Source organism: Dermochelys coriacea, chromosome 19 (assembly GCF_009764565.3).
Source record: "Dermochelys coriacea isolate rDerCor1 chromosome 19, rDerCor1.pri.v4, whole genome shotgun sequence".
Classification (NCBI taxonomy): domain Eukaryota; kingdom Metazoa; phylum Chordata; order Testudines; family Dermochelyidae; genus Dermochelys; species Dermochelys coriacea.
In genome coordinates this window covers 19755018-19896710 of record NC_050086.2, presented here as the reverse complement: position 1 = coordinate 19896710, position 141693 = coordinate 19755018, and the positions used below count along the sequence as shown (strand labels likewise).

The following is a 141693-nucleotide window of genomic DNA, read 5'->3' as shown; positions in this document are numbered from 1 at the left end:
GCCTATCATGATATGCCCACTGAAGCTGCCATTGACTACCCTCAGCTGAAAGCAGAGCTCCTGGTGCGATCAGGGATAAAGACCGCAGTATGGGCCCAGAGATACCATGAGTGGAGGTACCAAGAGGGCAAGCCTCCGAGGTCCCAATTGTTGAACCTCATCCGCCTCGCACGAAAATGGTTACGACCCGAGGCATGCAACCCAGAGGAAATGTTGAAAACTTTGGTCATAGACCGCTATATGAGGGGATTGTCGCCGGATCTTCGTGCATGGATGGGTCAGAATGATCCCTCCACTTATGATAGTATGATTACATTGGTGGAGAGACAGATAGCGGCCTGAGAGCTGTCCTGACTACCCAGAGAAGCCCCCTCCCAAAACAAGTACGCAGCCCCGATCCTGGAAGGACAGACAACAAAGCAGCCAGGAACCCCTAGCTGGAAGAGGGTAGTGGCCACAGCGCAGCCAGGAATCCAGAAGCGGGGGAATAGCCTGAGGCAAGGACCTCTAACCCAAGAGACAGAGGAGTACCTAGAGCCCCTTATAGATGTTACGCATGTGAAGAATAGGGACACCTAGTGGCACAATGTCCCAATATTGAGGACTCCATGCAGTGTAACCCGAGGGACTGGACAGACCCATGCACTTTAATTAACCTTGTCGGGGGTTGCAGTCACCCCACATCAATATACAACACCAGTAAAACTGAATGGGGGAGAGACCATGGCGCTCATGGCCTCTGGCCATGCTGTCACCCTGATTTCGGGTAAACTAGTGAAATGCAGCCAGTTAATACAGACTAAGTGTACGGGAGTAACATGTACATGGGACTGTTCATCATTCTCCTGTCATCTCAGTAAGGATCAAAATCCAGGGAACCATCACCGGGGTGAAAGTGGGGATGGTCCCTAAACTCTCATTGGAAGGGATTTCCCAGGTTTTGGAAATCTGATCCTGCCATACGTGCTTGTCATCTTGGACTATGCAACCAGGTACCCAGAGGCCATTCCCCTACGAAATATGACCTCCAGAGACTAAATATCTGGGCTACATTGTGGAGCGAAGCATAGTGAAACTCCAACTCAATAAACCAGAGGCCATCCAAAACTGGCCCCGACTGGTTCTCAAGAAACAAGTCTGGGCATTTTTATGAGTAGTGGGGTACTATTTATGCTTTATCCCCTATTTTGCCACCAGGGCAAGTGCCCTGACAGACCTATTAAAAGCTTGGGGACTTGAGATGGTATGATGGACAGACACAGCAGAGGGCATTTACAGATCTACAGCCAGCTCTCTGCAGTGAGTTGTACTCATAGCCCCGGACTTCACTAAGTTCATCCTGCAGACAGACGCATCTGAAGTAAGACTAGGGGCTGTCCTATCTTATCCCAGATGGTCAGAGAAGAAGAACACCTGATCTTTTACCTCAGTAGGAAACTCCTCCCAAGGGAACAGAAGTATGTGGTGGTCGAGAGGGAATGCCTCACTGCTAAGTGGACCATGGAAACACAGCAATACTACCTGCTAGGGAGGCAGTTTGACCGACCATGCCCCTCTGCAATGAATGCAGCAGAACAAGGAAAAAAAATGAAAGGGTGACCAGATGGTTCTTATCCTTCCAACCCTTCCAGTTCCACATATAGCAAAGAGCGGGAAGTCGATGTCACTCGGGAAGAAATAAAGCATTAGTACCCCCAGATGTTGAGCAGGGGGGAGGGATACGTGACTGACAGACCAGAGGATATAAGAGAATAGTCCTATTGGGTACTGGGAAGTGGGCGGAAGCCCGCCCACAGTTAAAGGCCCATTCCCCAGCCAGGGGAGGAACCACTGAGCCCAGACCTCAACTAAAGTCATGCGACAACGAAGGAAAAAAATGGGACAGGTGTGGGGGGTCAAAAGGCCATAACTAGGGAACTGGAAGGGGACACCAAGCAGAGAGCCCCAGACAGTGCCCACTACTCCTCAAAAGCATCCAAGGAGCCAGTGGATGCTGCCCAAAGGAGCTCTGTGGGGCCTGTTTTTGTTCTTTCATCTGTTCAGGGATCTGGGCAGTCACAGCCCCCCCCGCCAACCTCCTCTCCCTGGTGTTATAAATGGTCACAGCTAGGAGGAGGTTGATGAGGTGGTCCCGCAGCTTCATGGGGCCATGGATGGGGTGAGCATATAGAAAAAGATTCAGGGAAAAGTGCAGCCAGAACAAGAGGTTCTGGAAGAGGGACTGCAACCTGGTGCAGTGCAGATAGACATGCACCAGGGTCTCCCTCACACCGCAAAAAGGGCAGGCATTGGGAAGAGGGGTGAACCGTGCCAGGTACATGCCTGTGCTCATGGCTCCATGAAGGAGCCACCAACTAATGTCCCTGGTGGGCCGTGGAACCAGAATGGAATACAGGCTGGCCTAGCGGGGTCCCCTACCCTCTGCAGCTGGTAAAAGGCCCAGCCACTTAGTATGGGGCGGTTTGTGAGGGTGGGGAAATGAAGAATGCTAGCACAGGAGCTAGCAAACAGCGCTGTAAACAGGGGAGTTTGAGTGGGAGTTCTGTTGGAAGAGAAGGTATTTGTACTTGGTTTTGTATTTTTAGAGAGAGAGAGAGAGTGAGTGTGTGTGTGTATAGAGAGAGAGAGACTTGCAGGGGCTTTGTGCTGGGAGAGAAGCTGAGCCCTGATTAGGGGGTGGGGCTTTTCTGACTAGAGGTCCTATAAAGGTAGCCAGCCAGTCAGGCAGCAGCACAGACAGCTGCAGTGGCACAGGAGCTAGCAAACAGAGCTGTAAACAGGGGAGTTTGAGTGGGAGTTTGAAAGGAGAGTTTGTATGGTGATGCTTGTTTGGGGTTTGCTTTTGCTGGAGGGGGGTGGTCTTTTTGGTGTGGCTTGTTTCCCAGATTAACAGGATTTAGGTGGAAAGGCGATGAAAGATACGGAAGCAGCTGTGGGAGTGACTCCTGTAGTGGAAGACACAATGAGGATGACTGGATGTGGAAGCTGTGGTATGTACATGATCCTAGAGTGGGGACCTGGTAAGAGTTTTTTCTGCATGAAATGCTGTCTGATAGAGGAAAAGATCCAAGGTCTGGAGATGCAGGTGGAAAGTCTAGTTGAGTTTAGGAAGGGGTTTGAGCAGATGATGGAACAAAGATATGAGGTATCTGAAGGGAAAAGCTCAGACTCACAGATGGAAGCAGGGCTGGGGAATTCTGAGGGGAGACTGGGTGAGGAAAGTGGTCAGTGGAAGCAAGTGATTAAAAGAACCAGGCAGAGGAAAAGACGGGCTAGTGAAGGAGAAATAGAGCTTAGGAACAGGTTTGCGGAGTTGGAAAATGAAGAAGAAGCTCAGCAGGTAGTTGCTGAAGGTGGAAGGGTAAGGAAGAAGAGAAGAGAGGCTAGTCCTATAGGAAAAGGGAAAGAGTCAAGGGAGACTACACCAAATATGAGCCCCAGGAGGATACAGGATGGGTTGAAGAGGATTATAAGGGAAAATAGGAATGGAAAGAACTTGCAGCCAGAGGGAACAGGGGAGAGACTGGAGAATAGCACTGTCACCAGGAAAAGGCAGGTCTATGTGATCGGGGACTCTTTATTGAGAAGAATAGACAGGCCTGTAACTAGAGCTGATCCAGAGAATAGAAGGGTGTGCTGTCTTCCGGGTGCTAAGATACGGGATGTAGACCTGCGGTTGAAAAGGATCCTAAAGGAAGCGGGAAAGAATCCCCTAATTATCCTTCATGTGGGAACAAATGATGCGGCTAGATTCTTGCTGGAAAGTATTAAGGGAGACTATGCTAGGCTGGGGAAGACACTTAAGGAAATTGAGGCTCAGGTGATCTTTAGTGGGATCCTCCCTGTTCCTAGAGAAGGGCAACAAAGGTGTGACAAGATTATGACTTTCAACAGATGGCTTAGGCAGTGGTGCTATAAGGAGGGCTTTGGGATGTCTGGCCACTGGGAGGCATTCACGGACAGAGGACAGTTCTCTCGGGATGGACTTCATCTGAGTAGGGAAATAGACTTCTAGGATCAAGGCTGGCACAACTGATAGAGAGCTTTAAACTAGGAATTTGGGGGAGATGGTTGGGAGATGTCCAGGTAATCTCCACGCCAGATTTTAGCATTGAGAGGGAAGACGACGAAGTAAGAAAGGATACAGCCATGTGAAGGAGAATGAGGAAGGGCAGTGTGGATTCCAGTCTAATAGGTTATACTGGCTATAGAATGACCGTGCCTAATAGGATATAGAATGTGAGCGAAGCCAAACAGCAAAAATTAAGATGTTTGTACGCCAATGCGAGGAGCCTAGGTAACAAAATGGAGGAACTAGAGCTACTGGTGCAGGAAGTGAAACCAGATATTATAGGGATAAACAGAAACATGGTGGAATAGTAGTCATGACTGGACTACAGGTACTGAAGGGTATGTGCTGTTTAGGAAAGACAGAAATAAAAGGTAAAGGTGGTGGAGTAGCATTGTATATCAATGATGAGGTAGAATGTAAAGAAATAAGAAGCGATGCAATGGATAAGACAGAGTCCGTCTGGGCAAAAATTACATTGGGGAAGAAAACTAGTAAAGCCTCTCCTATGATAGTGCTTGGGGTGTGCTATAGACCTCCGGTATCTAATTTGGTTATGGATAGAGCCCTTTTTAATGTTTTTAATCCAGTAAATACTAATGGAAAGTGCATGATCATGGGAGACTAACTTCCCAGATATAGACTGGAGGACCAGTACTAATAATAATAATAGGGCTCAGATTTTCCTTGATGCGATAGCTGATGGATTCCTTCATCAAGTAGTTGCTGAACTGACTGGAGGGGATGCCATTTTAGATTTAATTTTGGTGAGTAGTGAGGACCTCATAGAAGAAATGGTTATAGGGGATAATCTTGGCTCAAGTGATCATGAGCTAATTCAGTTCAAACTGAATGGAAGGATTAACAAAAATATATCTGCAACTAGAGTTTTTGATTTCAAAAGGGCTGACTTTCAAAAATTAAGGAAATTAGTTAGGGAAGTGGATTGGACTGAAGAACTTATGGATCTAAAGGTAGGAGGAGGCCTGGGATTACTTTAAATCAAAGCTGCAGAAGCTATCGGAAGTCTGTATCCCAAGAAAGGGGAAAAAATTCATAGGAAGGAGTTGTAGACCAAGCTGAATGAGCAAGCATCTTAGAGAGGTGATTAAGAAGCAGAAAGCATACAGGGAGTGGAAGATGGGAGGGATCAGCAAGGAAAGCTACCTTATTGAGGTCAGAACATGTAGGGATAAAGTGAGAGAGGCTAAAAGTCGAGTAGAGTTGGACCTTGCAAAGGGAATTAAAACCAATAGTAAAAGGTTCTATAGCCATATAAATAAGAAGAAAACTAAGAAGGAAAAAGTGGGGCCGCTAAACACTGAGGAGGGAGTGGAGGCTAAAGATAATCTAGGCATGGCCCAATATCTAAACAAATACTTTGCCTCAGTCTTTAATAAGGCTAAAGAGGATCTTAGGGATAATGGTAGCATGACAAATGGGAATGAGGATATGGAGGTAGATATTACCATATCTGAGGTAGAAGCGAAACTGAAACAGCTTAATGAGACTAAATCGGGGGGCCCAGATAATCTTCATCCAAGAATATTAAAGAAATTGGCACCTGAAATTGCAAGCCCGTTAGCAAGAATTTTTAATGAATCTGTAAACTCAGGAGTAGTACCGAATGATTGGAGAATTGCTAATATAGTTCCTATTTTTAAGAAAGGAAAAAAAGTGATCCGGGTAACTACAGGTCAGTTAGTTTGACATCTGTAGTATGCAAGATCCTGGAAAAAATTTTGAAGGAGAAATTAGTTAAGGACATTGAAGTCAATGGTAAATGGGACAAAATACAACATGGTTTTACAAAAGGTAGATCGTGCCAAACCAACCTAATCTCCTTTTTTTGAAAAAGTAACAGATTTTTTTAGATAAAGGAAATGCAATGGATCTAATTTACCTAGATTTCAGTAAGGCATTTGATACTGTGCCACATGGGGAATTATTAGTTAAATTGGAGAAGATGGGGATCAATATGAACATCAAAAGGTGGATAAGGAATTGGTTAAAGGGGAGACTGCAACAGGTCCTACTGAAAGGCGAACTGTCAGGCTGGAGGGAGGTTACCAGTGGAGTTCCTCAGGGATCAGTTTTGGGACCAATCTTATTTAATCTTTTTATTACTGACTTTGGCACAAGAAGTGGGAGTGTGCTAATAAAGTTTGCAGATGATACAAAGCTGGGAGGTATTGCCAATTTAGAGAAGGATTGGGATATTATACAAGAGGATCTGGATGACCTTGTAAACTGGAGTAATAGTAATAGGATGAAATTTAATAGTGAGAAGTGTAAGGTTATGCATTTAGGGATTAATAACAAGAATTTTAGTTATAAGTTGGGGACACATCAATTAGAAGTAATGGAAGAGAAGAAGGACCTTGGTGTATTGGTTGATCATAGGATGACTATGAGCTGCCAATGTGATATGGCTGTGAAAAAAGCTAATGCGGTTTTGGGATGCATCAGGAGAGGTATTTTCAGTAGGGATAAGGAGGTTTTAGTACCATAATACAAGGCATTGGTGAGACCTCACCTAGAATACTGTATGCAGTTCTGGTCTCCCATGTTTAAAAAGGATGAATTCAAACTGGAGGAGGTACAGAGAAGGGCTACTAAGATGATCCGAGGAATGGAAAACTTGTCTTATGAAAGGAGATTTAAGGAGCTTGGCTTGTTTAGCCTAACTAAAAGAAGGTTGAGGGGAGATATGATTGCTCTCTATAAATGTATCAGAGGAATAAATACAGGAGAGGGAGAGGAATTATTTAAGCTCAGCACCAATGTGGACACAAGAACAAATGGGTATAAACTGGCCACCAAGAAGTTTAGACTTGAAATTAGACAAAGGTTTCTAACCATCAGAGGAGTGAAGTTTTGGAATAGCCTTCCAAGGGAAGCAGTGGGGGCAAAAGATCTATCTGGTTTTAAGATTCTACTCGATAAGTTTATGGAGGAGATGGTATGATGGGATAATGTGATTTTGGTAAGTAATTGATCTTTAAATATTCAGGGTAAATAGGACTAATCCCCTGAGATGGGATATTAGATGGATGGGATCTGAGTTACCCAGGAAAGAATTTCCTGTAGTATCTGGCTGGTGAATCTTGCCCATATGCTCAGGGTTTAGATCACCATTTTTGGGGTCAGGAAGGAATTTTCCTCCAGGGCAGATTGGAGAGGCCCTGGAGGTTTTTCACCTTCCGCTGTAGCCTGGGGCACGGGTCACTTGAGGAAGGCTTCTCTGCTCCTTGAAGTCTTTAAACCACGATTTGAGGACTTCAATAGATCAGACATAGGTGAGGTTTTTTGAAGGAGTGGGTGGGTGAAATTCTGTGGCCTGCGCTGTGCAGGAAGTCGGACTAGATGATCAGAATGGTCCCTTCTGACCTTAGTATCTATGAATCTAAGAATGTGGAGCATGAGCATATAGAGGTGGTCCTGTGGCGCAGTTTGGAAATGAACAGGCTGCAAATCATGCAACTGGCTTTGGGTTCAAAGGGGTGGGGGTCTTGAAGGTTCATGGACAGGGGCCCGATGAAGAGATCTGGAGGGCCCGGGGTAAGAGGTGGGCGGGAATACCCTCTCGCAGGACCCGCTCGAGGAAAAACCGAGAGGTGGGCAATAAGGCTGCCTCCATCTCCCAAAGTACGCGCCGGGGGTGCCAAGGGCAGAGAGCCCCATGCGCCTACCGAGTGCATAGGGATCCAGCCAGTCCCCCCCACCCCCCGCCCGGTCACTGAGCCCAGCTTCCAGGTCCAGGGAAGGTCCTGGTAGAAGATCGGCAGCTCGGCAAGGTCTCATGGAAGACCTCTCGGGTGAAGATAAAAGAGCTGCCGGTCATATCGGAGGCGGTGGAGGAAGGTGTGCACCAACGTACTCCATGCTGAGCTACCTGCACTATAAAAGGAGTCTCTGCAGGGCCTGGAGGCAAAAGACACAGACCTGCATGCGCAAGCACGTCAGGCCCTGTCCGCTCTCCTCCAGAGGACGATGCAAAACCCCTGCAGAGACCCAGTGCAGTCCTGGCCAAAAGAACTCCAGAACCAATTTCTGGAGTTGGGCCAGGAGCCCTGGAGCTGGGCACAAGGTGTTGAGCTGGTGCCAGAGCATGGACAGGACTAGCTGATTAAGCACCAATGCCCTCTCACAAAGGGAGAGGCACTGGAGCAGTCCTGACCACCTCTGCAGCCGCTCAACCACCCTGCCCTCCAAATCGTGCCAGTTCTCTGGAGAAGGCTGCATGGCAGAAAGATAAACACCAAGATAGAGCAGTGGACCTGTGCCCCACCAAATGGCCTGAAGCACAGATGGGAGAGAGCTCACCTGCCACCTGGCCCCGACCATCAGGCCAGAGCTCTTGACCCAGTTGACCCAGGCACAGGAGGCTGCCAAGTACAGAGCTTGGCAAGCCTCCACCCACACCAGGTTGCCCAGGTCCTGGACCATGAGCACGACATTGGCATATGCTGACAGGACCAGCCACATCCCTGGCTCACGGAGCAGCATCCCCTATTGAGCCCTTCCTCTTTCTTCTCCGGAAAAGGTTAATAGCCAGAGTATACAACTGGCCTGACAGCAGACAGTCTTGATGCACTCCTTGCCCGAAGCTGACAGGTTCAGTCAGGGTCCAGCTGAGCCTGACCAAGCACTCCACGGAAGCATACAGCACCTAGAGAAAACCCATGAAATGGGGCCCGAAGCTGAATGCCTGCAGAGCACCCAGAAGATACTCGTGGTCCATCCAGTCAAACACCTTCTCCTGATCCAGGAAAAGGAGGGCGAATGACAGATCATCCCTACACCCAAGCTCAAGGAGATCCCGGACCAAATAAAGATTCTCAAAGACGGTACGGCCCAGGACGGTGTAGGTCTGGTCAGGATGGACCACTTCCACCAGCACAGACCCCAGTCGCAGCAAGATGGCTTTCGCCACTACCTTATAATTCATGCTGAGAGCGAGAGAGGATGCCAATTCCTAAGGTCACAGAGATCTCCTTTCTTTGGAAGAAAGACAGAGGGAGGACCCCACTTCCCAAGGACTCGGCCCAGACTATGGCAAGGCTCTAAGACCTCCTGTTCCAACTGCTCTATCACCACATCCCTCCACCAGCTGGTGGCCCGGGTGTATCTACAGCAGAAGAGCCGGGCACAAACCTTCCCCACATCCCACCACCGTTGCACCGAGGGAAAGACCTGCCTCTGCCCACACCAGGCCAGCCAAAACTCCTGGAAGGTCACGGCGAAGCCCACATCCTCCAGCAAGCAGTTATTAAAGTGCCAATAGCCTGGCCCCAGCCTCTTTGGAGTACGAGAGGCCTTCATGCCCAGACAGTGGTCCGAAAATGGGGCCAGCCAGACGCTGGAGGAGTGGGCCTGCAAAAGATGGAAATGAGACAAGTAAACACGATCCAAGTGTGAGTGGCATGACTGATCAACCTCCATCTGGACATATGTAAAGGTGGAGTCATCATCCGGGTGGTGGTCATGCCAGACGTCCACCAGGGAGTGATCTATAATCTCCCAGAGGACATTTGCGGCGGCTTGGCACTGCTCAGTCCCCATGTGGTCCCGCTTCTCAAGGGTCGCGTTAAAATCCCCACCCAGGACCAGATGTTCATGAGGCTCTAGACAGTTGAGGAAGGCAGACACCTGCTGGAAAAAACAGGTGCCCAATGTTGGGGCATAGACATTGACTAAGTTCAATGTCATCCCCTCCACCTGGGCCCGGAAGTGCATCAGGCAAGCCGGCATGACCTTGGTTGTCCCCAGCACCTTGGGCTGTAGGTCAGGGGAGAACAGGGTAGCCACCCCGGCCTGATGAGCCAAAAGATGGCTAAAATACATCATGTCTCCCCACTCCAGCCGCCAGCTAGCTTCGGCTGCCAGATCTGTCTGGATCTCCTGCAGGAAAATTACCGAGTACCCCCCTTCCCCAAGGAAGGAGAACATCTGACACCTGTGGAGACCCACCCTACAGCCCCAGGTGTTCAAAGTGGCAAAGATGGTCATCCACATAAGGAGGGCTGGGGAATATCCTCATGGGCAGGCATGCTAGCGTTCCCCATTGGTCCCTGCAGCAAACTGTGACCATCCCCAAAAGCCATCAGGGAGTCACAGAAGCAGTGGGTCTGCTAGTAGGCCACAGCGTCCTGCCTCCCCGTCCCCTTTCCCCTCCCCTCAAATGGCCCTCACAAGCTGGAGGACAAGATGAAAGTCCCCCCACCGCTTGTGAGTGAACTGCCCCTATTTCTAGAACCAGGGGTATCCAGTAAGAAAGAGCGCAGCTCTTCTCACGGTACCTGGGGGGCAGAGACTCCTGACCATCCCCCAGTTGGGGCCCCATACCGGCTCCACAGCTTGACCCCAGCACAGAGGACTGTGGTGGAGGGAGAACTGCAGACCTGGATAGGCCAGGAGAGGGAAAAACAAAAAAAGTCTCCTGAGGGCCCTTGTAAAAGGAAAATGAGGCAACCCCAGCAGCAGCAGCAACAGAAGGAGGGGAGGAAAAAAGGGTAAAGGACAGTAGCAGGGGCTGAAACAGGATCAGGGGCAGGATACAGACCGTAGCCTAGACCCTGTCCCTGGTCAGGGATGAAATCAGGGGCCTGAGTGGCAAAGCCACTGGGACATGGCACCCCTCGAGAGGGCACAGTGGGCAGAAGGGCAGCAAGGGATCGGGGTGCCCCCACAGTGCTAGGCTCAGGTGCCTCACTAAATGAAGCACCCATGATTATAGCAGTGGGTGGGGAGGTAAAGGCTGCCACCCGGCCTCACAGGGAAAGTCACCCTTGGGCTCAGAGCCCTGCCGCTTGGCATCAGCTGTCACCACACTGGGCACGGTGGCCTTCAGAGTACTAATTGCAGCCAGGCAGATGGTCAGGTCCCGGGGTGCCACGGAGGTAATAATACAGGCAACAGCCTGAGGCGGGGAGAAGCGGGGGGGGGTGAGATTATAATCACTCTGACTGAGGCCCTCTAACAGGGGGTCATCCACCCCCTCGGTGGTAGGGGGTCAAGCCTAGGGCCTTAATCTCATCAAAAAATGGAGGCAAAGTCCCCATCCTCCTCTGAGTTCCCCCTCAACAGTAGCCGGGGCAGTAGCCACCTCTGTGCCTACGGGGGGGGCACAGATGGCAAAGGGGCAGGGGGGACACCTTCCAAGACCCCCCTCAGGAAGGGACTCAGAGAGGTGGAACTAGCCCCTGCAGTGGCTGCAGCGACCTCGTCCAACTCCAAGTGGTGAACATCAGCAGGGGAGACAACAGAAAACCTAGCACCAGCAACCCTCTTCATAGTTTTACATGGGTTTCCTTCCCCCTTGCCAACAAGAGGGGGGGAGGGTGCTGGGCCCGTGCCCCTGCCCCACTTACAGCACCTCCCTTGCACAAACTCCCAACTCCCCAAGGAGGGGGGTTGGCCAGCTGAGTCAGAACCAGGGGGTGAGGGCCATGACAGGAGGGTAAGAGAAGACGAGGGCAGGGCAGCAGGGAAAGAGACAGACTGCACCTGAGGCAAGCCCTGCTTGATTCCCGCCACCGGCCTTGCCCCCCTCTTCTCTATGGGTCCTTTACTACTGCCCACCACAGTCCACCCACCGTCTGGATCAAGTCTTTGGAGAGTGGGGTCCTCCCTCTGTCGTGCAGGCGAGCAGTGCTCACCTTGCTGCCAAAGAAGGGGGACCTCCATGATCTCTGGAATTGGCGTCCCGTCTCGCTCCTCAGCATGGACTATAAGGTTGTGGCAAAGGCCATCTCACTGCAGCTGCGGTCCGTGCTGGTGGACATGATCCATCCTGACCAGACCTACACCGTCCTGGGCTGCACCATCTTCGATAATCTCTATCTGGTCTGGGATCTCTTGGAACTTGGGTGTAGGGGCGGTCTGTCATTCACGCTCCTGTCATCGGATCAGGAGAAGATGTTCGACTGGATGGATCACAGGTATCTCCTGGGCACTCTGCAGGCATTTGGCTTGGGGCCTAGGTTTGTGGGGTTTCTCCAGGTGCTGTACACTTCCACAGAGTGATTGGTCAGGCTCAACTGGACCCTGACCGCACCTGTCAGCTTCGGGTGAGGAGTGCGTCAAGGCTGTCCGGTCAACTATATATTCTGGCCATTGCGTCCTTCCTTCATAAGAGGTTAATGGGGTTTGTCCTGCATGAGTCAGGTGTGGCTGGTCCTGGCAGCATACACTGACAATGTGCTCCTCGTGGTCCAGGACCCTGATGACCTGGTGCAGATGGAGGCTTGCCAAGCTGTTTATTCAGCAGCCTCCTCCAGCGGGGTCAAGAGGGTCATGAGCTCTGACATGGTGCTTGGGGCCAGGTGAGCTCCCTCCCACCTGCGCTTCAGGCCATCTGGTGGAGGAAAAAGGACAGAGCAAACTGCTAGCTGGGGAGTGGAGAACAGAGCCAGATGGTAATTGGGATAGTGGAGGGGGTGGTGGTGGCGGCAGTAAGGGAGCGGAAAGACCGGGAGAGGGCTCTAAGCCACTCCCTCAGCTCCCCACAGCAACCGCACCTACCACCACAAAAGCAAGGATGTTACAACCCCCCTCCATTAGAACAAGGCCTCCTCCACTCCCTCCTCAGCTCCAGCAGCAGCAGCAGCAGAAACAGCAGCAACCCAGCCAGGGGAGGCCCCAAAAATGATGGGAAAAGTGGGGCCTTGCACAACCCTCTGAGGGTCACACCAGCAGGGTCCTCCCCACAGCAGCAGCAGCCAGGGGGGCAACTGGCCAGCAGGACGGCCTCAGAAGCGTCCTGTTGGGATCCAGAAAGTGGGTAGGCTGCTGCCTGCCCACAGCTAAAGGACCTTCCCCTAGCCTAAAGGGGAGGATCCACAGGTCCGGGATACCAAGTAATTGCATCGGACAACTAAGGAGATAACAGGCATGGGAGTGAGGTAACGGGACGGGGACACCAAGCAGAGAACCCCAGACAGTGCCCACTACTCCTCGAAGGCGTCAAGGGAGCCAGCGGATGCTGCCCAGAGAAACTCTGCCTGGATGCGTGAATGGACTGAGGAATGAAAATAGGCCCCCACAGTCGCAGCCAACCTACTGGTTTTGTAGATGGCCATTTTGGCCAGGGCTAGAGGAAGGTAGCCAAGGAGGTCCCGCGACTTTGTGGGGCCATGGATAGGGAGTGCATAGCCGAGAAGGTGAGGGGAAAAGTGCAACCAAAACCATAATATATCTAGGAGGAGCCGGAATAGTGGCTGCAACCTGGTGCATTCCAGATATATGTGCACCAGGGTCTCTCTCATGCCGCAAAAGGGGCAGGTGGCTGGGAGGGAAGTGAACCATGCCAAGTACATGCCCGTGCTCACGGCTCTGTGAAGGAGCCACCAACTGATATCCCCAGCGGCCGTCGGAACCAGGGTGGAATATAAGCTGGCCCACCAGGGCTCCTCACCCTCCAGAGGTGGCAAGAGGTCCTGCCACTTTGGGTTGGGGTGGCATGCGAGGATGAGGACATGAAGAGTGTGGAGCACAAACATGTACAGATGTTTTCTTGGCACGGTCGGGAACCAAACTGTCTGCAAGTCGTGCAGCCAGCTCGCGATAAAGGGGTGGGATGGCCTGGCAAGTCCATGGGGCCTGGGCCCGATGAAAAGTTCCAGAGGGCCTGCGGTGCAGGGTGGGTGGGGGGCACCCTCTCGCAGGACTCAGTCAAGATTGGCCCAAGCAGTGGGCAGTAAAGCAGCCTTCTCCTGAAGTACGCACAGGAGAGTACGAGCGCCAAAGAGCCCCATTCACCGAGCGAGCGTCAGGGGATCCAGCCAGTCTCCCTGGTCGTAGAAGGCCGGCAGCCCGGAAAGGTCTTGCGGAAGACCTCTCGGGTGGAGATAAAGGAGCTGCCGGTCATATCGGAGCTCTTGGAAGTGGCATAGGAAGGCGTGCACCAGTATGCTCCACGCCGGATTACCTGCATCAAAAAGGAGCGTCTGCAGGGCCTGGAGGTGGAAGATGTGAACCTGAGTGCCCAGGCACTTCAGGCCCCATCCTCCCTCCTCCAGGGGCAGATGGAGGACCCCTGCAGAGGCCCAGTGCAGTCCTGGCCAGAAGAAGTCCAGAACCAATGTCCCTAGATCGGCCAGGAAGCCCGGGGCCAGCACCAGGGTATTGAGTTGGTGCCAGAGCATGGACAGGACTAGCTGATTGAGCACCAGTGCCCTCCCTCACAAGGAGAGGTGCCAGAATAGTCCTGTCCATTTCTGGAGCCACTCTGCCATCCTGTCCTCTAAATCTTGCCAGTTCTCCAGCAGAGACTGATGCATGGCAGAAAGGTAAAATGTCAAGATAGATCAGCAGGCACGCTCCACCGGATGGCCTGAAGCGTGGGTGGGGGGGAGCTCGCCCGCCACCCATCCCCGACCACCAGGCCAGAGCTCTTGACCCAGGCAGAGGAGGCTGCTGAGTAGACAGCCTGGCAAGCCTCCACCCATGCCAAGTCGCCTGGGTCCTGGACCATGGAGGAGCATGTCATCAGTATACACTGACAGGACCAGCCGCAGCTCTGGCTCTTGCAGCACCAACCCGGTCAACCTCCGGTAGAGGAGACAGAGGAAGGGCTTGACTGCCAGAGCATACAGCTAGCCCAAAGGGGGCACCCCTGCCGTACTCCCCATCCGAAGCTGACCGGCTTGGTCAGGGTCCAGTTGAGCCTGACCAGACAATCCATGGAGGTGTACAGCACCTGGAGAAAGCCCACAAACCGGGGTCTGAAGCTGAATGCTCACAGAGTGCCCAGGTATCTACCCATGGTCCACCCTGTTGAACACCTATTCCTGATCCAGGAACAGAAGGGCGAATGACAGATCATCCCTACACTCAAGCTCCAAGAGATCCCGGACCAGATACAGATTGTCAAAAATGATACGGCCTGGGACAGTGTAGGTCTGGTCAGTATAGGTCTGGCCTTCACTACGACTTTGTAGTCCATGCTGAGGAGCAAGACGGGACATCAATTCTGAAGGTTGGGGGGGCCCCTTTCTTTGGGAGCAAGGCAAGCACGGCTCACCTGCACGACATGGGGAGAACCCCGCTTGCCAAGGACTTGGCCCAGATTGTGACAAGGTCCTGGCTGAGGAAGTCACAGAATATGTGGTAGAACTCCAGTCAGCCTGTCCATGCCTCGGGATTTATTGGTGGACATGTGGTGGAGGGCTTCCAAGAGCTCGGCCAGAGTGAAAGGCAGCTCTAGCTGGTCCCGGTTACCCACGCTGACCATTGGGAGTCTGTCCCAGAGCACTCTTCTCCCCGGATCCGACCAATCCCGACTCTTGCAAATGCCTACATAGAAGTCCCTGGCCCTCCCACACATCTCCTCTGGATCCGTGAGGGAGGTGCCATCCTCTGCTAGGAGGCAGGTGATGTGTTTCTTGGCCCCCCTCTTTCTCCAGACTGTAGAAGAAGTGGGAGCTGCGATCCATCTCCTGAAGGAGGCGGATGCAGGATCGAACAAAGGCACCCTGGGCCCGATGGTCCTTGAGGATTGGAGCTCCTTCCGCTTCTCCCGGCATGCTCCGCAGAGGCATGGATCCTCGGGGCCACAGCCAGATGCCTCTCCATCTAACAACTCCTGTTCCATCTGCTCTATCTTTGCATCCCTCCGTCAGCTGGTGTCCCTGGTGTAGTCATGGCAGAAAAACCGGGCGCACACCTTCCCCATGTTCCACCACTGCCACGCCGAGGGAAAGGCATGCCTCTCCCCTCGCCAGGCCAACCAGAACTCCCATAAGGACACCACAAAGCCCACATCTTCCAACAAGCTGTTATTAAACTGCCAATAGGCCGGCCCAGGCCTCCAATGTTTTTCCAAGGAATTGAAATTAGGTGGGGGGATGGCGGGTGTCAAATTTACAGGGGGGGAGGGGGTCAGGGCCGATGAGGGGTGAGACCATGAGGGTGAAGGTGGGCTGTATGGCATCATAGTAAAAACTGAAAAAAATGTTTCATGACCATTTTTAGATTTTAAAATCATCACACAAATTAAAGTTGGCTACTCAAGCCTTCTGTGAAACACTACATCTACATCTTTCTTGGTTTCTTGTTATAAATTTTGCACAACTCTGCTAATGAACTTCTTGAATACAATGCACTCATCTTTGGTGGCTTCTCGTGTGTGTCTGGTACTTCCATTCCTTCCATTGATATGCTCATTAGTTCACTCATATGATTGGGCAGAAGGCGACTTTTCAAAACACAAAATTCTATTCAATGATGAAAAAATGCTCAACTGTAGCTGTTGTGACTGGGAGTAGCAAGAGATGAATTCCTACTTCTTTCAGCCCAGGAAACTTAGCATAAAGATTGGGTCAAGTCACTAGTGATGATACAAAAGAAGTTGAAGTCAAATCTTCATTCATTGGTTGTATGATAGTCCACTCTGTGTTCAAATTCTCTAGTCTGTCCTGAGCACAGGGCAGCCCCATTGCTGGTAGTGCCTCACTCCACTCAACTGTTGGTGTTTTATAAGACAGGGTCTGTAAAAGCTACATAGAGGTGGAGTAGAATCTAGAAGTCACTTTTAGATTTTTAAGAATCAAGTCTGTGTACTTTTTCAGTTGTCTTAACAAACACTTGTCCTCTTCACTTAAGGATTCAATATAAATGCCTTCATTTGTCAACTTTAGGACTGAAGTCTTTGCTTCTTCCAGTACTTTTTCAATGGATAGCTCTCTGATTGATCCAAATGTAGCTTCTATTGCTGAACAAAGATCTACTACTGTTGTAGCAGATGCCTGGATAGCATTGTTTAATGACCCAAGTGGTTTCAACAGACTTACAAGAGAGAGAATGGCAGTAGTCTTCTCTGACCATAGTAGCAAAAGTAATCCACCAACCTCACTAAGATCCATCCCCATCTTGGTAGATACTTTCCAAAGCCAGTAATAATGGCTGGAGTAATTTTAAAACAGCCGAGAATCGCTCATGAGAAAGCCAGAGGGTTTTCCCAGGTTGGACTAATTTGAACTTCAGGCCCAGTGCATTTTGCAAGATATTCAGTCTTTTTGGACTCTTACTGAAAAAAAGAAATTAATGAAAACATTAAATTTATAGCTTTTTAAATATCTTTTGAAGAGTCTGCAGCTCGTACTAGCTCTAGTTGAAGTAGATGGCCTCTGCAGTGTATATAGGAGAGACTAGGGTTACACTTTTCTCTGAGTAAAGCTTGTGCTCCACCATGTCTTCCAGAGAAGTTTGCAGCTCCATCAAATGCACAAGCAGCCATCTCTTTGGGGTCCAATTGACAAGCATTTAAACTCTAAGATGGGGGTTGTCACAGATGCAGCCAATCTGTCTTCTATAACTTGAACATCTAGAAATACATGTACTGGCCTACCACTGACATCAAGATAACATACACAATGACTTAATACTTGATGACCATTTGCATTGGTGCATTCATCAGCCATGTATGCAAATTTTTTTTGAATGTGGTGAGAGTTCTTCACTTTTTCAACTGTTGAGTCTTTCACTGTTACACCACATGCATCTAGCCAGGCAATTGAGTTTCTTGCAGAAAGACAGTGAGCATTTGCTGGTCTTGTCTGGAACCAGTGTTCAACTTCAGGATGAACAAGTGACAATGCACTTAACATTGGCCTCCAGTTTGTAGTGCGTGGTATCTCTTGCCTAAATAGAAAGTATGATGCCACAGCCTTGTTTGTTCACATGAACTGTGTTGTGTAACAGCCTCATTAACATTCACTGGTGTTGTCCTTGGTCAGTGGAGACTCAGAGTTCAGAGGTGCTTTCACATGAGTTCACCTCCCAGGTGGGGGGCAAGAAGGCAGCTTGCTCATTCCTCCAGCTGCTCACTGTTCACTCTGGCCGCTGTTCGTTGTGCCACCGTTCACTCCATTGCTCTGTTGCCAATGGCCCTGCGCCATCACCTTCTGCTGCCACTGTGACCTCTGCCAATTGGTCTCTTGAGGTTCCACCCAGCTCTCAGTGATTTCAGCTGAGCTCTCAGTGTGGGAACCTCACTGCTAGTGCAGACTGGGCCATCTCTTCCATAGAAACTGTCCCCCAGCAGGTCTAAGCACTTAGACTTGATTATTAGTGATTTCAATTGTAGTGGTCACTTAACAGAACAAAAGACTATTTATGGAGCCTAATCAGCTCTGTCTTTAAACAGTGGAGAGGGACAGGTCAAATAGTACTTGTGACTCTGGCAGACCATCAAGCAAAACACCTGATCCCACAGTCTCTCTTGATGCCTCAAATCAGCAGAGGCTAAGTACAGTTCTACTGCCCTTTACTCATACAATAAGAACAACAACATTTCTTTAACCCCCACATTCAAGTGATTTGTAACCTAACCTCAGCCAAAAATCTATCACTTGGGCAACAAAGCTCTATTTGCTGGATACCTAGGTAGAATAGGTGTGAATGTAAATACAATCTGGTCCTGAAGCCTTTCCACCCAGCCCACAGCTCATCACTAGCTGGCGGGGAGAGGTCATTTAGACTTTGCTTACAAATCATAATTTGAAATTATTAGGTTGGCCAACATCACCGAAATGAATGCCCTGACATGGTCATAAAAACAACAGCTGTATAAGGAAGCTAGTCTATGTTCATACTTTTCAAATCTATTATATTTTTTCCAAGATACACGTATTTTATCATACATACACTTTATATGCTTTCAAAGTGTGTATTAATGTTTCAATTTCAATTCAAATTTCCAAACAATCACTACATTGGAAACACTGCATGTAACTAGTTCACAAAACTGGGGGGAGGGTGTTGGGGAAATTTGGGGGTAAACACCCCCATGGGGGGGTGGTAGGGAAATCCCTGCTGGCCTGCTGAAAGAGGCCGTCATGGTTGCTAGGTGGTGATCTGAGAAAGGGACCTGCCAGATGCTGAAGGAGTGGGCCCCTGAAAGGTGACAGCGTGATAAGTTAGTGCGGTCCAACGGGAGTGGCACAACCGATGGGCCTCCACCCGGACAAAGGTGAACGTCGATACATCGTCCAGGTGGTGGTCATGCCAGACATCCACCAGGGAGTGACAGTCGAAATCTCTTGGAGGACGTCCGTTGCAGCCGGGCACTGCTCAGTCCCTGAGCGGTCCCACTCCTCGAGGGAGGTGGTAAAGTCCCTGCCAAGGACCAGGCACTCATGAGGATCCAAAGAGCTGAGGAAGGCAGATGCCTGCGGATAAAAGCTCAGCCACTCTGGGCTTGATGTCAGGGCGTAAACACTTCAGCCATACAAACTGAAAGGTGGCTAAAATAGACCCTGTCCCCCCACGCTAGCTTGCTTTGGTGGCTGGATCTGTATGGGTCTCCTGCAGGAAAACCACAGAGTACCCCCTTCCTGAAGGAAGGAGAGCTCCTGGCACCTGCAGAGACCCATCCAACAGCCCCAGGTTTTTAATGTTACGAAGATGATGGGTGCCATGGGGAAGAGCTGGGGAGGGATCCTCACTGGCAGGGATGCTCATGGCCCCCGTTGGGCCATACAGCGAACCATGACCTACCCCATAGGTGAGCAAAGAGTCACGGAAGCTGCAGGCCCACTGGTAGGCCGAAACAACCTGCCTCACGGTCCCTTTACCCTCTCCCAGGGTGGCCCTTACGGCCTGGAGGATTTGATAGAAGTCCCCCCAGAGCTGGAGAATGAGCTGCACCTTGTTCCGGGACCCCTGGGTGTCCTGGAAAAACTCACAGCTCTTCTCACAGCCTATTGGGGGGCAAGGTTACAGGCCCCTGGCCGTGCTCTAGTGGGGTCCCTGTCGAAGCCCTGTGGCCTACTGAGATGGGCAGGCAGGGCGTGGACCCCTGGTGTGGCGCCCAACATGCTGGCCCCACACAGCCCGCCTCAGACCCCAGCTCAGTTGGGGGTGGTGGAGGAAAAATAGCAGCCCCTAGGTTGTTGGGACAGGGGAACACAAAGGCCGCTCCCTGGGGGTTGTCCTCCAGGAAGGGGAAGGAGACTGCCCCAGGGACGGCAGCAGCAGCACATGAGGTGGAGGGGAGGGGAGGGGGGAAGGATCAGGAGCAGGGTTGGGGGAGACAAGCAGAGTCAGAATTGGGGGTCCCAGCAGCTGAGCTTCCAGATGGGGGTGCCTCTCGGTAGGGTGGAGGGCCTGGGGAGTGGACACTTGGTGATGCCGGGCTCTTGCTCCATGGCAGGTGTCGTAGCCGTGGCATCATTGGGTGGAGAATCAGGAGTGGGGCCCCTGCCTGGGGAGGAGGTCGGCTGCCCCCCATCAGCAAGGGATACCCCTGGTGACTGAGGGCACAGCCACGTGGCACTAGCAGTTGCTTCCATGGGCTCGGTGGCCTGTAGTGGAGTGCCGTCCGTGGCTGGGCTGGTGGAAGAGTCCAGGAGCCCCTCAGAGATGGGAGCGGAAGTAGCAGGTAGGGGAAGGGAGCATGGGGAAAGGGGGGGGCTAGGTTGAGGTCTCCCAGATCAAGGCCCACTGGGTTACTGGGGTCAGACCCAGGGCTTCTATCTACCAGAAAATGGAGGGTAGATCACCACCCCAGGGTGTCCAAAGCAACGCCCACCTTGGGGCCCACAGAGGCCTTAGGTGGTAAGGGGTCAGGAGGGGCTCTATCGGAGGCCCCCTCAAGGAGGGACTCTGGAGGAGGGGCAGTGCTACCCTCCATTGCTGCCACGTCATCCCCAGTTGGCTTGGACCCAGCCCTCCATGGTTTCATCGGTGGGCTGTTGAACAGGGGTCAGGCCAGGGGGCAGGGGTGGTGGCATGAGAACTCGGGGAGGTAGTGGTGGGGTGGCATGAGGGAGGGAAAACTCCCCCCAAGGTGGGCCCTTTCCCATGCCCGGCGGTAATCCCACTTCACCCTTCTCCATAGGCCCCATCAGAGTGCACGCAGGGGAGGCGGGGCTCTCCTGCTTGTCTGGGCGCACGGGGCGGTGTCCCAGGCCCAAGCAGGAGCAGTGGTGGGTTGGGGAGGAAGAGGGGCAGCACCAGGCAGCCAGGGGCTCAAGGGTCCCAGATGCTCCTCCATGCCGGGCCAAAGGGCAGTCCCTCCGGAGGTACCCCATTGCCTAGCAGAGGTAGCACTGTGCCTTCCCCATAGAGTAATGCACCTGGAAGCAGGCACCCTGGTAAGGGACCAGAAAGGACCCCTTAAGAGCCTCTCTGTTAAGCAGCACCGGTGACAGTTGAAGAGGACATGATAGTTGTAGCCCAGTGAGAGAGGACTGACTATGGAGAGAGGTTTCCCTAGGGTAGAGAGGCTAGGTAACAGGGTGCCATTAGGGAGGAATAGAGGTGAGGACCAATCGGGTGCCTAGGTCTTCCAGCGGCTCCAAAGGGATGAACACACATCCTATTGCCAGGCTCTACTCCACTGCCTCCTGGGCAGCAGCCTCCGATGCCAGGAAGACCACATTTTGGAGGCCACCACTATGGCCATGGGCGACACGCAGATGGACCGGGGGGCAGACTCTATGCCACACCCCTTGTGTCCCCACAAACACAGTCAAGACCCTCACCACAAGAGCAGAGTTTGAAAGTTACTCAGTAGGGTAGGATGTGCAAAAAATGAACAAGTGTGGGGAGAAGTGCTGCCAGAACTGCAGCAGGAGGTTCTGGAGGAGCCAGAATAGAGGCTGCAACCTGGCGCACTCCAAGTACATGTCTGCCAGGATCTCCCTCATGCCGCAGAAGGGACAGGTGTCCAGGATGGGGGTGAACTGCACCAAGAACATGCCCATGCTCATGGCCCCATGAAGGAGCTGCCAACTGATATCCCCAGCGGGCCTCGGGACTAGGGGGGAGTATAGGCTGGCCCACCAGGGTGCCTCACCCTCCAGAGGTGGTAGGAGGTCCCGCCCCTGTGTGTCAGGGCAAGATGTGAGGACATGAAGCACGAGCGTGTACAGATGTTTCCTTGGCGTGGTCCGGAAGCAAGCCGGCTGCTATTAGTGCAGCAGCCTCACGGTGAAGGGGTTGGGTGGCCAGGTAGGTCCCCAGAGCAGGGCCCTGCTAAAAAGGTCCAGAGGGCCTGGGGTGCAGGGTGGGTGGGGGGCCCCCCTTACGGGACTCTGTCAAGATAGGCCCGAGCAGCGGGCAGTAAAGCAGCCTTCATCTCCTGAAGTATGCACCGGAGAGTATGAAGGCTGAAGAGCCCCATGCATTAAGCGAGCGTCAGGGGATCCAGCCAATCTCCCTGGTCGTAGTCCAGGAGGTTTCCGACTCTGGTGATTTCTGCCAGGACCAGCCTCTGTTGCACTGAGTGGGACTCTGCCATCTGCACACAGAGTTGGGGATTGTGTAGTAGGGGCTCCATGAGGAGATGCACCCCCTTGGTGGCTGCCACAGACCTGGTCGCCGAAACCAGTTTCCAGGTCCGGAGGAGGTCCTGATAGAAGACTGGCAGCCCAGAAAGGTCTTGCGGAAGACTTCTCGGGTGGAGATAAAGGAGCTGCCAGTCGTATCGGAGCTCTCGGAAGTGGCATAGGAAGGTGTGCACCAGTGTGCTCCATACCCGACTACCTGTCCTCCCTCCTCCAGGGGCAGATGGAGGACCCCTGCAGAGACCCAGTGCAGTCCTGGCCAGAAGAAGTCCAGAACCAATCAGCCAGGAAGCCCGGGGTCAGGACCAGGGTGTTGAGCTAGTCCTGTCCATGTTCTGGCACCAGCTCATTGAGCACCAGTGTCCTCCCTCACAGGGAGAGGTGCCAGAATAGTCCTGTCCATTTCCAGAGCCGCTCTGCCACCCTGTCCTCTAAATCTTGCCTGTTCTACAGCAGAGACTGATGCATGGCAGAAAGGTAAACGCCAAGATAGAGCAGCAGACACGCTCCACCGGATGGCCTGAAGCGTGGGTGGGGGGGGAGCTCGCCTGCCACCCATCCCCGACCACCAGGCCAGAGCTCTTGACCCAGTTGGAGGAGGCTGCCGAGAAGATGGCCTGGCAAGCCTCCAGCTGCACCAGGTCGCTTAGACCACAAGGAGTACGTCGTTGGCATACGCTGACAGGACCAACTGCAGCTCTGGCTTCCGGAGCACCAACCCCATCAACCTCGGGCAGAGGAGAGAGGAAGGGCTTGATCACCAGAGCATACAGCTGGCCTGATAGCGGACACCCATGATGCACCCCACGCCAGAAGCTGACTGGTTCAGTCAAGGTCCAGTTGAGCCTGAGCAGACCCTCTGCGGAGGCATACAGCACCTAGAGAAAACCCACGAACTGGGCCCGAAGCCAAATGCCAGCAGAGTGCCCAGGAGATCAACAGAGTGGAGCATGGGTAACACCGCCTTTCTGTGCCTGGATCAGGAGAAGAATGACAGACCGTCCCTACACCCGATCTCCAAGAGATCCTGGACCAAGTACAAATTAATCGAAGGTGGTCTGGCCCAGGACAGTGTAGGTCTAGTCGGGATGGACTACATCCACCAGCATGGACCCCAGCTGCAGCAAGATGGCCTTTTCTATGACCTTATAGTCCATGCTGAGGAGCGAGACAGGATGCTAATTCCGAAGGTCACGGGGGTCCCCCTTCTTTGGGAGCAAGGCAAGCACAGCTCGCCTGCACAGTAGGAGGAGGACCCCACTCTCCAAGGATTCGGCCCAGACGGTGACAAAGTCCAGGCCAAGGATGTCCCAGAATGCATGGTAGAACTCCACGGTCAGCCCATCCATGCCCAGGGATTTATTGGTGGGCATGCAGTGGAGGGCTTCTGAGAGCTCAGCCAGAGTGAGAGGCAGCTCTAGCCAGGGCCGGCTCTAGGCACCCGCTAAGGAAGCTGGTGCCTGGGATGGCAAATCAGAAGGGGTGGTACTTCAGCTATTCTTGGGGCAGGACTCCAGCTCCCCCCCCCCCATTCTCCCCCCTTTCTCGGCAGCAGCTTTTTCATTTTTTTCCTTCTTTGGCAGCCGCTTTTTTTTTTTTGATGGCGCTTCACTGCTTAGGACAACAAAAAAAGTTAGGGCTGGCCTGGCTCTAGCCAGTCACAGTCGCCCATACTGACCATTGGGAGCCTGTCCCAGAGCACTCTACAAGTGTCAGGATTGGTTGGATCTGGGGAGAACAGGCTAGGGTAGAAGGCACTGAGAGAGGCCGTCACAGTCACCAGATGGTGATCCGAGAATGGGGCCGGTCAGATACTGGAAGAGTGGGCCCGTCAAAGGTGACAGCATGACAAGTAAATGCAGTCCAAGTGGGAGTGGCATGACCGATGGGCCTTCACCTGAACAAAGGTGAATGTCAAGATGGCATCTGGGTGGTGGTCACGTCAGATATCCACGAGGGAGTGACGGTCAATGATCTCGCAGAAGATGTCTGTGGCAGCCAGACACTGCTCGGCCCCTGAGTGGTCCCGTTCATTGAGGGTGGTGTTAAAGTCCCCGCCCAGGACCAGACGGTCATGAGGATCCAAGGAGCTGAGGAAGGCAGACGCCTGCTGAAAAAAAAAATCGCAGCCGCTCTGGGCCTGATGTCAGGGCATAGACATTGACGAGATTGACCTCCAGCCCCTCCATGCAGACCTGGATGTGCAGCAGGCGGCCTGGCACAGCCTCGGCAACCCCCAGCACCTCAGGCCATAGTCAGGGTAGCCACTCCAGCCGTACGAGCTGTGAGGTGGCTGAAATAAACCCTGTCCCCCCACTCCAGCCACCAACTGGCTTCGGCAGCCAGATCTGTACGGGTCTCCTGCAGGAAAGCCACCGAGTACCCCCCTCCTGAAGGAAGGGGAGCACCTGGCATCTGCGGAGACCCACCCTATAGCCCTGGGTGCCATAGGGAGGGCTGGGGGGGGGAGATCCTCACCAGCAAGGATGCTTGTGGACACCATTGGGCCGTGCAACAATCTGTGAGCGATCCCAGGGGGTTGGGGATAGGTGCGGAAGTGGGATTGTGGGCCCTAGCAGCCAAGCCACTGGGGCGTGGCACCTCTTGGCTGGGCTCAGGGATCTGTGGAATGGGAAGGGGGCCCTTACTGATGCCAGGCTCAGGCTTAGGCTTCAGGGCAGGTGTTTCAGCTACAGTATCATCAGATGGACGGGAGGCAGTGGGGTCCCCACCTAGGAAGGATGTTGGCCACCCTGCATCAACGAGGGATACCCGTGGTAACTCAGGTCCTGGCCGCCACCTCGATTGGCTTGGTGGCCGGTAGCGGGGTGCCATCCATGGCTGGGTTGCTGGAGGAGTCCAGGGGTCCCTCAGAAGCGGTAGCAGGAAAAATGCTTAGGGGAAGGGAGCATGGGGAAAGGGGAGCTGGGGTGAGGTTGCCCAGATTGAGGCCTGCTGCCAGAGGGTCGCCCTCCCCCTGGGTGACTGGGGTCAGACCCAGGGCCTCAATCTCCTCAAAAATGGAGGAAAGATCACTCTTCCCCCCCCCACGGGGACTTCTTTGCCGATGCCTGAAGTGATGCTCGCCTCAGGGCTCGCAGGGGCCTTAGGTGGCAAGGGGACAGCATGGGCTCTATTGGAGGCCCCCCTCGAGGAGGGATTCTGGAGGAGGGGCAGTGCTACCCTCCATTGCTGCCACATCATCCCCAGCTGGCTCCAGCAGATGGAATTTCCCTGGCAGCAAGACAGAAGGCTCGGTGTCAGTGGCCCCCTTATTGGTCTTTTGAGGGGCCTCTGCCTCAGATGGGAGGAGTGGAGCTCAAACCTTCTGCTTGCACCACTTTCCCTGAACTCTGACCCAGCCCTCCATGGTATCATCGATGGACTGGTGAACAGGGGTGGGAGAATGGGAACTTGGGGAGGTGGCAGTGGGGTGGCATGAGGGAGGGAAAACTCCCCCAGGCAGGCCTTTTCCCATGCCCAGCAGTAATCCTGCAGCACCCTCCTCCAGAGGCCCTGCCAGACTGCTCACAGAGGAGGTGGGGCTCTCCCGCTTGTCTAGGGACGCTGTGGGAGGTGCCCCTATGGCCTGAGCAGAAGCAGTTGTGGGCTGGGGAGGAGGAGGGTCAGCCCTCTACTAAAGGACCTCCCTCAGCCTAAGGGGAGGATCCACAAGGGCCAGGATCTCAATTAAGTACGAGGGACAACTAAAGATATAACAGGGATGGGAGTGAGATCACAGGGCTAAACAAAGGGAACCAGATGGGGACACAGAGCAGAGAACCCTAGACAGGAGAGCAGCTGCAGAAGAAGCAGGTCCCTGGATAGCTAAACAAAGACTACTCCAGGCCAATCTGGACACCTGATGCCAATTAACTAGTTAAGGTAGTTAGGCTAATGCCAGCACCTGACCCCAATTAACTGACAAAGGGTCAGTTAAGCCCATGAGGCTAATGGAGAGAGCTGGAACCAATTAAGGTCCCACTCAAACTGCTTAAAAGCTCTCCTTTCCAGCTCTCTCTCTCTCAAGAGCCCAGGTGAAAGGAGCAGCAGTGCTGAATCCTGAGGTAAGGGTACAGCTGGGAGAAGGGGAAGTGGCCCAGGGAATCAAAGCAATGTCAGTGATGAAGGGAAAGCTGCCACCATTAGGGTCCCTAGGCCAGAACCCAGAATAGAGGGTGGGCCTGGGTTCCCCGCATACTCTACAGAGATCCCCTTGAGAGGGGAAGCAGGACTCAGTCCAGACAGCAGGCTGAACCGCACCCATAGAGCTCTGTGAAGCAACAGACTGTGGGGTTAACCCCCTTCCCATCTACCATACGGGTCTGTGATGAAAGTAACTCAATAAACTGATTCTTACTGCTACACTGAGAAAGGGAAGTCACATTGGGGTCTTATTGAGTTTGAGGCCACTGAATCCATCTAGAAGCGTGGGACCCACCACTACAGGCTCAGAACTTTGTCACAGTAGCTGATGGTACTGTAGTAAATTAAGGTAAATTCCATTAGAGATGCAATTATCCCTACTTATGCATAAGCTTTGGAAATTCAGAGTTTAGTTGCACTAAAAAGAAATCCAAGCAGACTAAAGTAAGAAAAGCACAGTTAAGGCACCCAAAAACCTTAAATCTGCCCTAATGAGAGAGAGGGGGAATATTTGTTTTAAAATTCTATTCTGTGACTGTAGACACTTATGTTGGAAAAGAGTAGCCTTATTTTGAATTAGTTTAATTCACTTTGGAAGTCAATTAAGCTAATCTGAAATAAGGAACTCTTATTCCAGTATAAGAGCATCCACAGAGGGATGTAATGCAACATAGTTAAACAGGAATTTCTATTGCAGACAAGCCCTAAAATGTGTATGGGTAAAGCATACCTTGCTGACAGACATCCAGTCTTGAGGCTTGGCTAGGTGAATGGTTAGTGCACACGAAGCTAGTCTGTCATGCATTAACTGTCTTTGTGGACCCTGCTGCCACATGCTAAAAGTTCTGTGTTTTCATCTATTCCCATTTCAAAGTGGGGGGGGGGGGGGAGATTAATGTGCACTAGAGAAGTTGTGCATGGCAGCAGGGTCCACAGGGAGGGCATTTTTTAAAAAAAAGTTACTGATTTGAATTTAGCTTCAGCTTCCAGTAGCCCTTTAGTATTTTCCTCCCTGTGGAGGCACTTACACACAAATCAAATCACTTCTAGGCCTGCTTTTTGGTAAACTAAGTAGATTGACTTCCTTGAGCCTCTCATTGGATGGCATTTTCTCCAGCCCTCAAATCATGTTACTTGTCTGCATCTTCTCCACCTTTAACATGTGGACACCATTCACATACAAATGATTCTAGTATCAAACATCAATGTTATATACAAAAGCAAAGTTGTCTCCCTACTCCTATCCATGATTCCCCTATTCACATGTCCAAGGATTGCATTGGCCCTTTTTGCCACAGAATCAGTGGGAGCTCATGTTGAGTTTGTCCACTATAACCCCTAAATCCCTTTCAAAGTCACTGCTCTTCAGGATACAGTCCCCCAATCTGTAGGTCTGGCCTGGGTGCCTTGTTCCTCAATGTATAACTTTGCATTTGGCTGTATTAAATTACCTTTTGTTTGAATGGGCCTAGGATAATAAGCGCTCATTCTGTATGACTGCCCTGTCTTCTTTATCTGCAATTTTATCAAGTTTATTTACTTCCACATTGTTGATAATGTGGAACAACATTGGGTTTTAGTACTGATCCCTGAAAAAATCCCACTAGAAGCCACCCCTGTTTGATTATGGTTTCCCATTGAAAACTACTTTGAGATGGCAGCCAATTCACAAGCCTGATAACGTTATCAATAGTGCTAATTGTGACCAGAATGCCATGTCTTAAAGTCTAAGTATTACATTTATGCAATTATTCAAACTGTCTTCAAAGAATGAAATCAGGTTTAACGAGATTTTTTCCCCCCATAAAACCAAGTTGGTGGTTGTTTTATGTTGGGGAAAAAACAGGGCACAGATTATCCAAAAAAATTCTGTGAATGCATTGGAGACAATCTTTTAGTACAGAAGGTAGAGAAAGCGACAAGGAAGAATCTATTCTGGATTTGGTTCTGACAAACGAACTGGTTGAGAATTTGAAGTTGGAAGGCAGTTTGGGTGAAAGATCATGAAATAAAGACAGTGGACTTCAAGAAGGCAGAATTTAACAAGTGAGGCTATGGGAAGAAAGTTCAGGTGAATTGGGCAGTTTCAGATACATGATGTTATACAAGAGCAAACTATCCCAATGTATAGGAAAGCAAGGAAGTATGGTAAGAAAGGAAATCTTCAGTGACCTGAAACTGAAAAGTCATACAAAAAGTGGAAACTAAGTTTACAAAGGATGAATATAAACAAGCATGTAGGGACAAATTTAGAAAGACTAAGGCACAAAATGAGATTAAACTAGCTAGGGGTATAAAGGGTAACAAGAAAGCATCTTACAAATACATAATCAAGACCAAGGACAAGATAAGACCATTATTAAATGAGGAGGGAAAGACAACAGATACTGCAGCAATGGCCTAAGTGTTAAATATTTTACACCAAATTTTATAATTGCAGTGGTCTGATCTGGAGCGCCAAAAGATCTTTCCATAATGCTGCTTTTCCTGGGGATGGTCACAGCAGCAGCATGGAGAATAGGGAGGACCAGACCACCTTTTCCTCCTCCTGGGGGATTCCCCAGCATTCCCAGACCAGCCAGGAGAGAGAATCCCTTCAGCATGGTCCTGAGTTGGCCTTTGCCCAGTGGGACGTGCCTGGTATAGTTCCAATGGAAGTCTCCCAGGGGGCATCCTTATCAGGTGCCTGAACCACATCAACTGGCTCCTCAATCTGGAGGAGTAGTGGCTCTACTCTGAGGCCCTCCCAGATAGCTGATCTCTGCACCCTCTCTCAAAGAGCAAGCCCAGCCACCTTGCAGAGAAACCTCATTTCCACCACTTGTACCTGCGATCTCATCCTTTTGGTCATTATCCAAAGTTCATGACCATAGGCAAGGATGGAGAGGTAGAGCTACCTGTAAACTAAGAGCTTCATCTGAGAACTCAGCTCCTGCTTCACCACCATGGATTGTTACAGTGCCTGCATCGCTGTCACCACTGCACCAAACCACCAGTCAGTCAATCTCTCATGACCAAGACCCCCTAGATACTTCAATTCATCCACTAAGGGCAGCTGCTGCCCTCACCTGGAGAGAGCAGTCCACCTTCTGGGAGAGGACCAAGACTTCCAATTTAGAGATGCTGATTCTTATCCCAGCTGCTTCACTCAGCAGCAAAACATTGAAGTGCGCATGCAGAGATGCCACCAAGTCCCCATATCAGATGACTCCACAACCTGGCTGTGCCTTGATACCCTGTCCATTAAAAACAGATTATGGCCAGATTTAGGCCTCTTTGTGAATTACTTCCATTATGCTTTTCTGCCAGTATCAAATCATAGAAGATTAGGGTTGGAAGAGACCTCAGGAGGCCATCTAGTCCAACTCCCTGCTCAAAGCAGGACCAACCCCAACTAAATTTTAGAATAAGTTTATACCTTTATAATTTGTTATCCCCTCAAAACAGACCCAGGCTACCAGCACAATAGCTCACCTATTGCCTCTTCCTGGATTTATCAGAGGTTCCCATCAGTTGACTCATTTATTTGAGTTTGTAAGGTGAAAAGGGGGGCAGCTTTAGAGAAATTGCCATGGTTTTGCAGGAAACTTAGGGAACAAACATCCTACTATAGCTTAAACCTTCTGCCTTTGGGAGGACACCAATGCAGTCCTCTGATATAATTGATTGACCTCCTGAGGTCTCTTCCAACCCTAATCATCTATGATTCTATGACACACATGCAGTATTCTTCCAAAACAAAGTATTTTATTTAGTGTAACCAGCCTTCCTTGATACAATTGTGACATTCTATACTTTGGGACAGCATCCTGTTACCTCTATATTGATTAAAATTCAAAATGATCTGGACAAACTGCAGAAATGGTCTCAAGTAAATAGGATGAAAGTCAATAAGGACAAATGCAAAGTACTCCACTTGGGAAGGAACAATTTCAAAATGGGAAATCACTGCCTAGGAAGGAGTACTGTGGAAAGGGATCTGGGGGTCAGTGTACCACTGCTGCAAAAAAAACAAAAAAACCACAAACATCATTCTGGGATGTATTAGCAGGAGTATTGTAAGCAAGACAAGTAGTAATTCTTCATTGTACTCTGTGCTGATTAGGCCTCAAGTGGAGTATTGTGTCCAGTTCTGGGCACCATGTTTTGGGAAAGATGTGGAGAAAGTCTAGAGAACAAAAATGATTAAAGGTCTAGAAAACATGACCTTATGAGGGAAGATTGAAAAAAGTTTGTTTAGTCTGGAGAAGAGAAGACGGGGGGACATAAGTTTAAGTACATAACAGGTTGTTACAAGGAGGAGGGAGAAGAATTGTTTCCCTCGATCTGCTGGCAATGCTCCTAGAGGTTAAGTGATTATTCCCCTCTATTCGGCACTGGTGAGGCCACACCTGGAGTACTATGTCCAGTTTTAATCCCCCCACCCCCACTACAGAAGGGATGTGGACAAATTGGAGAGCCCAGTGGAGGGCAACAGAAATTAGGGGGCTGGGGCACATGACTTATGAAGAGAGGCTGAGGGACCTGGGGTTAGTCAGTCTGCAGAAGAGAAGAGTGAGGGGGGATTTGATAGCAGCCTTCCCCTACCTGAAAGGGGGTTCCAAAGAGGATGGAGCTAGGCTGTTCTCAGTGGTAGCAGATGACAGAACAAGGAGCAATGGTCTCAAGTTGCAGTGGGGGAGGTCTAGGTTGGATATTGGGGAAACACTATTTCACTAGGAGGGTGGTGAAGCACTGGAATGGGTTACCTAGGGAGGTGGAGGAATCTCCATCCTTAGAGGTTTAAGGCCTGGCTTGACAAAGCCCTGGCTGGGATGATTTAGTTGGTGTTGATTCTGCTTTGAATAGGGGACTGGACTAGATGACCTCCTGAGGTCTCTTCTAACCCTAATATTCTAGGATTCTATGATAGGACAAGAAGCAATGGGCTTAAATTTCAGCATGGCAGTTTAGGTTGGACATTAGGAAAAACTTAATTGTCAGAATGGTTAAGCACTGGAATAAATTGCCTAGGGAGGTTGTGGAATCCCCATCGTTGGGGATTTTTGAGAGTAGGTTGGACAAACCTGTCAGGGATGGTCTAGATCAGTGGTTCTTTACTAGGGGTGTGAGACGTGCAAGATTTTTTTAGAAGGTAAATCAAACACAAATTAAGTACAACTACTTTGTTTCATCAGACCTAAGTGTTTATAATTTAACAATTACTGTAATATAGAAACAAATCTAGGTTTAAAGAACTGACCTACTTCAATTTTTTTATAATGGGTGTGAGGACAGAGAACCAAAAGGGTGCAGGCTGCAGTAAAGGTTAAGAACACTGGTCTAGATAATACTTAGTCCTGCCTTGAGTGCAGGGTAATTGCAAGGAGACCAGATTAGATGATGTTTTGAGGTCCCTTCCAGTTCTGTGATTCTATATTTCTCATTTATATAAAATTGTGATATTCCATATAAAGCATGCCATGTTTGGTATTAGGGGAGAGGTTATGATCTGCTGAAAGTCAGTTCTATTTTAATATCTATAATGCATACAAAGTTATGAGACTTTTGTATGGTTGTCACAAATATGCTGAGAGTCTGGGAAGCACCCAGATACTAGGTCTCCAGAGAGCATGACAAGGGTGGTAACCAATGCCCAGGTATGCGCTGAACAGACATCACCAGCCATTGTCCAGCAGAGGAGTTACAATTCAGGGACTCACAGGATACACACTGGGGTATTGTTTCACCTTGTGACTCAGGAAGGCCCACATACCTGGACTCTCCAAGCACATGGACTAAGGGTATAAAACAATTCTCCTTCCCCCACCTATGCTGCAAGCAACAAGGATGTTGCCAAGCCTGCTCCCAGTAAGCATGTATTGCCTATTCATTTCTTTAGGTAGCATGTTTCTTGTTTGGGGGCTTTTCTGGGGGTGTGGCTTCTGTTTTTTTTGTTAATTTGTTTTTTCTTGCAAGAGAGCGTGATTGGCTCCCAGTTGAGCAATCTGCTTAAAAAAAAAACTTTAAGGACAGCTTGCTCTTCATTTAAGAGTGAAGACTCCAACAGAGGGGACTTGCCCAGGTTTCAAGGATGAAACCTGTGTACTATGGACTGCAATATCCAGTGGGGTGAGGAAAGACTGCTTAATCTAGAAGTTTCCCAGTCTAATAGGGTTGAGAGTTTAGACTGCATGCTTATATTTTCTCTTTGTAACCACTTTGACTTTTTGCCTAATCACTTAAAAAACTTCTGTAGTGAATAAACTTGTTTTATTATCTGTTTACCAACAAGTTTGTCTGAAGTGTTTGGTAAATCTGCTCATGTTTACAAAGGCTGGTGTAAATCCACTTTCCATTGATGAAGTGATGTACCAATTAATAAATTTGCATTGCTTAAGAAAGGGTCTTGAGCAGTGCAAGATGTTACATTCCCGAGATACAAGGCCGGGAGGATTTGGTGGGTGCCTTTCTCTGTGTGATTCATGAGTGGCTCTGAGGGCATTCATTCAATCTAGCTGGTTGTGGGGCTCCACATGCTGTTGTGCTGAGTGATAACCATGCCTGGACGGGTTTGCTGCTTGTCACTCAAAACATTGAGACAGCCCCTGCTGGAGAGTTGAGGCACAGCAGTTCCAGGCTGCACCCCAAGGGTCTTGTTACAACAATTAATCTAAACATAAAATGAATTCCTTAACACAATCTTTGGGTAAGAGTTAAAATTACCCAAACGATAAACATCTAGTTAGAGCAATACTAAGCAAACTGCATTTGGTGATCAGTCGGTGACACCATTCATAACAAACATCTTTATTCACAAAGATACTCAATCCAATTTCTATGTCTGTATCTGTTTTACACTATAGCTAGCATGCTTAGTCTTTTCCTAGTTCCCTACCTGGACTGACTTGCCTTCTGACTACCTATCTCTTATTCAGTTTATCAGCCACTAGACCATTTCAGATTGGTTTGATTCCCAATCTTGAAAGTAGCATACTCTATCCTCCAATCACATTTAGAGCCTCTTTGATTAGTCTGTTATAGACCAATCATAACTGCTAAATGCCAGCTGTCAATCACAGCAGTTGCACCACTAGCCTGAGTATTCTGATCTGTTTATGGTCTAGTTTCAGAGTAGCAGCCATGTTAGTCTGTATTAGTGAAAAGAGTACTTGTGGCACCTTAGACTAATTTGAGCATAAGCTTTCATGAGCTACAGTGAGCTTATGCTCACGTAAATTTGTTAGTCTAAGGTGCCACAAGTACTCTTCTTATTATGGTCTAGTGACTTACCTAGTTTTGCACTGAGCATACCTGACTGACCCTTCCCTGCAATGCTGGAGTGACCTTTATCTGATCAGTCCACATTTGTCTTCCTGCCAACAGATCAACTATATACTAAGGTCAAACTGCTAACTCATTTTTCTTGGTTGTGCATCAACATTCCACACAGCAAATTAAAACAACAACCTCATCCTGTTAATTCATACATCTTAATGTTATGGTCTGCTGTTGCCACACCATTTTCAGTTAATGGTGACAAGGCAATACTTTTAGTGCTGTGCTTAGGAAACAAAGTAGAGCAGCTGAAAAAAATCATTTGGATTGGTAGGATCCTTTCTTAAAGATTGGTATAAATGATGCCTTTAGTCAGTACCTCCCCTTGCTCTCATACCTTCTTGCATTTTTTTCTAGAGCTTTGATACCACTTGTTACACCGGCTTGTAGCAGCTTATTCTTGTAGCTGTGGACTGGCATCAATTATAGTCTCACCCTTTAATTATATTTCAGTTGAATCCCTTATCAGCTTTTCTATTACTTTGCCTGGGGCTGATGTCAGGGTCACCAGTCTAATTACCCTGGTCATCCTGCTTGCCCTTTTTTAATATTGGCACAGCATTACCATTCTAGCTAACATGGCTGCTACTCTGAAACCTTTGAATTTCCGTGGTAGTCCAAGATTTACTAAAAATTAACACCAGTAAACTAGAGATCTGAGCCAGCTCTTTTATGATTCTTGAGTGCAAGTTATCAGGGCCCACTCATTTTAAAATATTAGTAGATGCTATTTAATACCCTCCTTAGCTTAATAGATTGGAAAGTGTCTCTCTTCCTTGTCCTGTCAGATGGCCTTGAGGAAGAATTGCAGAAAGCAGGCAGTTAGAGATTCCAGCCAGTAGAAACCAAAATAGCTAAAGCAGGGACCTTTCTCCACCTTTGGACATTATTCAAAATAATATATTCTCTCTGCCCTGTGATTAGGTGTTTGCTCAAACAGCTTCCCCTCCCTCTAAGTCTCTTCAGCTCAGCTTCACTACACACACACCTCCTAGCCTCTCCTCCCCTTTTCTTTCAATTTAGCTGATTCCCACCTAACTAAACCCATGCCCTCCAAAATCATGGCACCGATGTCACATTCACTGCTATCAGATTGTTCACCCTGCTTGTATGTATATGCCTTCCCCTACCCTGTATCTTCCTTGTCTATTTAGACAATATTGCCTTATTATTTCTTTGTACTTCCCCATCTGTCTGTATCCATCTGTTGTCTCCTTCTTAGGGTTAGCCTAAAGGCTTTGTCAATACAGCTATGCCTCTATAGCTATAACAGCAGAGGCCCCTAGACATGCAGCTTATGCAGGCTGCAAGAGGGATTTTGGGTGCAGGCAGGGACTCCAGGGCTGGGGACAAGGGGTTTGGCATGTGGGCACTGGGGGATGAGGGGTTTGGGGCACAGGAGAGGGCTCTGGGCTGGGGCAGGAGGTTGGGATGTGGGAGGGGGGTGGCTCTGGCTGGGGGGTGTGGGCTCTGGGGTAGAGCTGGATGAGGGGTTTGGGGTGCAGGAGAGGGCTCAGGCTTCAGGGTCCCAGCAGCGCTTACCACAGCTCCCAGGAAGTGGCCACCAGGTCCCTGCAGCCTTGTGATGGAGTTTGACTCACCACTGCTAGCCTCTGTCAGCCGCTCCAGGAATCAGCTCTCTACCGCTGCAGAGCACCCTTGACCCATGGCGTTGAGCCCATCATTTGCTCTGCTGCCCTGGGACCCACATTGCATCCTGCTCAGCAACATCCTCTTCAGGACGGTCCACATCTGCTTCAGGACACTGCCCCAGTCTCATTCCCTTCTGGGGAGGATGTTATTGACAGCAGTCCTTCTGTCTGCGCCTGCCTTGGTGTCTAACCACAATCCTGTAGTCTAGCCCCTTATCTCAGGGGCCAGTCGCTGTCTGTCTCAGCTCTTTTCCTTGATGGCAGGTGCAGTGCAAAGGGGGGCAGGACCTAAGCCCACCCATTACTCTGGGCCCTGACCCAGGAACCCTCTACCCTTCTTCCTTCCCCTCTTGCCTGCTCAGTTTCCCTAGGCCACTTCTCCTTTGGCCCTATACCCCTAATCCTAACCCAGAGCTGCAGCCTGGCAGGTAATGGGCTAGAGCTCCTATCTGCTCCTCCATGCCTGCCCAGCACTGTTCTGGGTACTACTCCTTTCATCAGAAACTAATCCTTCTCTCTTACTGGCCAGGAAGTGACTTCATTCTCCCTAGCTGGGCAGCCTTTATATAGGACCTAACCCAGTCCTGATTGGCTGCCCCTTCCCCCACTCTGATTGGCTCTCCCCAGGCCTTCACTGATTGGCTGCAGGTCCATGCAGCCTCTTTGGCCTGGTTCAGCCCTTTTTCTCAGGGAGTGGGGCTCTGCTCCATCACAGGCTCCTAGGCGCATGGGTGACCAGTGGAGCTCCACGTGCTGCCCCTGCAGCTCCCATTGATCATGGTTCCCAGCCAATGGGAGCTACTTAGTTGGCATTGGGGGCGCAGGCAGCACATGAAGCCTCCCTGGACACCTAGGGGCCACAGGGACCTGGTGGCCACTTTCGGGCGCTGTGCAGAGCCAGGGCAGACAGGAAGCCTGCCTTAGCCCTGGGCCCCACTGTACCACCAATCGTACTTTTAATGGACTGGAGCCTCCAGGGTCCTTTTTCAACACTACACTCTTTGGGTAAATTCTTCAAAAACGCATCAAATCAGTGGGTCTTGTATCACATGGGCCACTTTTGAAAGTGATAACCTTTGTTGCTAGATGTATGACCTTACATTTGGCCATATTAAAAAAACAAAACAAAACATGTTGCTTGAATGAACCCAGCGATCTAGACCGCTGTGTAGAATTAACCTAGTTTTATCATTATTTACCACTCTACCAATCTGTGTGTCCCCTGCAAACTTTACAAGCAATGGTTTTATATTTTTCCAGAGGGCTAAAAGATAGCGAATAGCTCCCCGGTTCTGACTGTATTCTCTGCAGTATCCAATAGATGGTGATACAAATGTTTTAGTCCCTTTTTTTTTTTTTTTTTTTTTAAAACAGTATTGTGGTGAGGCCGGGCCGAAAGTCAGCGGGGGTGGGTTTCACAGTGACACTGGCGCCAGAAACCGGTGAGGAGGGGGGACGGGTTTTGCGATGACACCGGACTAGAAGCCAGGGGTTTTGCAGTGACGCCGGGCCGGAAGCCGGGAGGGGGGCGGGTTTTGCAGTGACGCCGGGCCGGAAGCCGGGAGGGGGGCGGGTTTTGCAGTGACGCCGGGCCGAAAGCCGGGGGGGGCGGGTTTTGCAGTGACGCCGGGCCGGAAGCCGGGGGGGCGGGTTTTGCAGTGATACCGGGCCGGAAGTCGGCAAGGACACGAGGTGGCAGCGGTTGAGGGTGGAGCGTTCCGTCATGGCGTTGCCGGGAGAGCTCTGGGCTGAGCTGACCATGGAGAAACGGATCTTTTGTTCCGTGCTGCTCTTCTCCTGGGTCGTGTACCTGTGGGAGGCCTTCCTGGCGCGTCGGCAGGTGCGGGAGGGGCCCAGGGTCGGAGCACAGGACAGCTGGTGTGGGGCAGAGCGGGCGGTGAAGTCCCTCTGCGGCCGCCTCTGTCCGCCTCGTGCCCTGCCGAGTGCGGAGCGCAGGGACCGAGGAGGCGGCGGCGGCGATTCTGGAGGGGAGAACGGGGAGCACACACAACTCCTGGCGCGGGAAATCGGGAGAAGCCCGTAAAGCTGCTAGCATGTGGTGAAAGGTGGAAATGGGGAGGACCCGGAGCTCTAAGAATTACCCTTCCCGAATACGATATTAAAGCCCTGGCTTATGGCATTATTTAGGCCTTGCCTGAATGGAAGGTACCACTAGTGAAGTCAGTGGGATTGGTGGGCAGAATTTGGTTTTCTGTCTAGATTCTGCTCAGTCATCACCATGGCTCTCCAAGTCATGCTATGTGAGAGAGAGCATTCCTGGGATCTTCATAAACCGTTTTTTAAAAATGTTTTAAAATAAGTGGAACAAATAGACAAGCAACTCCAATGTCAGCTTCTGGTCTCTGAAATAATAAATCACTCCGGCTTTACATTTGTTATCTGATAGGGTTTTGAGAACAACAGTTATTCTATAGATTCTGTTGCCATGTAGCTTTGATACATAAATAATCACAGAAACCTAGTACTGGATATTGTTTCATCTTCACTGAAATTAAAATATCAAATCAAATATAGAATTTTATTAGACCATAAGAATGTGCATACTGGATCAGATCAGTGGTCTGTCTAACCCAGTATACTGTCTTCTGACAGTGGCCAGAGCCAGATGCTTCAGAGGGAGTGACCAGAAAAGGGCAATTTGTCAAGTGATCCATCCTCTGTTGTCCAGTCCCAGATACTGGCAGTCAGAAGTAGGGATGCTCAGAGTATGGGGTTACATCCCTGACCATTTTGGCTAATAGCCATTGATAGATATATTCTCCACGAACTTATCTAATGCTTTTTTTACCCAGTTGTACTTTTGGCCTTCACAATGTTCCCTGGCAACAAGTTCCACAGGCTGACTGTGTTGTGTAAAGAAGTACTTATGTTTGTTTTAAATCTGCTGTGACCCCCCCTCCCCCTTTTGGTTTGTGTGTTATGTTAAATTACACGTCCTTATTCACTTTCTGTATGCCATTCATGATTTTATCCCCCCATGTCATCTCTTTTCCAAGCTGAACAATCCCAATCTTTTTAATTTCTCTTCTCTCTTCTCTAGTTTTTCTAATTCTAATGTATCTTTTTTGAGAGGGGTGACCAGAACTGCATGCAGTATTCAAAGTATACCATGGTTTTAGGAAAATATCATAATGCCACTCTATATCTTATTATCTGTCCCTTTACTGTTTCTAACATTCTGCTTGCTTTTTTGGCTGTGGCTGCACATTGAGCAGATGTTTTTCAGGAAAGTATCCACAATGATTTCAAGATCTTTCTTGAGTGGTAATAGCTAATTTAGACCCCATCATTTTGTATCTATAGTGCCCACTCAGTTTTGTGAGATGCCTTTGTAACCCCTTGCAGTCTGATTTGGACTTAACTGTCTTGAGGAATTTTGAATTGTCTTCAAACTTTGCCCCCTTTTCCAGATCATTTATGAATACACTGGTCCCAGTACAGAGCCTTTAGGGACCACTCTGTTTACTCCTCTCCATTGTGAAGATTGACCATTTTATTCCTACTGTTTGTTTCCTATATTTTAACCAGTTACTGATCTATGAGAGGACCTTCCCTCTTATCCCGTGACTGCTTACTTGCTTCAGAGCCTTTGGTGATGGTCCTTATCAAAGGCTTTCTGAAAGTTCAAGTCACCCTAGTCCACATTTGTTGACTCCCCTCAGAGAATTCTAATTGATTGAGACATGATATCCCTTTACAAAAGCCATTTTGACTCTTCCCCTAACATGTTAATATCAATTATGTCTTTTTCTCTTTCAGAGGAAGGTATATAGAACAACAACACATGTTCCATGGGAATTAGGACAGATCATGGATTCGGAAACCTTTGAAAAGTCTCGTTTGTACCAACTGGACAAAAGTACTTTCAGTTTTTGGTCGGGCCTATATTCTGAGCTAGAGGGCACTGTAAGTACCATAGCTGCTGTATAATTTATACAATACTTGTCATGAATCTGAATGTAAAATACTTTATATTTAATCCTTCAAATATAGCTATACAACTCCAGGGTAAATGCTGTGGCATGCCTTATAAGCCTCATACTGTGAGTGCAGTCTTTAATAAGGTTTCTCACTTTGGGTTATGTTGTCACTGCCAAAAAAGTGAGTTTCTGCACCAAGATTGCTATCTCACTGTCAATACTTTTTATTTAGTCAGTGCGAACACAGCAGAACATGATTTCTCTATGTTAACAAGAAAGTCACTGTGCTGACACAGAGCCCTGTGCAGATACAAAATTTGTATCTGCTTCCGATTCACAACCCGCAGAAATGATCCATGGATATCCGCATCAGTGGCTGAAGATATCTGCAGATATAAAGTGCATATCAGAGGATTTGCAGGGCTTTAGATGTAAAATTTGGATCCGCCTCCATCTGTGATCTACAAAAATGGTTTGCAAATATCCGCGGTTATAAAGTGGATATCTACAGATTTAAAGTGCTCTACCAACACTTTCATAACAAGGGCCTATTTTTTTTGTAAACTGCCCTGGGTAGTTTCCTTGCTAGTACAGCATGCAGATAGGTGCCATGTTCATCTGGTAGTAATTCATCCTCAGCATGTAAGCCTGCTAGACTTGGAGATCTTATGTTATGATTTTGCATTGTCCCTCTTTTCTTTTCCCAGGCAGTATGTGTGCATTTGTATTTATTTCCTTTTTAAAAAAAAAAACAAAAAAACCTAGAAAATGTAATGCAAAAGTTTGAATCTGCAACTGTAGTTTTGTCCCCTTGTGTGCATGCATTATTTAAGTCTTTAAATTACATGATTTATTTTTTAAGTGTATGTAGAAAACACTATAAATTTTCATGGTAGCATTTTGTAGTACTGTCTGCCAGTTTTCCTTCTAATTTTTCTCACTCATGTGAGGAATGAATTTTATGTGCACCAATATGGAGGTGATGTGTCACACATGACCTTCATATTGGTGCACATAACAAAATTCATGGGGTGGAGGTGGGGCCAAGGGGTTTGGAGTGTGGGAGGAGGCTCAGGGCTGAGGCAAAGGGTTGGGGTCCAGGGGTGTGAGGGCTCTGGCTGGGGTTGCAGGCTCTGGGGTGGGGCTGGGGATGAGAGGCTTGGGGTGCAGGAGGGTGCTCCTGGCCTATGGCAGGGAGAGAGGACTCCCCCCAGTTCTCTCTCTCCCTGCAGCAGCTCCTGGGCTGGGGGAAAGGTGCCTCTCCCCTCTCTGGCACTTGAGCTTCAGGATAGGCGCCCCTTCCCTGGCCCCAGCAAGTCTATCTGGGGCTGGGCTTGGGCTGGGGGAGGGGCCCCTGGCCTAGCCTGGGTCTGCACCGCCCCAGCTGCACCTGAGGCTGGGCTGGGCCGGCCCATGCCTGAGTCTGCACCACTGCAGCTGGGTCTGGGCTGCAGCAGAGTTGGGGACCAGGCTAGGTTGGGGCCAGGGGAGGGGCGCCCCTCCCCCGGCTGGTCCCTGGCTGGGCAGGTCCCCAGGCGGATTCACTGAGTGTCTGCATGGCGCTAAATAGGTTGCTGTGTGGCCACGCAGCTTACAGGGAACTTAGCTATCTGCTATGGTGGGAAAGTAGCGAATGATATTCACAACAAAATACTACAGTAAAATGTAAGCAACATATAAATCAGGGGTGGGCAAACTTTTTGGCCTGAGGACCACATCGGGGTTGCAAAACTATATGGAGGTCTGGGTAGGGAAGGTTGTGCCTCCCCAAACAGCCTGGCCCCCGCCCCCTATCTGCTTCCTCCCACTTCCCGCCCCCTGACTGTCCCCCTCAGAACCCCCGACCCATCCAATCCCCCCCGTCCCCTGGCTGCCCCTTGGGTCCCCCCACCCCCTTACCATGCCGGAGCCAGCCATGCTGCTGTGCTTCCTGGCAGGAGCGTTGGTCAGAGTGCTGGTGGCCCAATGAACTGAGGCTGCAGGGGAGGAGGGACAGGAGGGGAGGGGCTGGGGACTAGTGTCCTCGGCCAGGAGCTCAGGGGCCGGGCAGGACAGTCCCGCAGGCTGGATGTAGCTGTGGGCCGTAGTTTGCCCACCTCTGATATAAATGCATTATAATAAAATGTGATATGGCATTATCAGTTTTCATATGTAGTATCAATTAAAGTTCTGTAACTAGAATATTAAGTATCTTTTTAAAAAGAATAGGAGGTCTTGTGGCACCTTAGAGACTAACAAATTTATTTGAGCATAAGCTGTAGCTCACGGAAGCTTATGCTCAAATAAATTTGTTAGTCTCTAAGGTGCCACAAGTCCTCCTATTCTTTTTGCGGATACAGACTAACACGGCTGCTACTCTGAAACCTGTATCTTTTTAGTATATTTTTGCTGTTTCCTTTGTATTCTGTACTTTAAAACACTCCTTTAAAATAACATTAACAGTTAAACTAGAAACATACCTACATTTTAATGTCAGTTTTATGGGGTGGGAGTTTAGTTTTCAGAATAATTTAATTAGAAGTTAGAAAATTAATCATAGGTTGCAAACGCCCTTCAGAGGTGTAGCTATTTCCAAAGCAAGGTGTGGAAAACAGCTTATATGATGTATCTGTTATTAAAGTTATGATCATGTACCGTTATGTGAGAATGTAAAGCTGACCAATTACAAAACAAGGTTGGGAAAAGAGCATCAGGTTGAAATATTATAAGATCATATAATTAGACTATTGTAAAATATACACACAAGGGAACAGAGTTAAGAAAGTAAGTTCCATCTTAACTTGTATTTCTTCAGTGCTTTTCGTGAACTTCAGGTTGCATTTTATGTTCGTGTGTATACATGTATTTTACAGTTCTTGATATAACACTCATGTTCATGGTACATGAATTAGGATTTTTGCAGCCGATTGTAAAATTGTTTGACACACAACTTTTTTTTTTTTTTTACCAACTACAGACCTGATTAGAGTTTTAGAAATTGTCCTAATTTTGAAAACCAAAACAGAAAAAAATGGAAAAATTTGTTAAACTGTTATTTCTCTTTTTTTTCCCATCCTACACTAGTGGATTAATGAACAGATGGTATTATGGCACCACCTACTAGAAGCAAAAAAGCAAGGAGTTCTGAAACCTCATCCTGATAATATAAGCCTCAGTCAGAACAGCCCCTCTCCAGGTTTGTTTTCTCTATGCAGAAACTTGGAGGCTTCGCTTCATCTCCTCTTTTTAGTCTCTACACTGCGTGGGGGGGGGATCGGTCCTGTTTTGAGCAGGGAGTTGGACTAGATGACCTCCTGAGGTCCCTTCCAACCCTGATATTCTATGATTCTAAGATTTGCAACTTCAGCTACGAGAATAGCGTAGCTGAAGTTAACGTATCTTAGGTCGACTTACCTCGTGTCCTCACGGCACATGGTCAACTGCTGCCACTCCCCTGTTGACTCTGCTTCCGCCTTTTGCAGTGGAGGAGTACAGGAGTTGATGGCAGAGTGATCGGGGATCGATTTATCGCGTCTACACTAGACGCAATAAATCAATCCCTGATAGATCGATCACTACCCGCCGATCTGGCGGGTAGTGTAGACGTACCCTTTGTCTTGTAGGGATGCTAATGGAAAAGCATGAGGCCATCGCACTGCATTAAATCAGTTAGAGTGTGTGGAAGGCAGAGCATGCTGGTGTGTCCGACCTTCCCCAATCCTCATTAGCCACTCCATTACCTTGGAATCACAGCAGTGTAGGTCAGGAAGGGATCTCAGAAGTAACATGATGGTCCCCAATCCTCAGAAGTAACATGATGGTCATGAACCCACCTAAGGGATATTGGCATGTAGACGTACCCTTTGTCTTGTAGGGATGCTAATGGAAAAGCGTGAGGCCATCTCACTGCATTAAATCAGTTAGTGTGTGGAAGGCAGAGCTCACAGCTCTTCAGCTGAGCAGTGCCCTGAATCAGGGGCTCTAAGCTGGGGCCTGCCATTCACAGATTGTGAATCTCACTGGTCAGAGGCATGCTGGTGTGTCCGACCTTCCCCAATCCTCAGAAGTAACATGATGGTCATGAACCCACCTAAGGGATATTGGCATGTTCAGTTTTCCCTCATGCTTGGAATTGTGGGCTGCCACAAGAAGGACGCTTATAGCTCTAGCAATCTGCCTGCCTGCTATCAACCTCTTTGAATGCTTGCTCATGTCCATTCCATGCTAGGTGTGTGCATGCCATGTGCACAATTGCTGGAGATTTTTCCCTCAGTGGTATCCATTGGGCTGGCTCTGGTGCTCTCTGGAGTCGCATGCAAGAGAGCCGCTGGCCTCATGCCCTCTCAGTTCCTTCTTACCACCCAGGACGGTTGCTGAAACAGCCCCTCTTGTTGCCGCAAGGCTTCTTTCCCAATGGTTTGGACTTTCTCTGTACGTATGTTGTATAGTTATTGTAGTTTACATATATAGTTCTTAGAGTTAGCGTATATGGTAGTGTTAGTAGTTATCCCTGTTGTTGAGGGACTTTTCACCCCAGGGGCTGGGCATGCCCCAATCCCTAGGCTTCAATCCGTGTACCTCGTGTGGCAAGGTGATGCCAGTTGGTGACCTGCTGCCTAAACTGTTTCACGTTAAAGAGAAATGCCAGACCTGCAGATTTCAGAGTAGCAGCCGTGTTAGTCTGTATTCGCAAAAAGAAAAGGAGTACTTGTGGCACCTTAGAGACTAACAAATTTATTAGAGCATAAGCTTTCGTGAGCTACAGCTCACTTCATCGGATGCATGAACCTGCAGAGACTTCAAAGCCTGCACGAGAAAGGATAGGGACATTTGGCTGAAGGCCATTCTTATGAAGGTGGCCCTCAGACCAACCTCAGAGCCGAGCTGCTCTGAATCAGTGCCAAGAACCTCAACATCCATGTCACTTGGGTACCAGCCCTCCTGCTGGTGCCTGGCCACTGGCTAATACAGTAGCAGTATTGGAATCCTTCAGGGTTTCCCCTGATACTGGGCCCCCTTTCCCAATGCTCATACTCAGTGGTGTAAGAAAGATAAACTACTTTCTCTTCCTGTCTGGCACTGGACCCTGATTTCAGTACCAATCCTGGTAAATGGCCCCAGTGGATGTGGTGGAAGGTGGAGGAGTTGGAGGAAGTCCCTCCTCCGGCACAGGCCGCCTCCTTGTCATCCTCAGTCAAGACTATTGTAGGCCCTAGTAACCCACTCCTGCAGGACGACTTCATGGCCCACGGGGAGTTCCTGAAAAGGGTCACTGCGAATTTGGGCCTGGAAGTTGAGAAGCTTAAGGAGTCTGCACACAGCCTAATCAGCATCCTGGCTGCAGCTGCTCCCTCCAGAGTGGCCTTGCCTGTTAATGAAGCGGTCGATGGCCCCATCAGAACACTGTGGCAGACTCCTTCTCTGCCCCCTCCTCAAAAAGGGCAGAAAAGAAATACTATGTCCCAACCAGTGGGTTCAAGTACCTTTACTTGCCCCCCTTGCCCCTCACTGGGGTCTCTGGTAATGTTGGCAGCAAATGAGTGGGACAGACAGGCAGTCGAGTGCTACCCACAAAAATAGAGTCCAAGAGACTGGACCTGTTTGGATAAGAACACAAGAATGGCCATACTGGGTCAGACCAAAGGTCCATCAAGCCCAGTATCCTGTCCTCTGACAATGGCCAATGGCAGGTGCCCCAATGGGAATGAACAGACAGGTTATCATCAAGAGATCCTTGCCCTGTCACCCAATCCCAGCTTCCGGCAAACAGAGGCTAGGGACAACATTCCTGCCCATCCTGGCTAATAGCCATTCATGGACCTATCTTCCATGAATCTATCTAGCTCCCTTTTGAATCCTGTTATAGTATTGGCCTTCACAACACCTTCTGGCAAGGAGTTCCAGAGGTTGACAGTGTGTTGCGTGAAAAAATACTTTTTTGTGTTTGTTTTTAAACCTGCTACCTATTAATTTCATTTGGTGCCCCTTGTTCTTGTATTATGAGAAGGAGTATATAACACTTCCTTATTTACTTTCTCTGTACCACTTAGGATTTTATAGACCTCTATCATATCCCCCCTCAGTCGCCTTTTTTCCAAGCTGAAAATTCCCAGTTTTATTAATCTCTCCTCATACGACAGGTGACCTCCAGTTACATATCTCCAACCAGCAGGCCCTACTGCAGAGGTACAATTTTAATCTGTGGGACTCATTGTCCAGATTTAAGGAGAGACAGCCCTAGGAGTCAAGGCAGGAGTTTTTCACAGCCATCCTAGAGGAGGGCTGGACTGTGTCCGGGACTTCCCTCCAGGCGGTTCTGTATTTGGCTGACTGAGCAGCCAGTGCTATTGCATCGGCAGTCATCAGCAATCATGTGGCCTCCCTCTTGAAGTGCAGCAGTCCATCCAGGACCTCCCCTTTGAGGGCTCCTCCCTGTTTTCTGAACAGACAGACTCAAAGTTTCACAGCCTCAAGGACTCAAGCATCACCCTTTGCTCCTTGGGCCTTTTACACCTGCAGCTTCCAGAAGCACTTTAGGCCCCAGTAGCCTCTCGGGTTTGCAGCATCTCCCAAGTAGGAGCCCTACAAAAGAAAAGGGAAGGGATATAAGTGTCGCCAACGCCTCCCTCCTACCTAGGCCTCCTAAACGGGCTCTCATAACTCAACAGGGCCAGGCAGGCCTTTTCAAGGTACGTCCGAGGCGATATGCCAGTCTTGACTCCAGATCTATCTCCCCTTTTATTTTTGGACTGCCTGTCGCCCTTCAACCCATTGTGGTCAGATATAACATCGGACCACTGGATACTGAGTACAGTAACTGTAGGTTACGTTCTCCAGTTTTCATCCACCCCTCCCTCCACTCCCATCCCTCTTCAGGGATGATTCTCACCAAGCTGCTTCCCGTCCAGGAGGTGCAAGCCCTCCTATTTTGGGGGTCATAGAGGAGGTTTCTCAGGATTTGAAAGGGAAGGGGTTTTTACTCCCAATATTTCCTAATCCTGAGGGTTGGGGAGTGAGGGAGGGGGGAAATCTATGGCCTATCCTGGGCTTGCATCTTTTCAACAAATATTTCAAGAAATTGAGGTTCTGCCTGGTCTCCCTGGCCTTCATCATTCCCTCCCTGGATCCAGTAGACTGGTATGCCGCCCTTGACTTAAAAGATGCTTATTTCCACATCTCTATCTTCCATGGTCGCAGAAGATTTTTCTAAAGTTTTTAGTGGATCAGTATCACTACCAATTCACTGCTCTTCCCTTCAGCCTATTGGCAACCCGACGAGTCTTCACGAAATATTTGGCGGTGGTAGCAGCCATCCTCAGGCATCAAGGCATGTAAGTCTACTCATACTTTGACTACTGGCTGATCAAAGGTCAGTCACAGGCTCAGGTGCAGCACAGCATCAGTACAGTACTGGCCACCTTCCATCTGCTGGGTCTGTTGATAAACGGACAACTCTGGTCCCAGTTCAGAGTCAACCAAAGTCATTTCTAGTCCCAGTTCAGAGAATAGAGTTCTTTGGGGCAGTGCTTGACTTAACCCAGGCCAAAGCCTCTCTTCCGGAAGCCTAATTTCAAGCTATATCAGACCTGATTTCCAAGGTCACGATCCCCCCAATAACGACTGCTCGGTTATGCCTCAAACTATTTAGACACACGATGGCATGTACCTGCATGGTGCAGTATGCAAGGTTGTACCTCATACTCCTCCAGATATGGTGGGTATCCCCGAGCAGACACTACCTGGACTCTACTCACAATTCTGCTTCCAGTCTTCACTGACATGGTGGAAAGACTCAGGATCAGTAAAGGAAGTGGTTCCCTTTGTTGCCAGTCAGCTGTCGATAACCGTATTCTTGGATGTGTCAGACCTTGGATGGAGAGCCCACCTTGTCAGTATCACCTTCCAGAGGTGGGGGCCTCCCCAAGTGGACCTGTTTGCCACCAGACAGAACAGGAAATACCATCAGTTCTGTTCGCTGCATGGGTACAGCCTGGGCTCCCTTTCTGATGCCTTCCTGCTCTCATGGACAGACCACCTATTGTATGCCTTCCCATTGATTACCTTGGTTCATATGGTCCTCCTAAACATCAAACAGGACAAGGCGAGGGTTATCCTGATAACACTGGCATGGCTATCCTAGCATTGGTTCGGTACTCTTCTGAACCTCTCAGTGGCAGTGACATTCGTGCTTCCACTCCTCCCAGACTTGATTTCACAAGACCATGTCTAGTTGCATCACCCAAACCTCACCTCGCCTCCCTGCACCTAACTGCATGGTGGTTGTGTGGCTGAACCCTGAGGAGCAGGCCTGCTCAGATCAGGTTGGACAGGTCTTGCTCGGCAGTAGAAAGCCTTCCTCCAGGGTTACCTACCTGGCCAAGTGAAAACGTTTCACTTGTTGAGCCTCTGAACAGAATCTTTTTCCATCTCGATCTTCTCTGCATTCTGTCTTGGACTACCTGCTCCACCTAAAGCATCAGGATCTGGCACTGTCCTCTATTAAAATTCACTTGGAAGCCATCTCGGACTTCCACCCTCCTGTGAATGGCAGATCAGTGTTCTCCCACAATATGACGGTCAAATTTCTCAATGGGCTGGAAAGTCTACCCTTAGACTCATGAACTGACCCCCCCCTCCCACCCATGAGACTTAAACCTGGTCCTTTCGAGGCTCACAGGGCCTCCCAGCAAGCCATTAGTATCATGTCCCATATAGTTTCTCTCTTGGAAGGTCGCTTTCCAGATAGCGATCATCTCAGCTAGAAGGTCTCTGAGATTAAGGCCCTTATGTCAGAACTCCCTTATTCGGTGCTTTTCAAGGACAAGGTCCAGCTGTGTCCCCATCCAGCCTTCCTACCAAAAGTGGTGTCGCAGTTCCACAACAACCAGGACATTTTTCTATCTGTCTTCTTTCCAAAACTTCACAAGACTGCTGGGGAACATTGGATGTTAGGTGGGCCCTCACAATCTATATTGAGAGAACTAAGCCCTTCAGCAAGTGCACACAACTCTTTGTAGAAGTAGTGGAAAGGATGAGAAGGGTACCTGTGTCATCCCAAAGAATCTCATCCTGGATAATTGCCTGTATCCAAACTTTATACAAACCGGCAAAAGATTCTGCCTCTGGCCATTATGCTCACTCATTCCACAACAGCCTAAGCTTTCTAGGCAGCATTTATCACACAAGTACCAATCCAGGACATCTGCAGAGCTGCTACCTGGCAGTTGGTTCATACCTTTGCTTCCCGCTACGCCATCATCAAACAGGCCCGTGATGATGTCCGTTTCAGGAGAGCAGAATTGCAGTCAGCATGTCCTTGATCTCCGAGCCCACCTCTAGGGGTACTGCTTGTGAATCACCTAGCATGGAATGGACACGAGCAAGCACTCGAAATATAAAAAATGGTTACTAACCTTTCGTAACTGTTGTTCTTCGAGATGTGCTGCTCATGTCCATTCCAGAACCGACCCTCCTACCCCTCTGTTGATGTTACCCGCAAGAAGAAACTTGGCAAGGGGGCATGGGGCTGGTGGCGCTCTTTATACCAGTGCATAACTGCACAACTCAAGGGCTGCTAGAGCTGGACCAACGGATACCACTGGGGGAAAAATCTCTGGAAGAACAACAGTATGAAAGGTTAGTAACTATTTTATCTTGCCTCCGCTTGCAGCTTGGCGCCATAGCTAGTGCAGCTCTGTAGTAGCATCTTTGCATCCACAAAGTCCAGAACTGCAGTTCTGGTAAGTCCCACTTTTGGGAATAACTGACTAGATGGTGGTAGTGCTGAAAAGGATCTGGGGGTTAGAGTGGATCACAAATTGAATACGAGTCAACAATGTGGTGTAATTCGAAAAAGGCTGGTGTCATTCTGGGGTGTATTAACAGGCATGTGTAAGACATGGGAGGTGGTAGTTCTGCTCTAGCTGGCCTCTTCTAAAGTATTGTGTTGAGTTCTGGACACCACACTTGAGGAAAAATGTGGACAAATGGGAAAGAACCCCGGAGGTGAGCAAAAAAAAAAAATGATAGAAAGTTTAGAAAACCTACCCCCATTGGAGTGGGTTACCTAGGGAGGTTGTGGAATCTCCATCCTTAGAGGTTTTTAAGGCCCGGCTTGACAAAGCCCTGGCTGGGATGATTTAGTTGGTCCTGCTTTGAGCAGGGGGTTGGACTAAATGACCTCCTGAGGTCTCTGCCAACCCTAATGATTCTATGACCTATGAGGAAAGGTAAAAAACACTGTGGTTGTTTTAATCTTTAGGAATGGAGGCTGAGGGGGTACCTAATAAGTCTTCAAATATGTTAAGGACTGTTATAAAGAGGACTGTGATCAGTTGTTTTCCCATGTCCATTGAGGGTAGGATAAAAAGCAATTGGTTTAATATGGAACAAAGGAGGTTTAGGTTTGATTTAAGAAAATGTTTCAATTGATAAGGATAGTTAAGCTCTGGAATAAGCTTCAAGGGACATTGTGGAATCCCCATCATTGAAGGTTTTTTAAGAACAGGTTGGACAAAGACCTGTCAGGGATGGTTTAGGGTTACTTGGTCCTGCTTCAGCAGCGGGGCCTAGGTTAGATGACTTTTTTTGAGTTCTCTTCTAGACCTGCATTTCTATCGTTCTGAGATTTCCTTCTGTCAGTATGAGTGTGTCTTAAAGACCAGGGATTCATCTTGGGATCCCTCAGTAAGGCTTGATCTTCATTAACAGGCTAGGATATGTACCTTTCTTTGACACTTTAGGGCAGACTTCTGTCCTTTAAGATACTTCCTTTGTTGCAGCAATCTCACAATGATGAGGGAGTGAGCTCATCTTTAATCATCCCTTCTCCTCACCCTCTGTTTTTTCCAGAAAGTTTTATTATTAGCTTACTCTTTGTCCCCAAAGCGAACACCCAGTTCCATGTGAGTGAACCTTTTGTTCTTCATCTGTCTGAACCTGGTACCCTCTTTGGACAATAGGCTGTGTTTTGTTAAGCGTGTTCTCAAGTTTTATCTTAATAATTATCAGGATTTTAGAAAGTCAAAACAGCTGTCTCTGTTTTGAGGGTTTTAAAGGCTGCAGCTAATGCTAGTGTTGTGCTTTAGGCTGCATTAGTTTGTGCTTTAGGCTGCATTCTTGCAATATATGATCAGGTTGGTGGACTTGGCTTGGATTTATCAGGTGCTACTTGGCTAGAAAAGCCTCCTCTTTATGGGCAGTGAGCATTCATTTTCTAGGTATGTAAGGTGGCAATGTGGTGGTCATCCTGCTTCTTGATATACTTCTTCATTAACTGGGTCTCTTTGCTTCTCAGGCTGTCTTTTGGTTCCAGGCCCCTGCTAGCAACACAGTAAGGTAGGCCCCCTTCACCTCCTGTGACAACTGCTTGTTACATATACTGTCTGTCCAGTAATGTACTTTCGTAGGTGGGAGAAGTGAGAGGCATATGACAAAGGAAAATTACTTACTGGTAATCTGTTTGTCATAGTTTCTTCTTTTCTCCTCTCCTCCTTCCCCCCCCCCCCTTTTTACGGGGTGCTTGCCTGTTGTTTCTCTTGGTGTCTTATAGACTGACTTTGGAAATTAGACTAGAGGGAGGCTTTCTGGCTGAAACTCATGTAATCAAGATGGGATTTCAGAACTCTTTGACTCCTTTCTTCAAATAGGTGAAACTACAGCACTGTCTGGCCATTAATCCTGTGTTGTAGAATGATTGAAGAGGAGATTGCAACTAACAGAATTACCAGTAAGTGATTTTAGTTTTTTCCCTTTCAACTCGGTATATTCATGATCTTTTACCGAAGAGAGTTAACCACTTGTCTTTATATGACCATTAGTCAATAACTGAAATTCTAGGTGTTGGAGGTGCCAAAAAGTTAGAGGCAACTTGCAAGGGCAGAAACACAGTTTTTCTTGTGTCCTTTTGCCATCTTTTATTATATCTAAACTTCAACCTGAAAGTTGTTTTTTTTAAATAAATAAATAAATCTGCTTGTTTTTGTAAATCAGAAATTACGTTCTATCCAGGCTGGAAGATGCTGTGATGACTTGAGATCTAGCGCAAGGTGATATCACACTAGTGAAGGAAGTAAAAGTCAGACTGTTTAAAAGTCTGTTTTTTGTTTTTTATCAGCTATTTAACTTCACTGATTGTCATTCTAAATAAGGAAGCCTTTGTTAAAGATATACCCCCAAATCTTCAATTAAGGTAGTAGAGGCCACAGTAAACATGCCCTAAGACGTCCCAACATTTCCCAAGTAAAACCAAGGAAGGTCTGACTTGCTATTCCTGATGTCTAAGGTTAAAAAAAGCGGTGGGAGCTAAAAACCTTGCAGGTGTTCTTTATATATTGTAAAGAAGCAAAAAGATATAAAAAAAAATTCCAGGTCACTTTTCAAAATTGGTCTTGTCCTTTTCCGGCTTTTTTACTCCGTGTTAGCACAGAGTGAATTGAATCCATTACATGTTTTTTGTTATAGTTGATTCTTCTCTGTGGAGGAATTCCTTTCCTTTGGAATGTATCTGGACAAATCTCTGGTCGTGCTGGTTTTGAACCAGAATACGAGGTAAGCATTTTTAACTGTTTCTGAAAATGATGGGTTCCTAAACTGAGTGTATAACAGAATTTATGGTAAAGCTCCCATTTACTTTTATTATACTGTAGAGAAAGAAAAGATTATATATTTATAGTTAATTTTCTGATATGGTGAACTGGATGGTTCTGAGGACTCAATAGTAAATGAAGCCTTTTGTTACTAGGTCACTAATTCAAATCCAGCCTGGTCTCTGTCCATCAAACAACTTTTTATCACACAAGTCATTTGAGATGATTATCAGATTTTTACTGGCACCCTTTTGCAGTCTCAGAATGGGCACAAAGAGGGCTCACTCCTAGAGGTGGTCTTTCCAGATCAGAGTGTGAGGCTTCCTGGGTGATGTCTGTTTGATGAATGAATTAGTGTTGTTCTCAATGCGAAAGCCCTGACAAGTAAGAAAAATTACTTACAATTACAGGTTTCAGAGTAGCAGCCGTGTTAGTCTGTATTCGCAAAAAAGAAAAGGAGTACTTGTGGCACCTTAGAGACTAACAAATGTATTTGAGCATAAGCTTTCGTGAGGATTGGGGGTAAAAGTTTAAGGGGTCAAAGTACAGACATTGAGATATGGGGGTATGTTGTCCATATAATGGCTATGTTCGGGTGTGGAGTATAATGAGCGGATACGATGATGAGGATAGATCTACCCTCATTTGGTGAGATTTAATGTTCAGTGAGTTTATGGTTCCAGTTCATATGGTCCAATGGAAAAAAAAAAATCTCAGTCCCTTTCCCATGGTTGATGCACGATGTTGTACCGGCTCACACCTCCTGATACTGTCGGTGGCCGGTGATGTGTTCGATGTAGATGTCCATGGACCATCGGATTGTGTCTGAGGCCATGAGGCACCGCATGAGCCGTGCGTACTGTCGACCGATCCCGCAGGTCCGCAGCACACGCTCGTTGCAAGGGTCCCAAACGCCCAGGGCTCCGAGAATCAGGGCATCCATCTGCACCTTGTAGCCCTTCGCTCTCATCTCAGGGTGTTGGCCAGGGGGGCGTATTTTTCCAGCTTACGAGCTCGGGATTCACGGAAGGCCGGGGTCCTGTTCTCAAAGGAGACCGTGATGTCGATGAGGATGATCTTTTTCTGGTCCTCGTCGGTGACTACCACGTCAGGTCGCAATGGGCTGTCCGTCCCGGGGATGGTGGAGTTCACGGCGACCTCCCCCAGGCACGGTGCGATGGCTTTCACCAGGCGATTCTAGATGGCGTTGTGGCACAGCTGCCAGGCTCTGGAGTGGGGCTTGTATGCATCTGATGAAATGAGCTGTAGCTCACGAAAGCTTATGCTCAAATAAATTGGTTAGTCTCTAAGGTGCCACAAGTACTCCTTTTCTTTTTTACTTACAATTAATAATTTAAAATGGAAAGAAAAGTGTTTTTTCCTTCTCTTTCTCATTGTTTTGCCTTTGCAGATCCCATGTAACCACCATAGAGGGGGTAAATTACCTTTCCTTGCCCATCCCTCAGTTCTTCTCTTTTCACTGGCCATGGTAGTCATGGATCCCAACCTCCTTTTTGCATGGTCTAAGGCTGTTGCTGTACTATGGGCACTATAGTAATACAGTTGTAGGGTAGATGCTTTCTTTTGTTCCATAACTATAGGCTCTCTACCTCCTCGAGTGATGGTAGCTAGGTTAATGGAAGCATTGTTCTATCAACGTAGCTCTGCCTGCATAGGTAAGTTGGCATAGCTAGGGCACTTGGAGTGTTGTTTTTTCCCCACACCCTGAGCACCATAATTATGTCAACTTAACTTTTAGGTGTAGACCAGGTCTTAGTTTTTACTGCTAAAATTAAACACCATGTAAAACTTATCTTTTGTTGAATAGTTTAGTATAGGAACTGATACAAACCCATAGAAGTAAATGGGAAAGGCTCCCTTTGACTTCTGTGGACTCTGGATAAAGCCCATAGTTAAGATTTGTTTTTGTAGCATTTAGGATTTATCAGTCAGAATTTGCTGCTATGGTAGACAGAGTGCCGAATAGGAGAAGAGACTTTCCTCTTGCTGTTCAAGTAGGTCACGTTCAAACCAGCAATGCAACTTCAGCATTTTTGTTTAGAAACATTTTAAGCCACAGTCCCACAATCAAGAAAAAAGGCCATACCTGGTTTAGAGTGGAAGTGAAGGAAGCTATTAAAACAGACAAAAATAAATAGAAGAAAAGGGAAGTTGATAGTAATGAACATAAATCAGAAGCTAGGAATTGGAAAAAATTGATGAGAGAAGCAAAGTGACACAAGGAAAAATCTATTCAGCAGAGTTAAGGACAATAAGAAGTTTATAAACATATTAGGATTAAAACAAATCCTAACAATGATATTGGTCCTTTACGAGATGGAAATGGTAGAATTATCAATAATGAAGAAAAGGCAGCAGTGTACACTTAAAAAATTTCTGGTCAGTATTTGCAAAATACCTCACCATATCATGGCTGGTGATGGATACCTCACCATATTATGATGGTGATGAGACACTTTCTATTCCTATAGTAACTCAGAAGGATGTTTAACAGCAGCTACTGAAGTCTGACATTTTTAAATCATCAGGCCCAGATCACTTAAATCTAAGAGTTTTAAAAGAACTAGCAGAAGTGCTCTCTAGACATTTTTTTTGTTTCTTCAATAAGTCTTTGAACACTGCGGAAGTCCCAGAAGACTGGAAGAAAATGTTGTGCCAGTATTTAAAAAGAGTAAACGGGATGCTACAGGTAATTATAGGCCTATCAGTCTGCCATTGATCCTGGGCAAGACAAATGCAAGGAGTAGGAGGAATTAAACAGGAAGAACTGAAAATATTAGTACATAAGCTAAATTAGTACTTAATTGTCATCATAGAGACTTGATGGGATAAATATTGTAGTGGGAATATTAGTATAGAGCGGTATAGCTTGTTCAGGAAGGACAGGCAGGGAATAAAAGGAGGTGTTGCATTGTACATCAAAATATATATGCTTGTTCAAATGTCCAGAAGGAGGGGAGAGACAGATAGTTAACATCGCTGGGGGGGATAAATGGAGGAAAAAATAGGGGACATCATGGTAGGGGTCCACTATAGACCACCAAATCATGAGGAGGAGGTAGATGAGGCATGTCTAGAACAAATATCAGGAATATCCAAAACATAAAACTTAGTAGTAAAGAGAGACTTTAGTACCCAGGCATCTGTTGGAAAAGGAATAAGGCAAAAAACAAAATGTCTAATAAGTTCTTAGAATACATTGGGGACAAGTTTTTGTTTCAGAAGGTGAAGTAACCAGGGGGACAGCCATTTTAGATTTGTTTCTGACTAATGAGGAGGAATTGATTGCAAATCTGAAGGTTAAAGGCAATTTGGGTGAAAGTGATCATGATTTTAAGGAAAAGGCATGAGAGCAGCAGAATAAGGACACTAGACTTCTAAAAAGCAAATTTTAATAAACTCGGAGAATGGGTAGATATGGACCTATTGAAAGAAAATGTAAGGGGAGAAGGAGTTCAGGATAACTAGCAGTTTCTCAAGGAGACTGTATTAAAGGCACAGCAGTAAACTATCCTGATGCAAAGGAAAGATAGGAAGACTAGGAAGAGACCAGCATAGCTTCATTAACAACTCTTTAATTACCTGAAAATCAAAAAAGAATCCTACAAAAAGCAGTAACATGAACAAATTGCTAAGGAGAAGTAAAAAGAATAGCACAAGCATGTAGGGACAAAATCAGAAAAACAAAGGCTCAAAATGCATTACACCATGCAAGGGGCACAAAAGGCAATAAGAAGTTGTTCCATAAATAGATTAGGAGAAAGAGAGACAAAATAAAGTGTAGGTCCTCTACTTAGTGGGTAAGGAGAGCTTATAATGGGCTACTAGGATGATCTGAGGAATGGAAAATCTACCTTATGAGAGGAGAATCAAAGAGGTTAGGTTGTTTAACCTAACCAAAAGAAGGCTGAGGGAAGATGTGATTGGTCTTCCTAAACACATCATAGGGATAAATACCTGGGAGGGAGAGGAGTAATTTAAACGCTAACATTGACAGAAGAACAAATGGATATAAACTGGCCATCAACAAGTTTACGCTTGAAATTAAACAAAGGTTTCTAACCATCAGAGGAGTGAAGTTCTAGAACAGTTCTCCAAGGGGAGCAGTGGGAGCAAAAAATCTGACTGGCTTCAAGACTCAGCTTGATAAGTTTATGGAGGGGATGGTACGATGAGACTACCTACTATGGCATTCAGCCCATCTGCCACTGCTAGCAGCAAATGTCTATGACTGATGATGGTACATTGGATGGAGAGGGCTCTGAGTTACTACAGAGACTTCTTTCCCATATGTCTGGCTGGTGGGTCTTGCCCATGTACTCAGGGTCCAACTGATCTCCATAGTTGGGGTAGGGAAGGAATTTTCCCCCAGTTCAGATGGTAGAGACCCTGGGGTTTTTCACCTTCCTCCAAAGCATGGGGCATGGGTCACTTGAAGGTTGAACATAGTGTCAATTGTGGGTTCTCTGTTACTTGAATTCTTTAATTCATGATTTGAGGACTTCAGTAACTCAGTCAGAGGTTAGGGGTCTATTACAGGAATGGGTGGGTGAGATTCTGTGATCTGCAATGTGCAGGAGGTCAGACTAGATGATCATGATGGTCCCTTCTGACTTTAGAGTGGAGGGGCTGGGGCCATGACCACTCCACTTTTTAACAAAATAAACTATCTTGGTGGGCAAGGACAGGTAGTGCTGGATTCGCTCTGCTTCAGAGAGGCACCGTGTTCTCCTCCTCCTCATCAGCCCCATATCACCTGGGGCTGCTCCGCCTCCTACTTGCATCTCATGGGCGAGCTCCCTGTGTGGCTGCAGCTCAGCCTGGCTCCGCAAGCAGTCCATGAGTCCCATTCCAGGCAGAGGAAGCCCAGCTCATGCTGAAGGTGGGTGGGGATGCCCACTGCAGTGTTGAGAGAGGAGAAGGGGAGTCCATGGGTGCAGTTTGGGGGGCAGCAGGGGGTCATTGGCTCCCCAAACAGAGGCAAGGCATGGTGTGTGGGGTGCATGCTGAGTCGGACACTGCTTCCCCTCCACCCCACCAATTTGTGCGAGCATGGAGCTGCTGTGCTCTGCCTGGGGGAAAAGTGGGCTCTGTCATTCTCATACTGTCTCCCTCCTCTCCTGCATATTCCTGGCTCACTCAGTCCCTCTCCCTGCCTCTTGCAAGGGTGGGGGCAGTGGGGAAGGGGGAAGGCCGGGGAGTGAAGGAGCTGGGAGGGGAGGGGATGGAGCAGGGAATGGGAAACTCAAGGCTATTAGGAGAAATCTTCCTGTCGATGCGATCTCTGCCTTAGGCTGTGGAATAGTCTCCCAAGGGAAGGGCTAGAAGAAACCAAGTCTGGACAAAACATACCGTAAGGATCAGCCCTGCATTGGAAGGGGGAGAGACCGAGCAGGGATGATCACAGAGGGCTTTTTCTCCTGTAACTTCTGTAATTCCATCCCACTATTCAGGGAGTACAAATTCTTATACTAAAGACCTGGTGCCTGGGTCCTATTGGACTGGGATTGTGAATTAATACCTTGATATGCGACTTCTATTGGGCCAATAGTGCAGATCCTGCTGCTAGTAAAGTTGTTTGCAGGTGCCCTTGTGTTTAGCTGAACCCTTGCCCTCCATCCCTTAGTATATCTCCACTATACTGAGAGAGCGTGCACTATGAGACTGCTATCCTGCTGTGTGGATCCAAGTGTGCTTGTATTGTGAATTTTTGACTGCTGTTATATTAATCTCATTGTGCTGGTAGTACTAGTTCCCTGGTGTAATGACGACATTATGCTAGGAATATGAATCCTGAAAATAGTGCTCTGGTGTGATGGTCACTCTGGGCTGAATCCTCCATTTTTGTATGCAATATTGTTGTTGCTCTTCTTACTTCTGTTGGTGAGAGAGATAAGCTTCTGAGTTTATGCAGAACTCTTCTTCAGGTCTGTAAGCTTGAAAGCTTGTCTCTCTCACCAATGGAAGCTGGTACAATAAAATATATTACATCACCCACCTTAAAAAGAAAAAGAGTACCTGTGGCACCTTAGAGACTAAGCTGTAACTCACGAAAGCTTATGCTCAAATATATTTGTTAGTGTCTAAGGTGGCACAAGTACTCCTTTTCTTTTTGCAGATACAGACTAACATGGCTGCTACTCTGAAACCTATCACCCCCCTTGTCTCTCTAATATGAATCCTGTCATTATTGCCCTTTTGGATTGTTATAAAGAGCTGTTATAAAGAGGACTGAGATCAATAGTTCTCTATGTCGGCTGAAGGTAGAACAAGAAGTAATCAGCTTAATCTGAAGCAGAGGAGATTAGTTAGATATTCGTGAAAACAGTCTAAATATACAAGTAGTTAAATTCTGGAATAGACTTCCTAGAGAGGTTGTGGAATTCCAGTTGTAACAGATACAGCAAATTTCCTGAAATGCCCTTTCGAGACCTTGAATTTGTATTTTTGAGGTCCATTGTGTTAAATGTATTATTGTGGGCTGGGATTGTATGTAATGTGACAGAGATGAGACTTGAGGGTTCAAAGTACTGTATTAGACAATGTGCAGTCAAGCATGGACTTCAGGAAAAAAGTGTTAAGGTGAATGTAAAAATTTAGCCTTTTGAAGTTAGGCACTGAGGAGTGTGCCATTGTCTGCTGATCACATGTTACATGAGGCCAAGATTGAAGGCACAAGCTGTAAAAAGAAAAGACTGAATTAGTCATGGTTGTTGTGGTTCTGAATCTGAGACAGTTATGAACATGTAATCATGGGGAAAACCCAGGTGTGGATTTTAAAAGACTGACACCTGCCAGAGCCCAAAGTTGGACTTGGGGGTGACCTCTGGTAAGCTTTTTAACATGCATGTGTGTTTTAATTGTTTATAATGTTTTCTCTGTAATGCTTTCATCTTAAGAATATATGTGGTTGGTTATAAAGAGCAGTGTGGTAACGTGAAACTGCTGGCAATTACCCTATTTCTAGCCTAAGGAGAGAAAGCAAAATACAGATGCTGGCCTGTTTAAGCAGTCTGGCTTGCTGGGGATACCACAGTATAGGCAGAGAACAGTTCAGTCTGGAAAAACCCTGGCCAGGAGGGAGGGAGGAGTGGGTGTCCTTGAGGGACCAGAGAGCAGGAATACAAATGTAAAGTTGGTCTAAGTATAGTTGGATCTCCCTTAGCACAAGGGAGTCCCTTCCTGACCTACATTGCTATGATTCCAAGGTAATGGAGTGGCTAATGTACAACTTGATTGATAAAGAATTAATGCCAGTCAGTGTGGCTTTATGGAAAATAAATCCTGTCAAACTAACTTGGTATCTTTTATTTGATGCGATTACAAGTTTAATTGATAAATGTAATAGTGTTGATGTAATATACTTAATCTTTCTCCTTCGAGTGTCCTCTGCATATTCCTACTCATGGGATGCTCCAACCAGTGCAGCCTGAATGGTAAAAATCTACTAGCAGTGTGCCCTTCCCCCAGCCCGACCCAAACTCTAGACATTCAAGGGCATGGTTTTAAAGGGAGTGTGGTGTTCCAGCACCCCAGTTCTTTCATCCGCCGTCAGCTGAATGATTACATTCTTGTTGTATGGTCCTTACAGAAACATAGTAGCTGGATAGTTTGTATAGTGTTATAGTTTTAAGTTGAGATCATTAAAGGATAACATGTCAGATCAGATGGCTAAGAAGTCTTGTTTCAAAAGACATGTCTCATGCCTGGCATAATTCGCAGCATCCGATGCACATGCCAGATGCTTGGAATGTTTTAGGGAACGTCATCCTCCCTCTAAAATGTCCACACTGCTCATTGTTTACTACAGGGGTGTAGAAAGAGAGACAAAACAGGCTTCCAGCAATTTTATTGCAGCAAATTCTGACAGCAGTGGTAGCTCCTCTGAGCTTTGGCTCCAAACAATTCAGCCGGAAAGAAGTGAGATTCAGCTTCTGTGTCAAGTGCAGAATCTTAGAGTTAAGGACGCGGAAAAGAAGAAGAGGTTTGGTTCAGTGAAAGACTCTGTTCCCAGAACTGTCCTGTCTCAGAAAGATTTGGTTGCGCCCCTCGGTGTCGGCCTTATTACAAAGAGAGGAGGACTTACAGGGACAGACTCTTGTTATGAAGCCAGACTCTTGGGTCTGCAGGAGTCTAAGGATCCAATTAAGAGCTGATGAGAATTCATTAACTAATACAGCTCTGCATAGTATTACTATTAAAGCAGTAGTTCATCAGGCAGACCTGACTACAGCTCTGTTGACAGTTGAGCTGGGTACTGCATCTCAGGACATGTCATGTGTTACTACAACCAATCAGGCTGTCTACTTCTCCGAGAGTGGTCAAAGAATAGGAAAGAGTCAGAGCTCTCTGTTGCTACCTCCTCCTAAGATCACTTCTGGAGAAGAACTCCTTGCCGCTTTCCTTTTTAAGGAAGTTATGGTCTCCATTTCCATGAGAGCCGTGAATGGATTGGGGCCAGAGAGGTGCAGATCACAGATTAGAACCAGGAAAAAATATTATAATCCGTTCAATGCAGCCTCACTGGACCCACAGGCACAGAAATATTTCCTGCCGGATGCATCGCTGGGGTGGTTCTTCGAGCAGTGTCCTTATGGGTGCTCCACCTCAGCTCTCGTCCCCTAATGCCCCTACTTTACTTGCACTACATTGATGACATCTTCTTCATCTGGACCCATGGAAAAGAAGCCCTTGAGGAATTCCACCATGATTTCAACAATTTCCATCCCACCATCAACCTCAGCCTGGACCAGTCCACACGAGATCCGCTTCCCGGAGACCCCTCAGACGGAGACAAACACCTACAAGATCTCTATCAAGCATTCTTACAACTACAGTACCCACCTGCTGAAGTGAAGAAACAGATTGACAGAGCCAGAAGAGTATCCAGAAGTCACCTACTACAGGACAGGCCCAACAAAGAAAATAACAGAACGCCACTAGCCATCACCTTCAGCCCCCCAAGTAAAACCTCTCCAACTCATCATGAAGGATCTACAACCTATTCTGAAGGACGACCCATCACTCTCACAGATCTTGGGAGACAGGCCAGTCCTTTCTTACAGACAGCCCCCTAATCTGAAGCAAATACTCACCAGCAACCACACACCAGAACCACTAATCCAGGAACCTATCCTTGCAACAAAGTCCGTTGCCAACTCTGTCCACATATCTATTCAGGGGACACCATCATAGGGCCTAATCACATCAGCCACACTATCAGAGGCTCGTGCACCTGCACATCTACCAATGTGATATATGCCATCATGTGCCAGCAATGCCATGTACATTGGTCAAACTGGACAGTCTCTACATAAAAGAATAAATGGACACAAATGAGACGTCAAGAATTATAACATTCAAAAACCAGTCGGAGAATACTTCAGTCTCTTTGGTCACTCGATTACAGACCTAAAACTTGCAATTCTTCAACAAAAAACTTCAAAAACAGACTCCAACAAGAGACTGCTGAATTGGAATTAATTTTCAAACTGGATACAGTTAACTTAGGCTTGAATAGAGACTGGGAGTGGATGAGTCATTACACAAAGTAAAACTATTTCTCCATGTTTATTTCCCGCCTCCCCCACCACTGTTCCTCAGACGTTCATGTCAACTGCCGGAAATGGCCCACCTTGATTATCACTACGAAAAGTCCCCCCCTCCCCCCGCCGCTGGTAATAGCTCACCTTAAGTGATCACTCTCGTTACAGTGTGTTTGGTAACAGCCATTGTTTCATGTTCTCTGTGTATATAAATCTCCCCACTGTATTTTCCACTGAATGCATCCGATGAAGTGAGCTGTAGCTCACGAAAGCTTATGCTCTAATAAATTTGTTAGTCTCTAAGGTGCCACAAGTACTCCTTTTCTTTTTGCGAATACAGACTAACACGGCTGCTACTCTGAAACCTGTTAATAGTTAGTGTTTCAGTTTACCCTGTTGGGGTTTTTTAAAAAAATGAAAAAGAAAATAACTTTTTCCCACCCTTTTGGGGGGGAACGCCCATCTGCCCATTCCCCCAGGGGCATTAGGAGATGTTCTAACTTCTTACTTTAAAATATATATATATATATATATGGGGAGAGAAAAGAGAACAGAACATCTTTCTTCTGCACTCCTCACTGCTAGAGGGTGATAGCTCCTCCTCCCCCTCCCTGGGGCATGCCAGGCTTACCTAGCTTCAAGAGGTGCCTCTCCTGTAAGGAGTCTATTCCAGCAGTGGACAGACACTCTCACTGTGTCTGGTTCCTGAGAGAGTCCCATATCACGCAGAAGTCCTTCCTCTGACACCAGGTAAGGCTAAGGTCTTGCAAGAACCGGGAGCTGTAGTTAAAACTCCTCCTTATGGAGAAGGCACTTCAGCCTCTAAAGGACTCCGATGCTGCCTCTGGATTCTCCCTGGAACTTTCAACTTCAAAGGGGTAGAGTCGCAGGGGGGAAAAGAAGCAGACTTCCCCCTGTAAAGGCTTGAGAAAAAGGGCTCCAAGCCCACAGTCTGAATAGTTGCCCAGTCAGAGTGGTTTCCCAGCATGATCGACCACCTTGCTACCTACAGCTCTGAAGCATCAGGGTGCGTCCACTGTGAGCTCAGCCACACTGCCTTGAGACGCCAAGGGCTCAGGCTGTGAGGCAGCGGTGCCACTCCCTAAGAAACAGAGACACATACTGTATTGCCTCTAAAGGAGAGGCACCTAGTAAACCTTCAGTAACAGATGTGACACAGCTCCCATCTAGGGAGCTCTGTGCACCTTCACAAACATTGGTACCAACAACATACCACAGACACTCCTCTGTGATACCGAGTGAACTGACAATACCTCAAGAGTTCTGGCACCAGGCTCTGTGTACCACCAATACCTTAGTCAGCACCACCCTTACCCAATGATAACCGTGACCAGGACAGTGTCATTTGTCTGGCCTCTCACTGTGTCTAGAGCCCCTGAGCCAGTGGAGGAGGAAGCTTTGGAAGAACACAAAGAAGGGCTTGAAGGGGAAGCTACCCCCACAGCAAATTTCTTCTCATCTTCACCAGATGAGGCTATAATTGCCTCCACCTCCATCATCACTAGTTGATGATTTTAAGACCTTTCAGGATCTTACCAAGGGGGTGGCAGATAAACTGCAAATTCACCTGCAGAAAGTGACAGACACACATCACAAGCTGGTGGATATTCTACACACTTCTACCTCATCCAGAATTGCCCTCCCAATTAATTAGGCAATTCTAGATGCTGTTAAAATCATCTGGCAGACACCAGCCTCCTTAACACCAACCTGCAAGAGAGCCAAAAAGAAGTAATACATCCCTCCCCAGGAGGCAGACTTTTTGTTTCAACATCCGCAATCCAACTCAATTAGTGGATGCGTTTAATGCACATGGCAAACAAAATCATGCCAAGTCGACCCCAAGTCACTCAGGATTGGAAGAGACTAGATCTCTTTGGGAGGAAGGTGTATTTGTCGGCAACATTGCAGTTTAGAGTCGCGAATTACCAATCTGTCATGGCCAAATATGATTTTATTAATTATGGGAAACTCGGTGCGTTTGTGGAACATCTATCTAGCAGAGGTGCAAAAGAAGCCATTTCAGACCATTGTCCGAGATGGCCAATTAGTACCCAGAACTGCGCTACAGATAGTAATGGATGCAGCTAATACAGTGGCCCACTCGGTTTCCACAGCAGTGTAATGAGGCAGGCTTTCTGGATACACCTTTCAGGGTGGCACATAAAGCTGCAGATGACAGTGAAACATCTCCCATTTGAAGGGCTCGAGCTTTTTGCAGATAAGATGGACTCCTCTCTTCAAAACCTGAAGGATTCCTGGGCCACATTATGCTCTCTGGGAATCTACACTGCAGGACAAAAGGAAAGGTACAGCCCTCGACCACAGCACAGGTCACAACCTCCTCAATACCCACTGTCACTGCGTAATTACAAACCGCAGTGCAAAAGGCCCAGAGTACAAAAGCGGAAGCAATCAGAACTCCAATCTGCATTCTCTCAGCCCTCTTAGAATTTTTGATGGGTTTGGTGTGGGTCTGAATAGTTATTCCTTGCAACATCAGCTGCCTTCTATGCACCTGTCTAGTCCCTTGAGAAGTCATCTGACCATCTTTCACAACAGTAGGGGGACTATCACCGCCAACAGATGGATCTTGGAGATTTTTTCGAAGGGGTTATGCCATTCAGTTCACATCCCATCCCACCAGGAAAGTGCCAGAGCTCCCTCCCTCTGCACAGAAGCACTCAAACTTTGGAATTTGAATCACAACATGCTTATCTCAGCTTCCACCTACCAGGGATGCAGAATGTGACAGCCGACAGTCTGTTGGAACACATATGGGAACTGAACTCAGAGGTGCTTTGTGACATATTCGCCCTTTGGGGAACCCTAACTACAGATCTCTTCGCTACTTACTGAAACAAGAAATGTCCTTGCTACTGCAGGACCGGCCTGGGGAAACATTCACTGGGAGACGCCCTCATCCTCCCATGGTACAGGAACCTCTTGTATGCCTTTCCCCTGTTCCCTTTTCTATACAAAGTCCTATTGAAAATCTGATGAGTTAAAGCTAGAGTTATTCTGATTGTCCCCTCCTGGCTAAGACAAGTCTGGTTTGGCCCTCACTTGGTCTCTCAAAACAACGGGATGATCCTTCACCCCAACTTGCGGACCTTCCGCCTTCATGCTTGGTTCCTTCTTGATTTAGATTTAGAGGTAGAATGCTCTGACAAGGTGATAGATGTTGCTAAAGAGCCAAAAGTTGACCACTTTATGCACTTAACTACAAAAATTGAAACTATTCCAAATTTGGGGTCATTCTAAGCACATAGGCACGGCCTCATCCTCCCTCTCTCTGATTTTAGACTACATTTTCAACCTCAAGGTCAAAACTCTTGCTCGGCTCCCTTAAGGTATATCTCGTGGCCATAATGGCCTTCCACCATCAAGAAGACACATACTTGGTGTTCACTCAACTGCTGATGTGTAGATTCTTCTTCAAGTAATGTCCCTATGGGTGTTACACTGTGGGGTGTGGCCAAAGAGCTGCAGGACGGCCGTGGGCTCCAGCAAGTTGCAGACCCCATGTGACAGCCGATCGGCTGAACAAGAAGTAGAACTGAGTGGACTTTGTTTTATTTTTGAGTGCAGCTATGCAAAAAGAAAAGGAGTACTTGTGGCACCTTAGAGACTAACAAATTTATTTGAGCATAAGCTTTCGTGAGCTACAGCTCACATCATTGGATGCGTTGGATGCTGTATGTATGCAGCATGTAGGGTCAAGCTTCAAGAAGTGTCTCAGTTGCAAAGAATCTAGCATAGTGACTGATGAACATTCTCAGTGTGTTCTCTGTCTGGGAGAGAACCACATTTCCCAGAAGTGTGGTTTATGCCAGCAATTGACACCCAAATCTAGAAAGGATAGAGAACTGAGTCTGTCTACACTATGAAATTAGGTGGATATTATAGAAGTCTATATTTTTAGAAATTGATTTTATACCATTGATTGCATATGTCGACACTAAGCGCATTAAGTCGGCGGAGTGTGTCCTCACTACTGTGGCTAGCATCGACTTACGGAGTGGTGTACTGTGGGTAGCTATCCCACAGTTCCTACAGTCTCTGCCACCCATTGGAATTCTGGGTTAAGCTCCCAATGCCTGATGGGGCAAAAACATTGTCACAGATGGTTTGGGTACATGTCATCAGTCGCCCCTCCCTCCATGAAAGCAACGGCAGACAATCGTTTTGCCCCTTTATTCCGTGCGGATGCCATACTGTTTTCAGCAGATGGTGCAGTAGGACTGCTAACCATCATCATCCACCGCTTCTGCTGCAACTTTGCTCTGCTGCTATTGTCTCAATAGCGAATTTCTCCATATTGTCTGTCATGGGCTCCCAGGTACATGTGTTCTTCCTCAGGAAATGTGTGTGGTGCTAACCGTCGTCCTCCACTGCTTCTGTTGCAACTCTGCTCTCATGAATCCACCTTGCAGGTCCTTTCGTCATTCTCTATAAATATCCTTGTAGCATCCAGCGTCAGCTACCACTTCCACTGCAACTCTGCTCTCCTGCAGATGCCATACGATGGCAAGCATGGAGCCCGCTCAGATCACCGCTGCAGTTATGAGCATTGTAAACACCTTGCGCATTATCCTGCAGTATGTGCAGAACCAGAACCTGCAAAAGCAGGTGACGAGGCGACGGCAGCATGGTGATGAGAATGATGAGGACGTGGACACGGACTTCTCTCAAAGTACGGACCCCGGCAGTTTGGACATCCTGGTGGCAACGGGGCAGGTTCAAGCCGTGGAATGCTGATTCTGGGCCTGGGAAACAAGCACAGATTGGTGGGACCGCATAGTGTTGCAGGTCTGGGATGATTCCCAGTGGCTGCAAAACTTTCGCATGCGTAAGGGCACTTCCATGGAACTTTGTGACTTGCTTTCCCCTGCCTTGAAGCGCAAGAATACCAAGATGAGAGCAGCCCTCACAGCTCACAAGTGAGTGGCGATGGCCCTGTGGAAGCTTGCAATGCCAGATAGCTACCGGTCAGTCAGGAATCAATTTGGAGTGGGCAAATCTACTGTGGAGGTTGCTGTGATCCAAGGAGCCAATGCAATCACTGAGCTGCTGCTATCAAGGGCAGTGAATCTGGGAAATGTGCAGGTCATAGTGGATGGCTTTGCTGCAATAGGGTTCCCTAACTGTGGTGGGGCAATAGACGGAACGCATATCCCTGTCTTGGGACCGGACCACCTTGGCAGCCAGGATAGAAAAGTACGCCTTGCGGTTTAAATGGTGGTGCAAGCACTGGTGGATCACAAATGATGTTTCACTGACATCAACCTGGGATGGCCGGGAAAGGTACATGATGCTTGCATCTTCAGGAACTCTGGTCTGTTTGAACAGCTGCAGAAAGGGACTTACTTCCCAGACTAGAAAATAACTGTTGGGGATGTTGAAATGCCTATAATTATCCTTGGGGACCCCTCCTACCCTTCAATGCTATGGCTCATGAAGCCACACATGGGCACCCTGGACAGTAGTAAGGAGCTGTTCAACTTTAGGCTGAGCAAGTGCAGAAAGGTGGTAGAATGTGCATCTGGACATTTAAAAGCGTGCTGGCACAGTTTACTGACTCAGTTAGACCTCAGTGAAACCAGTATTCCCATTGTTATTTCTGCTTGCTGTGTGCTCCACAATCTCTATGAGAGTAAGGGGGAGACGTTTATGGTGGGGTGGGAGCTTGAGGCAAATTGCCTCGCCACTGATTACGTGTAGCCAGACACCAAGGCGATTAGAAGAGCACAGCAGGGCACGCTGCACATCAGAGAAGCTTTGAAAACCAGTTTCATGACTGGCCAGGGTGCGGTGTGACAGTTATGTTTTGTTTGTTCTTGATGAAAACCCACCCCCTTGGTTCATTCTACTTCCCCAACCATCCTCCCCCCTTCAATCACTGCTTGCAGAGGCAATAAAGTCATTGTTTCAAAATCATGCATTCTTTATTAATTCATCAACAAATGGGATAACTGCCAAGGTAGCCCCGGAGGTGTTGGGGAAGAGGGAAACACCAGGTGCGGTGGTGGCGGCGTTCTTGGGCGTCTGGGTGAGGAGGCTATGGAACGTGGGGAGTGGGTGGGCAGTTACATAGGGGCTGCAGTGGTGGTCTGTGCTCCTGCTGCCTTTCCTGCAGCTCCTCCAGATGCCGGAACATATCAGTTTGATCCCCCAGTAGCTTCAGCATTGCATCCTGCCTCCTCTCATCATGCTGCCGCCACCGCTTCTCTTGCTCCCGCAACCTCTCATCTTGCTCGTCTCTTCTGTCCTCACGTTCATTTTCTGCTTTCCTGGACTCTGCCATAGTTTGCCTCCATGCATTCTGCTGAGCTCTTTCAGTGTGGGAGAACTGCATGAGCTCAGAGAACATTTCATTGCGAGTGAGTTTTTTTTCGCCGCCTTATCTGCGCTGGCCTCTGGAACAAAGATGATAGGGGGAGTGTTGAAACATTTTGCAGCTGCAGGAGGAAAAAAAGGGAGAGTAGTATTTAAAAAGACTTATTTTAGAGAACAATGGGTAGACTCTTGCACAGTGAACCAAGCTGTTAACATTACATAGCACATGTGCTTTCGGTACAAGGTCACGTTTTGCCTCTTATATTGAGGGCCTGCCAGTTTGGTATGTGAGATCACACATGCAGGGCTGGGCAACAGAATTCGGCTTGCAAGCAGTCATGGTAAGCCACAGTCTTTCAGCTTCTTCAACCTTCATAACATGTGGGAATGGTTTCAAACAGCAGCGCTCTCCTTTCCCATACCAAGCACCTGTTGGGTTGGCCCTTTAAAAGGAGGGGCTGCCGTTTTCAGGTTAACGTTCAACACAAACCCAACTAGCTTCCCCCCCCCACACTGCAAATTCTCTGGGATGATCGCTTCACCCCTCCTCCCACCGCGTGACTAGTGTCAAAAAAGATCCATGCCAGCCAAATGTGAACAGCTCAGCGTGAATGACCCCTCCCCCACCGCATGGCTAAAAGCGGGGATGATTTCTTTTCAGCCACAGGCAAACAGCTCAACAGGAACCGCCATCTCTGAATGTCCCCTTAATAATGTCCCTGGAGGATTTCCGCTCCATCCCCAGACACGTTAACAGACTTTTTCCAGTAGCTGTACTGGCCGTGAATGCATCCCAAGTCTTCAAGGCAAATCAATCCTTAAACACACTTGCTTTTAAACCATGTATTATATTTACAATGGTAGACTCACCAGAGGTGTCTTCTCTGGCTTCATGGTCCAGGGCCTGCCTTGGGAGGGTTGGGAGGGTATTGGCTTCAGGGTGATAAACAGTTCCTGGCTGTTGGGGAGAACAGTTTCTCCACTTGCCTGTTGTGCGCTATCCTTCTCCTCCTCTTCCCTTTCCCCCAAATCCTCATCCCTGTTGCATGAGACTTCCTCTCCTTGCAGGTGTCCACGGACCTAGAATTGCATGTAGCTCATCATAGAAGCGGCATGTCTGGGGCTCTGACCCGGAGCGGCCGTTAGCTTCTTTTGTTTTTTTGGTAGGCTTGCCTGAGCTCCTTAATTTTCATGCGGCACTGCTGCGGGTCCCTGTTATAGCCTCTGTCCATCATGACCTTGGATATTTTCTCAAATATATTGGCATTTCATCTTTTGGAATGGAGTTCTGATAGCATGGATTCATCTCCCCATACAGTGATCAGATCCAGTACCTTCCTTTTGGTCCATGCTGGAGCTCTTTTGCAATTCTGGGACTGCATCGTCACCTCTGCTCATGAGCTCACCACACTGGCCAAACAGGAAATGAAATTCAAAAGTTCCCGGTGCTTTTCTTTTGTACCTGGTTAGTGCATCTGAGTTGAAAGTGCTGTCCAGAGTGGTCACAAAGGAGCACTCTGGGATAGCTCCCGGAGGCCAGTACCATCGAAATGCATCCACACTACCCCAAATTCAAACCGGCGATGTCTATTTCAGCGCTAATCCCCTTGTCAGGGAGGAGTATAGAAATCGATTTTAAGAGCCCTTTAAGTTGACAAAAATGGCTTCGTCATGTGAACAGGTGCAGGGTTAAATCGATTTAACGCTGCTAAATTCGACTTAAACTCATAGTGTAGACCAGGGCTCAGACTTAAGCTTCTTCTAATGAAAGCTACCCTTTAACAACCCTCGGAGCGGCGCCAAGACTCTGTACGACAGGAGTCCTCATGGCAATCCTCTACGTCTAAGGAAGGTGAGTCTAAGAAGTTAACCATGAACCACTCTCACAAGCCTTCTAAGAAGAGAGCTGTGAGTCCCCACAGCGAGCCGTGACTGAGCCGAATACGTTGTCTGGCTCACTTGCTATCAGTGGCACTGAAGTGGTCTAAATCTGGTACCCAGAGCTCAAAAGTACAACCCCAACAGAACATGTTGAGCTGCCTAAGGACCTGATGGGCGCAAGCAAGGAATCATTGGTACCAACTGGGCGAAAGGAAACTAAAGAATCCATCTTGGGGAAGGCTCCTTCGGTGTGGACATTGACGTTGGTACTGTCGTTGGTATGTCTGGCACCGGCGCACCGCTTGATCAGGACTGTGTCGTTCACTCCTTTGGTGCAGTCATCTTGGCGCTGCCAACTGCTATTGGTACCTACACCTGTAGCACCGCTGGACTGTTGGTACGTGTCAGACCTTTCAGTGTCTGATGCACCAGACTGAACTCTACTCATTATCGGGTCTCCGGTACCAAGTCCACCTGGAGCTCCAAACTCACCGGTGATGACATCCCAGGCATCCCCATTTTTGAGTCCTGAGTCGGACAGTGAGCTGATGGACCACAACTTTGTCATGGTGGAGAGGCTTGTCTGGGCTAAAGACCCACAGAGTTAATTGTCCAGAGCTTTCATATTCCTAGTAGGGTTACCCTTGGCGAACAGGTCTGAGGTGAGGCTCCTGACTAACTGTGGTCGAAACTTCACAAGCCCCCAACAGTAGATCGGGCGCATAAGAGAACCTGTGCTGTGAGGGCTGCAGCAGGCGAGAGGCCCCTGGTTGTCTTGGATCCCCTTGTCATCAGGTAAGGGTCTTCCTCCTGTCAAGTCTTCTGGGGTTACCGCCTATGCACTGGTTTCCCCATGTTAAAAGATTTAATATGCAGGCCTCTGCCAAAGGGCTCACAAAGCCTTGCAGCTACAGACAAGCTGTGGAGAAAACAGGAGCCATGTTCCCGAGGAGTCTTCAGTCACAAATCTGCAGGCAGGTGTGGCTGTTGTCTTGTGCTTGGATAAGACAAAAGTGCATTTCTGCAGCAGCGGCTGTGACTAAGAAGGCCTTTTCAGGATCCCCTCTGCTCACCGCAAATGGGGAGGGGTCTAGAAAAGGTGCCCCAAACATAAGGCTGTTTCACACTCTTCTTACTGGATGACCGCCTCTAATGGGATCACTCAAATTTGCAGCTGAAATAAGAGATACAAGACCATGTCTTTTGCCACCTGGTATGTTCGCACCCTTATGGACTCTCAGCACAGTGAATGCCCTGAAAGAACTGCAATAATGGCCAGAGAACTGGCAAGACTGAACATTGACATTGCAGCCCTTAGTGAGACCCACTGGGCCGATGAGGGCCAATTAAATGAGGATGGAGGTGGTTACACCTTGTTTTGGAAAGGAAAGTCATCTGAAGAATGACGTATTCACGGGATTGGCTTTGCCATCAAAAATAAGATCACCAGTCAGCGTTTGGAACTTCCCGTGGGGATCAACGAGTGTCTCATGACTCTTCAGCACAAGTTCAGCAACAACTAATATGCCACGGTCATCAGTGCATATTTCCCAGAATTCGATGATGAGGAAGATAACAAGGAGCAGTTTTATAGCGCTCTTGATGTGATCCTCACAACCACACCTAAGGCAGACAAACTCCTCCTCCTGGGAGATTTCAGAGTCAGACAAGATTCTCAAATCTGGAGTGGCACAATACGTATAGGAGGGGTGGGAAATGTAAATCCCAATGGTAATCTCCTCAGCAAATGTGTGGAGCATGACCTGCTCATCACAAATACCATATTTAGGCAGAGTAACAAATTTAAGACCAGCTGGAAACATCCTCAGTCCAAACACTGGCACTTCCTTGACTGTTATAATCAGAGCCCGAGATTACACCAACATCCATATAACACGAGCTATGAAAGGTACAGATCACTATTGGACAGACCAGCAGTTAGTAAGATCAGTTATGTACCTGCAGCACCGCAAACACCCACAGACTAAGCGAAAGTGGTACAATGTCAAAACACTTCAAGACCAAGCCAGCAGCAAGAGTTTCCAGCAACACCTGTCTGAAACACTCTAACTTGCCTGACAACATCATTGACATTCAAGAGCAGTGGGATCAACTTAAAAATACCATTCACGGTGCATGCACTGAAACCATAGGATATTCCACTCATTGGCATCAAGACTGGTTTGACGAAAACGAGGAAATCCTAGCATTAAGTCAGCAGAAAATAAATGCATTCTGTTACTGGCAAAATGATTCCTCTAACCAACAAAAACATGAGGCCTATCACCTGTTCTAAGCGGAAGTCCAAAGGAGGCTACATGACATCAAAAACAAGTGGTGGCAAGAGAAGGTCTTTGAGATCTAGGGTTTAGTAGATTGGGATGACATGAAAAGCTTCTTTCAAGCAATAAAAGTTATATATGGACCAAGCTCCAAAGGCCCAACCCCCTTACATTCCCAGGATGGTTCCACTCTCCTCAAGGATAATGCAGCTATTAAACAAGAGCACTTTGAGAGCCTACTAAACCCGAATCCACGGTCTCTTAAGACACCATCAAGTTCATTCCACAATGCTCAGCAATGGAACACCTTGCTGATTTCCCCCATCTTCTGAGGAAGTCTGGCATGCCATTACCCAGATAAAAATTCACAAGGCATCAGGCCCAGACAGCATTCCAGCTAAGGTTTTTAAAGCTGGTGGAACAATACTCCAGCACAAACTTTGCCAACTCCTCGACAAAATCTGGACCTGCAAAGAAATTCCACCGGCCTTTAAGAATGCCAACATTGTTACAATATTCAAGAAAGGGGACAGATCTTTTTGTGGGAACTACAGAGGTATTGCCCTCCTCTCCATCGCAGGGAAGATACTTGCACAGATCCTACTAAACTGTCTCCTCCCTCTTGCCGAGGAACTCCTCCCCGAATCACAGTGTGGCTTCAGACAATCCCAAGGCACAACCGACATGTGGCATGATGTATTCAGGAGAAGTGCAGAGTGAAATACCAGGAACTGCTCATGGCATTCATCAGCCTAACCAAGGTCTTGGACTCTATCAATCGTGAGGCCCTATAAGGTGCTGTGTAGGTTTGGCTGTCCACAGAAATCCATTTATATCATCAGACTACTCCATGATGGGATGACTGCCACCATTCTATGCAGCGGCTCAGAGACTGAACCATTCATCATTCACACATCGCTCCAACACGGTCTTCTCTGTTTACCTTGCCATGATCCAAATTCTCATCCGCAACCAATTTCCTGACAGAATTGGGATTGAGTATCATACAGATGGCTAATTCCTCAATCTCCGATGTCTCCAAACAAAATCTAAGATAACGAGAATTGGTATCACTGATCAGTATGCAGATAACGCACACACAAAGGTCAATCTGCAAAGCACCGTAAATCTTTTTGCAGATGCCTATCACAGCCTGCGTGTCTGTCTCAACATTGGGAAAACCGAGGGACTCTTTCAGCCCTCACCTGCACAAACTACTCTTGGTACTCCACAAATCACTATCAGCAGAGATCCCCTGGAAAACATGGACCATTTTCCATATCTTTGCAGCCACGTCTCACAAACAGCCAGAATTGACACAGAAATTGGATACAGGAACTGCTGTGCCAGCACATCCTTTGGAAGATTACTCAAACGAGCCTTCAATTATAAGGATCTGAAAACAGGCACAAGATCTTTGTTTACAAGGCAGTTGTCATCCCCACCCTTCTGTATGGGTGTGAGGCCTGGGTAACCTACAGATGACATCTCAGGCAGCTGGATGGTTCGAGCAGTGCTGCCTCAAGAGGATTCTCAGGATCAGCTGGGAAGACCAACGCACTAACATCAGTGTTCTCTCTGCAGCCGAATAAGTAGCATTAGAGGTGCAGGTCATGAAACCCCAGTGCTGCTGGCCACTGTGTACGTATGCCTGACACTCGCCTCCTGAAGCAAGTACTCTTCTCTCAGTTAAGTCAGGGAACAAGGGCTTGCAAAGGGCAGCGAGAGCACTTCAAAGACGTACTGAAAGTACACTTTCAAAATGGAGGCATCACCTCAACAAACTGGGAGGACTTGGCACGAAACAGAACACAGTGGCTCCACACCATACACCAACCCCCTTAGTAGACCATCCTTGTATCGGGGGATAGCTGAAAAAAGTCTCCTGCCACTCCTCTCATCCATGCTTTTGTATTTATTTCCAGTATGGATCTCAACTGTTCCACCCCTCTGACCACCAGCTCCTTGGTATGGGCAAGTGTGGTACAACCTCCAGGGCCCTTCCCACCCTCTCAGTGGCTTTACTGGTACCCATGGCAGGCACATGGATACCGTGGCTCTAGCTTGGCTTATCAGGAGCCAGTGAGACACCTCCCTTTGGCTTCTGCATCAAAGGTATTCAAGCCCCCGAACAGTTGGGAGAGGTACAGAAGGCTGAAGTTGAGGAGGAGGAGATTACCCCCCAGATTAACTTCTTGTCTTCATCACCAGATCAGACTAGTTATGTTCCCTCCTCTGTCGTTGGCAGATGACTTCAAGATTTTCCAGGAGCTAGCTCAGAGAGTGGCAGATATGTTATAACTACCATTACAAGAGATGAATGAGACACACCCTAAACTTTTGGACATTCTACACTCCTCTGCCTCCTCCAGAGTGGCCGTCCCTATTAATGAGGCCCTCCTAAACCCTGCCAAACTCACATGGCAGACCCTGGCATCAGTCCCACCAACATGCAAGCAGGCCAATAAAAAATACTGTGTGCCAGCAAAGGACAAGGAATTCCTCTTCTCCAACCTGTTCCCTTATTTGATCATTGTGGACGCAGTGAACTTGAGGTGGTCAACATCTTCTGAAATCCTCCCCCTATGACTGGGACTGGAAGCACCTTGACCTTTTGGGGAGAAAAATATAGAATCATAGAATCATAGAATATCAGGGTTGGAAGGGACCCCAGAAGGTCATCTAGTCCAACCCCCTGCTCAAAGCAGGACCAAGTCCCAGTTAAATCATCCTAGCCAGGGCTTTGTCAAGCCTGACCTTAAAAACCTCTAAGGAAGGAGATTCTACCACCTCCCTAGGTAACGCATTCCAGTGTTTCACCACCCTCTTAGTGAAAAAGTTTTTCCTAATATCCAATCTAAACCTCCCCCATTGCAACTTGAGACCATTACTCCTCGTTCTGTCATCTGCTACCATTGAGAACAGTCTAGAGCCATCCTCTTTGAAACCCCCTTTCAGGTAGTTGAAAGCAGCTATCAAATCCCCCCTCATTCTTCTCTTCTGCAGACTAAACAATCCCAGCTCCCTCAGCCTCTCCTCATAAGTCATGTGCTCTAGACCCCTAATCATTTTTGTTGCCCTTCGCTGTACTCTTTCCAATTTATCCACATCCTTCTTGTAGTGTGGGGCCCAAAACTGGACACAGTACTCCAGATGAGGCCTCACCAGTGTCGAATAGAGGGGAACGATCACGTCCCTCGATCTGCTCGCTATGCCCCTACTTATACATCCCAAAATGCCATTGGCCTTCTTGGCAACAAGGGCACACTGCTGACTCATATCCAGTAGTCATATATAGTATATAGTAGTCAACCATTCCGTAGTTCCATATCACAAACTATCAGGCCTTGACAGCAAAATGTGATAGCAACAACTGCTCAAAACTCAATTCCTTTATTGAGCAGATCTCAAATTCTCACGAGGGCCAATTCAAAGCCATCATTAAGGGAGGCAAACTGGCGGCAAAAACATCACTCCAGTCTGCACTCGACGCAGCAGCATGTTCCATCTCCACTGCCATCATGGTGAGACAAGCCTCTTGGCTGCACTTATCCAGTTTCCCCAAAGAGGTGCAAACAACTGTGGAGGACCTTCCCTTTGAAGGCACAAAACTCTTTGTGGAAAAGATGGATGTTTCCAATCACACTTTAAAAGACTACATGGCTACTCTTCGATTGCTCAGAATCTATGCACCTGGGCAGAAGAGAAAGTACAGTCCTCAGCCTTTGTTCAGGCCTTGCTTGTCACGATATTCATCCCAATGTCCATATGAAACCCCCTCTCCTCCAAAAATCCAGGTTCTCCAAACGGAAATCTTTAGGCTCTCAACCTACTTCTTCACAGCTTTCCACCTCAAAACAAGTTTTGATGGGTTGGTCAAGGTCCCTTAGAAATACCATTCAATGCTGGAAAACCCCTTTCATCTGTATGGATGTGTCTCACCCTGTTCCGCAGCACCTGGGAATGGTTAACCAACAAATGGGTACTGGAGATTATTTAAGATGGATACTCCATCCACTTCACATGCACCACCCAACACCTTTCCCCCATCAGTCTTCAGAGACCCTTCTCACAAGAGCCTATTATGTCAAGACAAATCATCTCCTCAGCGTAGGAGCCATAGAACCGGTGCCCCACACATCTAAGAGAGAAAGGGGTTTACTCTTGTTGCTTCCTGATACCCAAGAAAAAAGAGGCTGGAGACCCATACTAGACCTCAGAGCACTCAAAAGTCCAAGATGGTCACTTTGGAAATGATTATTCCAGTGTTAGAAAAAGGAGACTGGTTTTTGGCCCTCGACCTCCAAAATGTGTACTTCCACATCTCAATCATACCATGTCACAGAAGATACCTCAGATTCACCTGAGTCCAGGACAACTACCAGTATAGAATATTCCCTTTTCAGCCCCTAGAGTATTTTCCAGAGTCCTCTCTGTAGTGGCAGCCAACATATGTTCCCAGGGCATTATGATCTACCCTTACCTCCTCTGGACACGTTCCTTCGTCAAAGCCCAGTGAGTTACCCGTACCACTCTGGATCTATGCAAAAATCTGTGCCTGCAAATCGATGCACAAAAATTGACATTAATACCATTAATACCAATACAGATATGCTGACCTCGACTCTGTCCAAATGAAAGTGCTCCTCCCACAACACAGATTCTTCAAGTCTCTCCATGCTTATAAAGCAATCCAGCCCTCATATATTGTCCAGACACTGCCTTCGGCTTCTGGGGCACATGGCCTTGGGCACATCAGTGATAGCTCATGCCAGACTTTGCATGAAATGCCTCCAATCATGGTTCAGCTTGGTTTACAGACCTAACAAAGGTTTCAGAGTAGCAGTTATGTTAGTCTGTATCCACAAAAAGAAAAGGAGGACTTGTGGCACCTTAGAGACTCACAAATTTATTTGAGCATAAGCTTTCGTGAGCTACAGCTAGACAAAGACAACCTAGACAAATAGCTATTGATGCCCACCAAAATCAAGAAATCCTTGAATTGGTAGACTCAGCAGACACCTGCACTGGAATCCCGTTTGCTCAACCTTCCCCATCACTACTTCTCATTACCGATGCATCCCTCATAAGATGGGGCACACATCTCAACAATCTCGCAGGGCAGTGCAAATTGTCTCTGTTCGAGACATGCCTTCACATCAATATACTTGAACTCGGTCATCAGGATTGGGTGTGCTCACTTCTAGTGATCAGAGGTAAACACACATGCTGGACAATATAGTGTGCGTGTATTACATAAACCATCAAGGAGGTGCCAGATGGCCCTCCCTTTGTATGGAAGCACTAAGGTTATGGAACTGGTGCATTTCCCACAATGCACAGCGGACAATCTGAGCCACAAAATCCATCATGACGACGAAGGTGATACTGCGCGACATATTCCGACGATGGGGGACACCCATTATAGACTTGTTTACTACTTACCAGAACAAGAAATGTCCACAGTACTGCTCCGGATCGAGCACCGACCAGCACTCTTTTGGGGGATCATAGAATTGTAGAATGTCAGGGTTGGAAGGGACCTCAGGAGGTCATCTAGGCCAACCCCCTGCTCAAAGCAGGACCAATCCCCAATTTTTGCCCCATATCCCTAAATGGCCCCCTCAAGGATTGAACTCGCAACCTTGGGTTTAGCAGGCCAATGCTCAAACCCCTGAGCTATCCCTCCTCCGATCAGGATTGAGTGTGCTCACTTCCAGTGATCGGAGGTAAACACACATGCTGGACAATATAGCGTGCGTGGATTACACAAACCATCAAGGAGGTGCCAGATTGCTCTCCCTTTGTATGGAAGCACTAAGGTTATGGAACTGATGCATTTCCCACAATGCACAGCGGACAATGGAGGATGTGTTCCTCCTCTAACGGGACAAGGGCCTTCTTTACGCCTTTCCCCCATTTTCTCTATTGCTGAAAATCCCGCTGAAAGTAAAAAGAGAAAAAGCAAACATCATACTTATGGGTCCCATCTGGCCCAGATAGTTGTGGTACTTTTACCTGTCACAATTGGCGCTATGTCCACTGATGACTCTTCCAACCACTCCTTATCTCCTCTCACAGAATGAGAGATGCACTCTACATCCCAGCCTGCAGATACTACCGCATAAAGCCTTCATGGTTACAACGCATAGAAACGTCATGCTCTGAAGAGGTACAGGAAGTGTTATTACATAGGAGGAAAAGGACTGCTCATCGTACTTACCTATGGAAGTGGACCAGATTTCAGATCTGGTGCTAGTCCAAAAGAGTTGCCCCAGATACTGCCTCTCTACCTGTAGTCCTAGACTATTTGCTGAATCTCAAGAAATTGGGACTGTGTTATCTCGCTAAAACTACACTTACCAGCAATAGTGACCTTCCACCAGCAGGTAAAAGGGTACTCAGTTTTTTACCACCTGACTATGAAGAGGTTTCTCAAAGGCATAATGAACCTCTTTCCCCAACCCAGGCTTCCTACTCCACAATGGGATCTCGATTTAATATTAAAAGGACTGACTAGACCACCCTTTGAACCCATGGCCACTTGTTCCTTAACCCACCTTTCCATGAAGACTGTTCCTTATCGCCATTACCTCAGCAGAAGGATAGGGGAGATAGCAGCCCTGATAGCGCACCCGCAAGATCGCTTCCGCATTTCACATGAACCTACTCATTCACATTCTAGCATTTTATTCCAAGCCTCACCATGATAAAAGGGAAGCCATCTTCCATGTGCTTGATATAAGGAGAGCCTTGGTCTTTTATTTGAACAGGACAAGTGTTTTTAGAAAATCTGAGACACTTTCTCTCCATTGTGGACAGGTTTAGGGGCACAACTATTTTTTGCCGAAATACTCTGTAAATGGGTCTCCAACAGTATCAAACTCTGTTACGAGACTTGCAATTTAGCATTCCCATCCACGATTCGCACACATTTTACGAGATCAGTTTCCTCATCCATCGCCTTCTCCAAGGGTATCCCTATATCAGAAATCTGCAGAGCAGCTACCTGGGCATCTGCACATACCTTTGTAGAACATTATGCCATCCTGGGGGACTCTGCTGCAGATGCCAGATTCGGCGTATGGTACTGTCTAGCACAGACTCAACTCCAAAACCCCAGTCTCCAGTGCAGGATACTGCTCGGGAGTCACCTACAGTGGAGCACCCATAGGGATGCTACTCAAAGAAGAAGAGGAAGTTACTCGCCTTTTGCAATAACGATGGTTCTTCAAGGTGTGTGTCCTTGTGGATGCTCCACGACCCATCCACCCACCTTCCCTCTACTTTGGAGTTCTTATTGTACATGATGCAGTAGAGAAGGAACCGGGGAGGGTTTGCCCATGCAGCACGGGTTAACTTCTTGGCAGAGCATGTGGGAACAGTGCATGTGTGAGCTGAATGGGCACTGCTACCAAAATTCTCCGGTCAGGAGTGTAGGGATGCAGACACACCCTACAGTGGAGCACCCATAGGGGGACACATCTCGAAGAACCATCATTACTGCACAAGGTGAGAAATTTTCTCTTCCTTAAGGGTATTGGGAATCTCTTCTCACATGTGAGACCACCCACTCTGACCTGGGCTCTTAACCTAGTTCTCAGAGCTTTGACTAGCCTTCCCTTTGAGTCCATGGCAACTTGCTCTCTCTTATACCTGTCCATGAAGATGTCATTTCTAATCTACCCCCAACAAGCACCACTTTTTTTAAAGACAAAGTAATCCTGTGGCTGCATCCCAGATTTCTCCCTAAAGTTGCCTCCACTTTCCATATGAATCAACAGAGCACGCTCCCTGTTTTTTCCCCAAAATCACATCGTGGCAACAGCGAGACGATTCTGCATATGCTAAATGTTAGAAGAGCACTAGCATTCAACTTGAACAGAACTAAGGTCACTAGGAAATCCCCTGAGTTCTTCCTTTCGTTCGTGGAAGAATCCAGAGGCTCTTGTAATATTGGCTCAGAGACTATCCAAACGGGTCTCAAGTTACGTTAATCTCTATTAGCAAGGATGCAACCTGTTGCCTCCGTCTGGAGTCTGTATGCACTCCACAAGATCAATTTCTACCAAGGTCGCATTCTTTAAAGTCCCTATCTCGGAAATCTACAGAGCAGTGACTTGGACCTTTGTCCACACTTTCGCAGATCATTATAAAAAGAAAAGGAGTATTTGTGGCACCTTAGAGACTAACAAATTTATTTGAGCATAAGCTTTTGTGAGCTACAGCTCACTTCATCGAATGCATTGGGTAGAATTTTAATTTTCCACCAAATGCATCCGATGGAGTGAGCTGTAGCTCACGAAAGCTTATGCTCAGATAAATTTGTTAGTCTCTAAGGTGCCACAAGTACTCCTTTTTCTTTTTGCGAATACAAACTAACACGGCTGCTACTCTAAAAGCAGATCATTATGCAAACACTGGAGATTCGGCCTCCAATGCCATCTTCAGCTCCTCAGTACTTTCTGTAACAGATTCCATTCCTAAGTCCCAGCCCTCCGTGGGGAATACTGCTGCGAAGTCACCTACTGTGGAGCACCCATAGTGACACTACTTGAAGAAGAGGAGGAGGAGGAGGAGGAAGTTATTCACCTTGTGCAGTAACAATGGTTCTTCAATTTATGTTCCCCTGTGGGTGCTCCACAACCCACTCTCCTACCCTCTACTTCAGAGTTCTCAATGTGGGACTCTGCAGTAGAGAAGGAACTGAGGGGAGTTTTAGACTGAAGGAATGAACGTTGCTAAGCAACATTTGAGAGCACCTTTTGACTCCTCGGATACTTAAGAAAGATCAGTAGCTTTGGCTGTCTCACAAAGGAGACACACGTGGTTAAAATTGGTGGGACTCCCTCATGACAGAAAAGAAGATTGGTGACCTTCCATTTGAAGGAGAAGGTCTGTTTAGTATTAGACTGATGAGATGCGGGAGAAGATGAAAAGTATAAGATCTATTATTAGATCTTTAGGTTTCTTTAATACAAGGAAGAGACCATATCAACTCCATTAAACAAGTATTAAAGAGAATACTCAATTTCGTCAGCTTCAGTTCTTTACAATTATCAGAGAAGGGCATGTCATTTCCAACCTCAACATTATACCCCACAAGACCAGCTACAACAGAGGAAGAAAATCAAACCTCACAATAATAAAAGGAAGGTGTTTTGTCTTCATCTTATACAGTTGCTCCAAGATATCAGATTTGACATAAGGCCAGGGAGCTTCAAGTCTGTCTATTTGCACATTTTGTCCATAGTTTTGAAACTGGCTGTCCTGTTTTTATTACCAATGGGAGTTAATAACATCAGATAGATGGATTTTAAGAGTTATTTCATGTGTTTTACACAATTCAATTCAAACACCCCTGCCCCCCCACCTCCACCCCCCTCCACACACACACACAACCCACCTGCTTTATATCTGAACACTGATAAAATATAAAGTGAGAGAGACCAGGGTCATCTCAATTTGTTAAAAAACATGGTTCAATTTCTAATATAATTAGGTGCAATAGAGGTAGTTCCACAAGATCAAGGGGGAAGGGTTTTACTTGTGTTATTTTCTAATTCCCCCTTCCCCTCCCAAAAATGAGAGCCTTTGCCCTATTTTGGATTTAAGGAGATTTGGATTTAAGGAGACACTTCTATAAAGAAATTTCACTTCCAGATTGGTTGTCTCTAACTTCTGTAATACTGTCTCTTTCCCTCCAGGATTGGTTTCAGGTCTGGACTTAAAAGACACACATACTTCCACATTTTTATAAGACCGTGTCAGTGGAAGAATCTGCATTTCGTTGTTAGAGAGGACCATTTTCAGTACAAGGTCCTCCCTTTCAGGTTGTCCGTTGCACCCAGGATATTTACAAAATACCTCTTGTTGCAACATACCTAAGAAAGTAGAGCATGTATATTCAGCAGAACACCAAGAGTTATGAACTGACCAGTCAACCACACACCTCATTTGGAACCGAAAATACGCAATCAGGCAACAACACACACACACACACACACACACACACACACACACACACACACCCCCCAAATACTGTACAGTACTGTTTATAAACATAAACTACTAAAAAAAAATGGAAAGTTTAAAAAAAATAGGCAAGGAAATTGTTTCTGTGCTTGTTTCATTTAAATTAAGATGGTGAAAAGCAGCATTTTTCTTCTGCATAGTAAAGTTTCAAGGCTGTATTAAGTTGTAAACTTTTGAAAGAACAACCATAATGTTTTGTTCAGAGTTGTGACAATTTTAGAGTTGCAAACAACCTCCATTCCCGAGGCGTTCTTAACTCTGAGGTTCTACTAATAACTGATTAATAAAAGTGTCATCCAAGGAAGAGATGTTATTACATGTATGTCAAATATGTTCACTTCTGTTAGTCTGGGATTGCAGATTTGGGAAAAGTCATGTCTTAAACCCTACTCAGATTTTTTTTTATAGGAGGCATATTGGGTTCAACTGTGGAGAAAACGTTTCTCCCAGAGTGGGGAGAGATCAAAATAAAAAGAGGTATACATCTCTTCCACCAGTCACTAAGACAATCTATTCTTTTCTTCCTTTGGCTGCTGGGTCTGTGGGTGTTACGTGCAGCAGTGACTTCTTATGTTTGTCTTCAGATGAGACCTTCAGCACTTTGGTTAGCAAAGAATTATAAATCAGCTTTAGACAGCATGCATTGAAAAAATTAGTTCCTTGACAGCTTTTAACGTCATTAATATGGTGGATAGACAATCAAAATGCAATGAAAGGCACACTTTCAATCACCATACAACATCTGTAATACTGATCAAGGATACATCTGTCTTAGAAGGCAAGAACATCTGACCAACAAATTGTTGGTCAAAGATCATTGTCACCAAAGGAAAGGAAATTACACATCAGTATTTTAAAACTGAGAGCAATCAAACTAGCTCTAAAATCTTTTTAACCTCAACTCAAATACAAAGCAATTTAGATTGTAACAGACACTATGGCAGTGTTATATTATTTAAACAAGGTGGACTCACTCTGTGAAATTATGCAGGGAGTCCAGGAGTCTTTGGAACTGTTTTATAGAACACGATATTTATCTCGTAGCAATTCACATAACAGGACCCCCTTGCAGGTCATCTGAGCAGGTCCTCGGGTCAGATGCATAAATGGTCTTTGAAGGCTGAAGTGGTGAATCACCTCTTCAGTTTATGGAGGAACCAATAATAGACCCGTTTGCATCCACCAACAACAGGAAATGCCAGAGATATTGTTCCAGTGCACTCAAAGAAAAGGAATCTGTACTGGATCCTCTGAGGAGCTGTTCTTTATTTCATCCATATGTAAAACCAGTGTTTTTGATAAGTCACTTTTGTGAGATTCATAAGTGAATTGCACCACACTCACCCTAAAATTTTACCAAAAATGTCAGATTGATTTATGAGACAATTTATAATTCTGTAATTTTACCAGTCGTCTTTCCCAAGCCCCATATACATGCTGGGAAAGCTAAATTACGTATGTTGGATGTGAGGAGAGGATTATCTTTTTATTTAGACAGGACTAAACAGTTTAGACAGTCTTCAAAGTTGTTTATAATTTATGGACCAAAAAACAAGGACAAAGCTATTTCTGTACAGTCTCTCTCTAAATAAGTTAGATTTTTATGAATTTTATAAATTGAAGGGATTATCCATTCCTCAAGTCACCAGAACTCATTCAGTGAGATCAAAGACAGCTTGCATGGTTTTCTCTAGGCATATTCCTCAGATAGAGATATGTAGAGCAGCAATCTGAGTCTAGATTGGATGCAAAGCTTGGCAAGGTAATCCCGTTCTTTGCTTAACTAGAACTCTGGGTCCCACCATCACTGGTCAGAATACTGTTTATTAATCTAGCCCAGCACTGGGGATATGCAGAGAACACTCAAAGCAAGAAATGAAGTTTATCTGTAATGGAGGTTCCACAGGATGGACTCTGCATTCTCACAATCTCCTCCCACCTTTCCCCACTAACATGGAGTCCTACTTATTAAAGGGCTGGGGTTGCAGGGGAAGGAACTCGGGGAGCACCAAGCTTCTTTTAAACCCTTGCCCTTGAATATCCACAATTCGGGGGGGGGGGGGGGAGGACGGCAAGGGAGACGCATGGATGCTCCAGAAGCTGCTGCTAGTAGAATTTAACCATTCAAGCCGCCCTGGTCGGAGCATTCCATGAGTGAGAATATCCAATGAGTGGAAATATTGCAGAGTTCATCTTGAAAAACCTTGTTTCCAGGTAAGTAATCTTCATTTCTTTAAAGCATGTAACTTGGCACCATGCAACATTTTTTGATTTAAAAACTAGAATGATACAAAGTTAACATGGCACACATTAAATCGATTAACAGCTGGCTAGCTGAAAGGTCTCAGAATGTAATTATAAATGGGGAATCATCATTGAGGAGGTGTGTTTCTAGACGGGACCTTCAGGGATTGGTTCTTGTCCCTAAGCTATTTAACGTTTTTATTAATGACCTGGAAGAAAACTTGAAATCAGCATTGATCTGGATCGCTTGGCAAGCTGAGCACAAGCAAACAATGTGTGTTCTAATTAGGACTGTTGATTAATTACAGTTATTAATTAATCGTGATTAATCAGGCTAATAGAATACCAATTGAAATTTTTTGAATTGAAATATTTTTGGATGTTTTTCTACATTTTCAAATGTATTGATTTTTATTACAACATAGAATACAAAGTGTATAGTGCTAACTTCATATTATTATTTTGATTACAAATATTTGCACTGTAAAAATGATAAAAGAAATATTAATTTTCAGTTCACCTCTTACAAGTACTGTACTGCAATCTCTTTATCATGCAAGTGTAACTTACAAATGTAGATTTTTTTTGTTACATAACTGCACTCAAAAACAAAACAATGTAAAACTTTAGAGCCTGCAAGTCCACTCAGTCCTACTTCTTGTTCAGCCAATCACTAAAACAAACAAATTTTTTTTACATTTACGGGAGATAATTCTGCCTGCTTCTTATTTACAATGTCACGTGAAAGTGAGTACAGGCATTCGCACAGCACTTTTGTAGCCAGCATTGCGAAGTATTTACGTACCAGATATGCTGAACGTTCATATGCTCCTTCATGCTTCAGCCACCATTCCAGAGGACATGCTTCCATGATGATGATGATGCTCGTTTAAAAAAAAATGTGTTAATTAAATTTGTGCAAACTCCTTGGGGGAGAATAGTATATCTTCTGTTCAGTTTTGTCCATATTCTGCCATATATTTCATGTTATAGCAGTCTTGGATGATGACCCCCCAGCACATGTTCATTTTAAGAACACTTTCACAGCAAATTTGACAGAATGTGAGGAAGGTACCAATGTGAGATTTCTAAAAAAACAGCACTCAACTCAAGGTTTTAGAATCTGAAGTTTCAGAGTAGCAGCCGTGTTAGTCTGTATTTGCAAAAAGAAAAGGAGTACTTGTGGCACCTTGGAGACTAACAAATTTATTTGAGCATAAGCTTTCGTGAGCTACAGCTCACTTCATCAGATGCTGAATGTGAAGAGCTGTACAAAAGCTGAGAGGGGTGAGGTGTGGAGCATGCTTTCAGAAGTCTTAAGAGAAACACTCAGAAGAGGAAACTACAAAACCCAAACCACCAAAAAAGAAAATCAACCTTCTGCTGGTGGCATGTGACTCATGATGAAAATGAACATGCATCGGTCTGCTCTGCTTTGGATTGTTATTGAGCAGAACCCATCATCAGCATGGACACACGTGCTTTGGAATGGTGGTTGAAGCATGAAGGGACATGAATCTTTAGTGGATCTGGCACATAAATATCTTGTGATGCCACCTACAACAGTGTCATGCAAACACCTGTTCTCATTATGCTCTAATAAATTTGTTAGTCTCTAAGGTGCCACTAGTACTCCTTTTCTTTTCACTTTCAGTTGACATTGTAAACAAGAAACGAGCAGCATTATCGCCTGCAAATTTTAACCAAAACTTGTTTGTCTGAGCGATTGGCTGATATAGGACTGAGTCAACGTGTAGGCTCTAAAGTTTTACATTGTTTTATTTTTGAATGCAGTTTTTTTTTCATAATTTTACATTTGTAAGCTCAACTTTCATGATAGAGATTGCACTACAGTATTTGTATTAGATGAATTGAAAAATACTATTTCTTTTGTTTTTTACAGTGCAAATATTTGTAATCAAAATAAAGTGAGCACTATGCACTTTGTATTCTGTGTTGTAATTGAAATCAATATATTTGAAAATTAGAAAACATCCAAAAATATTTAAATAAATGGTATTCTATTATTGTTTAACAGTGCAATTAATTTCTTGGCAGCCCTAGTTTTAATACAGCTAAATGTAAATGTAATCATAGACTGGAGGCCAAGAGAAACCATAATGATCATCTAGTCAGACTTTCTGTGCACCGCAGTCCACAGAATCTTACCCCACCCCCACCCCACCCCTGCAGTAATCCCGTAACCTCTGGCTGAGTTACTAACTTTCTCAAATCTTGATTTAAAGACTCCAAGTTATAGAGAAACCCCCATTTACTCTAGTTCAAACAAGCAGGTGACCCATGGCCTACCCTGCAGTGAAGGTGAAAAACCCTCAGGGTCTCTCCACCAGGTCAAATTGGCAAAATTCCTTCCTGACCCCAAATATGGTGATCAGTTAGACCCTGCGTATGTAGGTAGGCATCTGGGAAAGAATTCTCTGTAGCAACTAAGAACTCTCCCCACTCTAGTGTCCCATCTCCAGCTGTTGGAGGTATTTGCTAATAGTGGTTGTGGATGGGCCATATGCCATTGTAAGCAATTGCATCAGGCCATCCCTTCCACAAATTTATTAAGCTCAGTCTTAAAACAAGTTAGTATTTTTTTTGCCCCCATTATATGTAGAACAAAGAATATAAGCCATTCTTACAGTATGGGAGGAGGCAGTGACTAAGGAAGAGATTTTGGGTTATGGTGAGTAATCAGCTAAACATTAGCTTTCGGTGCAGTGCTGTGACCAAACGGGCCAATGCAAACATTAGGTACATAAACAGGGGAATCTTGACTATGTATAGAGAGGTTATTTATTTACCTCTGTATTTGGCACTAGCGTGACCACTGCTAGAATACTGTGTCTAGTTCTGGTGTCCACAATTCAAGAAGGATGTTGATAAATTTTGGGGTTCAGACAAGAGCTGGGAGAATGATTAGAAAATAGCTAAATCTCTTTCTCTTAACAAAGAGACGGTTAAGGAGTTATTTGATTTAGTCTGTAAGTACCTATCTGAGAGAAAAAAATTGATAATTGGCTCTTCAGTCTAGCAGACAAAAGTATAACACAATCCAATGGCTGGAAATTGAAGTTAGACAAATTCAGATTAGAAATAAATTGTAAATTGGGATTCTAGAGAAAATAGATCCAATTCAGACACTACATGCAGAAGTTACAGCCATTATAAAGGCTACTTTGACACACACAAAATGCAAAACAAGTGTCAAGAGGTCTGACTAGTAGTCTGGTAACTGTATCTGTGACAAAGTTTCACTCTGTCACACTGCATTTCCTGAGGGTTAATCAGAGATGTCATTATCAATGCACTTGAAATAAAGAGATGTTCACTATGATTCTCTTTCCTATTATCAAAGAGATTGCTGAGCGCTATTCCTGGAGCGCACTGTTTTAAAGCCTAGGGCTGGCCCTTTTTGCAGGCAATTCTGAGATTAGGAATTTTTATCAATTTTGTGTCTGGTTTTTTGCATTGTACTTTCCTCAGAGGCAATGAAGCTCTCAGACATGATGGTTTCTCATCAGATCTACCTGACAGCAGAACATCTGGTGGGAGAGGGTAGGTTGCAGGAACACACACTAAGCAGGACACAGGGCCAGCTTATGTCTTCTTTTCCTGGACCAAGAACTGCAGAGGAGAGTTCTCTTTCTTCAGGAGTACCATCATGACAAGTGCGCATAATGTCAAATATGACAACCCCTTTCTACAAAGTCAACAGAATTGTGTTTAACATAGTGCTTGAAATTGTTAGTTAGGATGTGTTATATCTTTTTCAGCTGTTGACAAGCTGCTATTGTACAGCCTTCAAATTGCAAGTATCTTGTCATTTTTATTGCTTCTGCCTGTTTCGGATCTGAACAGTGAAAACTGACCAGCTGGCTACCGATAATTTTCACTGTACTTCAACTCTGAAGGCTATGAACAGCTACAGAGACAAGGACTTGGTCCTGTGAGGAGAAGCAAGAGGGAAATGTCCTTTCACTCCGCTTTCCAACAAATATTGGATTGAGTCCCTGTCTGCTATTTCTTGTAGCCTTTGGAGTAGCTGTGCAGTGGAAAGAAACTGGTCAATCTCACTGGCCAAAACGTAATAGGCAATTAAACTGACCAGGTTATTGTTATTTTACATCCTGAAAAATTGATGCCAATATACTCATAGTTTCAGCTTTTATGACTGACTTGATGAAAGCTCCTACACAGGAACAAATGCTCAATTGTTCTAGTCAGCCAGTTGTATTTTTTCTCTGTTCAAAAAATGCATGCTGGATCTAGCTTAGTCAATGACTTGTCAAATTAAAAAACCTTGCCATCCTGGACAAATTGACTTCTATCCTCCATGGAAAGTGATAGGACATGATTAACAATGGTCAATACTTTGGAACAAATCAAGACTCAGGAGGGTATCCTGTTATCAAATTTGTGTATGTAACTTCCCCCTCTATTCTGGGCTCTAATTAGGTCATCCTGTGTCTGTTACATTGTTGGGCTTTACATATTTGCACTTTGCCATGTATATTTCTTACCGTATCTTCAAATACTAATAAACGTGTTTATAGATTCATAGATTTTAAGGCCAGAAAGGACCATTATTATCATCTAGTCCAAGCTGCTTAGCATAAGCCAAAGAATTTCATCCAGTAAATCCTTCATTAAGCTCAAATGTTGTGGTTAAGCTACATCATGTTTTTTGGAAAGACATCCAAACTTTATTCAATCACTTGGAGTATTAACCTGCTACATCTCCAGACACAAGTTGTTCAATTGGTTAATGACCCTAAGCATTAAAAATTTTCACCTTATCTCTAGCCTCAATTTATCTAGCTTTAACTTTTAGCCAGTTCCTGTTATACTATTTATATACATTTTGCTTTATTGGCAATAAGATGTCTAAATTATGTTGTAAGAAGTTTTATGTAGGAACTCTTTCTTGTGTATAGATCACTCAGTCATTGGTGTTTCTGCTGCTTGCTACGCTCTTCAGTGCGGTGACTGGCCTACCATGGAGTCTATATAATACCTTTGTCATAGAGGAGAAACATGGCTTCAATCAGCAGGTACTGTGAAATATACATGTACGGAAATAGCTTTCCAAATTAAAGATAGTTTATGGAAAATGCCAGGTTGGACAAATATCTGTAAATATGTCCTATTTGCCAGTGATATTTCTTTTACCACATGCAATGTGACATTAATGTTTCTGTGGGAACCTAAATCTCTGAATGTTTTGACCATAATACCCAGATGTGGCAGCTTCTGCTTTCCCTTATATCATCAGATCACCACCTGTTTCAGACCATGAATTCTTAGTACTTAGCTCTTTCTGCAGCTGCCCTCACACAAACATCACACCAGCACCTACGAAGGGATCAGTAATGTCTTATGTCAAGTTGTTCAGGGAAGATGGTGGCAGCTGTTGCAGCAAAGACAAAAGGAAATATATACCCTAGTTGTGTAGCCAAGAATCTCTCCTGTCTCATCACTTCCATTGTCAGTTAGGTCTTGTCTCTGCCTCCTACAGCCTGGTTCCCCTTATGCTGAAGAGGTCTAGTGAGTGTTCCTTTGCCAGGCTGCTGCCTAGCCCTCCCCAGAAGCACTTCTGACACCCAAATCCAGGCACTGCATATAGTTGATTGAGTGAGGCTGAGAGCACCATCTCTGGTTTACCTCCTTAATCTGCCTCATGAATTCCGCCTTCTGCTAAACCAAAAGGGTCATCTCTTCATTCACATCTCCTACAAACTACTCACTTGTCTTGTTCCAGCAGCTTCAGTTTCCTTAACCTGCCCCTTTCCCATCACCTGCATAGGTCTCCCTCCTACACTGGCAGGATTTCTCTCTTCAGAGAGCTTCCCCTTCTCAATTTCTGCATTAGTTCTTGCTCAGCTAGGGGTACCTCCTCAGAGTAAATCAGGTCTGGTTCCTTCCTTCCTCCCTGGCCCTAGTTCTTTCCAGTTCCTCTGAAGAAAGGGTTTGCTTCTGTGAGAGGGAAACATTTCTATCCAGATCATAATAGGCAATTTATTTCTGTGGACTTTGAAGCCTTGGCTGTAGCTGTCTGCACAGCAATATATCTCTCCAGGAAAGGACTGTAGGGCCCAGAGCCCACCAGAAAGTTCCAGTTTAACACAGGCTGAAAGTTGGGAAATCAATCAGGGAAGCCCTTTATCATATTGTAGAGAATTTATCTGCTTCACCTGCAAGAGCGTTGTACCAGATGCCCTGGGAATTTCTCATTTCTACTTGCAGTTTCCAAGGAGCCAGGAGGACTGAGTCGAAGCTAGATCTAAAGTAGCTGAACTAGTTTGTTTGTCATTTATAGACATTTCAAAGTAGAGCCAGTGTAACAGTTACTTCATCCTTACTACAGTAGAATCAGGAGACTGTTTTGCCTCCATCAATTCACAGGTGACTCACAAATGAAAAATAACTGAGGCTTTTTTACTATGATGTATAAAGAAGGCCTGAAAATTTTCCTCATATCTCCTCTCCTGCTCCCCCGCACTCTGCTCCCCAAAATCTTCTTGGTTTCACACATTAGAATTACATGTCCAACCTAGCAATTTTTTCCTGAAATTCCCTGTGGGCCATGGAGATGGTATGAATATGACATCACAGATACTACGGAAACACAACGTAATTAATTGAGAAGGGAGATGATATCTGTTCAAAATACTTAAAACTTCATGTTTTATTTCACTTCTTTTACACACGCGCGCACGCACACTCGCTCCTCTCTCTCTCTCTCTCTCTCTCTCACTCAAATGCCTGAGAAACATCTGAGGGAAGGGTGTTGTGAGTTCAAAACCAAACCCCTTTCAGCCTTTCATTCATCTTCATAAAAAAGCAAAAAGAGCACAGACCCATTTTTCCTCTTTGCAGGACAACATGTTCTCATGAAGCAGAGGTTGCCTGATGTTTGCTCTGGACCATGAATATTTCAGTTTATCATCTTGCCCTACTATCTGCCCTGTGTGTATTCTCCAAAGTGGTTGTCATAGCAACAGTATTTTGCTCACAGAAGATGCATACTGTACCAATGGAGTTTCTAGGTACTCCATCCTTCTTGGCAGGCAGAGTCATCAAGTGTAAAGGTCAGCCCAGTTAATTACAGTCATGGACTTTATAATCAACTCTGAGAAAAGTAATTTCCTTCTTAGCACCGCTTAGGCAATCTGTGGGCTGGTGGAAGCCTCATGTACCTAAACAAAAATGTGCCTCTCCACATCTTTTACTGGTCAGTCATTTCCAAAGCCAATGAGCAATGTTTATCTTTGGGTTGACTTAGGGCACCTGGCCAAGGAGGCAAAGAAATGTATGGATTTTTTGCAAACTCCAGTCCATGCAGTTTGCCCTAATACTCGTCAAGAAGCACATCTCCTTGTCCTCATCCAACTGGACAATATCTAGTGGATTACTTATTTAGGCAAAGCAGAACTTGGAGCAAGGCACTAGTTTGTAGAAGCAATTTTTATACTGACAAGTTTCAGAGTAGCAGCCGTGTTAGTCTGTATTCGCAAAAAGAAAAGGAGTACTTGTGGCACCTTAGAGACTAACAAATTTATTTGAGCATAAGCTTTCGTGAGCTACAGCTCACTTTATTGGATGCATTTGGTGGAAAATACAGTGGGGAGATTTATCTACACACACAGAGAACATGAAACAATGGGTTTTATCATACACACCGTAAGGAGAATGGCTCATCTTAAGTGATCACTCTCCTTACAGTGTGTATGATAAAACCCATTGTTTCATGTTCTCTGTGTGTGTAGATAAATCTCCCCACTGTATTTTCCACCACATGCATCCGATGAAGTGAGCTGTAGCTCACGAAAGCTTATGCTCAAATAAATTTGTTAGTCTCTAAGGTGCCACAAGTACTCCTTTTCTTTTTGCGAATTTTTATAATGTTTGCAAAACATTATCTTACCTCCCTCAGACCAGCTCATCTTGTAAGGTTCTTACATTTCTAATGCCTTCCTGTCAAGGGAAAGGCTCCTGAACACATGGCCATTCTGATGAAAATGGGGCTCTCCAGGCCTGGATCTGCTTTCCACAGCCAAGAACGCCTACCCAGTTTATGCTGATTTTGTTGCGAGTTCAGAGACACTTGAACGATGGATGCCTTTTTAATCCCTTGGAATGGAGAAGGAAGAAGAGATTTGTAAGTTTTCCTCACCCCTTTGTACTGAATTTGGAGGAATCTGAAAGTTGTAGAGGAAAGATAATCATCATTGATTCCCTTTAGGTTTTGGTTCTGTGAATTGCTGATGCTGTCAGCCCAGGATCTGCTTGCCTTCCCCCTAGTTCCATATCTACTGTCTCAACGCCCAGAAGTTCGCAAAGGCCTAGATAATCTTCACCTCAAACCCTGGTTTGAGAAAGTTTCCTTTTAAATTTTTTGGTTTCTTTGGTCAGGCAACTGATGTTCTCCTTAAGTTCTGCAGGCAGTCCCCTCCAAATTCTATTATAGTGTCGGGAATTTGTTTCTGCTTTAGTATTTTTTGAAGAGATTCAGAACTCCCCTAGACCTTGGATTTTGTTTTCCCCAGATGTCTTGGAAAATGGTCTAATCCTACATCACTTCAAGTGGCAAGCTTCTTTTCTCAAGACTGTTGTTCAGCCAGTTAATTGGCTCTCATCCTCTGCTTTCTAGAGTCCAGGAAATGGAAAAGCTAGAGAGTAGACCTTACTTTTCTTCACCCTGCTCACCCATCTCATTGTTCGTGCTCAGTCAGTGAGGCATTTGCCGTCTGCTTGCTATCTCCAAAAGTCTTTGTAGCAGCCATCGTCTTGTGGTGCTATGTCGGGAACATTGATTCTTTCCTAGTGTTTTGTAATAAGGTGCCCTTTTGTCATAGAAACCTAAAACGTTACCGCCTTAGAACTCAAGACTTTACATTCTCCACATCTTTGTCCTCTACCACAACTCCAAAAAAGGGATAAAAGGCATCCAGAGCAAAATTGACTTGGATTTGTATCGAAGGCCTATGTTGTAGGTTGCAAATCCTAGCTCAACTTCCTGGGCCAAACAAGAGCCTGGCTATGCAGTAGATTTGTCAGGCATCCACCTGGAGCACCGGTCACACTTTTATATACCATTAGTCTGTGCATGTAGTTGCTTCCTTGGGTCCAGCATTCAGGTGGTGAGCATCAATCTAATGAGGAGAGGACTTCTCACAGAATGTTCACGTCCATTGAGTTTTTGCCGGTCCTCAATGGTCGTTCGGCCCTTTCTGGATATTCCCAAAGACTGGAGCCACAAAGCCCTGTCCGCCATAGTGAAAGCAGACGTTGAACATTCCATTGTATCAGATGCATCTAGAGCAACTTTTGCACAGATGTTTAGGCCACTAGTTGCTCCTCACATACTACAGATCTTCTCTCGTCTCTTATTCCTTAGTAAGCTTTGCTACAAACTGCAACACCGTGTCCCAGATAGAGCAGCTCCTGCCAAGAAGTCGATGACACATGCCACACACTCAGATGGGGAGCTCATCTGGACTACTTTGGACTCTGCCTCTTGTGTCTTCATCCCCCCCCCACTCAGGAAGTTCTCATTAATGTCCTCGAGCTCAGAGCCATACATCTAGTATGTGTGGCATTTCGACCCTTGCTACAGGGATTCACAATCTAAGTGATGACGGACAATACAACAGCTATGTATTATGTCAGTAGGTGGGGAGGAACATGATCAACTTGGCTCTGTCAAGAAGTCATTAGGACTGGTGCATTGGTCTTCAAATCTAACCTGTTGCTTTGCATCCTCCAAGCTTACAAAATGCCCCATTGGATCAGCTAGGATAGCTAGATCAGACAACCACAAGCTAACTGTGAAACTCAATTATGCGGAGTATCTTTTGTGGGTAGATCTATTTTGGGGCCTCCCTATTTGCCACAGTCCAGAACAAGAAATGCTGGATGTTCTGCTTCAGAGAGGTTTGATCCCAGGGTCCCTGTCATATGCCTTCCTCACCTCATGGACAGCAGAGTTCATGTATGCCTAACCATTGATCCCATTAGTACCAAGGATCCTGAAGAAACTTGGACAAGATTCAGTCTCAGTGATTATGGTAGTTCCAGCTTGACTTAGACAGTTCTGGTACTTTCATCTGATAAATCTGTCAATACAGCTGCTTATCACATCTGTTCTACCCAGTGTGGTTTCACAAAAATGGAGGTCGTATCTTACACCCAGATCTAGCATCATTCTATCTGGCAGCCTGGATTCTGGCTAGCTAGCGGTCATCCAATGAAGCTGTTCTATGGAAGTTCAGAAAACTTTGATATGTAGTAATAAAATTTCTAATGGACATCCCCCTCTCCCTTGGAAGCCCTGATTTCTGTTGTTCTGGTCTGTCAGCTTGCCCTAAAACATTCAGGGCTATCCAGAAAGGGTATAGTTAGCAGCAATATGGGCACATCATCCACCTGTTCAGGTTCGTAGCATATTTTCGTCCCTACAGTTGCTAGATTCCTCAAGAAGCTCATTCATGTACTTGCCTCAGTCTGGGAGCCCCCTCCTTTCTGGGACCTTAGCATAGTATTACTGGTTTGATGTGTCCCCCTTCTGATCCCCTCAGAGACTGCTTTTTATGCCACTTGTCTATGAAGACGACATAATATAAGCATGGAGAGTAGAAGAAATTCATGTTTGGTCCACCTTAACTAGTCTTTGTGGAACACAATGTAATTCTTAGGCCTAATTCCAAATTCTTTCTTTAAAAAGTCTTAAATTTTCATTTAAATCAGCTGATTTACCTTCCAGTTTTCTTTCCCAAGCTCTATTAAAACCAGAGGGAAGCCAAACAGCACACTATTGTATGAAAGAGGCTTGTCCGCACCGGCTTAGAAAAAAACAAGCATCACAGATCCACAGTCTTGATACTGTGCCCCAGCTTTTAAACAGTCTCTTGGAAAAATCCCTTCAGTAATAGACTCCCAAAGGGTTTCACTTTCTTCCTTCAGAGTAGGCCATGCAGCCACACCCACTCAGAGGCTGAGCCTCTGGGCTCAAGCACTCCTATTTCACACTAAGAAAAGGAGTACTTGTGGCACCTTAGAGACTAACAAATTTATTAGAGCATAAGCTTTCGTGAGCTACAGCTCACTTCATCGGATGCATTTGGTGGAAAAAAAAAAAGTTTGTTTTTTGTTTTGTTTTTTTTCCACCAAATGCATCCGATGAAGTGAGCTGTAGCTCACGAAAGCTTATGCTCTAATAAATTTGTTAGTCTCTAAGGTGCCACAAGTACTCCTTTTCTTTTTGCGAATACAGACTAACACGGCTGCTACTCTGAAACCTATTTCACACTGTGAGCTCTGCCAGCAAATCCAATTGTGATAGACTCCTAATCAGATAGCAATGGAAAGTACAGAGGGAAGCTGAGGCACACATAGGCTTCATAAAAATACTACGAAAAATTCCCATTTTGTTTGGGTTCACTCTACCCTTTTTATCTTTGAGTGGGGGGTGGGGGTGCAAGGACATCTATGGTGCAAGTGCAGCTCCATTGGATACTGATGATCAAGAGAATCCTATATTGTATGCATGGGGTGCATGTGCACCAGAGTGGAATCCATGTAGAGAGTACATCTTGAAGAACCACATTCCTGAAAGGTAAGTAACTGTTCTTTCAAAATTTAATCGTTGCTGTTGCTGTGTTGCTCCATGGCACACATCAGTATTGCTGTATTCTTCTTACTTGTAACGTAGAATAATTTTTGAACATTAGGTGAAAGACCAGTTCATTAACCCACAGTGCCACTTAGATAACTACAATATGAATAAAGAAAAGGAGTACTTGTGGCACCTTAGAGACTAACAAATTTATTTGAGCATAAGCTTTCGTGAGCTACAGCTCACGAAAGCTTATGCTCAAATAAATTTGTTAGTCTCTAAGGTGCCACAAGTACTCCTTTTCTTTTTGCAAATACAGACTAACACGGCTGCTACTCTGAAACCTTACAATATGAATATCACTAATGTTCTTTCTTTACAGACTCTGGGATTTTTTTTTAAGGATGCCATCAAGAAGTTTATCGTGACTCAGTGTATTCTGTTGCCTGTGACCTCTCTTCTGCTTTACATTATTAAAATAGGGGGAGAATACTTCTTCATTTATGCCTGGCTGTTCACATTAGTTGTTTCCTTGGTGAGTATGGAGATACTTTTTTGTCCATTTTTAATATTAGTTTGTTCTCAGAGTATAGTGCACAGAGTTTTTTAAATAATATATTTCTTAAAATTGGAAGAAATTTAAAGTGGGAACCCTATCAGTCTTTACAATCTTATAACTATCATTAGTCCAGCAGCAGCAGCTCATGTTTATTATTCCTCTGAATGCTCATAAAAGCTTATTAATGTGACATTTAAATGAAAAATACATTTAATCTAATATTGAAGTGTCTTCTATCAAGAAGAAATAATAGTTTGACTACATGTGCATTTCTGTCAACAGTATCTGACATCCTCTTTCAAGCATCCAGCCACTGGTCCTCAGTTACATAGTACTTAGGATATGTCTATACTTAAAATGCTACAGTGGCATAGCTGCTGTAGCACTTCAGTGTAGACAATCACTACAGTGATGCGGGGGGTTCTCCTTTCGCTGTAGTGAATGCACCTCTCCAAGAGGCAGTAGCTAGGTTGATGGAAGAACTGGACCTGGTATTCTGTGATGATCTCACAAATGTTGACAGAAGTAGTATCAAGTAGAAGTAGGGAAAGTATTATTTCCCTACTTCTGTTTTCAATTGTTAGGGTTCGTTTTTCATTAATGATTAATGAAATGTCAAATAACTCAATCGGTTTATTAAACAGAAAAATTGGCACAGAGAGGGTTGTACGTGATCAATCTCTGGGAAGTGGTCTCACAGCAATCACAGCTCACATCATCTGTGTCTGCTCCGAAGTGCGAGTTAATCTGACATATTTTTGTCCATTTGTTTACAGCAAGTAGAAGATTAATACACCTTACCCCTTTTCCTTATCTAGTTTCATATCTATTTTCCACTATACAAAGACATCTATACCAACCAGCCATCATAACTTTCCAGATGTTCATGAACTGTAGAGTACAAGTAGCAGCAGACCATAGTGACATAAACTGTTTTATACTAACGATACTTACCAACAGTTCATATATAACAATCCTTAACAGAACACATCTTACTCCTGACAAGTTCAGCACACACAAAGAACAAAGGTTATACACCATTCACCATAAGCTTAGCATAAGTGCAAAAGCATGCTGGAAGTTTGGGTTCATAACTATACAGCTTTGCATAAATACAAAATGTACAAAGCCTCTAGAAAAATATATTAGCTAACGAAAGGATTGCATTTACTGTCTTAGTGCATCATACAGGGAGTTCATGTTCAGTTGGTTTCCACCATGACTGTCCTGTTCAGAGATGCTGCTTTCCAAGATACAGGTCTTGATATTATAAGTGTGGCTTGTGCTGTTTGCTCCTAGATGCATGACTTTGCATTTGGCTGCATTAAAGCCCATGTTGAAATGAGCCCAATTTACCAGGTGATTTTGATTGCTCTGTGGAACTGATGTGCCCTTATCATTGTTTGCCTTTCCAACAGTTTTTGCCGTTTGCAGGCTTTACCAGCAATAACTTTATTTTATTCCAAATTGAGAGTGGTTTGATTTAAATCAAAGGTATTTAAAGTAATTGACTTCAATCATGTTTTGCGTTCGTACTTTTTAGTTCCTTTTTCCTTTAAAAAAAAAAAAAAAGTTGGTTGTCATTGGTTGGTAACCATTAAAACAGGTTTATTTGTAACTAAGTGTAGCCTTTGCACTAAATTTGGTGCCTTTTACGAACCAGGAGGATATGTTATATCAATACACATTTATTTAAACAATTCTATAGCTTAACTTACACTTATTCAAATTCTTAATTTATTAATTTTAGAAAATGGCGAATGACGCATTTCTTATTTAATAAACAGTTATTTATTTATTTGTGATTTGTGTCAACCTTTATTTGGATGGAAATTCAATTAAAAGTGCACAAAAACAGCATTTTAACTTTATTAAATAAAACTACCTTTAAATGTGCTGGAAACATAAGAAAGTTTATCAAAACACGTTTTGCCTTTAAAACTGATTAACTAAACAAAGGAAGTATGATCTGTAATTGAACTGATTATCTCTGGTCAGTGTGGGTGGGATCTGTGAAGGTCCTTAGGTGCCTAAACCAGAGATTTAGACACCTAAGTTCCATTTGTGATCTACAGAATTTTTGCTGAACCCTGTAGCCACCTAAACTCACTCACTAGGCACCCCTGGTGGATCAGGTCCCAGTTCAATCCTGCTGGTGATGTGGCTGCCACCCACCTTATAACCTTCCGCCCAGTGGTTAGACTACTCACCTGGGTTGTGGGAATCATAGGCTTATTTCCCACCCCAGGTAGAGGGGGAAAAGATTTGAACAAGGGTCTTCCACCTCTCTAGAGAGTGCTCTAACAGTTGAGCTATGGGATATTCTGACGTGGGGCTTCTTCTCTTTCCCGTTGAAGCTGTTACACTGTAAGTAAATAATGAAAGAATGATTGAAGCAGGGGGACTGGACATGGGTTCTCCCACCTCCCAGGTGGGTGCCTTAACCATTGGACTACAGAGTCATATTCTCTTTCTCTCTCATCCAGTTGTCCCTGGTCCAATCACTCTTCCATTATTAACTCACCACACACCATGCCTCCCCATCTTGTGTGGAGTCCTGCACGGAATGCCTTGGGCACCTAAGCTGTCTGATTCTGGGGTGGGTTCCTGTTTGTGGATTGCTAAGCAGAATTAGGTGTCTTCCTGCAGCCTGGACTTAGGTGCCTGTCTTCGTGAGAGGGGCAGGGTTTAGCACATCCTCCTCTCTTCGGCATCTCCTATTGGCTAGCTTAGGCAGCTTTTCACCTAGCATGCTGACTTTTGTGGATCACTTTCTTAAGCACCTGTCTCTCCCCATTCATTGTGTAAGGAGCCTAGGCATTTAACTCAGCTTTGTGGATTGTGTGATTTTTTTTCTAGGCTCATAAAAGTTAGGCGCTCTGTGACATTCAGCCTTGCAATGCCCAATTCCCTTCATGGATCTCACCCTATGTCCTTCAAGATCTTATAAGAGTACATCTCATTCTCTGATACCTAGTTTTTGTTCATAAATTGGAAAAGGAAAACAAGCTTTCCTACTTTTTTCAACTCCCAGATGGTTTCTTAACTTTTGAATGAGCTAGTCATTGAACTGAACTAGTAGAATAAATTGAAATGAAGGAAATAGTCTCTCTGTACCCAGAGAAGAGTCTATGGCTGTCAAAAGCTGGTCTGGCGCTTCAGCAAACTCTGGTTCCAGATGTGTTGCCATTGACTTCCACCAGTTCAGTAGTTTGACTTTCCAACTTGGCAGCAAATAAGTATTACTTAGTATTTTTTGTATAGAAAGACAAGTCGGATGAGGGTAATATATTTTATTGGACTAACTTCTACTGGTAAAAGAGACAAGCTTGCAAGCTTACACAGAGTTCTTCCTCTTAATTTAAATTATTTTAATAGATTATCATAAATCTAGCCTTGACATACGTTGTCAGTTTCAAATTTAATTTTTGAATAATTGTCCATAGTGCATTATAAACAATGTATTTGTATCAGATCTTAGGTTTACAGAAGAAGGAAAGGCAGTTGAAAAGTGGCAAAGGAAAGATATTGTGAACTGCAGGGGTTCTCAAACTGGGGGTCGGGACCCCTAAGGGGATTGCGAGGTTATTACATGGGGGGCTGCGAGCTGTCAGCCTCCTCCCTAAACCCTGCTTTGCAGCCAGCATTTATAATGGTGTTAAATATATAAAAAAGTGTTTTTAATTTATAAGGGGAGTCGCACTCAGAGGCTTGCTTTGAGAAAGAGATCACCAGTACAAAAGTTTGGGAACTACTGGTGTACTGTATGTATCTCCCAAACAATTATAGCATTGCCCCTTGTGCTAAGTAATTCAAGAATAAAGTTCTAATATAGCAATCCTTTGGGCCCATTTCTTAATTACATCCAACCTATGAAGTACAACAAAGCCTGCAACTAGAATAACAATATTCTTGTAGTTTTCATTGGTATGGAGAACTATTTGAAGGTATTGGAATCCAGAATAATAGTGCATGCAACCAAGCAGACTGGGCTATGAGTCTGCCCATAGTTTGATGAAGGGTGAAAGTCCTAGAAAATGAGGGGCATGAATTTGAAAGATGGTGGTCATAGGACAACTAATGGAATATGGCAAGTTGGTCCCCATTGATGGGGATTTAGTCTTCTAGTGTGAAATTTTGAAAAGCTCCAAAGATCATAATTACGTCTGCAGGAGAAACCTCTAAATTTGCTAAATCTCTAATAAAAAATAATTAGGTGCTACAGATACAAGAAACTCCAGAAATGCAAATAGGGAACTGGAATGTTTAAATTCTAAATATTCCAGATAATTCAGATCTTATACTCCAAGTCCCAGTGATTTTCAATGGGACTTGGGTTCCTAAGTCGCTTCGTTGCTTTCCCAAATTTTACCCTTGGCTTCAGTAGTTGATCAACTCAAACCAACCATGCTGGCTCCACACACTAGATGCTGTCCTGCCTGGAGTAGACAGGAGTCATTGTATCTCCTGGAACTGTGGGAAGAAGAGGCTGTTCAAACACAGCTATGGACTGGCTGTGGAAACATGGACATCTATGAAAAAATTGCATGGTGAATGCAAGCAAAGTGTCAGCAGCAGTGCTGCATGAAAGCAAAGGAACTTCAGGCAGATTTAAAGTACAAAGGTTGGTTTAAAGATCATAAAATACATATGGTACGTAATCTGCAATCACCTAAATTTAGGTGAATACATTTAATGATACAATTTAGATATTAGCATCCAAATATTCGGGTACATCGCTCATGAAACCTATCAATTTAATCTATCATTTAAATCAGCTTTTGTACAAATGACTGGAGGATAGCTAATGTGAAGCCAATTTTTTAAAAGGGTTCCAGAGGTGATCCCAGCAGTTACAGGCTGCTAAGCCTGATTTCAGTACCAGGCAAAGTGGTTGAATCTATAATAAAGAACAAAATTGCCAGACACATAGATGAACATAATTTGTTGGGGAAGAGTCAACATGGTTTTTCTAAAGGGAAATCATGCTTCACCAATCTACTAGAATTCTTTGAGGGAGTCAACAAGCATGTGGACAAGGGGAATCCAGTGCATATAGTATACTTAGATTTTCAGAAAGCCTTTGACAAGGTCCCTCACCAAAGGCTCTTAAGCAAAGTAAGCTATGATGGGATAACAGGGAAGGTCCTCTCATGGGTTGGTAACTGTTTAAAAAATAGGAAAAAAGGGGTAGGAATAAATGGTCAGTTTTCAGAATGGAGAGAGGTAAATAGTGGTGTCCCCCAGGGGTCTGTACTGGGCCCAGTCCTATTCAACATATTCATAAATGATCTGGAAAAAGGGTAAACAGTGAGGTGGCAAAATTTGCAGATAAAACAAAACTACTCAAGATAGTTAAGTCCCAGGCAGACTGCGAAGAGCTACAAAGGGATCTTTCAAAACTGGGTAACTAGGCAACAGACTAGCAGATTAAATGTAATGTTGATAAATGTAAAGTAATGCACACCGGGGGGAGGGATAGCTCAGTGGTTTGAGCATTGGCCTGCTAAACCCAGGGTTGGGAGTTCAATCCTTGAGGGGGCCATTTAGGGATCTGGGGCAAAAATTGGGGATTGGTCCTGCTTTTGAGCAGGGGGTTGGACTAGATGACCTCCCAAGGTCCCTTCCAACCCTGATATTATATGATTTTATGAACTATTCATATAAAATGATGGGGTCTAAATTAGCTGTTACCACTCAAGAAGGAGATCTTGGAGTCATTGTGGATACTTCTGTGAAAACATCCACTCAATGTGTAGCGACAGTCAAAAAAGCGAACAGAACATTGAGAATCATCAAGAAAGGGATAGATAATAAGACAGAAAATATCATATTGTCTCTATATAAATCCATGGTACAACCACATCTTGAATACTGCCTATAGATGTTGCCACCCCATCTCAAAAAATTCCATATTGGAATTGGAAAAGGTTCAGAAAAGGGCAACAAAAATGATTAGGGGTATGGAATGGCTTCCGTATAAGGAGAGATTAATAAGACTGGCACTTTTCAGCTTGGAAAAGAGACGACTAAGGGGTGATATGATTGAGGTCTATAAAATCATGACTGGTCTGGAGAAAGTAAATAAGGAAGTGTTATTTACTCCTTCTCATAACACAAGAACTAGGGGCCACCAAATTAAATTAATAGCAGGTTTAAAACAAACAAAAGGAAGTATTTCTTCACACAACACACAGTCAACCTGTGAAACTCTTTGCCAGAGGATGTTGTGAAGCTCAAGACTATAACAGGGTTCAGAAAAGAACTAGATAAATTCATGGAGGATAGGGCAAACAATAGCTATTAGCCAGGATGGGTAGGAATGGTGTCCCTAGCCTCTGTTTGTCAGAAGCTGGGAATGGGGGCAGGAGATGGATCACTTGATGATTGCCTGTTCTGTTCCTTTATAGAATATCTGGGTTGGAAGGGACTTCAGGAGGTCATCTAGTCCAAGCCCCTGCTCAAAGCAGGACCAACCCCCAACTAAATCATCCCAGCCAGGTTTTGTCAAGCCTGACCTTGAAAATCTCTAAGGAAGGAGATTCCACCACCTCCCTAGGTAACTCATTCCAGTGCTTCGCCACCCTCCCAGTGAAAAAGTTCCCTCTGGAGCACCTGGCTTTGGCCACTGTCGGAAGACAGGATACTTTGCTAGATGTACTTTTGGTCTGACCCAGTATGGCCATTCTTATGTTCTTAAAAGTTATACAGAGAGTTGGTTGTGGAAAGCAAATCTATCAATGAGTGAAGATTGTCCCTCAATTGAGAATTTAGGATAGTTTGTCCCTTAGAAAATACAATCCATCAGGGAAGTACTTTCAGTTACTTTTCAATGGCACTCCAGCTCATTTCTTGTGGTGTTTCCTATGTCTGGTAATGTGTTCTAGATCAGTGTTTCCCAAACAGTAGGTCACAGAAAATTTATAGATGGGTTGCAGGCCTGGTGCAGAGAGGAGATTCTGGGGTGGAGGGTATTGAAGAGCAAGCCCACCCTGCAGTGGCATCTTCTGTCCTGGCTCCCCACTCCGGACATTGCAGCCTGGTGCACAGGATCACAGTACTTCTCAGGTTTGGCTTAATTGACTGTTATGACGGATGGACAGCTGGACCAAATTTTAGTGAATAGTGTTGTGATCTGGCATACAGAAGGGCACTGGGCCAAATCTGAATGGTGTTGCAACCCTGTGCGCCAAGTCATAACACTCAGAGCAGGAAGCCAGGTGCAGCCCTGAGGCACAGGAGCCCCCACTGCGGGGCAAATGTGGGCAAGATCACACTCTAACTCCTGCCCCAATCCAGACCTCCGTTCCAGGCTGGGATTTGGCTTGTAGTGCTGCAGTGGAGGGCGCTGCTGTGGGTGGTCATTGCCCCCTTGGTAGGGCGAGGAGGAGGTGGTGGAGAAAGAGAAGGACACTGGCCTGTGATTTTAGGGGACCTTCCCCAAATTTTGAGCCTTGGTGGGTCACAAAAAAGATAAAACGCAATTGGTTGGTCACCTTACTTAAAAGTTTGAGAACCACTGTTCTAGATAGATGTCCCTCGACTACCTGATGCTTTCCGACACCATGAGTATAGCACTGACTGATCCACATTCCTGCAACACTCACTCATTACTGGGTTCTCATGCGCCCTGGGCTCTGATGATCAGAGCATGTGTTTGAACCTTGTAACCCCTAGCTCTCAAGGCATTGGCCAGAGGAGTGTATTTCTCTACTTTTCGAGCTCAGGCATTGTGTAAGGCCGGGGTCCTGTTCTCAAAGGGCACTGTGATGTCCACCATGATGCTCTTCTTCCATTCCTAATTGGTGGTGATGGTGTCCAGTCACAGTTGGCTGTCCGTTCCAGGGATGGCGGAGTTCACAGCAGCCTTCCCCTCAGGTGGTGGGATGGCTCTGGTTAGGCAATTCTGGATGGCGTTGTGTCACAGCTGCCAGGCTCTGGAATGGGACTTGAAGCTACACAAGACATGAGGTAACATCTTGCTGGCTTAGCTGCATTTTCTGCATTGCTTGTCCCCTATCCCAATGCAGACGGCTCTGTTCAGCAGGACACAGTTGAGCCGGGCCCTGTGAATGAACCTCCTCTCAGCAAGTCGAGTGAAACTGCCCTTGTGAGGAAGTGGTTGCTGGCGTCTCACTTGCATGTCACCTTGAAGGCCTTCCCATGGTCTGGTTTCCGTTTGAGGTTTTCATCATACTGGCAGCGGATGACATCCTTCGCAGTCCTCTCCAGCATGGTTCTAGCTCTCGGAGTGATGATTGTGTGCTCTGTATTCTTAATCTGTGGCACTAGGACTCCCAGCTCCTGACGTTCCTCACACCACGTCCAGTGGCAGCTGATATGTTTCTCCATTCGTCACATAGCATTGCAGGCACGAGTCCAGAGCGAAGCACAGTCTTTCCTGTTTTTTCCAAAATCGCCTTCCAGTAAGCTGCTCAGGTAGGTGGCGACGTTGGTTGGATGGAGTCCTATCAATTCGCTTCCTGATGACATCCTGCATAGCACTCTCTGCGATGTTCCTTATCATGGTGTCCGGGCACATCAGAAGGCAGAAGGTGTGAGTGATCACCACAACATTGCACAGATCACCCATTCGAGGGATGTTGGTTCCAGTTGCAAAATGGTTTCCCACTGACCAGTAGCAATCCAGTGTTTGCAAGCTTCTAGAATGCAGTTGCCACTTGTTTCTCCACTGTCAGTGCAGCTCTTAATGTGGTATTACTGCCCTGGAGTGCTGGGGTGAGCTTGGCATACAGATCCAGGAATCTGGCCTTTCACATCTGAAAGTTCTGCAGCCACTGCTCATCGTCTTGAACCTCCATTACCATATGATCCCATCAGTTAGTGTTCGTTTCTTGTGTCCAGAAGCAGCGCTCAGCCATCCGCAGCTACTCTGTAAATGCTACCAACAACTTTTCAGTGTGTCCCTCAGGAAACAGTCCTCGAAGAAATTGTCATGTCCCTCATTGTTACTATACTTCCTGTGGGTCTGCAAACACCGGAGAATTATGTACCGTTCATGAGATTAGTGCAGAGGTCTGTGGGCTCCATGTTTCTGTTACAGATGGCAGACACTGAAAAGAGCCATGTGAGGTTGTGGAATATTTTTAAAAAGACACAAATTATGGGATATGAATAGCATGATGGGATGGAGAAAGTTGCATTCTGAGAACTTGACCCCCTAGTTCCCAGAGATCTCTGGGCAAGTCTTTTCTATCCCACAAAATGTGAAAATATCCCAAAAGGCATTGTGCTGGATGGTGGCATGTGACTCACTGGAATGCCTACTCATGGTGCACTACAGTTTGCATCGACACAAGCACTCTGGTGAGTATGTGCCCTGCCAGTTCAAGCAGGCAAGTATGCATGAGCAATAGACAAAATTAGGCAGCTGTACTGCCACATAATTTATGTTGACTAAAGCTTTTAAGATATGATCTCAAATGAGGGGTATCAGATTTAGCCTATGGAATGGACTATTCATTTAGGGCTACATATGCGCTGATGTCAATGGGAGGTTTTACACACAGGTCATGGGTAAAATATGGTCTTTATGTGGTAACTGAATTTTAGGACCATTGACTTCATGGAACTAAATCAGTTAGCTGAGGATCTGACTTTTGGTTATTAATATTATTTGTTCAATACTTTATTGTTACATTTAGCATCACTCATTGGGGAAAATCCGTGCCTCATTAAGGCCATGGCTATTTCTGCCCTTTGTTTCTAACCCTTCCCCATCCTCTCTCTTCATTGTTTGTCTCCTTTGTTGTTGTTGTTCCACATGTGCTTCACTCCCTTTCCATCTGCTACAGTGGTCAGCAATGAAATAGTTAATTTTGACTTTTAAAATGTCGTCTTCAGGCTTTAGATTTACACCTCTGAGTGAGATGAATGGAGCTGGGGAAGTTGACACCTCTGCGTCAGACTGTCTGCACATGGAAAAAGACAACTTTGTGTTACACTTGGATCACATTTTGGAGACTTGTGCTAGAAGGTTTATTTTTTTAAAAGACAAACCAGCAGAATCTGAACATGTCATGTGGCTCTCCATAACATTAAGAAGGTCAGACATTTGACTTAGTTGGACTGCAACAGTCAGCTTTCCTGTATTGTATGCAGTGTTCCTGGATTGACATGGCTACAATGATTTTAGAGAGAGAAGATGAGTGAAGTAATATCTTTCATTGGGCCAAATTCTGTTGGTGAGACGGACATGCTTTTGAGCTTACACAGGGCTTATCTTCAGGTCTGGAAATTGAAACTCTGAGCATATTTCCCACACCAGAAGAAGAGCTCTGTGTAAGCTCAAAACCTTGTCCCTCTCACCAACAGAAGTTAGTCCAATAATAGACATTACATTCCCCACCGTGTGTGTCTAACTTTACTGTTACTGATTCTTAAGTTTATCAAGCATGGTAGAAATCATTTCTTTTGAGAAATCCTCTTCTACTGCTAGGTTTCAGAGTAGCAGCCGTGTTAGTCTGTATTCGCAAAAAGAAAAGGAGTACTTGTGGCACCTTAGAGACTAACAAATTTATTTGAGCATAAGCTTTCGTGAGCTACAGCTCACTTAATCGAATGCATCCGATGAAGTGAGCTGTAGCTCATAAAAGCTTATGCTCTAATAAATTTGTTAGTCTCTAAGGTGCCACAAGTACTCCTTTTCTTTCTTCTACTGCTGCAGTTTCTGAAGAACAAAATGATCTCTCTGAATGGTGCACTCTGCTGCAGATGGAGTTATCAGTTTGGAGCTTTTTTCCATTTTTTTAGTGCTCACTTTTTTTTTTTTCACATTTTTCAGTTGAAAAAAGTAAAGTGAATGTTGTCATCCAACTGTCTCCCTCCCTTGCTCTGTCCCACTTTCTCAACTTTAAAAAACTTTAAGCTTTTTTCTAACTTTTTCTATTTTCAGAAAAGTATATAAGGAAGGGAGAGTGGTTTGTCTTGGTTTAACTTCCTCATCCTTTTTCAGTGGGGGTAAAGAGGGAACAGATGAAAAAAGAGGTCAGGGTATGTAGAAAAATGAAAATCAACAACCAAAAAGTTTTAGTTTCTGAACACTAAACTAATGGAAATTGAAATGAAAAATATGATAGAGAATGAAATAAAAATTTTCATTTCATTTCAAAATTTCTTGCAAAAAATAAATTATTGCAAATAAATAAATTTTATTAATAAAAAAAGTCAGTAAAAAACCATGTTATTTTGACCTATTCTACCCAAGTCCTAGCTCTTTTTCGAGAAGCATACGTTATGCAGGATCATGCTAGATATCTGCTTTTGTATGATTGTTTGATCTCAGCTTGTACTCACTATGATGTTATATGATTAAAACATAAGCATGTAGATCATTGTTGCTAACACTGTTATATAATTGCAACAAATCATATACAAAGTGTATCAAATAAGGCATCAATGGAAAAGTAATGATTTGCTGAATATGATTATGCTATTTGTATGCGTGTATCATTTTTGTATCTGAAATTATGAATATTAACTATGTACCTGTATTTCAAATGTGTTTGCTCATGTGGTAACACCCATAAGGTATTTAGCCAGCACATTGCGAAGGAACTAAATAAGCTGAGTGGCCCATCAAAGAACACTTAACTCACAATGGACCATGGAAGATGCCTATCTACACTTAATGGGCTTTTCCTGAGGACATTCTAACTAGAGTATGGGTAATGGCTTCTGCTATGACTAAGCAAAGCAGGCATGGACATGTGACTTGCCCATGTGACTCCAAACCCTGTTCTCAGTGGTGACAGATGACAGAACAAGGAGCAATGGTCTCAAGTTGCAGTGAAGGAAGTCTACGTTGGATATTAGGAAAAAATATTTCACTAGGAGGGTGGTGAAGCACTGGAATGGGTTCCCAAGGGAGATGGTGGAATCTCCATCCTTAGAGGTTTTTAAGGCCCAGCTTGACAAAACCCTAGCTGGGATGATTTAGTTGGGGTTGGTCCTGCTTTGAGCAGGGGGTTGGACTAGATGACCTCCTGAGATCTCTTCCAACCCTAATCTTCTTTGATTCTGTGACTAAGCAAAACGTGCATGGACTTGTGACTTGCCCATGTAACTCCAAACTCCATGTTGTTACCTGTAATTTTCCACAAACTAGAACAATGGGTTTCCCTTCACTTGGTGGAAGCGATAAAAGGCCCTGGAAACATCTCCATTTTGCCTCTTTCCTGCTCTGATCTCTGGACTATGAACGTATACTAATGGGAGCATTCTAACCAAGGGACTGAGGACCTTCCAGTGATTTGGAAGCAACCAGAGACTGAACAAGCCAGCAGTTTATTCCATCATTGCTACAGGCATGATCCAAGACCCTTGCATTTATTGTATGTATTTGATGCTTTTAGCCTATTTTAATTCTTACCTTTCTTTCTTTTTATAAATAAACCTTTAGATATTAGATACTAATTAAGCGTGATTATTGGGTAAGATCTGAGTTGTATATTGACCTGGTATGTGTCTGGTCCTTTGGGATCAGAAGAACTCTTTAGTTGATGAAATTGGTTTTAAAAAAACATTCATCATTAAGTCTAGTGTTTTTGGTGTTGATATAAGGACTGGAATGCCTAAGGAGACTGGTTTTCTGACTTCTTGTTAGCCAGTGTGGTGAAACAGAAGTTAACTTTTGTTGCTGGTTTGGTGTATCTTATGGGAGAATAACCACCAATTTGTCGGGGATGTCTGCCCTATTTCTCAGCAGTTTGTCCTGAATTTGGCATTCTCAGTTGTGACCCACTGAGGCATGGTGACACTCACCCTGCCTTTTTCTTCCTCATCTCCCCACCCTCCTTTTCTTGCCTTAAAAAGAAAAAAAAAATTTTTTTCCAGGTTGTTGGCACTCGGGCCTCTAAAGTCTTAAATTTGAAAGAGTCCTGGTTTTATGGCTGGAGGCAGAAGAGTGCTCACCAGACCTGCAAGGCTTGTTCCCCTGTCAGTTGAAATGTTGGCAGTGGGGAGCAGTATGAAACCTGACAATCATAGAATATCAGGGTTGGAAGGGACCTTGGGAGGTCATCTAGTCCAACCCCCTGCTCAAAGCAGGACCAATCCCCAATTTTTGCCCAAGATCCCTAAACTGCCCCCTCAAGGATTGAGCTCACAACCCTGGGTTTAGCAGGGCAATGCTCAAACCACTGAGCTATTCCCTATCCTGTCCCCCTATGCTTTCAGAGTAAAGGTGTTATGCTAAAGAATGAGTGTCATGTGGAATGGTAAGAGGAGGAATAATGGAATACTTCATCTCCTTTTAATAAATAAATAAATAAATAAATTGAAAGGACAGTTGCAGCTAAGCTTTGACTAGTCAGTGGTTCCAATCAGAGGAAGTCTTCAAGAACTGCAGACAGGTCTCATTTTCAGTCTCTCATTTTGTTCTCTGCATGGTCTTCTTTCAGTCCCTCTTCTAAGGGAATGGCTCCTTAACGTTGCCTTCTGCTGCAAATATTATTCTCAAATTTTAAGATTTACTTTTTGTCTAGTTCACCAAGGATTTTTCTATGCCTGGTTTTAACACCTCTGTTTCTTTGCAGGTTCTTGTCACAATATACGCAGACTACATTGCCCCTCTGTTTGATAAATTCATTCCACTTCCTGAAGGAGAGCTCAAACAAGCAATTGAAATGATGGCAAAAAGTATTGACTTTCCTTTGACTAAGGTCTATGTTGTAGAAGGTGAGACTTTTAAGTAAACACACAGATGGAGTTCATAAACTCCTTACTTTTTAATTTCCTTTTAGTTTTATTGATTGGGGAGTTATTTAAGTTTGCCAACTCCTATGCTTTAGGTCAGGGCATGTGCTTTAGTTATTTCTATGAAGGCACATTTGTGTCTTAGGGTTAGTGAAGTTATAATAAAGTTGCCAGAATGAAAGTTGTCTGTGCAACCTTAAATCAGGCACACACACACCCCCCACACACCCCCTGTATGTATGTATTTTCAGCATTTCATACGAAGTATGTCATAGAGCAAAGAATAGAACCAGGCCTTCTGGGTCCTAGTTCAGTGCATTAAACAAAGGAAACTCCTCTTGCAACCCTGTGCCTCATTAAATGTCCATTTTCTACAGTCGCTGAAGCAGGTATCCGATGGATGAAATTCTTCCATCATGATTAAAGGCAGTGCCATAATTCATATGCACAAGGAAGTCAAATTAAGGTTACCCAGCAACTTTCACTCTGGGATTTCCTAATTTTTAAGCATTTGACATTTCAACCCTAAATATTCATTGAAAAGATACAAAAACCTATGCTTTCCTAGATTTAAAACCCTCTGAAAATTCATCATGTGGAAACATATCAATCCCACACGTCATCAATACTCTGGATCCAAGACCTTTATTTCACAGCACAGATCTCCACTACTTGAGCTAAGGGAGTAACAGTTAGTAGTAGTAGACTGTTATCTTCTGTGTTGACCTGCCGCTAGAAGAGGGTATGATACCCTTTTGCCAGTGGCTTTTTACAACTATTTATTAGAAGAATATTGTAAATTAGGATTCCTGGGTTCTGTTCTTGTTTTGGGGGGTGGGGGGAGGGGTCAGGTCTAGTGATTAGACAGTGCAGCAAGGCACATAGATTTGGCACATTTATTCAGAAAGGCAATGTGGTCAATGTATGAGATTTGGGTTCTGTTCATGAGTCTTCCAGATGCCACGTTGTGTTATGTCTGCAAAATGGTGTGAATGATATTAGCATGTTTTGTAAGGTATGATGCCATGCTTAAGAATAAGGGCTGTGAAATGCATAGAATTGTTAAAACTAGTCAGTGGAAACCTTTAGACTAGAACCCATGTTGTCTCTTAACTTTCAGCACAACACACCTTTTCTTAGGTCAAAAGGATATTTTGCAGTTCCTGTTTTGCCAGTATCCCATCTAGAGCCATGTAAGGCTCTCTAGAGTCTAAGAGCAGGTACCGTGGAGTTGCCATGGAGGGAACTGTGGGGGTGGGAACATGCTTGGTGAAAAAGGTCTATAATTTCAGCAATGAGCCTTTAACAGGCTCTGCTCATCTTGTGCGAATGACAACTTTCAGAGGCCAAATACAGGTTAATTTTCATGGGGACAGCAAAAAGCACCTCTCTGACCTAAAGAGTATCCATCCAAATTTTAATTTCACATGCCACATTATTTAGGCACTGGAGCTCTTTAAAGAAATAGAGGGGGGGAGGGGGGAGAACATTTGCAAAACTACCCATTTTTTCCCAACATAATTCTTGGAAATAGCTGAGTTGTTGAAAGGTACAAAACATTAGACTGAGGTAAAGAGAAAAAATGGAAAAAATTAGCCCAAATGGTTATAGTTTGGCAAAGTTCTGAGCAACTAAAAACAGACTCACAATGGAAAGTGTTTGCAAACCTTACCTGATCAGTATCAGCTCTTCCTATTAATTAACTATGGTACTAACTTCAGATCTGATTTAAAGCGCCTTGAAATCAGTGGGAGCCTTTCCATTATCTTCACTGGGCTTCGGGTGAGCTTTTAATGTTTAAATCAGTCTTATTAAAACTTTAACAAAGTTAAGGTTGCCTGTTGATCACTCATGCCCTTCCAGAAGGTCGAGTTCAGCAAAACTCAGATTTCTGAAACCAGGAAACGCAGAGTAAAGGTAAATTGCCATGCAACCTTAACTTTGCACCCCTGGAGCTGGCAATGGCCAATGGGAATTGATGATTGATGATGGATAGGGGAAAGAATAAATCTCTGTGGCATCCTATATGCAAGTGTGAAGGAGTTGTAAAAGGATATGATGTGAAAGCATGGCAGTAGGCTCAGGGCAAATGCAGGTCACACCTGTCCAATACAAGGCAGAGTGGGAGTGTGTGTGTATTATGAGTGTTGTGGAGCATTGCTTAAAGAAGGGAGAGATAAGATTGTGTGGTCATCATCTTTAACTTTGTATTTCCTGATTTTCAGAAGTGTAAGTTTTGCTGAACTTGATATTCTGGAAAGGGACAAGGTGTCACTGGACGACCTTAACTCTGCATTAACAAAGTATTTTGCCATTTAATTTTTTTTTTAAACAACAAGATTAATGTTTTTGGTAGGAGCAGTGGCCATTTAGCTAGTTTTGCCTCTTACCTAGGTTTGCAGTTGATATGCTACTGGGATAGGTAATAATCAAAAGTGCTTTTCTTTACTAGATATCAAAGAACTTTTCATTATATCCATTTTACAGGAAACTAAGGCACAGAGTTGAAGTGATTTGCCCAAGGTCACCCAGCAGACCAGTGGCAGAGCTAGAAATGGTCCCAGTCCAATGGTCTTTCCACTGGTTGCTAGGTGATTCCTCAGTACTCCTTTCCCCCTCCTGTACATCTTGTTATAGTGCAATGGGAATGATGGTCATGCTTTGAAATGTTTGCAGTGTGTAGTGGCTGACAAGGCCAGTGAGAGAAATCTCAGACATTGTCCCCCCAAAATCTTGACAGTTTTATTATATGGTGGTTTACAGAAAGGATGAAGGTACCATCTCTTCACTAATTTAGAGATGAGATGGGCAGGGGAGGGCCTCCAGAAAAAGATCAGCAGCTCTATTCTGACCATGTTAAGTTTCAGTTGATGGTCTGATGTCCATTAGGAGATTCCAGAAAAGGGGATGGAAACATTAGTTTAGATGGAAGGAGATTGGTCTGTGGTAAAGAGATAGATATGAGACATCAGTGTAAACATGGGGACAAACAAATTTCTTAGTTTCATAGAGATTAAAGTCAGGAGGGACAATTAGATCACCTAGTCTGACCTCCTGTATAGCACAGGTCATTAATTTTCACCCAGATACCTCTATATTAAGTCCAAAGACTTTAGTTAGACCAAAGCATTTCAGTTCTCAGGAGACTAAAGTGTGTGCCACAGGGAGAGACCAAGGTGCCACCAGTTCCCATGGCCCCTGCAGTGACAGCAGATTGATTAGATGAGACATGCCCAGATGATCACAGCAGGTGAGCCATACTCCAAGCTGCAGAGACAAAAATGCACACCTCTTCCCCAGATCCCTGCCAAACTGACCACGTGAAAATTCCTTTCCGACCCCAGATCTGACGATCAGTATCACCCTCAGCATGTGAGCAAGATACTAGTCAAGCATCTAGAAAGAGGATTCTCTGTACCATCTTAGAGCACTGCTCACTCCATCTGGCCTCCATTCCAGCTGTGGCCAATCTGATGCTTCAGAGGAAGGCAAAAAAGAGAGAGAGAGAGCAAGGGAGATTGAGAATATCTGGCCACTTGTGTACTGGTGGTGGGCCAGGGGAAGATTCATAGATTCATAGATACTAAGGTCAGAAGGGACCATTCTGATCATCTAGTCCGACCTCCTGCACAGCGCAGGCCACAGAATGTCACCCACCCACTCCTATGAAAAACCTCACCCATGTCTGAGCTATTGAAGTCCTTAAATCATGGTTCAAAACTTCAAGGAGCAGAGAAGCCTCCCTCCAGTCAACCATGCCCCATGCTACAGAGGAAGACAAAAAAACCTCCAGGGCCTCTCCAATCTGCCCTGGAGGAAAATTCCTTCCCGACCCCAAATATGGCAATCAGCTAAACCCTGAGCACATGGGCAAGATTCACCAGCCAGATACCCAGGAAAGAATTTTCTATAGTAAATCAGATCCCCTCCATCTAATATCCCATCTCAGGGGATTTGGCCTATTTACCCTGAATATTTAAAGATCAATTACTTACCAAAATCCCATTATCCCATCATACCATCTCCTCCATAAACTTATCGAGTAGAATCTTAAAACCAGATAGATCTTTTGCCCCCACTGCTTCCCTTGGAAGGTTATTCCAAAACTTCACTCCTCTGATGGTTAAAAACCTTCGTCTGATTTCAAGTCTAAACTTTCTGGTGGCCAGTTTATACCCATTTGTTCTTGTGTCCACATTGGTGCTGAGCTTAAATAATTCCTCTCCCTCTCCTATATTTATCCCTCTGATATATTTATAGAGAGCAATCATATCTCCCCTCAACCTTCTTTTATTTAGGCTAAACAAGCCCAGCTCCTTAAGTCTCCTTTCATAAGACAAGTTTTCCATTCCTCAGATTATCCTAGTAGCACTTCTCTGTACCTGCTCCAGTTTGAATTCATCCTTTTTAAACATGGGAGACCAGAACTGCACACAGTATTCTAGGTGAGGTCTCACCAGTGCCTTGTATAACGGTACTAAAACCTCCTTATCCCTACTGGAAATGCCTCTCCTGATGCATCCCAAAACCGCATTAGCTTTTTTCACAGCCATATCACATTGGCAGCTCATAGTCATCCTATGATCAACCAATACTCCAAGGTCCTTCTCCTCTTCCGTTACTTCTAATTGATGCGTCCCCAACTTATAACTAAAATTCTTGTTATTAATCCCTAAATGCATAACCTTACACTTCTCACTATTAAATTTCATCTTATTACTATTACTCCAGTTTACAAGGTCATCCAGATCCTCCTGTATAATATCCCGATCCTTCTCCGAATTGGCAATACCTCCCAGCTTTGTATCATCTGCAAACTTTATTAGCACACTCCCACTTTTTGTGCCAAGGTCAGTAACAAAAAGATTAAATAAGATTGGTCCCAAAACCGATCCCTGAGGAACTCCACTGGTAACCTCCCTCCAACCTGACAGTTCGCCTTTCAGTAGGACCCGTTGCAGTCTCCCCTTTAACCAATTCCTTATCCACCTTCTGATGTTCATATTGATCCCCATCTTCTCCAATTTAACTAATAATTCCCCATGTGGCACGGTATCAAATGCCTTACTGAAATCTAGCTAAATTAGATCCACTGCATTTCCTTTATCTAAAAAATCTGTTACTTTTTCAAAAAAGGAGATTAGATTGGTTTGGCACGATCTACCTTTTGTAAAACCATGTTGTATTTTGTCCCATTTACCATTGACTTCAATGTCCTTAACTAATTTCTCCTTCAAAATTTTTTCCAGGACCTTGCATACTACAGATGTCAAACTAACTGGCCTGTAGTTACCGGGGATCACTTTTTTTTCCTTTCTTAAAAATAGGAACTATATTAGCAATTCTCCAATCATTCGGTACTACTCCTGAGTTTACAGATTCATTAAAAATTCTTGCTAATGGGCTTGCAATTTCAGGTGCCAATTCCTTTAATATTCTTGGATGAAGATTATCTGGGCCCCCCGATTTAGTCCCATTAAGCTGTTTGAGTTTCGCTTCTACCTCTGATATGGTAATATCTACCTCTATATCCTCCTTCCCATTTGTCATGCTACCATTATCCCCAAGATCCTCTTTAGCCTTATTAAAGACTGAGGCAAAGTATTTGTTTAGATATTGGGCCATGCCTAGATTATCTTTAACCTCCGCTCCATCCTCAGTGTTAAGCGGCCCCACTTCTTCCTTCATAGTTTTCTTCTTATTTATATGGCTATAGAACCTTTTACTATTGGTTTTAATTCCCTTTGCAAGGTCCAACTCTACTCGACTTTTAGCCTCTCTCACTTTATCCCTACATCTTCTGACCTCAATTAGGTAGCTTTCCTTGCTGATCCCTCCCATCTTCCACTCCCTGTATGCTTTCTGCTTCTTCATAATCACCTCTCTAAGATGCTTGCTCATCCAGCTTGGTCTACAACTCCTTCCTATGAATTTTTTCCCCTTTCTTGGGATACAGGCTTCCGATAGCTTCTGCAGTTTTGATTTAAAGTAATCCCAGGCCTCCTCTACCTTTAGATCCATAAGTTCTTCAGTCCAATCCACTTCCCTAACTAATTTCCTTAATTTTTGAAAGTCAGCCCTTTTGAAATCAAAAACCCTAGTTGCAGATTTATTTTTGTTAATCCTTCCATTTAGTTTGAACTGAATTAGCTCATGATCACTTGAGCCAAGATTGTCCCCTACAACCATTTCTTCTATGAGGTCCTCGCTACTCACCAAAATTAAGATACCTTCCTGACCAATGCTGTTGACCATCTGAAGCCCTGAAGCATGAGATTTGATTATAGACATTATCTTATGCAGAGCTGTAAGTGTTAATCCCCAAGGCCCATGAAGGGAGGGAATGAAGGGAATTCATAGATTCACTGTTTCCAAGGCCAGATGGGACCACCACAACTATCCAGCTCACCCCAGCACTCAGAATGCAGAACTTCTCCCAGAAGCTAGATAAAAGTACATTTTTAAAAAATATATCTAGTTTAGTCTGAAAGGCTCCAAGCAATGCTGAATCCATCACCTCCGCTTGTAAACTATTCCAATGTTTAATTAACCTCACAGTTAAGATATTTCATCTTAATTAAAGGTTGAATTTATCTAACCTCAACTTCCAGCCATTGCATCTTGTTATGGCTTTGTCAGCAAGGTTGCAAAACCCTCCACTAGCAGATATCTTTTCCATGTATATAAGTACTAGAATTGCCATTCTAAATCAGACTCATAAAATCATAGATTAGGGTTGGAAGAGACCTCAGGAGGTCATCTAATCCAACCCCCTGCTCAAAGCAGGACCAGTCCCAACTAAATCATCCCAGCCAGGGCTTTGTCAAGCCAGGCCTTAAAAAACCTCTAAGGATGGAGATTCCACCACCACCCTAGGTAACCCATTCCAGTGCTTCACCACCCTCCTAGTCAAATAGTTTTTCCTAATAGCCAACCTAGACCTCCCCCACTGCAACTTGAGACCATTGCTCCTTGTTCTGTCATCTTCTTCCACTGAGAACAGCCTAGCTCCATCCTCTTTGGAATCCCCCTTCAGGTTGTTGAAGGCTGCTATCAAATCCCCCCTCACTCTTCTCTTCTTCAGACTAAAGGTCTATCTAGGCTAGTATCCTGCCTCTAACAATGGCCAGTATGATGTGCTTCCAAGGACGGTGTAAAAACCCACACTAGCGGATATACCACCTGGACCAGGTGACTTTTTACGTTACTACTTTATTCCAGTGCCATTTCTCCTAAATCCTCATGTGTCACCCAGATTAAATGCCAGTATCTCATTTTATGCTTTACCTGTTAAAACACTGGGCAGTAATCAGTCAAAAGCCTGTGTTTCAAAGTTGCAGTAACTCTAAAACAGGTAATGCTACTTTTTATGCAGGCAGTTTGGTCTGATGGCTAGAACAATCGGGAGACCAGGGTTGTATTTCCAGCTCTGCCATTTGGCTACTGGACAACTTGGACAAGTCACTTCACCTCTCTGTTCTTCAGTTTCCCCATCTGTAAAATAGAGATACCCAACTCTTATATAATGTTGTTATAATTTTACCCACCTGTTCCTTCTTAAATAGTTGGTAACCAGGGATTTAAATATTCATATGAATCCATCCACCATATTTCTATAATAGCAACTATTGAAGAATTTTTCTCACACACAAGAATTTTCAGTCCTTCCAGTCCAGACTCTTAACATTGGTGTATACCACAGCAATTAAAAAATAGTTGTTTTCACATTTTGTGATACCTTAATTTATGTTTGTGACACTTTGAGTCTGAGTTATGTCTGGTCTGTCCCCTGCAATTCTCTGCCTTTGCTCTAGTTAATTCCCTAGTGATATTTCCTGTCGTTGTCACACTAAGTACTTCCTATTAGTGTTGATACATCTAATTGTGTAGAAGTATTTGGTTCTTTCATTTTGTGATCACAGCCTCTTTAATGCTACGTAAGGCTGAGTCTACACATAGTTTTTGTACCAATTTGTACTATTTTGGTTTGGGGTGAGTCTTTTATAATAAAACTAGTGAAATCAGCATTCATCACGGTGTGGATGCAGTTGTATTAGTAGGAAGGTACTTATAGTGGTATAGTTTGTTTCTGTACCTGTACAGGAGTAAGCTACATTGATATAACATCTTTTACATTGGCATACCAGGGAATTGTATGGCTTTATACTGGTTTCCAACAGGTTGTAGTTATACTAGCACAAAATCCATGTAGTCAGGCTCTAAATTTGGTAGTGTATTTTCAAGATTATAAACTTCTTTCCAACGCAGCTGCCACTTGCAGTTTATGCATAGGAAGGAAAACTCTCCCTTCAGGAGGGAAGGAAAATTTAGCACATCCCTTGACGATCACAATAACTGTTTTTTCACTAAAAGAAAAGGAGTACTTGTGGCACCTTAGAGACTAACAAATTTATTAAGCATAAGCTTTCCGTATAACCGCACTTGCTCCAATCCCTCAGACAGAGACAAACACCTACGAGATCTCTATCATGCATTCCTACAACTACCATACCCACCTGCTGAAGTGAAGAAACAGATTGACAGAGCCAGAAGAGTACCCAGAAGTCACCTACTACAGGACAGGCCCAAGAAAGAAAATAACAGAACGCCACTAGCCATCACCTTCAGCCCCCAACTAAAACCTCTCCAACGCATCATCAAGGATCTACAACCTATCCTGAAGGACGACCCATCATTCTCACAGATCTTGGGAGACAGGCCAGTCCTTGCTTACAGACAGCCCCCCAATCTGAAGCAAATACTCACCAGCGACCACACAACAGAACCACTAACCCAGGAACCTATCCTTGCAACAAAGCCCGTTGCCAACTCTGTCCACATATCTATTCAGGGGATACCATCATAGGGCCTAATCACATCAGCCACACTATCAGAGGCTCGTTCACCTGCGCATCTACCAATGTGATATATGCCATCATGTGCCAGCAATGCCCCTCTGCCATGTACATAGGCCAAACTGGACAGTCTCTACGTAAAAGAATGAATGGACACAAATCAGATGTCAAGAATTATAACATTCAAAAACCAGTTGGAGAACACTTCAATCTCTCTGGTCATTCAATTACAGACCTAAGAGTGGCTATCCTTCAACAAAAAAGCTTCAAAAACAGACTCCAACGAGAGACTGCTGAATTGGAATTAATTTGCAAACTGGATACAATTAACTTAGGCTTGAATAGAGACTGGGAATGGATGAGTCATTACGCAAAGTAAAACTATTTCCCCATGTTATTTCTCCCCCCCACCCCACCCCACCCCCCACTGTTCCTCAGATATTCTTGTTAACTGCTGGAAATAGCCTACCTTGCTTGTCACCATGAAAGGTTTTCCTCCTTTCCCCCCCCTGCAGCTGGTGATGGCTTATCTTAAGTGATCACTCTCCTTACAGTGTGTATGATAAACCCATTGTTTCATGTTCTCTGTGTGTGTATATCAATCTCCCCTCTGTTTTTTCCACCAAATGCATCTGATGAGGTGAGCTGTAGCTCATGAAAGCTTATGCTCTAATAAATTTGTTAGTCTCTAAGGTGCCACAAGTACTCCTTTTCTTTTTGCGAATACAGACTAACACGGCTGCTACTCTGAAACCTGTTTTTTCACTGGTTATCATAGTTACCAGAGTTGGATTATAGATCTAGAAGGAAAGTGCTTTGGTTGAATCTCCTATTCACTGTTCAGGAGTTTGCTTTATAAATGTCTTTTATACATAAATATTTCCTTTCAGAAGTATCTGTACCTAATCTACTCAAGATTTCCCTCTGCCAGTTTTTTTGTAAAATAGATTATAATGTTTTAAATACACACACCAACAATCAAACATGAGAAACTCTCCTGACAAATTTTAACAAGAGATGTATTTCTTACACAGAGCTAAATAAAAACTGTATAAAATTCAAGGGGCATAATTCATAGATTTTTAAGGCCAAAAAAGAATTGGTTGTGATTTTGTCTGTTCTCCTACATTACATATGCCTGAGAATTTCACTCAGTGATCCCTGCGCAAAGCCTATAACTTCTGGTTGAGATGGTGCTTATTTTTTAGATATCCAGTTGTGATTAAAGACTCCAAGTGATTAAGAATCTACCACATCCTTTTGATAAATTGTTCTAGTGTTTGATTACTCTCACCATTAAAAAGTATGACTTATTTTTAGATTGAATTTATCTAGCTATTGCTTCCAGCCTTTGGATCGTGTTATGCTTGCTAGACAAGAGAGCCCTTTACAATCAGAAATCCTCTTCCTATGCATGGTACTTAGGCTGTAAACAAGGCACTTCTTAATGTTTTTTTTTTAAATAAGATAAATAGATTGAGCTTCTTTAGGCTCTCACTGTAAACCATGTTTTCTAGACCTTAAATCGTTCTTGTAGCTTCTGTGGACAACATAACGGGCCACAATATTCCAGTAACTGTCTCACTAATTCTATATGCAGTGGTAATAACACCTTGATATCTTTTAGCTCAGTGTTCGACTCTCATATATACAAATTTCAGATATGCAGTTAACCATCATGTTTCACTGGGAGCTCACATTCAGTTGGTTTCCACTGTGGCCCCTAAGTTCTTTTTAGAGTCTCTGCATTTCAGGATAGTTTTCCATCCTAAAAGTGTGACCTAACTTCTTGGTTCCTAGATGTATGACTTACATTAACCTGTACTAATTCAATCCACATTGCTGTGTAGAACTGATTCGTTCTTATTGTTTACCACTCCCCCAATTTTTGTCATCTGCAAACTTTTCTGGCAAGGAATTTATATCTTCTTCCCTATCATTGATAAAGTTTTCAAATAGAAGTGGACCAAGAACACATCCTTGTAAGACCCCAATAGAAATGTATCCATTGCATGACTATTCCCCATATGCAATTACTTTTTGAGATATATCAGCTAGCTATTTTTAAATCCATTGAATGTGATGCATTGATTTTTGTATAGTGCTGAGCTAAAAGTATATAAAATTCCCCATTTAAAGGCTCTTTTCGTACTGAGAAAATTTTATGCCATATTTTAAGACCTTTTCAGAACACAACCTTAACTGTGCTGTTGTATTCAGTGCCTCTATAATAGGTTTTCCAGATAAAGAAATCTATCCCTACAGTATGTATTGTAGTACAGTAGTAGATTACACAAATCTAACAGGGTGTCTAAAAATATGCTTCAACCTGAGATTTAATGCATTTTGCCATGAATCAATGCCTACTGATCTCATGGTAGAGAGGAAATGCCCTTGAAAGACTGTTAAATAGAAGGTTGCACAGTTAGATTTTAATGCACACAAAGTACTTTGACCTATGTTTTTAATGTGAATTTTCACCCCCACTAGGTTCCAAGCGTTCCTCCCATAGCAATGCTTATTTCTATGGCTTCTTCAAGAATAAGCGGATAGTGTTGTTTGACACCCTCCTGGAAGATTACTGTGCACTGAACAAAGAACATTCAGAGGGAGAAGATGGTGAAGATGATGACACAAAGCCCAAAGTCAAAGTGAGCTTCATTTTTGTTCTTCTGTCATGTAGTTTTCCTGATCCCCCAGCGAGATTCTCCCTTACATCTTCTCCATATTCTGTTGTAGGATTGTGAAACTGTAAGAACAAAACCTTGAAAGCATTTGAAACTTCATGATTTATTTACAAAAGAATCTCTGAGACACTGGTACAAATGCACCTTCCAAGACTGTGGATGGGTGCAACACCAGGAGCTCAAGAATCTTGGCTAGAGGTTCCTAAAAACCTCTTGAGAGCTCTGCTGGCCTCCCTTTCCACCTCAAAAGTTTTGGGTTCTACCTTCCTATCCTTTCTTGCCTAGTTAGACCTTGATATATCCCTCACCTGTATCTGTCTTCAGCTGGAGACCTTATAAATTTACTTCTCTCCCCATTCAAAAATCTTTTCCAGGCAGTCAGCAGCATGTTTTCCTATCCAGTCTTAAGGGACTGGCAAAAAGGTTCCTGACTTCAATTCAGGAAGAGCCTTCAGGGGGCAGAGTTGGACAGAGCTGGTCTCCTGGCTATATTTCAGCTGTGGGGTGAGAAACAGACCTGTTCTGCAGAACAAAGTCTGCATCCTGAGAAAGTTTGGATAGCAAATGTAATCCACCAAACTGAATTTGTAAAACCCATTTGAACCAAAAAAGTGGATTTCAGTCTGTCCCAGTTATAAAGGTTTTGGGGAAATAGTTCAGACTTGAACTGTTTTGGAGATATTTAAATGTGTTCTTCCAATGATGTGTTCTTCAGTAGAATAAGCAAATTTGTTTTACAAAGACTGATTATACAGTAATAACCTTCTCTACCATCCTGTATGTCAGTCTGGACCGTGTCCTAACAGCAGAGAGAGGACTGGACAAAACAAAATCTAGGACATCTCAGCATTATGAAGGTAGCTAGCTCAGCAGAGTTTTCTTCCAAGCAGCTGACAGTCCTTTATCTGTTCACTAGAAAAAATCATGAAGGATAGATCCATCAATGGCTATTAGCTAGGATGGGCAAGGAAGATGTCCCTAGCCTCTGTTTTCCAGAAGCTGGGAATGGGCCACAGAGGATGGATCACTTGATGATTATCTGTTCTGTTCATTCCCTCTGGGGCACCTGGCATTGGTCACTGTCGGAAGACAGGATACTGGGCTAGATGGACCTTTAGTCTGACCCAGCATGGCTGTTCTTATGTTCGTACCCGAACAAGAATTTTCCTCAATCTTTTCTTTTTGCTTCTGTCTCCTCTGTTGAGCACTCTGGGTAGGGCAGTGCATTATCTTTGTGTGTTTGGCTTCCTTTTAAATAATGTCTCCTGGTTTTTAATAGCTTGTTTTGTTGTCTCCTTGCCTGGAGACCAGAATTTTTATTTTAGAGGATATTAAGGCCCCCAGACATAGCAAATAAGACCAAACAGATAAAGCTCAATGGTTATTCATTATATTGTTAATTTAACTCATTCAGTTCCATTATAAGTGGAGAGACATTATGAAAGTTCAGTATAAAAGTGTGTCTATGTTGATCGGACCATCTGCTGGTAAGTAAGATTATGTAGTATTGTTCAAAAGTTTGTAGCTTCATTAATGGGTATTAGGCACAGTAAATGGCTTTTCGAGTCCAGCTCTTATGAGTGAGTACCTGTAAAAAAGGAGTAGAATATTACAAGAAGTTAGTTTTTACTTGAATTCCTCTGCTTAAAAGAGGAAAATAACTGCTTTCTGAGCTGGCATACCATGGGGTTTGGAGAAAACTGATCAGCAGGCAGGAAATTGGTTACCCGGGTTATGTGAGATGTTTGAGATTTTTCTCTTGTTTTGCACAGAATAAGAAGCAAGGATGTAAAAATGAAGAAGTTTTGGCAGTGCTTGGCCATGAACTGGGTCACTGGAAGCTAGGTCACACTATCAAAAATATTGTCATCAGCCAGGTAAATAGTAGTATATTGATGGTATTCCTGGAGCATTTTTTCAATTACTAGGTTCAACAATCTAAAATTGTCACACTCCATGGTTCACACACAATCTTGCTGCCTCCAGCAAATGAAGGAGAGGTCTATGGCATCCATTGGGCCATTCAGATTTCCTTGTGTTCAATGTCCTACACTAGCATCTCTGTAGCTATTTGGACTGGACTATGGCGATTGATGGTTGTTTGTGGCCCCCGCCCAGGCATTGGTTACATTCCTTGCTGTTGACTCTGGGGAGCTAGTATCTGGCCGATTCCCCAACTTACAGCATGTTTTACTGACAACCTACCACACAATCTCATAACTTCATATGCACTAATGATATACATATTTAGATAGAACAGTGACTTTCACCAGATCATAACCTTTCCCCTGATATCTTACATGGCATGCTTTATATGCAAGATGTCAATTATATATAAATGAGGAATATGGGAGTTACAGGACACTCCCCCAAGGTATAGAATGTCACACTTTAACATCCATGTTGCTCCCTACCTGCCCAAATTCAGCTGCTAAGATCATCCTCTCGGACCATTGCTTGGACTGTTTCACCTCCCTCTTTGAATCTATCCACTGGTTCTCCCATTTCACTGCATTAAGTTCAAACTTCTTGACCTGCTCTTTAAGAACCTTCACAAATCTGTCCCTCCCTACATCTTCTCCACTCTTTCTTATAACAAGCCCCTCACCTCTTTTGCACTGTCAATTTTTCATGCAAACATCTCTGTGCCTTCTGGCATGCTGCCCATTACACACATAACACTTACTCTGAACAGATCTGTAAAGTTGCCACAGAATCCTGCTTTAGAAATTTTCACAGGAACTGCCTGTGTCTGTATATTACCATCATGTCTGTATAAAGCCAACCTAGTCGTTGGCAGAGAGGGATAATGGACAGACTTTATTCATAATTACACACAGAAACTACATTAAAAGAACATTATTAAGGTTGCAAAGTCAGGTACTTGAAAGTTAGGAAATGTCAGAACTAAGTTGCCTGTGAACCCTTAATTTGGCCCCATGTGCATATGCATTATGATACAGTGTTTAATTACATGATCAGTTTTTTCAGCAGAACCCCTGCTTTTGAGCACCTCTGTAATAAGCATTTAAGCAATAATCTTGTGGATAGCTGAAAGGGTGATATTAATGGGAATATTCTGTTTCCTCTCTTTCTAGATGAACTCCTTCCTCTGCTTCTTTTTGTTTGCAGTATTAATTGGTCAGAAAGAACTCTTCGCTGCATTTGGTTTCTATGAGACTCAGCCCACCCTGATAGGACTGATGATTATTTTCCAATTCATTTTTTCACCTTATAATGAGGTAAAAGTTAGCTTTGTGAAATAGCCTCTTAAAAAGATATACATTTGAATATCATACTGTTTGCTCATTCGTTGTTATTTCAGGGAATAGTTTGAGGTTTCTGATAACTAGATTATTATTTCTCTTTGATTTATTCAGGTTAGTGATCTGTCATGGTAAATTGCAATAAGCCTCACAATCTCTGATTGCAGTGTGTAAAGCACTACTGCAATGCAAATAATAAATAAGCGATCCTGCTGCTCAAAGTGAAAAAGGAAAATCATGAATTTTTAGTAAAAATCCCAATGCACAGGTTGCATTATTCAAAATAGCCTGTTTTTATTTTCAGTAAAAATAATTTACAATAATTTCACGTTTAATTAATAGTTAAGACTATTTTAAAATTGCTAAATTTGCTGGTGCCTATCATTGGAGCCTTGCATCACCTACTCCATTCCTGACTCAATCCCATGACTACCTGACAAAGCACTAACGCTTTAAAGGGTTCCTGCTGTCTTAGTTTCCCCTGCATCCCAGTCTCTCACTTGGTAGCTGTGTAGGTCTAGCTGTTATTATTGCATCCATCTAGCCACACACCCACAAAATGTCAAGCCAGGGTTATTTTTTAAAATTGAAAGTCATGGAATCTATGACTCCTGTGACAATCAGTACAGAAATGCAGTTTTACTGATTTTGTTTTCTGAAACTTGAGGGCTGTTGCAAGAAAATGTTCTCTGGTAAAATGGCTGCTGGTTTGCCTTTTGTTTGTCCCATCTGTTGTTTTTTTTCTCTCTCAATTTTTACTTATAGCTCAATGAGTTATGTTGTTTTCTGTTTAGACTTTAAGGCCAGAAGGGACCATCATGATCATATACTCTGACCTGTACATTTTGGCCACAGAACCTCACCCACCCACTCCTCTAGTAGGCCCATAACCTCTGGCTGAGTTAATGAAGTCCTCAAATCTTGATTTAAAGACTTATGCTCAAATAAATTTGTTAGCCTTTAAGATGCCACAAGTACTCCTTTTTTTTTTGTGAATACAGACTAACACGGCTGCTACTCTGAAATCTTATATTATGTAATGTTAGTGAGAGTGGCCTCTGGATCACAAACTGTATTTGGAAAGGCAGCCAGGTTCATGGAGTTGGAAATGGTGAAGGAGTTTTTTCTAACAGTAAATATAATCAAAATAGAGAGAGAGAGAGATTCCAACGGCATGTAAATATATTCATCTCAGAACAAAGAATGTAGGCTTTGCCCAAACAGTGACTCTGAAAAAGCTTTGGGGGTTATGGTGGATAATCAACTGAACATGAGCTCCCAGTGCAATCATGTTATGCTGTTATGCGTTTGTCTGCTAGATAAGAGTTCATTATCAAATATTTGTTCCCCAGCTAGGTACTTGCAAAGAGGGTGTTAATATCCTTTTCTGTGTTCATCTCACCTTTTTGCTGTGAACTAGCTGTCCTGAAACAGGCAAGTCCGTGAAAATAGCTGAGACCCTGCAGGCATCCAGGAAATCTCTTCATGCAGAATATGCCAAAAACTGGTTTAAATTCAGTGACCGGGTACAGTGCAAAAAAACATCAACCCAAAATTGGCAAAAACCCTTGCATTAGAATGGCTGGAAGAATGGCTGGCCCTACACTTGAAACTGCTTTCCAGGAATAGCCCTCAGCAATCTCTTTTTGATAATAGGAGCGTAAGTGAATTTTTCTTCTTCATCCCAAGTGCTTTCTGAGAAAGTCATCTCTGATTAATCTTCAGGAAATGCTGAGCGACACAGTGAAACCTCATCATAGATACAATTGCCATACTACTAGTCAGACCTATGTCACTTATTTTTCACTTTCTTTGTGTCAAAGTAGCCTTTATGATGGCTATAACTTCTGCATGTAGTGTCTGAAGTGGGCAACTTTTCTCTGAAATCGCAGTATATTGTGCTGTTCTTTGCATCAGTCCAGACTTTACCCCCAAAGTAAGTTGTTTGAGTCATGGTACCTATGTGTATTCCACATGTGGGTGTGCATGCACACCATGCACGCAAATCCAGAAATTCTTCAAAATCAGTGTCCGTTGACCCACACATGCACAGTAGCTCCCCTCATGCTCTTAACTGATAGTGTAAGAGGCAGTGCAGATTGATGCCTCTGTAGTTCCTTCTTACTGCCACATGGCCTGAGTCAGAAACATGTCCTCCTCCATTCTGTGCATAACCTGTAAAGTAGAAAGTATTTGTAAATAGTTATATCTCTTAGCTTAGCAGTTTACATTTGTAGTTACTATAGAGTCATTTTTCCCCCACTGGTTGAGGGAAATTCAAGAATTGCATCTCCTGCCCTTGTTCCTTCTCCGTGATGAACATCAACGGTGCTTGTACTGTCTGGGTGAGGCGTACAACTTTGCTAAGTGCAGTATCTCTTGAGCCTTTCCACCCAGAACTCGAGAAGTCTAGGAGCTTCACCTAAGAAAGATTTCAGAATAGCAGCCGTGTTAGTCTGTATTTGCAAAAAGAAAAGGAGTACTTGTGGCACCTTAGACTAACAAATTTATTTGAGCATAAGCTTTCGTGAGCTACAGCTCACTTCATCGGATGCAGTGAGCTGTAGCTCATGAAAGCTTATGCTCAAATAAATTTGTTAGTCTAAGGTACCACAAGTACTCCTTTTCTTTTTTCACCTAAGAAAGTACCTGATGGAGGAGGCTATGAAGGCCCGGGCCAGCGAGACCTCCCTGTCCATTGGTCTTAAATGACCAATAATACCCCTCCAAGCATGTGCCTTGGAGCAGAGCCTCTAACACTGAAGCCCCAGGACTCTTCCTCCAGGGCTCCCCTTGAGAGTAGAAGACACTCTGATTGGCACAAGAATAGATCCCCACAGTGGACTGTCCATACAAAATACAGTCCTTCCCCGAGCTGGTCCAAGTCAGGTAAGACATTGTGCTCAGAACCCATGGAACTGCCTCTGTCAAAGATCCCCTGGTTAGAGGACAAGGCATGGAAAAAGAGAGATCCACCTGGTTCGCATGGTGACTGTGATACTGAAGCATAAGCACAAATGCTTGCCAGTTCCATCTACGAGTTCCGATCCAGACCTGTCATCAACATCACCTCGTTTATCTAATGATTGTTCTGCTGCAACAGATGAGTTGGGTCCTTCAAGCATGGCTGCTGGAACTTCTCGGACCCTACGCTGTTCAGAGACTTGCGTAACACCAGAGGATGTATTCCTCTCCTATCTACAGTCTCCACTCCTTTCTGACCCTGCCCTCCTGAGGGAGTCTTTACTCCAGATGAGGAATCTATACCATTGTCCGAGGAGCAGTTGCATCTCTAGCTATTAGGCAGGAGTGCCCCAGTACCAATGGTCCTCAGAATCAGAGGAGATAGCTGTACCAGTATCTCCATGGACGTACGGGATTCCCAACTACAGTAACTCCTCACTTTAAAGTCGTCCAAGTTAATGTTGTTACATTTGCGGAATGCTCCCTTATAACGTAGTTTGGCAGCTGCCTGCTTCGTCCACTGCTTGCAGAAAGAGCAGCCCGTTGGAACTAGCTGGTAGGGGCTTGGAACCAGGGTGGACTAGCAGCCCCCCATCAGCTCCCCTCTCCCCTAAGTTCCCTGTGCAACAGCTGCCCAGCAGGCTATCAATTGCCAGGCAGTTCCTCCCCCCCACTGCCATATGCTGCTCCTGCCCTCTGCCTTGGAGCTGCTCCCAGGAACCTCCTATTTGCTGTGCTGGGGGGTGGGTTGGGAAGAGGGGTGCTAATGTCAGGGTGTCCCCCTCCTCCCACTCCTGTACCCCGTCTCCATAGAGCGGGGACGGACGGACACGACAGGGCTCAGGATGGAGGAAGCTTGCTGGCAGCAGCTGCTGACTCAACTTGCTGATCTACTTAAAAAGGCAGTGTACTTAGAGTGGTGTTGGGGTACTTAAAGGGACAGTGTGCATCTCTCTCTCTCACACACCTCTCTCTCTCTCTCCCTGCCATGCTGTCTCTCCTCCCTCCATGCCGCCTTGTAGAGTGTGAGGCTACATTAACAACGTGTTAACCCTTGAGGGCTCAGCCAAGTGCTAGGTTATCATTTAGCAGTAAGGCATTCCCTGGGAAATATCCCACCCTCTTCCACCTTCTGACTTCACCATCTCAACCAATCTTCACAATCATCACTGCTTTGTACAGTATTAAATTGATTATTTAAAACTTATACTCTTTGTTTGTGTGTGTGTGTGTGTGTGTGTGTATATATATATATACATATATATATAAAATATAGTCTTTTGTCTGGTGAAAAAAAATTCCCTGGAACCTAACCCCCTTATTTACATTAACTTTTTGGAGAAATTGGATTCACTTAACATCGTTTTGCTTAAAGTTGCATTTTTCAGGAATATAACTACAACCTTAAGCGAGGAGTTTTCAGAGTAGCAGCCGTGTTAGTCTGTATTCGCAAAAAGAAAAGGAGTACTTGTGGCACCTTAGCGACTAACAAATTTATTTGAGCATAAGCTTTCGTGAGCTACAACTCACTTCATCGGATGCATTTGGTGGAAAAAACAGAGGAGAGATTTATACACACACACACAGAGAACATGAAACAATGGGTTTATCATACACACTGTAAGGAGAGTGATCACTTAAGATAAGCCATCACCAGCTGCAGGGGGGGAAAGGAGGAAAACCTTTCATGGTGACAAGCAAGGTAGGCTAATTCCAGCAGTTAACAAGAATATCAGAGGAACAGTGGGGGGTGGGGTGGGAGGGAGAAATATCATGGGGAAATAGTTTTACTTTGCGTAATGACTCATCCATTCCCAGTCTCTATTCAAGCCTAAGTTAATTGTATCCAGTTTGCAAATTAATTCCAATTCAGCAGTCTCTCGTTGGAGTCTGTTTTTGAAGCTTTTTTGTTGAAGGATAGCCACTCTTAGGTCTGTGATCGAGTGACCAGAGAGATTGAAGTGTTCTCCAACTGTTTTTTGAATGTTATAATTCTTGACGTCTGATTTGTGTCCATTCATTCTTTTACGTAGAGACTGTCCAGTTTGGCCAATGTACATGGCAGAGGGGCATTGCTGGCACATGATGGCATATATCACATTGGTAGATGCACAGGTGAACGAGCCTCTGATAGTGTGGCTGATGTGATTAGGCCCTATGATGGTATCCCCTGAATAGATATGTGGACAGAGTTGGCAACGGGCTTTGTTGCAAGGATAGGTTCCTGGGTTAGTGGTTCTATTGTGTGGTGTGTGGTTGCTGGTGAGTATTTGCTTCAGATTGGGGGGCTGTCTGTAAGCAAGAACCGGTCTGTCTCCCAAGATCTGTGAGAGTGATGGGTCATCCTTCAGGATAGGTTGTAGATCCTTGATGATGCGTTGGAGAGGTTTTAGTTGGGGGCTGAAGGTGATGGCTAGTGGCGTTCTGTTATTTTCTTCGTTGGGCCTGTCCTGTAGTAGGTGACTTCTGGGTACTCTTCTGGCTCTGTCAATCTGTTTCTTCACTTCAGCAGGTGGGTATTGTAGTTGTAGGAATGCATGATAGAGATCTTGTAGGTGTTCGTCTCTGTCTGAGGGGTTGGAGCAAATGCGGTTATATCGTAGCGCTTGGCTGTAGACAATGGATCGAGTGGTATGATCTGGATGAAAGCTAGAGGCATGTAGGTAGGAATAGCGATCAGTAGGTTTCCGATATAGGGTGGTGTTTATGTGACCATCGCTTATTAGCACCGTAGTGTCCAGGAAGTGGATCTCTTGTGTGGACTGGTCCAGGCTGAGGTTGATGGTGGGATGGAAATTGTTGAAATCATGGTGGAATTCCTCAAGAGCTTCTTTTCCATGGGTCCAGATGATGAAGATGTCATCAATGTAGCGCAAGTAGAGTAGGGGCATTAGGGGACGAGAGCTGAGGAAGCATTGTTCTAAGTCAGCCATAAAAATGTTGGCATACTGTGGGGCCATGCAGGTACCCATCGCAGTGCTGCTGATTTGAAGGTATACATTGTCACCAAATGTGAAATAGTTATGGGTGAGGACAAAGTCACAAAGTTCAGCCACCAGGTTAGCCGTGACAGTATCGGGGATACTGTTCCTGACGGCTTGTAGTCCATCTTTGTGTGGAATGTTGGTGTAGAGGGCTTCTACATCCATAGTGGCTAGGATGGTGTTTTTAGGAAGATCACCAATGGACTGTAGTTTCCTCAGGAAGTCAGTGGTGTCTCGAAGATAGCTGGGAGTGCTGGTAACGTAGGGCCTGAGGAGGGAGTCTACATAGCCAGACAATCCTGCTGTCAGGGTGCCAGTGCCTGAGATGATGGGGCGTCCAGGATTTCCAGGTTTATGGATCTTGGGTAGCAGATAGAATACCCCAGGTCGGGGCTCCAGGGGTGCGTCTGTGCGGATTTGTTCTTGTGCTTTTTCAGGGAGTTTCTTGAGCAAATGCTGTAGTTTCTTTTGGTAACTCTTCAGTGGGATCAGAGGGTAATGGCTTGTAGAAAGTAGTGTTGGGGAGCTGCCTAGTAGCCTCTTGTTCATACTCCGATCTATCATGACGACGACAGCACCTCCTTTGTCAGCCTTTTTGATTATGATGTCAGAGTTGTTTCTGAGGCTGTGGATGGCACTGTGTTCTGCATGGCTGAGGTTATGGGGTAAGCGATGCTGCTTTTCCACAATTTCAGCTCGTGCACGTCGGCGGAAGCACTCTATGTAGAAATCCAGGCTGCTGTTTCGACCTTCAGGAGGAGTCCACCCAGAATCCTTCTTTTTGTAGTGTTGGCAGGAAGGTCTCTGTGGGTTAATATGTTGGTCAGAGGTGTGTTGGAAATATTCCTTGAGTCTGAGACGTCGAAAATAGGATTCTAGGTCACCACAGAACTGTATCATGTTCGTGGGGGTGGAGGGGCAAAAGGAGAGGCCCCGAGATAGGACAGATTCTTCTGCTGGGCTAAGAGTATAGTTGGATAGATTAACAATATTGCTGGGTGGGTTACGGGAACCATTGTTGTGGCCCCTTGTGGCATATAGTAGTTTAGATAGCTTAGTGTCCTTTTTCTTTTGTAGAGAAGCAAAGTGTGTTTTGTAAATGGCTTGTCTAGTTTTTGTAAAGTCCAGCCACGAGGAAGTTTGTGTGGAAGGTTGGTTCTTTATGAGAGTATCCAGTTTTGAGAGCTCATTCTTAATCTTTCCCTGTTTGCTGTAGAGGATGTTGATCAGGTGGTTCCGCAGTTTCTTTGAGAGTGTGTGGCACAAGCTGTCAGCATAGTCTGTGTGGTATGTAGATTGTAATGGATTTTTTACCTTCAGTCCTTTCGGTATGATGTCCATCTGTTTGCATTTGGAGAGGAAGATGATGTCTGTCTGTATCTGTGTGAGTTTTTTCATTAAGTTGACAGATTTCCACTCTATACGGCTAAATTCAGTGCCTTGCATAATGACAGGTTTCAGAGTAGCAGCTGTGTTAGTCTGTATTCGCAAAAAGAAAAGGAGTACTTGTGGCACCTTAGAGACTAACAAATTTATTAGAGCATAAGCTTTCGTGAGCTACAGCTCAGTTGATAAGCTATGCTCACCATCCCTCAAGGTATGACCCCCCCCCCGTGACCGCTTGTACTCATTCCCTTAGGGTCCCCCACAACTGATGGGTCCCTCCTTCTGGCCTTATATGGCAGGCATCTGGGGCCTTCTCAGGAGTCGTACCACTCCTCTTCCTCTCACCAACTGGTTCTGTTGGTGTACGAGGAGGAAGAACCAGCAATGGTTCCAACAGAGGCTTCTTCATCATCTCCGGACAATGCAGTCACTCCTGCATCGTCTTCTCCATCAGACAACTATCGACAGAACCTGGCGCTGTTACAGAGAGTTGCAAACAATCTACAGATTCCATTAGAGGAGGTTCAGAATCCTCAGCACTGGCTCCTGTACATCTTGGAACTGCAGGGACTGAATAAGGTGACCCTTCCGCTTAACAAGGCTATGCTAGAGGAAGCCTGAGCAACATGGCACACACTAGCATCCTGTGCCCTTACACTGAAAAGGGCCAAGAGATAATACTTTGTTCCTGTCAAAGGAGCTGTCTTTTTATTTTCCCATCCTACCCCAAACTCGTTGGTCATACAGGTGACCACAGAAGGAGCTCGATCATACTATCAGGAATCCATCCCAGTAATAGATCTCCTGGGAAGGAAGATCTATGCAGGTCTGCAATTTTATATTGTTAACTCCCAAGCTTTGTTAGCAAAATACGACATTTAATAACTACTCCAGGCTTGCAGACTTCCAAGATAAACTTCCCATGAAAGACAGAGTCCAATTTCAGTCTCTTTTAGATGAAGGCAAAGGTGGCCCTTCAGGCTGCAGTAGATTCTGCAGACACAGTGTACAGAACTTTGGCCACAGGACTAGTCATGAGGAGGGACTTGTGGTTACAGTCATCAGGGTTTTCTAGAGAGGTCCTAAACACCATGCAAGATCTCCACTTCAATGAATCCAATCTTTTTAATAAGACAACTCCCTGCACTTACTAAAGGACTAAAGATCTACCCTGTATTCCCTCTGGATTTACACTGCAGCCCCCAGGAAGAAACACTGGAGGCAGCCCTTTAGACCAAGGCTAACACCTTTTCATACACCCTATTACCAGCGTCCAGCTGAGCCTCTGCACCAGAGGATTCAGAGGCCCCGTTTCTTTGCTCCCTCTACTTCCATAGCCTCCAATCACTCCCAACTGCTGGTCAAGGGCCATTTTTGACATACAGGTCAGGACCTGTGTACCATCACAGATACCACCCACCTTTTCTCCTCTCACCGTTAGGGACTGTCTTACACAGTTCGCCCACAACTGGAAGAAGATCACCATGGACACTTGAGTCCTGGAGATTATCCGTTAGTGTAACTCCACAGAGTTTCTCTCCTTCCCTTCTCACAAATCCCCTTTAGGGACCACTCTCAAGAGTTAATTCTTTAAAGGGAAGCATATTCCCTCTTACATCAAGTGGCAATAGAGCGCATCCCACCTCAGTATCAAGGAAGAGGGTTATACCCACATATTCCCTAATTCCAAAAAAAAGTCAGAGGAGGGAGATCTATCCTGGATGTCTGGCAACTCAACATCTTTATCCCAAAGCTTAAATTCCAGACTATTACATTATCATCTATAATCCCCTTTCTTCAGGAAGGGATGTGGTTCTTTGCATCTCTAGACATGAAGGATTGTATTTCCATGTGTACATTCACTCATCACACGGAAACTTCCTGCATTTTACAATTAGCCAGCAACTTTGTCAGTTTCGGGTCCTCCCCTTTGGGCTTGCTACAGCTCCAAGGGTATTTATGAATGTTTTATCTGTGGTAGCAGCCCAGAGGAGGTGCCAGAGCTATTTGGTATTTCCATACTTGGATGACTTAGGCCGATTTCTTGTGCAACTTCTTGCACTCCTATGCATTTGAATAAATGAAGAAAAGTCCATAGTGTCACCCACAAGGACAATACATTTTAAAGGAGCAAGAGCATTCCTCCCTGCAGACAGATTTTACTCGATGAGCAACCTGATTTCCTGCATCACCATGCACAGTGCACAGGTCTCTCTTTCTGTTAGACCACTTTGCCATATGCACCTTTGTGATGCAGTTCACCAGACTCCACTTGCGGTGTCTGAAAGCTTGGCTCCACTTGATTTACCAATCAAACGGGGATCCCATTGACTTCAAGGTGATTGTTCCCTTTAGCGTTGTCACCTCCCTCGCTTGGTGATCAAACCCAGAAAAGGTCATGGTGGGGACTTCTTTCAGCTCTCCCCACTCAGGACCACCACTGTGACAGATGCCTCTCTCATTGGGTGGGGTGCTCATCGGGACTACCACCCTGCTTAGGGTATCTGGACCCCACAAGAGGCCAGGCTACATATAAACTTACTGGAACTGAGGGCAGTCTGCCTAGGGTGCAAGGCCTTCCTTCCCCTCATACGCTTGTTCCATGTACAGATAATGTTGGACGATATCATCACGGTGGTGTATATAAACAAACAGCGAGGAGCAAGATCTTGTCCCTTCTACCTTTAAGCTGTCAGACTTTTGAACTGGTGTGTCAGGAACCAGATCATGATACAGGCTGCTTACCTCCTGGATATTCACACCTCCCTTCCAGCAGACAAAACAGAAATTTCTCTACAGACCACAAATGGCAGATTCATGCACAGTCCTAACTATGATATTTACACGGTGGGGTAAACAGAAACAGAAAGCTTTCTGTATATTGTTCCAGGGGAGCCATGGGTCATGACTCCCAGAGTGATGCTCTCCTTCTTCTTGGATGAATGGCCCCAGATATACCTTTGCTTCCATCCTCCTACCCCCACAAGTCATAGGGAAAGTATGCCACAACAAAGCCACCATCATTCTCCTAGCATCCTACTGGCCCAGATAGTTCTGGTTCACTGAACTTCTAATGATGTCCACCCACAAATCTATCAGGATCTGCCCATTTCCTGATCTCCTAACCAAGGACTGGGGGAAAATCAAGCACCCCAACCCAGGCTCACTTCACCTCACGGTCTGATGTTTGGATGGGCATTGGAAATAGAATGTTCATGCTTTGCCCCCATTAAGGAAACCCTTAACCAAAGTAGAAAAGAACCTGCTACCTTGCCAAATGGAGGAACTTTTTGGGCTGGGCACGACTCCACCAATGTTTGCTAGGTACCGTGGGCACTCCTATCCTTGAAGAATACATGTCTAGCTCTTAGTTCAGTGCATTACATCTAGCAGCAGTTAGTGCCTTCATCCCTCTGGAGAAGAGTTCCATCTTTACACACTCAACTCATATATTTATGAAGGGTTTTATCAGAACCTTCCCACTGACCCTTAAACTTCCTCCTCAGTGGAATCTTAACCTTGTCTTGTCAATGCTCAGCAGTCTACCCTTCAAACCTATGGCAACATGTACCATAGCCTAACTGTCCATGAAGATGGCCATTCATAGTGACCATTGCTTCAGCCAGGAGAGCCAGTGAGTTAGGAGCCATCTTCGCACACCTTCCCTAGACAGCATTTCACAAAGAGATTGTTCTTCAAGTGCTTGTTTGTGTCCATTCCATGTTAGAATGTGTGTGTGCCATGTGCACTGTTGCCAGAGATTTTTTCTCACTGGTATCTGTTGGGCAGCTCTAGCACCCTCTGGATCTACATGCTTGTGCGCCAATATAAGGGGAGCTGCTGGCCCCAGACTCTCTCAGTTCCTTCTTTCCTCTCGTGACGTTTGCTGGAATAACTCTTTTTGCTCCTGCAAGTCTTTCATCTCAGTGTTTCATTGACAGTTATCAAAGTTTAGTGTATATAATTTTTTGTAATCATTGTTAGTGTATATAGTTAGTTAGTTAGTTAGTTCCTATCGTCAAGGGACTTCTTTGCCCCAGGGGCTGGGCATGCCCTGGTCCCTGGGCTTCAAACCTTGTGCCTCCTTTGGCAAACCTCTGCCCATGAGAGACCCGCACTCCAGCTTCTTAAATTGCATACTTTCACATTTCTATCTTCCATGAGCAGAAGATTTCTCAGGTTTATAGTGGGTCAACGCCACTACCAATTCACCACTTTTCCATTTGGCGTATCGGCAGCTCCCTAGGTTTTCACAATATGGATGGTGGTCATAGCAGCCTTCCTCAGGTGGCGAGGCGTACAAGTCTACCCGTACCTTGACAACTTGCTGATCAATAGCATCACCACAGTCCAAGCCACCTTCCAAGCACTGGGCTTGTTAATAAAAAAGCAGAAGTCAACTCTTGTCCCAGTCCAGAGAACAGAATTTACTTCAGAATCCTGCTGAAGGCCCAATTCTGGACCATGTTGGACGTGATACTCAATGTCAGGGTTCACCCAATCATGACAGCTCGGATTTGCCTCAAGCTACTGGGTCACATGGTGGAATGCAGTTATGTGGTTCAGAATGCAGGGGTGTGCCTCAGGCCCCTCCAGATGTGGCTAGCATCAGTTTACTCCCTGAGCAGACACCACTTGGACTCAGTGCTCACAGTCCCTTCTCTGGTCCTCGCCTCCCTGGACTGGTGAAAAGAGCTGAGATCAGTAATAACAGGGGTGCTCTTTGTTACCCCTCAGCCATCGGTAACCTTAATCTCAGACATGATGGACCTAGGGTGGGGAGCCCACCTCAATAACCTCAGGACTCAGGGCCTCTGGTTCCAAGAAGAACTCTCCCTGCACATAAACGTCAGGGAGCTCAGCGTGGTACTCTTAGCATGCCAAGTGTTCCTTCCCCAGATCTCAAGCAAGGTTAAAGTGCAACACAAGAGAGGCATACTGAGTGTCAAAAACTTCCAGAAAAGATTAAAGCCCATGAGATGAAGGCATTAGCTACTTATTAGACACCAAAAAATGTTGTCCCCCAAGTGGCAGCATAAACATCAATGGACTGGCCTTTCTTGAAGGAGAAAAAGTGTCATGTGTTCGTGTGTGTGATCAATCTGTTATCTATGCTGCAAAGCCATTAGGTTTTGTTTTTTCTCTTTAGTTATGTAGACGAATGGTTTTCAGACTGCAGGTTACGACCCAGTACTGAGTCATGGAATGTAAGGCATTGGATCACGGCGACTCTGGTCCGCACTGCTGCCTGGGCCGTTAAAAGTCCTGTTGGCAGTGCTGCCCGGCAAAGGCAGGCTAGTCTCTACCTGTTCTGACACCTTGCTGTGCCCCAGAAGTGGCCAGCAGCAGGTCCAGTTCCTGGGGGCGGGGCATGGGGCTCCATGCACTGCCCCTGCCCTGAGCACCGGCTCCAAACACCCGGTGGGGGGGGGGTGCCTGCGGGCAAAAGCCGTGCGGAGCCACTTGCGCACCTCTACCTAGGAACCGGACCAGCTGCTGGCCACTTCCAGGGTGCAGCACGGTCCACGGTGCACCCCGCTGCGCCGCTGAGTGGGAGCTGCCCAAGGTAAGTCCGTGCCACAATCCCCTGCCTCAGTCTTGACCTCCACCAAACCCGGAGCCCCTTCCTGCACCCCAAACACCTCATCCCTGACCCCCTCCCGTACCCCAGCCCAGAGCCCCCTCCTGCACCCCAAACCCCTCATCCTCTCCCTGACCTCCTTCCCACACCCCAACCCTCTGCCCCAGCCCAGAGCCCCCTCCCACACCCTAAACCCCTCATTTCTGGCCCCACCCTACAACCCTCACCCCCGCACCCCAACCCTATGACCCAGCCCTGAGCCCCTACCACACCCCAAACCCCTTATCCCCAGCTCCATTTGGTTGCAGACACCAACAATTTTCTTCAACTGGGTCACCAGAAAAAAAGTTTGAAAACCACTGATGTAAATGTTGGAGAAGCTGCTGTAGCTATGAGCTTCTCCTATGTGACAGGATCCTTCCATTACTAGCCAAAATGTTAGCCGAATCTTTAACGTTCCAACCTGCCCATTTATGACACCGTCATTCAAAATGTATGAAAAATTAATGAAATGTGAAACATCTGTTTTTACACCATAATTAAATTATGTTTTTAAGCTATTAAGCCTATTGTAAGAGTGCTTTCTCACTCTGTGGGTTAAATAAAGCAGTGTTCTAAACAGTTCTATCACAGTTGTGTCACAATCATAAGACTCCTAACTCCTCAGAGATCTGTGCTGAGTTGAAATCTTCCTGCCTCTGAGTGACAGGAGTAATTGCTGCGTAGACTAACCATAGACTTGATGTACTCTCTTTCTGTGGGTAATGTTGCTAGACATGAGTAAAATACTGGAGAATGGGACTCTCGGATTCTTCCTCTCCCTCTGATTGTGACCTGGTGGTTAGAGGTGGGATAACCAATGCCTACTGACTGAGAAGTGTGACTGATTGGATAAGACATGTGTCTGCCATATTAATGATCTAGACTGTACTTCCAGCAGTATGTGAAGAGGCCTTGTGCATCCTCTGTTAACTTATTTGTAAAATGGGAGATTAATATTTGATTATCTTCTAGAGTTGGGGGGGTGCAAGATTTTCAGTGTTAAGGGCTGTGTAGTGCACTGAAATATTAGCTCACAGTAGAGCTGAGATTTGAACTTGTCTACTAGTTTCAAGATAAGTGTGCTTCCCCTAGGTTACAGGGTACTTGGTTGGGAACTCTCCTGGAACAGTTCCCAACTTGGTGGTATGGGAAGGAGGACTGAGCTCAAATGCAGAATGTCGCACAGCCCTGATGTTAAAACTTTCCAACTGGTTTGCTGATAGACTGTGTTCCTGCTGGATGATTTACTGACACTAAAAGGAAACTGTAGGCAGCTGAGATTTTATACCATTTTCATCTATTTTTCCCACAACAGGTTCTCTCCTTTTGCTTGACTGTGTTGAGCCGACGATTTGAGTTTCAAGCTGATGCATTTGCCAAGGAGCTTGGGAAGGCTGAAGACCTATACTCTGCTTTGATCAAATTAAACAAAGATAACTTGGGATTTCCTGTTTCTGACTGGATATTTTCAATGTGGCATTATTCTCACCCTCCTCTGTTAGAAAGACTTCAAGCCTTGAAGGATGTAAAGCAAGATTGACTGGAATCATTGTTGGTTCAGAGACAGTGCTTCCATCTCAGAAGCAAAATTCAGAGCTGTTTTTTTTATTTTTTTTAAAGTAATCCTTCCAATGTTCCCTGATCTGAATGCAGTTAGCTTCTGAAATGTGTGTTAAATTTACGGAACTGAATTTTTAAGAAAATAACTTGTGGGACTGAATTTGGAGAATATATTGTATAAAGGCTTTTCCTTTTCACTAAATTTTATCTTTAAATGACAGAACACTTTGAGGGAAAGCAATTCCCCTTGTCCCCATAAGCAAACACCCTTTGAGTTTGTGTAAATTCTGAATGTGGCTTTTGATATTTTGACAATTTCTCAGTTTTTTGTAAAGTGAACTGTAGCTTTTCACCTTCATTAGTTTGATTGGCAGCACCTCAGCCCTGTGCTCCTAATGCACAGTGAAAAAGGTTTGGGTGACTTAACTCCTCATGTGACAAATGCTTATGCTAGCTAATCACTGTTCAAATGTATTTAAAAAATGGTTGTATTGGATAGAAGGTGCACCTTTTCCATGGATTCAAATTCCTGTGTGCAGTGGATGAAAAAGCTATTTTCATAAGTAAAATAAAACTGCCTCTTCTTTCAATGGAGGAATAATAATAAATTCCATCTCCAGAATGTGTCTGATCATTCTTGACAAAATCATTGCTTGTGCATTGTAACCAGCAGCCCTATATTGGGCCTTGGTGTCGGCTCCAGGGACAGCTCCTCACCCTTCATTGAGCCTGTGGACAATGGAGGAGGGGCTACAGAAAGGCAGCAAGAAGATCCATAGAAGGGAGGAAAGCTGCCAACTTTTTGTCATTCCTGTCCCCCCCCCTCCTCAAAATTCCTGCTGCTTCCAAGGAGTGGTAGCTGCTCATAAGAATGGATATACTGGGTCAGACCAATGATCTATGTGGCCCAGTATCCTGTCTTCCAATAGTGGCCAATGCCATATGCTTCAGAGGGAATGAACAAGTCAGGGCAATTATAGAGTGACCCATTCCCTCTGGTCAAGTCCCAGCATCTGGCAGTCAGAGGCTAAGGAATGCCCATAGTATGGGGTTGTCCCCCTGGCCATCTTGGCCAATAGCCATAGATGGACTAATCCTCCATAAACTTATCTAAAGTTTTAAAGCCTGCTGCCTATTAATTTCATGAGGTGACCTCGGTTCTTGTGTTAAGTGAAGGGATAAATAATACTACTTCTTCGAGCGATTGCTCATGTCCATTCCAAGTAGCTGCATGCACGATTGTTGGAAGGCTTTTCCCTAGCAATACCCGTCAGGTGGCTGTGGAGCCCCCTGGAGTGGCACTTTCATGGCGGTGTATATAGGTCGCTGCCGACCCATCGCCTCTTCAGTTCCTTCTTACTGCCAGTGACGGTTATTGGAGCAGCTTCTCTCTTGCATTAGCCAGTATCAAGTGAAGTGCCCCAGGAGTTGGTCCTGGGGCTGGTTTTGGTCAACATCAATATTAATGATCTGGATGATGGGATGAATTGCACCCTCAGTGAGTTCACAGATGGCACTAAACTGGGGGGAGAGGTAGATACACTGGAGGGTAGGGATAGGGTCCAAAGTGACCTAGAAAGATTGGAGGATTGGGCCAAAAGAAATGTGATGAGGTTCATCAAGGACAAGTGCAGAGTCCTGCACTTAGGAAGGAAGAATCCCATGCACCGTTACAGGCTGGGGACCGACTGGCTAATGAGCAGTTCTGCAGAAAAGGACCTGGGGATTACAGTGGATGAGAAGCTGGATAATGAGTCAGCAGTGTGCCCTTGTTGCCAAGAAGGGCTGTATTAGTAGGAGCATTGCCAGCAGATTAAGAGAGTGATTATTCCTCTCTATTAGGCACTGGTGAGGCCACACCTGGAGTATTGCGTCCAGTTTTTGTCCCCCCACTACGGAAGGGATGTGGACAAATTGGAGAGAGTCCAGCAGAGGACAACAAAAATGATTAGTGGGCTGGGGCACATGATTTACAAGGAGAGGCTGAGGGAACTGGGGTTATTTAGTCTGCAGAAGAGAAGAGTGAGGGGGGATTTGATAACAGCCTTCAACTACCTGAAGGTGGGTTCCAAAGAGGATGGAGCTAGGCTGTTCTCAGTGGTGGCAGATGACAGAACA

The 141693-nt window shown here is 45.3% G+C and overlaps 1 protein-coding gene across 5 annotated transcripts; it reads left to right on the top strand.

Annotated features, from left to right (window-relative positions):
- The first annotated feature begins 37060 nt into the window (after positions 1-37060).
- Positions 37061-140197, top strand: ZMPSTE24 (zinc metallopeptidase STE24). 5 transcript variants are annotated; one of them, XM_038377738.1, is made up of 10 exons: positions 37061-37317; positions 39258-39404; positions 51860-51946; positions 89296-89412; positions 96358-96510; positions 110091-110232; positions 121596-121756; positions 123565-123669; positions 124891-125034; positions 139331-140197. In XM_038377738.1, exons 1-10 carry the CDS (start codon positions 37201-37203, stop codon positions 139553-139555), a joined length of 1398 nt encoding a protein of 465 aa, XP_038233666.1. In that variant the 5' UTR covers positions 37061-37200; the 3' UTR covers positions 139556-140197. The 5 variants fall into 5 exon arrangements, with proteins under 5 accessions (XP_038233666.1, XP_043362175.1, XP_043362174.1 ...); XM_043506240.1 differs by lacking the exon at positions 124891-125034 and having other exon boundaries at positions 37088-37317; XM_043506239.1 differs by lacking the exon at positions 89296-89412 and having other exon boundaries at positions 37090-37317.
- The last annotated feature ends 1496 nt before the right edge of the window (positions 140198-141693 follow it).

Coding starts and splice junctions, on each gene's coding strand:
- ZMPSTE24 (XM_038377738.1), top strand. CDS start 37,201: ATGGCGTTGCCGGGAGAGCTCTGGGCTGAGCTGACCATGGAGAAACGG. Junction 96,511..110,090: donor TCACATTAGTTGTTTCCTTG/GTGAGTATGGAG, acceptor GTTTCTTTGCAG/GTTCTTGTCACAATATACGC. Junction 110,233..121,595: donor TAAGGTCTATGTTGTAGAAG/GTGAGACTTTTA, acceptor CACCCCCACTAG/GTTCCAAGCGTTCCTCCCAT.